At 42.8% G+C, this 144,179-nt stretch overlaps 1 protein-coding gene and 2 long non-coding RNA genes across 5 annotated transcripts; all 3 read right to left on the bottom strand.

Annotated features, from left to right (window-relative positions):
* Window positions 1-37,499: 37,499 nt before the first annotated feature.
* Window positions 37,500-39,840, bottom strand: LOC136017188 (uncharacterized). The gene is made up of 5 exons (XR_010613858.1): window positions 39,772-39,840; window positions 39,630-39,669; window positions 38,926-39,101; window positions 38,735-38,846; window positions 37,500-37,586 (listed from the first exon to the last, which is right to left on the bottom strand). It is a non-coding gene; the product is annotated as an uncharacterized LOC136017188 (long non-coding RNA).
* A 7,371-nt stretch (window positions 39,841-47,211) lies between these two features.
* LOC136017187 (uncharacterized) lies at window positions 47,212-59,133 on the bottom strand. Its single transcript, XR_010613857.1, has 3 exons — window positions 58,999-59,133; window positions 52,233-52,349; window positions 47,212-52,142 (listed from the first exon to the last, which is right to left on the bottom strand). It is a non-coding gene; the product is annotated as an uncharacterized LOC136017187 (long non-coding RNA).
* A 6,127-nt stretch (window positions 59,134-65,260) lies between these two features.
* Window positions 65,261-143,308, bottom strand: SYT16 (synaptotagmin 16). Of its 3 annotated transcripts, XM_065685264.1 has the most exons (8): window positions 143,239-143,308; window positions 142,274-142,344; window positions 111,275-111,317; window positions 110,408-111,028; window positions 91,690-91,937; window positions 87,296-87,739; window positions 86,034-86,223; window positions 65,261-73,884 (listed from the first exon to the last, which is right to left on the bottom strand). In XM_065685264.1, exons 4-8 carry the CDS (start codon window positions 110,958-110,960, stop codon window positions 73,571-73,573), a joined length of 1,749 nt encoding a protein of 582 aa, XP_065541336.1. In that variant the 5' UTR covers window positions 110,961-111,028; window positions 111,275-111,317; window positions 142,274-142,344; window positions 143,239-143,308; the 3' UTR covers window positions 65,261-73,570. The 3 variants fall into 3 exon arrangements, with proteins under 3 accessions (XP_065541336.1, XP_065541335.1, XP_065541337.1); XM_065685263.1 differs by lacking the exons at window positions 142,274-142,344; window positions 143,239-143,308 and adding an exon at window positions 122,441-122,527; XM_065685265.1 differs by lacking the exons at window positions 142,274-142,344; window positions 143,239-143,308 and adding an exon at window positions 122,441-122,527 and having other exon boundaries at window positions 110,498-111,028.
* Window positions 143,309-144,179: the final 871 nt, after the last annotated feature.

Raw genomic sequence — 144,179 nt, 5'->3', positions numbered from 1 at the left:
CCTTTCCATTTTCTTAGGGGTCCTGGAATTTGGGCTTTTTAATTTTTCTGTGAAGACCTTCCAGTTTCTTCTTTCTTCTGTTCACAAAAGATGATCCTTTGATTCTTATTTCAGGGTTAATCAGTTAACCGAATTTTCTCCTTTGAGTAATTCAATACCTGCTCTTTGAATGGTATCTTCAGCAGAACTTGATTTTTTTTCTCCCTGGGAAGTTTCATATTCCACTTTAGAATCAATGTCACTTTTTGAAAGTTTTCTGTTACAGCAAGAAATTCTAAATTTTGGGTTTCAGGTTTTATGTAATTTAGCTGTACATTCTGTAGCACCCACAGATATTTCAGGAGTTGGTATTTTCCCTCATGGCTTCAGACTTTTTTGCTTTGAAGAACCACCTTCCTTTAAAATTTCAGAATCTGTTGCAGAAAGATTCTTACCAACAAGAGTTGTGTCCCCTGTCGATAATGCAGAACGATGTTCAATTTCAGAAGAATCAGTATCAACTTCAAACAAACCCAAACTAGAAATTCTAAATATAGTATTTGTAGAAAGACAGTATTTTTAGAGGCTCTATCTCCTTTGCAGACAGAAACAATTTTAGATCCAGCATCCTTTAAAATGTACCAGGAGTTTTTTTTTTGTTTCTGAATAACAAAGATATTCAGACTGAAAAATTTCCTTTCACCTACTCTTGGCCATCTTGGAAGGAGCCATGACATGATGTTTGGGCAATGTAAACTGTCCAGTATTTTCAGTTTTCTTATCAGAGCCATTACCCGACGTGTAAGCAGTTTTCATATCTTCTGGAGCTTCCACCAAAGATTCCTTTATCAGTTTTCATAGTTCTGCATATGCTGTCCCCAGCCAAAATGTTCTAAACTGGTTTTCTGAACTATTAGCATGTGTGTGTTATCTGCTGCTTTTTTCCACTCTTTTCCACTGTATGAGGTGTTGTATGTAATTCTTCTTCAGCAGTGTCTTTTCTAGACCTTCTGCTTGTATGGATCTTTGTGTTGTGTAATCCGTTGCATCTATGTGAATTCCACCTTCTCCTTCTCTTTTATCTGTTGTTCATTTGACTTTCTATTTTCAGGATTTTGATGAGACCTGTGATGCTTGTTTAGCTGGGCTATTTCTGATCAGATGTTTCTAAATTGTGCTTAGATACCTGTGTTGTTATAGCTGGCACTCCTGGTACAATAAACTTTGATGCTGATTCCTCATCTTTGTTTTTTAATGCTCATTTCAGTTTCAGGGTGGTGTTTTGCATGGGTTGGAATGCTGGTTTTAGTTTCTTTCAAGTCTTTTGTTCAGGTTTCAAAACACTGCTTGGACTATTAGAGGGTTTACTTTTCAGTGCAGTACTTCAAGGCTAATTACAGCAGTGATCCCTGGTGGCTGGCACTAATTTTGCAACTGAAAAAGAAAGAAGAAAGAATTACCTGCGAGGATTATTCGGTTGTTTTGCTGCTGTTTCTCTCATTTTACTGTGGTATAACTTCAGTGACAGTGTAGTTGTCTATATCTGGAGCAATGCAAGTGTAGGGTGCTTTGTTCTCAGGACTTGAATGGTCCTGTGTAGTTTGTGTGTTTGATTCATCTCACCATCCAGTGGGGCACATCCTTTGAGTCTAGAATACTGCAGCTCTCCTAGATGCTGCAAGACAGATAAAACTTTTTAAACCAGGTGCTTTAATCAAAGGATAGTTCGAATGATAAGGCGACCAACACCTTTGAAATGTTCCTGCCAGTAAGACTAGGCAATTCAAAAAATCCAAGCAACTTAGGCACTCCACCACTTTATACACTGAGACCTGAAGGCTTACTTCCCATCAGGATGGCCTTTTAAAAACGGCAAAGATGCAGGTCAAATATAGGTCATTCTCAGTCAGAGAAAATGTATTGACTGGCAATTATCTAACTTCATTTCAGCAACTGGTTTCTCTTAACAGACAGAAATCTGAACTGTAATAAACCTGTGGGAAAACTTGCATGCTTCTCTCACTAATTATTTTTTGTTAATTATATCAAGGCTATAAATTATGCCTTTGCTTTAGTAGGCTTTTGGTGTTTGCTACTGAACTTTTCTAAGCTATAAGAAACGATCAGTCCTGATTGTCCAGTATTGGTCTAGTCTTCCAGAAATTAATAGCTTTGAGACCACAGCTAGTTTGAGGATTTGTGCTTAGGCATTTGGGCAAGGCTGGCACGTCTCTAGACCAGATCTTCTCTGACAATGCAAAACATACACTAGGCACCTAACGTGATTTGTCTTATTAGTGTGGAACAGTGAGTAACTGTAAGGCAAGCAATAATAATAACTGAATATCATTGTCAATTGATATTAAACAAATATAAGGCAAACAATTAAGTTTATCCAGTTTAAACCCTACCTCAGGAGCTGCTAACTGAAAAATAAGTCCTTTAACACTATTACACCTGGTAAATCTGCCAGGTAAAGTAGATAAACATGTCAAAGTAAAGCTTTATCAGAACATCTACATTGCATAAAGGAGAGATGTGGAGAAAATAAATAGGTCAAGTTTAACAAGAGATTATTTCATACTATTTCAACTATTAAGAATAAAGTACAATAACTCCGAGTGCACAGCCTGTGACAAGCACTGAAGGAATTTTGCAGTCTGTGTGCTCATAATGATGGAGTGACAACTAATGCTCTAGTATATAAAACTAACATGCATTAAAAAGAAACTGCTGGGAGGAATTAATTCTGAGCAGTATTTGTCGAACATAACTCTAGGAATGGAAATGAGAAAACAAAAGTATCAATCACTACTCAGTTCCTGACAGTCATGGTGGCATTTATTTTTCACTCTCGCATTAGATCCATCAGAAAAGGGAATGTGAAAGGAGTCTGCCATTTCTGTCAACTTTTCCTCCAAGCATGCAAACCAGAAAATAGCCCTACTTTTCAGAGAGCTGAGAACTTGGAGTTTCAATGGACTTTAATAGAATTTGTTTCTCACTTCAGTGAGAAACTTGCCTTTTGAAGATAGATATGCAGATAATTTGTTTTTATGCTCAAGCACCTTCTTGAACACAGCCATTTTTTTCTGGCTAACCCAAGCACCAGGAGAAATACCAAAGGCTAAAATGTGGGGTTTTTTTCCAATATCTGATGTTTTGAATGGTGGTGGCTTTGGAGAGAGTCCCAGACGATTCCCAGGTTTGACTGGGAAAGCTGGTTAAAACCAAGTATTGAAAGCTTGACTGAGAACAACACCCAGGGATTTGTTCATGAAGGATCTGGTTTCTCCTCTTATTTTCCTTTAACAAGTTCTGCTCTGAAATTCATTTGCCATTCTTCCTTCGCTTCTGAGGGTATGCAATCTGCTTGAGATGTTTTTACTGATAGCATGCTGCGCCACAAAGAATCAAGTACATTAAGGGTTTTTTTTCTATAAATGCAGAAACTCATCTCAAATGCTGGCTTTTACTTATCCTAACATGTAAATCCTGCACTCTATTCCCTTATTTACAGTGAGCAAATTCATGCATCTCTGCCACTGGCTTTAAGGATTCAGACTTCTATGGAAGTTCACGATTGCAGTTAATAGTGATTTGTCTAAACTTGAGGTCTCAAATTAAGAAAAAAGTGCACCATTGGCCCTAATGAGATTTGCAGTCAGACGGCAAATCAGCAAAGCCAAGGAATGTGTACTAAGCAAGTAAAGCAGATTGAACAGAGTACTAGAAAATGCTCAGCTACTTTGCCATTGCAGGGGACTTCCAATTGGTCAGAAGATTATCTCATTTATTTATCTGGTATGGGACTAGTTATCAAACAGAATTTTATTAATCTGCAAAAAAGGCAACTACCTATCCAGGAACAATTAAAAACCTTTTTGAGCAAGACTGGAAACCCAAATATTCAATAAACCAGAAAGATGAGCATAGACAGAAGGACTAAATGGAATGATAGACTCTGAATTGAACTAAAATATACATTTAAAATAAAAATTAAAGGTATATTTGAATCTTGTTCCCAGTGCAAAACAAGGAACATTCTTCAGTATGTCTTTGTCAGAGAAATCACTTCCTCACACTGTCCACACTGTTTGATGATGTGACAACTTCTCATAGTCGAGTCTGCCTGCAAAACCTTCAGTGTGAAATTTCCTTTGTGTGATCACCCCTCCCATAGTTAATGAAATGTATACAGTGGTACAAGACAATCTGTCTGGTATTAAACTGAACATGGAAGATGCAATCAGATCCTAATACGTTAGAAAAGCAGAGCTCCACTCCCAGCACGGTCATGCCATGTCTGTGCCTGCCCACAGCCCTGTTGATCTTGCACTCACAAATCCTCATGGGCTATGCCCTGTCCATGTCCCATCAATCCCATCCCCACCACAACAACCAGTGCCCAGGCTGCCACTGCCTGTCCCGGCTGGGGTGGCTGGATGGATCCTGGCTGGGATACCCTGTCCCGCCATCCTAAGTTGCTCCCAGCCCTTGTGGTGCCCTGATAGCAACATTAAGCTGTAAGTCAGTTTAAACAACCTGAAGTGTTTTAGTCACAGTCAAATCAAAGCTGAACCATAGAATCACAGAACAGTTAGGGTTGGAAAGGACCTTAAGATCATCGAGTTCCAACCCCCCTGCCATGGGCAGGGACACCTCACACTAAACCATGCCACCCAAACTAAGCATTTTGTTTATATTCCTCACCAAAACAAAAATAAACCTGTAGTCTCATAAGCACCTTTCTGCTATTTGATGGCAACTTAATTTTCCTTTGAAGAAAAAAACCCCTCAGAGACAATCTGCTGACCAGCTTTCTTATAATCCAGCTGAGTTCTCAGAAAAGGGGGCTAAACTGAACGTCTTCACATAATCTTTTATGCCAGTTTGGATGTTTTTTAGTCCGTGTTTATAAGAGTTACACTATACAGTCTTGCCTCAGGCTCCCTCTGCCCACCAAGATTTTTAAATTATTTGTTAATTATTGAAGCTCAATCAGTCACAATTATGTTAACTTCAGACCTTTTTTACTATGACAACAAAAGTAAAGCGACCTTTGAGAAGCTGGGGATTTGTCACACTGTATCTTGTTCTTCTATGTCTTATTTTCTATGGAGATTTGTTACAGAGGAGCCATCCTGCAATCTCCCAGGTTACGTTTCTGCAAAAGTCAGCAGAACAAATTATAGCAAAAACTTGGCAACTCTTCCATTTATAAATTGCATCTTTGCCAAGTGCTTCCCTGCTGTGTAAAGCAGATTGTCACTTCTCACTTCAGCTCCTTGCGCTTTGTCCCACAGCTTGATAAGCATTTTTACAAGTGTTACAAGACAGGATATTACGTCGTCGAACAGCCAGACACCTCTTTCCTGTGCAGAGCAGGACCTGAAATGGAGGACTCTTCACAGAGCGGACTCCCAGACCAAAAGGAGATGTTGAGTGAAATCTGGGGTTTGAGATACCAAGAGAAATCACAAATGCTCTTAGACCCTTGCTCAGTACATAAAAACATGGATCAGAAAGAGAAGACACTGAGTTATCCAACTTCATGTTTCTTGCTGCTGCCAATATTATGGCATCCAAAAATCTTCCATGTGCTAAGAACTAGACAGCCTGTGGATGAAGAAAAACTCAAGAGCTTATGGGTAAGAATTAAGGGGCAGGCTAACATGGGTGACACTTGTAGATGTTTACTACAGGCCACCTGATCAGGAAGTCAATGATGCCTTCTACAGAGAGCTGAAAGTAGCCTCACAGTCACAGGCCCTGCTTCTCATGGGAACTTAACCACCCTGTTATCTGATGGAAAGACAACACAGCTAGGTACACACAGTCCAGGAGACTCCTACAGAACATTAATGATGTTTGACACAAGCAGTGGAGGACCCAATGAGGAAAGATGGACTACTGGACCTTGTACTAACAAACAAAAAAGGACTGGTTGGGCATTTGAAGGCTGGGGACAGCCTCGACTCTAGTGACCATAGAATGTTCAGGACCCTGTGTGGAGGAGACAGGGCAATAAGGAGGATTACAAACCCTGGACTTCAGGGAAGCTAACTTTGGCCTCTTCAAGGACCTACTTGTAGGAATCCCATGGGCTAGGGTTCTAAAAAGTAGGGGTGCCCAAGAGAATATTCAAGTATCACTTCCTCCAAGCTTAAGATTGGTGCATCGCTATCAGAAAGACGTCAAGCAAAGGGGGCAAGAAACCTGCATGGCTGAGCAGAGAGATTCTGGCCAAACTCACAGCAGAAGGAAGTTTACAATATGTGGATAAAGGGACAGACCCCTTGGGAGAAACACAAGAACATTGTCAGATTATCCAGGGATGCGATGAGGAAGGCTAAAGTTCATTTAGAGTTACGTAGAGTTACATAGAGGACAAAAAGAATGGCTTCTTCAAGTGCATCAGTAGCAAAGGGGAGAGTAAAGAAAATGTAGGTCCACTGATGAACGGGGTGGGTGCTCTCATGACAAAGGATACAGAGAAAGCGGAGTTACTGAATGCTTTATTTAGTTCAGTCTCTACTGCTGAGGCCAGCCCTCAGGAATCCCAGACTCTGGAGGCAAGACAGAAAGGAAGACTTTCCTGGCTTTGAAGAGAATCTGGTTAGAGATCACTGAGGCAAACCTAACACCCACAAATCTATGGGCCCCAATGGGATGCATTCATGAGTGCTGAAAGAGCTAGCAGATGTTATTGCTAAGCCGCTCTCCATCATCTTTGAAAGGTCATGGAGAACAGGAGAAGTGCCTGAGGACTTGAAAGCTGATGTCACCCCAGGTTTCAAGGGCAAGAAGGAGGACCCAGGAAACTACAGGCCAGCCAGCCTCATCTACATATCTTGAAAGGCTACGGAACAGCTCATCCTGGCTGTCGTAAGGGGCAATAGGCACAAACTGAAACATAGGAAGTTCTATCTGAATATGAGAAAAAATTCTTTACTTTGAGGGTGACAGAGCACTGGGACTTACAGAAGTTGTGGAGTCTCCTTCTCGAGATATTCAGAGCATGCCATGAGGCTGTGGTCCTGTGCAACCTGGTCTGGGTGAACCTTCTTTAGCCGGGGGGTTGAACTAGATCTCAAGAGGTCCCTTCCAACCCCACTCTATGATTCTGTGAAACTGCTGTAAGATTTGTATTTGGGTCCCTTGTCTATTCTTATTTTATCCCTGTCAAAACTCTCAGTGCCTAAAAAAGGTGTTTGGTAACAATGTCATTTAAACAGAATGGCTTTAAATCAAGGTTTTGCATCTTCTCTTGTGGTTATTATGTCACTGCCTCATCTGCTGTCTTCTTGAAGCTGGTTCCACAGGCAAAGCCAGGAATGCTTCAGTTCATCACTCCTGTTTGAATCCTGTCTCAGAAAGCACCATTGTTTTTGCAGAGTCCCACTGAAATAGCATCATTCCCAAAGAGGTCTCACTTCGAATGTGCCTGCCCTCCATGATCAATCCTGCTTTTTTGTTATTGTCAGTTCCAGGTGAGTTTTTTACCCTGCAGCAGTAGAGTTTTCTTTTTAGGTTTTTGCTTTAAACAAGTAAAGACGGAAGTGCCACCTTCTAAAGTGCCTGTAGAAAAGTCCTGGGGTTTGCTTGGTGATGGGGAAGAGATCAGAACAAAAGAGCTGCAAGTTTTTAAATTCTGAAAGGACAAAAGTTGTGCATAAGCTTACAGAAATGTCACTGAAATTAATGGATTTGCACAGCAACAGATAAACTCAGAACAGAAACACAGAAACAAAAGCTCTTGACTGTAGGGGTTCAGCTCCTTTTGCACTTTTTGCATTCTCCCCATCTCATCATTACTCAAGCTTCAGCGCCAGGGAAAACAGATGTTAACGCCACACACAGACTGACACTATAAAGTCAGGATAGGACCAACACTTCTCCACTCTAAAAAGTTGCTTCCATTGCCAGTTTCCAAGACACGGAAAATTTTGAATCAAGCCTAATGAGCTTGTTTTTTAAAAGGTACCTTAAACTTCCGAAAGTATACTTCTTCTGAAAGTATCTGAAAGTCCCTGACCCTGTGTGTCCCTGGGACTGGCTTTGGTACTTTTTAAGGGAACGGAAGCTCTATAGGATGATATTATTTATCAATATTTTTTTTAGCAAAGGAATCTACTGACTATCACATAAAAGGAAGGGAATGTGATCCAATACTTCACTAGTGAAAATTACCATGGGCATCTTCAACACAGGTTAGCAGGACTGTCTGTACTGGCTTATGTATAAACTACACCAGGTAGCAGCCCTGTAGCTCCAGTCCCAGATTCAGCTGCCTGCCTGTGCTCATGTACAGCTGTACAAAATTGGTTCCTCTTTCCTGGAAAGCTGCCGGTGAGCTCCAATAGTCCGTATGCTAATACCATGCGAGGAAAGGAGAGGAGGGAGACACAGAAATTAAGTTGCTGAGGTGGTAGCTATAACTCAAGCACTAAAAAAAAACAACAACCCAACATAAGAAGGCATAAAACCCTGAAGAGCACACCAGAAGATGAAAACTGAGCAAGATGAGGGATTTGCTGCTGATTCCCCATCCGGACACCATCCTTACCTGACTGTTAGACAGCCTGGCCAGTAAAGACTCATGGGGTGCCTGCATATCTCTCTAGCATGCTGTGAATACCCTGCCTGCAGAGCAAACAGTGCCATTTAACAGCACAGACATGGACAGTGGTATTTCTATACTTCCCAAGAACAACACTGATGAGGAGCGGGAGTCAGGAAGGGCTACAGGATGCTGATGGACAGACTGAAAAAACTTTTCAAGGGGATTGAAAACAAACATTTTAGGACAACAACAAGGGAAAGACTGCCTTGTTTTCCAAGCCTGAAGAACTGTTTTCTCCCCTGCAACAACCCCAAACCTCTTTTGCAGAACTGCAGACCTGCCACCACACAAATCTCCCTTCAGTTGTGTCATGTCCCATTCAGGGGACACTGCTTCCCAAAATGAAGCCACACAGCTACTAATGACTCAAAACCACTGCACTGCAAGACCAGCAGTCTGTACAGAGTGGCAGTGAAATGCCTGAAAAGGTCTCACAAGCAAACACCAGCCTTGGGGACACAGCCTTGGGCTCATGTAAGCATGTCCATCTATGTTAGTTCTCTTCTCATTTTCTTAAACACATTGTTACTGGATTTCATCTAGGAAACATCTGGGAGCTTTTTTGTATTTGTGTAACATCGCTGATCCCAGATTTTGACAAAGGAAGTTTACTGCCCATTGCAGCTGCACAGAAGTTTCAAGCATGACTGTGTCTCCACATATTAGGGGAAAGTAAGAGAAGAAACAGTGCTTGCCGCTAAGAAAGTACAATCACACAGGCTCCCATCTGCCTTCCTCTCTGAAGGATAAAGATTATGGTCCTCACCTTCATATACTAATGCGTGTTAGAGAGTTACCCAAGGTTACACAGGAATACTGTAGCAGAATCAGGAACAAGATTCAGTTTTCCTTCAGCATAAAGTTTTTTGGGTTTTTTTCACTTCTTATATGGGAAGATTTAGACACTGGTTGCCAGAAAAATCAAAGGAAAACTCACAAATTTACAGTTTCATCCTATAAATAATCTCTTTGCTCCACTGAAGGCTGTCATTTCACAGCAAAACCTCACCTAAATAGAAAGGATTTGAGGAAGTACAAGGTAGTAAACCTGAATCCCACTCTTAGAGAGGAAAGGAAAACCGACCCCTAGTGAAAAATAGGGTTAGGAAAAAAAAATAAAAAATGAAATCTAACTCTGCCAAAGCCATCTTTGACTGATTTTGTTTGAAGAATCTAAGGACAGGTTGAAAAACAGAGGCACCACCTCCTATTCCAGTTTTTTGCTATTCTTAGAGCCAAAATTCTTATGCTAATTTAAACCTCCCTTGTTTTAATTTAAATTCATTATTACTGATTCTACCCGCCACATCCTTGAACAGATTATTCTCCTGCTCTTTGAAGCCACTTACACACTTAACACAATTGAGGACTGTTTTCCTTCTCCAGCTTTCTCTGTTTTCAGGAGACCCCATTCTTTCCATCTTCACATGTAAAAAGTACTCTTTCTAGGTCCATCATCAGCACCACGCTTTGCACCTAGACTGTGTCTCACTGATCACAACCCTATTGAGTTGCAGTGCTCCTGGGTTTGTAGGGTTTCCTTGTTTCCTACCTGCCTTCCCTCCTTTGCATTCATGTAGCCTGCGGGATCTGATCTTTTAACTTGAGCCTGTCCTTCCTGCTGCGCCTGCTCTGCTAATGTACCCCACAGGGCATGGGCACCTTGTTTGTAACACCTGCATTTCCCACCATGCCAACACACTTCACTAGTCCCGACAGATCCGTTATGTTCCTTAATGACCCACACCCAGGCACCTCCAGCGCTGCTGTGACTCTACAAGTTAACTGAGTGACAAGCAAAGTTACATGACCCTTTCTGTCCCTGTGCCAACTCAGACAGGTGCCATCCCCAGGGAAGGAGATGCGAATGTTTCAGACTCTGGATTTCTGCTTTAGGTAAAACTGGTTTTAATTTCAAAATGTTGGCACACTGAGGGGATACTGCTAATGCTCTTCAACTGTCAGCACTTAGGCAGAGGCACCACTTGGCTTTCGGTCCCAATCTGTCTTTAGATATCGGAGCCTGTAAACCTGCAGATGGAGTTTTCCACAAGCAGAAGCTGACATGTCAGAAGCTTGATTGCAGGATCCACTGGCCATGATCCAGCAGCCATGTTCCGCCTCTCAGTGGGGTATGGGTTGAGAGAACAGGCAGCTAAAGCTACTTTCTTTGAGGATGTAGGCACACCCAGGCAATCCCTTGTTCAATTTTCTCTAAGAGAGGAAACATAACAGGCTATTTGCAGGAAAGCTAAGAACATTGGGGTGTTTATTGGCACCCATTTATTGGTACCATAGACAAGCAGATACCAAGATCACACCCTAGTCTCGAGACTCATCCCAGGCTGTTGCTTCACTATGCTAGCTAATAAAACCAAATTCAGTTGGTTTGTGTTTATGTTGGTGGGGTTTTTTGTAATTTACCTTTATGCAAGTTTGGCCTTAATGCCTTCTATACCAAGTGCTTCACTATGCTTACATCAAGAGTGACTACATCAGGTGCTGCACACAGATTGTGCTTTACTTGGGACAATCAGATAACAGTGTAAGGGTCTCTTCAATGCTAAAACCACAAACACACAAAAACAACATGTGTAATATATGGAAACTGCTCCATAACCCAGACCTAATATTCAGCACTGCAGAGACTAGACATTAAACCTGATACAGAAGAGAAGTACATACAAGAGTTTGGAATAAAGGCACCCTAGAAAAAACAAGACATTGATACCAGTCCTGAAAAATGGTTAACAGGACCGTGACAGAGCAGCACATTTACCTCTTCTCTCCCAGACTGAAGCCAAGTTTCGTACAGACCAAGCTGTAAAAGGGATGGCTGAGGGATATATCAATGTTCTTCCAGCCTGCAAGACAATTAGTTTAGAAAATGCTTACAAGTATTCCTTTAAGAGTGTCTTATCCATTTGACTTCTGAAAATAATTCAGGTACTTTTAAACAACTACATTGCAGCCAACAAATAGAAACACCTAACAAATATTCCTACAGTAATAACATTTTGGAACATTCATTTATATCTGTTCTTTCTAGTTACCAAATATACACTCATGTTTAAATATTCAGCAGATAATTTGATGTTTCTGGATGTGACATTATGAATAATATTCCCCTAAAAGTGGTGGGAATACGTTATGACTCATACATGACATCTGCCTTAAGCCTAAAGAGTAATTTAAACTGGAGTATTTTATCAGGAGATTATTAAATTTGGAACCTAAATTAATGAGCATTAACCTGAGTGAATATTTAGAAATATTACACATGTGTGGGAGGAGAGAAAATCTACTTGATGACTCTGCATAAATTTTAAAATAATATTTAAGGGGGTATAATGAGTACAGTAATAATTAAAAAAAAAAAGCTGTTCATGAAAAAATGAGTCAGATTATATCTGAGGTCAAAGTCTACTAAGGATACAGCAGTGCCCCCCATCACCTGGACAGGCCTTGTACCAAGTCACTGCAAGCAGGAAATGAAAGCACCTATTGTCCATCATCCTGAGTTCGTTATGATCTGAATGGGAGATTGCCACTGTCCAAAAATTTAAGGATGCATTAACGCTGAGTTTGAAATCTTGAGTTAATAAAAATTATTTCTCATGCTAGAGAACTTCATGTTTAACTGTAAAAGAAATTTGGCTCAAGTACGTCTCACTGAAGCAACCACTATACTGGGATGTACAAATAGGAACACTGCCTATAGGATCAAAAATATTCCTTCCACTCCATCCACCAGTGATGAGGCCAAGCTGGGATTTTCCCATGTGCAGCAACTACAGTACAGTCAGCATGTCAGCTAGCTGAAAAGAGGTGGAGGAGGCCATGGCCTGCAGATATCTAGAAAATATGACCTCTGAAGAAACACAGAGAAAGTTTAGCCTAGAAAAGAGAAACCTGAGAGGACACAGTCTCATGTTCATGTATATAAAGTTACCTAAAAAGATGGTGTAGATAAATTCTTCCCCACATCTAGGATGGGGAGGACAAGGAGTATTAAGTTTAAATTACAACAGATGAAAATTCAGGATGGCATAACTTTAATCTTTCTAACACTCAGCAAAGCAGCTGATGGGGTGGGGAGAAGATATTGGGGTCTCCTTGAAGAAAGAGTTTAAGTATGATGTTAAGCAATTGGTACATCAGAAATGGCAAAAGTATAATTGATTATGTCTTGGGGGAGAAGGATGCCCTAGATAACTCTTTATTAATCATATGAGATAAGGAATTTGAGCAGCCATTTCCTATGACTAGCAAATGGGCAGAATTAATTTCCTACTTATACCAAAACCATTTTGCGACATGAAGGTACCTGAAAGAGGACCTGGGATTAAAAAACAAACATGCAGCTTGGCAGGTGGTGATAGGCAGCAAGCATTTCCCAGAGTCTTTAGAGAATGTATGAAGCATACCACCAAAGGGTGATTGTCTCCCTCACAAATGGGAGTATATCTAATTAGAAATGTTTAACTTTTCCATCTTACAGTCAGAATAGCTCACCCAGGGCTCAGAGCATACGCATCATCTGACAAGCTTTTAATGGGAACCCAGCAAGCCCTGAGTTGTTTAGAAGCATGATTACTAAACTGAATTTCCAAACCCTATTTCTTGTCCTTTATGAAAAAATAATGAAGTTTTTTCTCTGTGAGTATTTATAGTACTTCATGAATTTGGGATGAGTACTAGCAAATAGCTAAAGTCAGTGAAACAATAGTAAATAAATGCATAGAGACGTGAACCTAAACTTTTGATGAAATGTCTTCTCCTCCTTGTCTCTAATTAGCAAGGGGCAACTCACATGCCAGGCCTTGAAATAGTCTTTTACATGACACAACCATTAACTTTTCAGAGACATAAAGGGAGAACCCACTCAGCTTTTTTCCTGCCTTGATACTCACTGATTTACAAGGCATTAGGGACTAGGTTGGTTATCCCATCTGACCTTCTGCTTAATGCATCTGGCACTAGAAACCCCAAAACACAGAGCTGGTGGGGAGCATTACTGCTCATAGACCATGAGAGCCCTAAGCAAGGGCATGAATTAAGGGATTTCAAGTTTGTTCAGACAAATGAAAACCGTGGTGGGAGCACTCATGAAACCAGCCCACAGTTCTTGGGCTCCTGTTTAAAACAACCCAAACTCCATCAACAACCTACACAAAATTCCCACATCATTGGATTAGGATCATTTGTCTAAAAAAAGCATAGGTTCCATGAAAGAATGACAAGGCCAGCCAGAAGGATGAATGATTAAATAGACCATGTTTAGACCAGATTTAAGCCTGAAAAAGCTTAAGGTGGAAGAGAAAGGAAAATTTATATTGGATCTATGACAATATCAAGACTACCTCCTCTGTGCCAACCAGTGAGTAATTGCTTCCCATATTTTCTAACAGTAAAGCAGGTATCAGGTACCAGGTTTCTTTTGCCCAGAAATAAAAAGCCTCTGGGCAGCCACTTACACAAATTCAAGGAAGGAGTATTCAGTCTCTTGGAGGCACCGTGCGACGTCCTGCATGAAGCCTTTGGTGGAAACCTGTTGTGCCATGCATATGTGTATGCACATGTAGGGTGTAGGTTATGTCTACCTGTGGGATGGAGAGAAGGTACCAGTCTGTGCTGTATTTATCAGAAAGCACGAAATGCATTCATACAGAAAGCAAAGACAGCTCAGGCCTCTGGCAAAGAAAGCCTCATTTTAATTCCTCCAGTACTTACATGCTTCTTTCACCCCTGCCAGAAAGTTATGGGGGAACATGTATCTTCACCTGACCCAAAAGCACCAATCTTAGTATATTACTCTTTGCAATCCAACTCATGACTTTGGCCCAAATATTCAAGAAAAGGAGGTATATTTCTATATAATTCCTGAAGATTTACTTTGGGACTAGGACAATGAAAGAACCAAATATTTGCTTAGGTTCCCCCTTTCCTCCTACCTCACCTCTCCTGGGAAGCAAAATTGCTGTGCTTTGTTCATAAACCCAATGGCTGGAGACGAAAAAGCCTCAGCAAAGCTTGTTTTCATTCTTGTGCTGCAGAGCAGTAAATCAGTAGAAGCCCATAAGGGACATTTTGTGCTCACTAGTGCTGCAGTGTCACCACCCTGGAGCACCGTTTAGCATAAGCTAAAAGAGACCACCCTGGCAGGCAGAAGTGGGGATCATTGCAATTTTTCCCCCATAGACAGTTGCAGCAACAGGGGGGTGACTGAGGAATGAGTTCTCACCCTTGTCCAGTTCTTCCTTAGTAGCATCAGCTTGAATCCCTCCACTGAAGGGGGACAGCAGCCCTGAAATAAATCACATACAGCCCCAGTCCAAACCCTGTCTGGATATCCACAGCATGAAGAGCATCACCCACAGGACACCTTTGCATAAACACTTTGAGGAACACAGTTCAGAGCTCCAGCCACAGTGTGCAAGACACCATTTTGGACTCCAGAATAGCCCATCTCAGGTAGGAATAGACATGACTGGTGTTTGCTGTGCTTTGCCCTCGAGTGCTTTCTCTATTGGCAAAGAAAGATTAACAGATTATTTGATTATCACAAACAAGACTTGTCTGCAGTATCAATGGCAATGCCAAGATTCCACACAGCCTTTTCATTCATGAAACAATATTGGTTTGATTTGGTTTTATGATATTTTCCTGTGAGTCATGTAGTTGCAGCATGAGCAACAGCAAAGGTTTCTCACAGAGGAGGAGGAAAGCAATTGAAGCATGAGGCTGTGGACTGGAGACAATTTTGATATGATGCTTTGTTGAACACAATTATGGAGTGTTACCTCTTCTTTTAAGAAAACAAGGCCTAAGGAAATGTAGTTTTTTAAAAATAATACTGAAGCACTTTCATAACAGATGCAATAAGTGCACTAAGATAAAACATACACAGACATATTTCTCACGCACTCGCAAGTATGTCAGATCTCCCAGGGGTAAACTGTTGCTGATCCAGTGACCTTCCTCCAAAACCACCCAAATTTATTTGCATTATGACAGTGTGATGCTTAAAACTGAGATGAGGACAAGCTGCTCATTATTACCTGTTATGCAAGGCTAAACATTCAAACCCCATTTTGTACATCAGCTGGCATAGCTGGGGGAGGAGAAACAAACTTCTGAGCCCTGAGTCTTTCTCCAGAACAAGTAGAAGGAAGCACTGCCTACATGCCCAGAACGTCACTGTATGCCCTTATTCTCTGAACAGTAAAGACCCCAGATGGAGAATTTTCCCATTCAGAATAATGTGAAGTAACTTTAGCCAGGTTAAGTGACAAACAAATTTGGGCAAGAAGCATCTTGCGTCCAGCCCTGTATTCACATCCCAAGGGATTAAAACACAAGTCTGTTCCACAACTAGGAGAGATTAATAATATCCACAAGATCAACTAGTAAGCACTGCTGGTATTTTGCCACCTTGCTGCCTCCTCTCCAACTTGTGGACATGCTAACAGCTACTTGCTGATTTCAAAGTGCTGGTGGTGGTAGGAAGGACAATTGCCAGAGGCTTCCCTTGGTGAGAAAGGTTGGGTGTTGGTAAAGCTCTAACTCACCTCACATAGGCATTGTTGGGTGCTTTTACTGAAAATTTTCAACCACTCACTAATATTTTATCTAAAAGCCATAAAGCTATCTCCTTTTTTAGCATGCAAACAGGCGTTCGACAGCTTGCAAAATATCAGGTGTGTGTGCAAGATGGGTTAAGCTCCAAGTATTGCAGAGAGCTGGCTGGCAATGCCCTCCTACTTCCCTAGCAAGTGCAAGCAGCCTAAGCAACCTCAGAAGGAGGCTATGAAAAACCTATGGCCAGATTAAGTGCCTTGTTTCAGGTCCTGAGAGTCCTGATGGAAAACATGAAGGATTGACACATGGCTCCAGTTTGGGTTCAATATGCAATATAAGCACACGCACACTTCACTAGCTTGTCTAGTCCTGGCTAATTCCTGAAAACTGAGGACTTCAGGTAATAAGGGGACTGGGGGAAAAATAAGACACTGTTATAGAAGAGCTTTTTCTTCAAATACTATGTGCCACCAGTCTCATACTTCTGCCACAGTCAAGCCCCATTATTTTAAAGGAGTAGTCCAGGCAAAACAAGACAAGCAAAGCCAAGCTAAGCAGAGCAAATGGAGCTGGCAGTGCTGCTGACAGAGGCAGGTGAAACCCAGCACTGTCAGCACAATACTAAGCTGCAGTACTTGCTTCAGAAGCAAGTGCTAAGCTTGCACTATTTTTTATACCCTATTTTCCTTCCCACTCCTTGCCTGGCATGATTTGTCAAGTAGTGTCCTGCCCAAAAGAAAGGGGAATTAGTGAGGTGTCAGTTTTTCAAAAGTCTTTTTTTGAAACAGTCTAAATCACAAAGCTCAGCTGATGCCCTCCTTCCCACCCTCCTCTCCATTTGCCCAGCTGACCCAGCTTAAGAAAGCAGAGAGGCAAGCTTTCAACCATTATGCTGTTAAGAGCGTGAGATTCACACTATAAATATCCAGTATTCAAACACTATCGTTGAGCTCTCAGAGAATAAGCTACCTTGATTGAAGAATGGGCTCATTAAGGTAACAAAGTGACAGCTTTGAGAAAGCTCCCTTTACAGTTTCTAAATGCATCTGCTCTGATGGGATTAAACATGCATTCCGACTGGGAGGAAAGAATGGCCTTAATGTGAGGTCTGTCTCTGGCTACATCATTAAGCAATAAGACGTGACAAGCAGTACACTTTCAGGAGATTTTTGGCTTACTTAGGTATGCAATGAGGTATAATGGTCAAAGTAAAGCAATCTTAGCCCCCAAGAGCACCAGTATGTATTATACATACCTCTCAGCCAGTCAAGCTCTATGTATTTCCAATGCAATAATACTAGAAACCAATCAGAGAGCATAATTTTTTGCATCCCAAACCATTTTGGGTGAAATTCATCCCTGCTGCCTAAAACCCAAGTAACCAGATTTTAAATTAAACACACACTAGTCTCTGTATCTATTAAAAAATGATTTGTGAGCACTCATAGCTTTAGGACTGCTAATAAGGGGCCAAATCCTGGACATGTGGCCTGGAGATTTCCTTGAGCAAGTACAGTGCCAAAATATGCACAGATGGACATAGAGAGCCAGCACTGATCCCACAAGTTTTTGACAGTTCACTGAGTGCAACTGCAGCAAACCAATGTGTATCCCCTTGTCCATGACTCTTTAAAGGGCCTGGAAGAGTGGTACGTACATTGATGGGTGACTTTACATCGTCTACTGCCACCATGATGCAGGTTTGCTCCCAGTTAAGACCTCTTCTGTGTAAGACTCCCACCTATCATCGCTGAAGCAAATAAAACTGTTAGAGCTGTTTACCTTCTACTACTGGATACACAGGGGAAAACCAGTATTTTTGACCATGCAGTAGGTAGAGGTGCCCCTGCCTAGTCACTCCTGAGGGCAGTAAGCAACCCCTGCAACAGGGGGAGATCCATATCTGACTCAGCCATGTTTGCCAGATAGAGTAAATACAGATCTTGATGACTGGGTTAGGGTGGTAAACCTGTCTTAAAAAGAGCAGGGTAGTCTTGCACCTTTGAGATCCCAAATGATGGTGGAGGAATCGATGTAGCAGGTTCTGCCTACTGCTGTTTCCAATATGCCTGTCCATTCATCAGGTCCAGTAGCTCTCCTTGTCTCTAGCCTCAGAGTTGCTGACATCAATACTGACTGAAGTTGCCTGAATTTACCCATATCCTGTTACTTATTCAAATGAATTTGTTAGAGCAAAAATCTTTTAAAAGTTCTCAAGACATACACCTAAAAATGAAGATGCTGAAGATAACCTTCCTTTTGGACTGCTATGAATGCAAAATGCAGGCTACATATTTTATATCTTCACAAATTTAAAAGCAAGTCTGCTCTATATGCAGTGTGGCTGTGTGATTTATACATACTATGCAAGCAATTTAGGTTAGAAAAACTTCATAAAAAACACAGTCAATGTGGAAATTATTCTTTGGCTCACAAAAGGCTAATCATATGATCAAACACAACACACTGAAAGAGCCAAGTGCTCGCAACTGCTAACATAATCTGACCACAGCAAATGTTCTGCATCAAGCAAGCATCCTTACTTGAAATTATAATGGTTTATACCAGCCCAGCAAAGCTAGGAACTATGTGGGCATTTCTCTTATAAATAAACAAATTTGTCTAAGTTGCTTAAATGACTGAATGTGAATGGGCTCCGGGATGGCGAGCCCAGTACAACTAGCAACCGACAGCTTTAGACTCATTTAATAGGGCAAGAGGCCATCTGAATTACCTGGGGGTTTAGGACTCCATTCCCAAGAGTGGCTTAGCAAGAACAAACAAAGGTTATTTCTCTGCTGTGTCTGAGATCTGTAACCAAAGTGTTTCCTATCAATAAGATAACACATAAAAGGGAAAAGAAAAACAAATATGACCAATTAATGAGAAAAGTGGCTCAGAACATTACATCATCTGTCACTGTCCTGCTCAAAATGGACGTTTCACTCCAATGTTTTAGTCAGAAATTTCTGCTTTTACCTTATTAGCAGAATGGACGTTTCCAGCCATGCTGCTGATGAAGTTAAATTGCACCCCAGGAAGCCACCTCCCACATACCCCTCCTGTATGTTTTCATCAATTCATCAAGGTTGATGCTCAAGCTCCCAGCCTAATCCTCTGCTCTAGTGCAGCCACAGCCTCACATTAAAGCATGAAAATTTAAACTCATCATGTTTTGCAATATTTACAAATCGATGAAAGTAGTGCAACCAAATGGCAGTTGCCTAGGGCTGAGAAAAGCTGCTGAGCTGGGATGCTTTCCACCAGTAAATCTGTTTCCATCTTTTATTTACAAGAACTTAAGAGAATTCATCAGTCATAGAACAATTCATATTTTAAGACAGGTGAGAGCTACACAAGAGTATCATACCCAGTATCTCCCCCAGAATAGCACGTCCTCCCACATTTTTGTAGGAAATGCGGACTCTGGAACTTTTCAGTCTAGAGAGCCCCAGTGAAGAAGCCTAGCAACCAGCTCCACTGCAGAGGGTCCCACTCAGGCTGTGCTATACAACCTTCTGCCAAGGGGAAAGTGGTCTGGTGTACAGCCAGGAGCTGGCCCTGCAAAGGAATCTTCCCCTGCACCAGCATCTTATGAAAACTTTGACAGTCTCTTCTCAACTGCATATTTCCTATTGGCCTATTCCCAGGGAGAGCAGAGCCTGTCAAAGCACTGTTCTAAATTCAGATCTGTCCAACTTTTTCAAACCTACACAATACTAGATTATCTCATAGTTTTAACTTAAGGTGGATTTCTTTAAAAGCTGTTTAAATTCTGCGTCACAGAAACCATTTTTACGTATTTGCTGCAAAGTTCCTTCAGACAGAAAGACCACATTGCAAGAATACTCCCATTTCTTTAATTCACAGGTAGCTTTGTGTTACAGGTTCCTTTGGCGAGAAATGCCAGTAACATGCTGGGACAGGTTCTCCACCACCAAATGGAAAGGGGATTTCTCTGGTAGCCATCACAACCCATCCCACCATAATTCTTTCTGTAAATGTGTACCCTTTAGGAACCAGGCAATGGAGAGAATCCAACTCATCCCATAATTAAACTACCTTCCCCACATTGCCTTACTTCTCTGGATGTCAGTTTGCTGCTAGACAGGATGAAGTACTCTTTGGGAAGAGGATGCTGATGTAGAGACTTACCGAAGAAAATAGATATGTGTGTTTTATCTATAGCATGTGAGTATTCTAAGATGAAAATCCTCTTGTCCAAATATCTTCAACCATATCAAACTGAGTAACATTCAGAACTTTCAGAAAATAAAGAGATTCATACTATTTGAAATGGAACATTTTTAACAAGAACTTTTGTAAATGCAGGATATATATATACGACAGATGGTGGGAACTCCAGAAACTCCCTTAACTTCAGCTGACTTTCATTTTCTTTCTAGAGTTACCAAGGCTACTCTTTTTCCTCCTTGCCTTCTACAGCCTTTCTCCCGCCGTCTTCTGCCACCCCTGACCCAATTCTCTGGCCCTAAGGACTCTTTAGCACCACATCAAGAGCCTAACATGTCTGTACAACACACAGCACAGTGAGCCCTGTTTTCGATTCACTCATAGGTGTTACTGGAAGGAAACAAAATAGACCAGCCTTGTTAACAAGCAATTCCTGGAAGGCTCAAAGATTTTCCCATCAAGCTGAGACTGTTTTGGTTTTAAAGGTTTCTGAAATGTTCTCCTGCCAGCTTTTCCCCAGACCAGTCATAACTTGTTAAATGAGACTGCAAATTTACCTTAATCACTGTTCTGTCCCCTCATCTCTTCCTGCTAACAGGGTTTCAGAAGAATCATAAATTTGCTTTATTCCTGTTTAAAGGCTTAATATTTTTCTCTCCTTTCCTGACATCAGGAATTCAGGTAAACAGTTAGCCTTCTGGAAAACATCTGAGATAGACACAAGTCCCTTGGATCATTTAGAGTCTGTAAAGAACCTATAATGTGCAGGCACATTACCTCCATAGAATAAGAAACACACTTGGTGTACAGCCTACATGTCCTTGGTGTGTTAACCTGAACAGACACAAAGCACTGTCCTCTGGCTACAGCTTTACAAAAATATTACCTGGTTTATCAAGGGGATGCCTTGAAGGCCCTGTGATATGGAACACAGCTGGCTGAAACCTTTCACTCCCCTCAAATAAAAATCAGTCCTGCAACATGGTGTACACAGGCCATAGGTTTGTAAAGAATTCCATAATAGGGCAAAGAAAACTCTATCTTACTAGAGGAAACACTTGACTTACTCTAATTATATCTGGCAGTTGTGAATAAGGCAGCAGTTCTGAAAGTCTGGCAAAGTGTTCTCATTGTCGTCTATCTTAGTGTTTCTAAAGACTTTCTGCCAAAATGCAATCTAGCTGTTGCATTTGATGTGAGTGGACACTCAAGCATACAGCTGCTTGTGACTGTCACTACCATTACATCAGGGAGACGTCAGACTCCAAATCAGGCTGGAAATTTCAGAAGATGGGACTATTTTGAGACTGGCAATGTGTCTGGACTGTGCTGGAAGACAACCTTCTTCCATCATTCCTGTGTGTGCTGTGGGAATTCCACATGAAGGTCTCATTTCATCTTTGGATTTCCTGTGCTCAGGAAAATTCAATCTTTCTGCAGCTGGAGCTGGACTGGAGCTCACTTGGCTCCATCTAAGCCTGGTAGTCAGAAACTACATAAAGAAGAGTTTGGGCCAGTGTTTGAAAACATACACATAAAGCCAAATTCTGACACTCACACAAGTTTGCAATATAGAAGACTGGCAAATCTGGACTTGAAAACATTCATGGTTAATTAAAAATGGAGACATATTCTTGAGCCAGATACTGAGGTGAGGAGACATTTCTGTTGGATGTCTTATCCCTTCCTCCATCCAAAATATTTCCACAGTATTGGTTGTAAAAGAAAGGAAAAGAAATCATCTCTTTTCTCTCAGTTTACAATTAATTTTTCAATTTGTTTACAAGGAGGCTGGTGATTGACTCTATGAGGAGTTAAAATACTTGCAGATCACTGTGAGTTCAAAGGATGCATCATGTAAATATATGGGGGATAATCACTATTTCTCATTAGCAGGATAATAGCAGGCAGTCCATCTGAAGGTTAGAACAAAAATATTTGGTTGAAGTTATTGCTTTTACATTTCCTTATAGTCTGACATGAAAGATCTGATACTTCTCCTGCATGTGACTCACATACGAATAAAGCTCACAACAAAACATAATAAAGGAAAATGAAGAATTCCTGGCTGACATAGATGCACCTGTGTTGTGGCTCAATTATATTTTGATTTTGAGCTCATTTGTTTATTCCTCCAGACAGCTACTGACCATGTTCTCAGCTTTGTTGAGGACCCCTTGATATTGCTGACTTTAATCACACATCGGGGAGACTGTGTAAATCAGGCAGTGTTACTGGCTAGTAATGAAAAAACAGAAGATGCAAGTAGCATTTACACATTGTTGTGGATACATACAGGAAGCTATATTACCTATCTAAACTGCAGGTAATCCATCTGCAAAGCTAAGGGCTTTGACTGCTTAAACCGAGTTTGCCAGAAACTCTTAAAACTTTGTATGGGAGTTCCCATGTCAACTGAACCAGCTGTAACATGAGCATATTGTTGTTTTGCCAAACTCATCATAACAAAGGACCACAAACTGAACTCACCTGGGAAGAAAAGCGAGAAAGTGTTTTATTCTAAACATCAAGAGCTCATGCCTTATAGTTCAGATCTAAAAGTCCCTCACTGGAATCCACTGAAAACAATTCTGATACTCATCTGAGCTTGGCATGTTTCCCAGTTCAAGCATGTGTCTTGATCTTCAAGGTAAATATTTCTTCAACTTGAAGATCAGAGTGGTTTCTTCACTCAGACCTGGTCTCTGAGCACCAAAGTCCACTTGAAGTTCAAAGTGTCTAGGAGCCAAAGTGCCAGGCCATAAAGAAAGGCCTAGAAGAGCTCTGTTTCACTGTCCGATCTCATGCTAAAGCTGGAGTAGCAAAGAAGAGAAAATCATCTCAGAGGTGCTGACAAGGAATTTGGAGATCTCAAGAAATGCATGTCCAACCAAGCAGTATTGGAATAGATTTAAACAATCTGACATCTTCCCCAACCTTTTCAGCATATATTGCTCGTAATTGGTGCAGATACTTCTCAACCAAGAAATGCAACTAAAGATACTAACTCCCACCACCCTGTGAGAGCACAGCAGAGCTTTCGACACTAAAAGCTTCCCAAGAACATCTAGCAGATGGCATAAACTAAGTGAACCATGAATGGGAAAGAGAATCTCCAAGAGATGCAGTGACAGCAGAAACACTGCAGAGTAGGTATTATTTCTGTGTCCTTACAACCATTTCCATACAGCTCTAGACTTTTCTCCACATAGTATCTGGGACTTGAGCATCTTTAATGAATCACACTTATCTGCGGCAGGGATGAAGAAGGGAGAAATAGTCCTTCCTAATCTCACAGAGAGATCACTGAGACACCAAAGGCCCTAACATGTGGGATGTGAGATGCTAACTCTAGACCAGCATGTAGATGCACCATTACAATTATATTTGCAGCAGCAAATAAATGCTCTGGATGACTTGTGCTGCCTCCAGGCTTCAGTTGTTTCCTTGCTCAGCCCTGACCTCTGCAACATAGGTGTATCAGCTATCTCTGAATTCCCCTGGGCTCTGCACACTGTGCTGCACCTAGGGCTGAGACACCTCCAGTAATGGTCATAAAGTAAATCTGGTACAAGATCATAAAGCAGGATCACAGCCATAGAAAAAAAAGTTTTCTGGGCCCAGCAAACAACAGCTGGACTACACCAAGCAACCTGGCTACATTTAATAATTGCTTGCTGCCCCTTTTCTCAAAGCCAGCCTCTCATCCTCCACACACTTGGGCACAAAAGGCCCCAGGACATAAGATGTGCAAGTCACCTGCTCAACAGTAGAGTTGTGTTAGCTCCAGTTCCTTCAAGGTCTTCATAGAACTGCCCATCTTGGCAATTTGTACAGTACAAGCACGCATCAGGTTATTACCTAACATGCCTGCTTAGATGTAACAAAGCCTGAGACATGCTAATAAAAAAAAAATGCAGCTCTCAGAATCAAAAGGAGTACTTTCTCATGTTAGAAATGCCCGTGGCTTGGTTACCAGACCAGCTTGGTAAGTCACACCTTTTAGGAGGCTTTCACTGTAATCAAGCACTTAAGCATCCCACAGTACCAATAACCTCACCCAATGTGAAACCTGGATAAATGACAAAGAAAGTGCTGACATTAAAAGTGATACACTGCAGTGAGTCACTCAATTAACAACCTTTGTGCAATGTTTAGTGGACAGAGAACGGCTGTCCTATCTGGTAAGTGACTCACAACATGAAATAACATAATACATCAGCAATCAATAACAAAGGTGAGTAAGCAGCAGCAGTTTTGTTCAGAGGCTGAGTAGCATATGTAGCTACATGTCAGTATGGTCCATGGTCCTGCTTGTTTTCACTTAGTTATATGAATGCTACTGAGGTAATCTGACCATATAATGCAGTGTCTTACCTGAAGGGTAGAATCAAAAGGTATCAGAGAGAGAGGTTTTCAGACACTCCACATAACGACTATTGCCAAACCCCTTCTGCAACAGTTGTCTGATTTCAGATATATCACAGAAAAAGAATTGTACAATTCTACCTGAACAGAGACTTGGATCTACTGGGAAAGCCTACAAAATTCAATTTTAATCTAAGGTACTAATTTCTACCATATTTTCTAGACATAAAGCCTGTCCTTTCTCCTACACCTAGATGATCAATCCTATCCCTATCCTGAAGTTCATCATTACATTAACTGTTTAGAAATGTGGCTGAAATGTTCACTGTGCAGTGACTTTCCCAGTTTAGATATCCAGTTAGAGCCCAGCTTCCTTCCCTCCCCATGCCAGCTGCTAGCAGGGTAACTGTGTGACCAACAGCAGCAACAAGTCAATATTGTCACTATAGAAAATCAATGTACTCTACTGGGAAAGGATTCTGCTTTCATCTGTTTCAAAGTGGATGGGAAAGATGCAGTAAAAATTGAAATTGCAATAAATAAAACCAAGAAATTGTGGTTATAAGCAAGCACAGCAGGTGAAACACAGTCAAGAAGTCAGCACCAGTGGACACCCTGCAAAGGAACCCGTTGCTCGGATCTGCACAAACATGCTCCTGTGTCTGCTCTGCAGACAGCCTTCCACCAGCCCTCCTGGTCTCCACAGGTAAGTAGTGGCAGGCAGAGGCAGGGCACAAGAGCAGAAGGTCTGTTTCACCATCAGTCTCATGTTCCTTTCCAATGCACACGTCCTTCAGTAAGCAGTCTGACCTTCCACATTGGCCAGCTGGTCTCCCAAAGACAAGTCTGGAAGGCAACAGAAACTTCTTTCCGGTAAAGAATAAGCCCTGAAGTTTCAAAACAGTAAAGTTGTTTCTAATACCCAATAGCCTGATGAACTTTCCATGCAGGTGTGCAAGGGACATATGTGGACTCAGCACATCAGCCTGCCTTTCCTAACAGCTGCTCACAGAGTGTGAGTGCGGGTCAAGAGCCTTTCTCTCGCTTTCACTGCAAATTGCAGTTAACAGATTTGCACAGAAAGCAAAGTAAAAAGGTTGCTTTGAGCCGATATTGGGAGAGTGTGTACAGGAACTCTACCAAGGGGGCAAGCATGGGTGAAACAGCATGGGTGAAACATTACAGGGAGAATGTCAAAAGGAGACAGGTTTACAGAGGATGCACAAGGCTTGGGCCTTCTTCTGCCCCTTGGAGAACAGCCGTGAGTCCACCTGTCTCTCCCATCCAGAGGCATTAGAAAGTACAAAGGGGCAGCTGAGAATTTAGGGCTCATCTCCTGCCAGTCTTTGCCCACAGTGAGTGACAACCTGCTCCTGCTACCACTTACTGTAACTCAAGAGCTGAGCAGCAACATGAACTTCAGAACAGCATAATCAGGGTGAGCAGGGAAGGTAGTAGAGATTTCACACTTCAAAAGAGAAAGTTGTCACACACCCTCCCACACTGTAGTTTTCTCAGTGGTCCTGAAAGCTGAGGACAGCTGGCAGCTACTCGGGAAGAGCTGAGTTTGCACAGCATCAGATAGGAATTCACCAGGCAGATGCAAAGTCTGTGCCACCAAGGCACCCTCCAGCTGTGTTAAGCCATGAAATCATCCTCTTTCTCTCTTTGTGAAGAACAGAAAAACTTTAAGGATCACAGAGCATAACTGGAAAGGAGAGAGGTGTCTGGGCAGGTGGGCACTGCCTTGAGTTCCTTTCATGTCACTCATGTACTACAAATATTAAATGGCTCCAAGCAGCATAGGAAGACCCATCCACAGAAGAGGTACGGCGTCAGTGTAACATTACCCAAATCTTTGCTCTCTTTTTAAAGGGACTTTCAGCATTTCATACGACAAGCAACATGCAAACAAACAAAAAAATAAACAAAACACCAAAAAAAAAAACCCAACACCCCCTCCCCCCCAAATGCAGAATCCAGAGTCATGTTCTTTAGCACAGAAAGTTTGACTCTACAACCTCAGTAGTTTTTCCCCCCTCCTTTTAAGACATGCAAATACAGATAAAAATAATCTAATGCTACTTATAAAACCTTTACAATGCTGTGTCTGGGGTGATCACATTATTCATAGGTTAGCAAGCCTTACATGAATAGTGCAGCTCATGCAGCTGATTTCTTATTCAACTTTTATACAGCAGTACATAATGGCACTGCATATCATAAACCCTCTAGAATATTATTTTAATGTCTTCTCCAAATATTTATTGGGATTCTACAGGTATGTAGCAAATAAAAAACAGACTAGGGACAACATAGGCCCCCTGAGGAAACTCTCGGGAGAACTGGCTACACAGGATTTGCAGAAAGCTGAGGTTCTGAACGACTTCTTTGCCTCGGTCTTCACTGGCAAAGGCTCTGACTGCACCACCCAAGTCTTGGAAGGCAGACGCAGGGACTGTGAGAATGAAGACCTTGGGCCCACTGTGGGAGAGGATCTGGTTCTAGACTATCTTAAGAACCTGAACGTGCACAAGTCCATGGGACCTGATGGAATCCATCCGCGGGTCCTGAAGGAGCTGGCGAATGAAGTTGCTAAGCCACTGGCCATCGTATTTGAAAAATCATGGCAGTCAGGTGAAGTTCCCGACAACTGGAAAAAGGGAAATATAACCCCCATTTTCAAGAAGGGGAAAATGGAAGACCCGGGGAATTACAGACCAGTCAGTCTCACCTCTGTGCCTGGCAAAATCTTGGAGCACATTCTCCTGGAAGGCATGCTAAGGCACATGAAAAACAACAAGGTGCTTGGTGACAGCCAGCATGGCTTCACTAAGGGGAAATCCTGCCTGACCAATTTGGTGGCCTTCTATGATGGGGCTACAGAACTGATGGACAGGGGTAGAACAGTTGATGCCATCTACCTGGATTTGTGCAAAGTGTTTGACACTGTCCCACGCCACATCCGTGTCTCTAAATTGGAGAGACAACAATTTGATGGATGAGCCACTCGGTGGATAAAGAACTGTCTGGATGGCACCACACAAAGAGTTGTGGTCAATGGCTCAATGTGCGGCTGGAGACCAGTAACAAGTGGTGTCCATCAGGGATCGGTGTTGGAACGGGTCTTGTTTAACATCATTGTCGGTGACATGGACAGTGGGATTGAGTGTGCCCTCAGCAAGTTTATCGATGACACCAAGCTGTGTGGTTCGGTTGACAGGCTGCAAGGATGCCATACAGAGGGACCTTGATACGCTTGTGAGGTGGGCTGATACCAACCTTATGAAGTTCACCCATGACAAGCACAAGGTCCTACACCTGGGTTGGAGCAATCCCAGGCACAGCTACAGGTTGGGCAGAGAAGAGACTCAGAGCAGCCCTGCGGAGAAGGTCTTGGGGGTGTTGGTCGATGAGAAAATGAACATGAGCCAGCTTCAGTGTGCACTTGCAGCCCAGAAAGCCAACCGTATCCTGGGCTGCATCAAAAGGAGTATGACCAGCAGGTCAAACGGGGTGATCCTGCCCCTCTACTCTGCTCTCGTGAGACCTCACCTGGAGTATTGTGTACAGTTCTGGTGTCCTCAACATAAAAAGGACATGGAACTGCTGGAACAAGTCCAGAGGAGGGCCACGAGGATGATCAGGGGACTGGAGCACCTCCCGTATGAAGACAGGCTGAGGAAGTTGGGGCTGTTCAGCCTGGGGAAGAGAAGGCTGCGTGGAAACCTAATAGCAGCCTTCCAGTACCTGAAGGGGGCCTATAGGGATGCTGGGGAGGGTCTCTTCATCAGGGACTGTAGTGACAGGACAAGGGGTAAAGGGTTAAAACTTAAAAAGGGGAAGTTTAGATTGGGTATAAGGAGGAAATTCTTTCCTGTTAGGGTAGTAAGGCACTGGAATGAGTTGCCCGGGGAAGTTGTGAATGCTCCATCTCTGGCAGTGTTCAAGGCCAGGTTGAACAAAGCCTTGGGTGAGATCGTTTAGTGTGAGGTATCCCTGCCCACGGCAGGGATGTTGGAACTGGATGATCTTAAGGTCCTTTCCAACCCTAACTATTCTATGATTCTATGATTTCTAACTTAGCATTACAACAGTTGCTTACAAATACAAGTTGTTTGGAATGCATGAACTCAAATGGGCAGAACTCAGAAACAGCCTCGAGATAACCTAAGCAGCAAGACAAAACCTTTTTCACACTGAAAGACTTAGCATTCACTCACAATTTCCAGGGATAATGATGTTTTTCCCCCTTCAACAGAGCAGAAGGGCCAGATCCATCTGCAGAGATGTAAACCAAAACAGCTGACTTTGCAGTGGGGTGTTCTGCGGGAGACACTTTGAGGTCTCTTTTCCACTCCCCTGTCCCCATCCTGTATACCCATTCTGGTGTGAAGACACAAGATAAGGGCTTATTAAGCTTTTTTACCAACACCAGAGATGAGAGAGTCTGTAAATCCCATCATTTTGTTATTACTGTGGAAGTATTTTCACATACAGCAGTATATTATCTTGGAAGTTAGCCCAAGCTCTTCCATTCCACATCAATGCCTTCAATATGTTAATTAAACAGGAAAAACCCTAACTACCCTCCTTTACCCAGACAAACTCTCGCTTCCACAAATTTCTGTGCTAACTTTAAAGAGTCACAAAGACAACTGTTTCAAGTGAGGTTTCCTACCTATCTCAAGAGCAGTCCTCAGTACGTGATCCAAGCAGCATCTCAAAGATGAGGGCAAAAGGCTGAACTCCAAAAGAGCTGTCATAACCCAGTTTTACTTAACCTTCAAGAAATCCCAATGTGTGCATTATTTCTATGAATTGAGTTAATCTGTAGAAATCCAACACTTCCTTTCGCTTTTAGAGGCCAAGGCAGTTTTCTATTACAGTATTACCCTTGAGAATACTGCAATATAATCTCCCTGTCAAATGATGAACTAAGTTCAAGAGACATTGGCTTTAGGACAGTCTTTCATTTGGCCAAGTGCAGAAGGATCATGTCTATAAAACTGCAAAATCTCCAGAGCCTGTGCTACTCAAACCCGACTTACATTCAGCCTTTGGAAAAATCAAGTTATTTTCTATCTTTTCTCAATGTAATGGAATCAAGCCCCAGATATTTTCAGCAGACCATGCCTGAAGAACACCTGTGCCAGATTAGGATCTCCAGAGTTAAACTGTTCAAATAATGGTTTGTCAGTTCTTACATAGTAGCAACATGTCATCTCTTCTCCATCACAAAACACAAAAGCACCATTCAGTCAATTATTTCAGAATAATAAAGCAGGTTAACAGAAAGTATGTGTAAGCAGATCATCCACAGATAGGAACAGCTGCACTGTATTTAGTTTTTGTTGGCAAAAGCAACACTTTATAGAGTTATGAAACACTCCCTTCCAATCTTTTAACTAGAAAGAAGATCATCTGGGTGCTGTATGCCATTAGTCCCAATAGCAACAATCCCAGAAGAAGTCAAAGGGAGTATAATACTTGTGAAATTAAAGTCAGACCTGTAACATATGAACTACCCATTCAGTATGAGACTGAAGCATTTGGGTCATAAATGCTCTACTTATGTTAATTCTGCCTTCAAAAGATCACTAAGCTGTAAGAACAAACACAGGATACTTGCCATAATGCTGTCACTGGAATCTTTTCATCTTACTCAACACAGGCAACATAATCACCACAATTCAATGCCACACCAAAAAATAAAAAAAGTTTTTAGAGAAAACCTTTTCCAGAAAATATTAGGGACCCAGCACAAGTATACACCATTTATAGGAAAAGCTTTAATTCAGTGAATTTTTTGCTTAGCCAGTCCCAAAAGATCCCTAGTTTACATCCAAATTCACTTAAACAACCACTTAGGTCCTTATACTTGAGACCTGGCAATAAGCTTTCATGATTGCTTTTCCTTTTTTGAAGAACTGAATAGAGAAAATAAGCATCAAAATCTGAAGACTGGTCTGGAAGTATTTTAGTAATTAAGCACATGCTAAAAGAGGATGAAGTACAGAGAGTACCATGAGTTTGTGCATCTGAAAAATAACCCACCTCTTTACAAGCCATCATTACCTTGGTCACAGAATTCAAAGGGACTTTTGGGGTTTTCACCATATTTTGAATCTTTGCTTTGCCTATGTTCATTGGTTAAAATGAGATCTCTGAGACAGCTAAGAGAGAAAGAAAGAAAATGTGAGTTTCAGCTCTCTGCAAATCTGATTGTTGAACGTTTTCAGCTGATTGCATTACCCCCGGCTTAAGCCAACTAATCGCTTTGACTCAATTGAACAATAATTGGATTGTTCCCTATAGCTGTGGTTCAATGCCACAGCATTGTGCTAACAATAATACAGTAAAAGCCTATTAAATCCATGGCCTTGTTTTGGAGAACAAGACCTTTAAAACAGATATTTGCTTCTATTATGAATATTAATGCTAGTTTTCTTCTTACTTAAATCATTATAAGGACATTAAAAACATTTAGCAAGCTGCAGCAAGGTGAAAGAGCAGAAAGTGGATGATGGTTTCCTTCCAGGCAACAATTTTAGAAGACACTTTTCTAAGGTTTATTTGTCTGAAGAGTTTCAAAAGCATGGTTTCAGATCCTTTGCCTGGAAAACTTACATTTAAGGAATTACATCACAAATTTTTTCAGTTTCTTAAGACTTTAGTCAAAATAACTAAAGATAGAACAGGTCTCCAAAGCTTTAACTCCAGCTCTCTCTTTGTTGCTTACCAAGAAAACAGGGCTTCTCTGAGTACACAGCAGCATGCAGCCACATCTAGAAGCTAAACTAGATTCCAAGTGAACATTATTATTGGAGAGCTTTCTGTAACATAGGAGAAACTGACCATCCCAAACGACATTAACAGCTGGCCTTGCTGTGGCCAGCAGTCGCAGAGCTCACTTATGCTGCTGAGCATTGTCCTTGTCAGGGTGTGATGAGCAGGAGTGCTCCCTTGGTGAGAGTGGAGTACCCATGGAGAAGATGAGATATAGTTCAAGTTGAAGAGCCACAACTCCAGGTGACACTTCACAGCCCGTGTTTAGCAGACAACCCAGAAGAGATATCACTTGTGGCCTTTCCATCCTTAACCCGCAGGCTGCTTCTCCTTAGCAAGATGTGAAATTGCTCAAAAAAGGGGCTGAAGCTCAGGTTCAGCTCACAGCTGTACATTGTCCAAAGAATGCAATATTCATGCTGGCAAAAGAGTACTCAAATTCAAGTAATTTGAATCAGAAAGAGTTATAGAGATCTGTAAGACTGCAGGTGGCCTGCTGTAGCCTTTGTCATAGTTTTGTGTGAGTTAAGCTTGAAAAAGACTAATGTTTTATCATTTTCAGGAATCGTCTCAAGGCAAATGTGTCTAGGTTCATTTCATGGTTGAGAAGAATTTGCCTCTGCAATAAATGAGAACTTCAAACCCTCCTGCACCACCTGAGATGAAAACTACCTCCTCTCTGAATTTCCCTTGGCTCCTGTTAGCTTGCTGTGGCAGCACTGCACTTAAACCTTAGATGTGTTCCAAAAGTAGGGACTGAAGGTCTCTAAAACCCCTGCCTGAGGTGATTAATTAGGTGATTGTTCACACGCAGAGCTTAATCCCAAACCCACAGAGACCTATGGCAGTTTACTGACTAACGACCTACAAGTTGCTATCCAGAGACTCCCTGAAGATTAATTATGTGCCAGATCTTTTCAGATTATAGCCCCGATTTACAACACCATTTGGCATTAAGCTTGCCCAACTCTTTCTATTGTTCAGTTTAACATTAAGTGTTTGCACTGAAGGGTTCGTGCAGCTGTTTCAGGGAGCATTTCTGGAGAGGGTGTTTAGCTTCCTGACTAGCCTTTACTGGACCAATACACCAGTGGCAGGACCAAGGCATTTACTGATTTTTAACAGATATTTGGGCATGGCAGAATGGGCCCATGACCTAGCGGTTTTGTGTTTCAGGCTGTGCTTGGCTTAGGTCCACAGCGTGGTGGATCAAAATACTTGCAGAGGGAGAACAGTCTGAACTCTTACAGCGATCCATTAGGCTGAAACTTGTCAAAAAATCTTGCTATGAGACTATTTGGAACGGTAAGTTTGCATCTCCAGAGCAGAGCCTGTTTTGCTGATAACGTGGATTACAGACTGTGCTGCAGTCATCTACCGCTTAGAAGTTATGAGTCTGCAGTAGGGAACAGTCTGAAAAACCCAGACATATACGTCAGGGATTTCCCCAGTAATAGGGTTACTCATCAAAACAGTACAAAGGAACCAACCTGAATAACTTCTTCTTATCAGGAAAAAAGTGATAAAGAAATAGTGAGCATGCATAGGTGAAAAATTGTGGCTTCATCAAAGCTGCTCTTTCCAGTTTCTGGGGGACCTAGATTTCGTCAGTCCTCTGCCTGTACTCTTTAACCACAGCTTCCACCTCTGAAGAGCTAAGGGAGGTAGACATCCAGTGTCTTACACCTGAACAAGTCATCATTCATCTACAGTGCAAAGGCAGAGATAGAGGTCTTCTTACAGAAGACCATATAGTCTGCAAACAGATTTTCTTCAGCGGTACAGGATGGTCATATTGAGTCTACATCCTGGCACCAGCCCCAGAAGGCACAAGCCAAAGCACTGACATTAATAAATAGAAGATGTTAGAGCTGTGGTTATTCCTGTAGACCACATCAAGTACAGAAGGCAAACATAAAGACCCTAAAGTCCCTGGATCTTCAGCCTAACTTGTTCACAAACTCCTTTGGTCAGGAAGGACTGTTTTCCAGAAGTACGCTGCAGCATCACTTGCTCAAGCATTTTACATTTTCTGATGTTGCTTTTTGAGCTCTGTCAGGGGTAGGTCACAGGACTGGGCAGATTGTCCTCACTCAACAGCAGGATCCTGCACAGGCACCAAGTCAGCAAATTGGCTATTGGACTGGGGGGAAACTGGCTCTACTGGAATGTCTTGCTGAAAATCTCCCTGACTTCAAAGCTCACATCTGTCTCGTGAGGTGGGGGCCGGTTTCTAACTTTAGTTGACCCAAATTACTTCCAGCCTTCCTCTGCAGCATGTAGCAACACTGAATCTTTGTATTGCGCCTTTGATCATTGCATCTCCGAAATAAACTGGCCTGCGTGTCTCTGCAAAGAAAGCTTTAAAGGCAGAGGCATTTAGACGAAGAACATGGGTGATTCAGCTGTCCTTAATGCAATTATTCTCTGATTTGGAGTGGCAGCAGGGTGACCTGAGAACAAAACTGGCTTTATCTGTAAGGTACTGAATTTTTGTGCACTTCTATCACACCTAAGACTAGCTCCTCACCTAAGGGAATGAGTCATGCTCTGGTTTTCCTTCTGGTCTTATAGGTAGCATAAACAAGCTTTCCCAAAATCTTAGTTAAGAAAAAAACTATGCAAAGACCTATAGCCTGCCTCAGCCCCTGATGAACCTTCAGCTTCATCAGGGATGGGAAACTGGGCCGTTCTTCCTTGGTATCCTAAATCTTTCCATTTTCTCCTTGTCTCATTCCCACAACAAAAAGTCACACTCTTCAAATGCCAAATTAACATGAAGTCACATATGAAAAAGATGCTTAGAATTAGAGAATTTGTCAGGATTTTAATGACATGTTTTTCTCCCAGATTGATTTCTAGTGTATACTGCAGTTGTATTCCTGCTGGGTGGGGTGAACGTAGCTCTTCTCCCTCAGTACTGAGATGATTTTTGGTCACTGTCTCTACTCACAACTCCACTGACTTAAGATGCAATGGTAGGAAAATAACTAAAATTCTCAGGAAGATTTGGGGCTTTGCTTCAGTTATTTCAAAATAAAAAGAAGCTCAAGCAAAAAAATACAGCATCCCAGAAAAGGGTAAAGCCAATTTTAACAACCACAAATCAGCAGAATATAACAAAAGTCAGGTTTTTTGCCTATTCATAGTTGTGACCCTTCTAAAAAGTGAGAAAAGGGAACAGAGGGTTTTTTTGTTTAAAAAAAAAAAACAAAAAAACCCAAAAAACTCCTAACCAGCAGGATATTATGTACCTGCTATTAAACTCCATCTGGCACTATCCCTGCAGGCAAGTAACAAGCCAAGACAGCCTTTTTTTTTTTGTAGGGGGGGGAAAGACTGATTTTAGCAACAGCTGTAGAAGCAAAATTTGTTTTAACTGTTTCTGCACATCTTCACATCGTGCACGTGCAATTTTTAAAACTATTTTAAAACAGGGTGATAAATGTGTTAAATAAGTCACTCTCAGTGTCCAGCACAGAGATAAGGGGCTGTTTATAACTCCAACTGCAGAACTTTGGCTTTTGAGATCAACTGGTAACTGCTTACATGGCAGGTCCCCAGTGCTTGCCCAGAAGGCAAATGTTACAGTCAGAGAAAATACATAAATCTGATTGCTCTCATGTTTAGCCTTTCTCCAGCACACCAATTCTTCTATATATGGCAACCCTGGAGCTCTGGTACACAGACACCACAGAGCAGCACATGATGAGTTGGAGAAGCAGTCCAAAAAAGTTAAAAGCATTAGACAAGGAGGCAAACTGGATGGTTTTGCAAGAATAAGCTGAAAGAAAGTAGATGACATTTCTGCCAAAGAGGACTTGGGTCCTGCAGCTGCTCACAGAAGTGACACACAGTGACACTGTTTAACTCAAAAAGGAGGGATCTGCAAGAGAGAGAAACCCAAGAGACTCATGAAAAACAACATCAGCATTGCTCCAGCACTGTCTAGGCCAGGACAAAACTGAAGGCAAGAGCTACATAATGGGTGCATATTGGGGTAGGCACAGCCGCCTTGACATCCACCAGGGAAAATATTCTGGCCTATGAACATGATGGAGGAGTTGGCAGAGTGTGTAAAAGTGTTAAATAGGTCAGTCTCTGTGTCCAGCACAGAGATGAGGCTGTTCATAACTCCAACTGCAGAACTTTAGAGCCCAGAGCTGCATTTCAGCAGCATCTACTCTCCTGCATAAGTACTTTTACATGCATTTGGGACTGCTCCCATCTCTAGGTTGTACTAAAGCCTCAAGACTGTTGCTGAGACCTGTAAAGAGAATTATAAAACAAGGTCTCTGTTTTCTCTTCCCTTGCACCTCCCAGAAGCAGTATTTCAAACCAGAGCCCCATGTCCAGGTCTGGCCATGAAGAATCCATTACTCAAGGCTTTGGAAAGCTCTAAGACTTCATTGTAGCTGATACCAGTTCATAGTAGTCCAGAAGTGCATCAGCCCATCTGCGGACTGCACTGTACCTGCTTGCGATTCAAGATGAAATTCTTCATTAGGGTTTAAATACCTCTCTGACAGCACAGGAATTAGGTAAACCACTACATAGCTCCTCTGTGGGCCAGGTGTACCCAGAGGAAGGAGGGAGTCTGGGAAGCATGTTACACCAAAACTCTGAAAGCAACATGGTGGCTGGTCCAGAAATATCTTGGTTTATGAATAAATGGGAGTTATCAGAGAGTGCTGGTAAAATACTTCACAGAAACTGCAAAGTTCCAGCTGAAATCAGCTTGTGAGACATGTTTCAGAGAAGCAGGAGACCAAAGGATATGGTGACAAAGTAGGAACAAAGAATTAGATCAATAAATCCTCTCATTGCATGCAGCCCTGCTTAGCATAAAAATACTATCAAAAAAATAAAAGTAAGGCCTGTGGGTGGTGAATGCTGTTCTTGGTCTTCACATTACTGCTGTTCCTCTGCCCTTTTGTTCCTGCTTTTGGGCACAGCAAGAGAAGTGTGGAAACAAATCAAAAATCAGTCGAACACAGGAGGAGCATAATCTCAGACAGCAGCTAACAGGAAGCAGAACATATGTTTACTGTCATCTTCCCCCCTGCATTTGAAAAGCCACCTCACTTCCAAGGGGGAGAAAAATCCTTTTGCAAGTCTCTTGGAAGAGAGGAAAGCATCTCATCCTCTGGGTGCTGGCTCAGCTCTCAGCGGTGGTTTGTTTTCCTTCATCTGTGCCACCTTCCCCAGCATGCTGATGGAGCCTGGGATTAACTCAGCTCTTTACTCGAGTTTAATGCTGTGTCCACAATCATCTTGCAGAAGTCTTTTCTCTCCCATGGCAGAAAGCATCACATTTTGCACGTGTGTCTGTGGGTTGTTGTTTCAGATTGATGGCTCATAGTGCTGCCACTTGCAGAAATGTCCCTTTCACAATCCACAGGACAGCTCAGTCCCCTGCCTGAGGGGCCAAGAGTTAATCAGAGGGATGGAGTGCACCAGGCTGGTGTGACGATGAAGGGCAACACAGAGCCCTGAACCCAGACCATGCAAATCAGACCACAGCTTGAAAGTACAAACCAACCTGTACATTGCTGCCAGTGCAGAGAGAGGGAAACAAAAGGAAAAATAATAAGGAAAAGTGATTAATTTAACTTCTGCCATTCTTATTTAAAGATGGCTATATAATCTCTTAATTCTGCAATCAAACCTTGTCAACCACCTTCAATTTAACCCATGGTGGAGGCTTCTCTTATCGAGATGCAGTTTGTGCGTCTAGTTCCTTTGCACAAAAATAGGCAAGTATTAAATCAATTAAATAAAAAAAGATCAGGCTTGTAGTGTTGCATATTAAGATGAGGAACACCCTGTTCACTGTCACACACCAGTCATGTTGGAGAAGAATTAACTCCCATGAATGAGAGGAGCCAACCTGCCCCAAATGTAGCCCATCTTAGTTTTCTCTTGGCTGCTCCCAACAGGATGAAAGTTTCACTTTTCAGATAAGTACCTTTTACTTTGTTCCTGGATATTGTTGGTGCCAGGACAGTCCCACCTAGCAGCTCCACAGCACCGCCACAGTCATGCCTGTCTGAGATCAGAGCAGGAAGTACCGGGAGTATTCAGCATTATCAAGATAAAACAAACATTCACACCTGGAAATTTACCTCCAGTGGTGGTTTCAGCTGGGATCTGAGCAACAAGGTTATCTGGTCATCCTTTTGCTGTTGCAGGAAGATTTCACGGCACAACTTCCTCACAAAGGTTTTGTTCTATAGGCTGAGACTGGACAGGTATTTTCTCAGAGAGAGCAAGAATATAAAATTTGAAAAAAAAAAAAAAAAAAAAAAAAAAGCCTTGAGCTAACAAATTAATGAGAATTTATGAGACAGAGAAAAAACAACTTAATGAGTTGTCAAGGGACATTCTGTTTTGCAAAACATTCCTGGCCACACGCTAACCATGACATGTCACAACCAACACATTTGCTTGTTATGAATGTTTGACCTCAGTTGCTCACCAGGAAGAGGCAAGGTACTCTCATTAGGACCGTCAAAAAAACCACAAGCTTGATAATTAATGTAACTCACCAAAAGAGACGATGAGAGAATAGTGTACACTGATATTTATATATTTCTGAAGTGCCCTCCTTCATTTCATTATTTGTATTATTTCTATTCTCACCAGAAAAAAACCCTATTTTATTGATCCTTTCAGAGAGGTGAAGCATGCCTGACTTCCTACCACTAAATCTGCAGCCGTATGTGCTTCCTTTCCCCTCAAAAAGCCAGTGGACCGACCCACAGCTCTACCCTTGGCTTAATTTGTAGTCTTCATATTTCTGGGTTTTCTTACTCAGCCCTTGACCTCTCCTTAATTTGGACCTTGAAAATTAAGTTGGCAGCCACAGAATGTTTGATGGCTTTTTACTCCTACACAAGCAGTTTGAAAGTTTATCTTCTTTTTTTCAGTGCAAGGCAGGGAAGCTACTAGGAAAAAAGCCTTTTACATTCTTGGTATAGTTACTAAAAATCATGGAGCCTTATTCCTATTACATGTAGGAATAAAGAATGGAATATATGACAGACAAGAGATGAACAGGAGTAAAAAAACAGTAACCAACTGGGATGAAATAGAAACTATTAGTGATAAGTGGGTATATGATATGCTCTGTTGCATTCATAGATACTGTCAAGAGCAGAACTAAACATATACCATATGTGTATGTATGTTACGTACCATCATAATTCTCACTAAACAGGTTAATAATTTGTTTTCTGCTTCTCCCTGCTTTTCTCCTTCATCCTCAGGAACGAATCAGCCAGTAGCAAAGCCGTCTGCACAAACTCACCTGTGTGATAAGTTACCATTAATGTGGTTTTTCCACTTGCTCCTGCATTCCCCACCACCAGTCCCAATCCCCATCCTACCACATGCACTTTAAGTCTGCGCTGCATCAGTGGAAGTTTCCTTCTAAAAAAGGAGCCAACATGCCCCAATGACCCTTTGAAGTCATCTGAGTTTTACACACAGGAAGTTTTCAACATGGGGATTTTCTAATGCAGGCATGTCCTGGACAGCATTCCAGAGGGAGCAGATGCAGCTCCTACAAAAGGGATAAGGATAGATTTTAAGTACTGGTATGAAGGCAGATTGTCTCCTCATCTGTTATAGCACTATAAATATTAATCTTACATTAATTTAACAACCATTTGTCCTGTTCTTGCTCTGCAGTAGCAGCTTCTACCATTGATGACAAAAGCACTAAAGGTTTCTGAAGTTCATATTACGGAGACAGAGCAGGATTTCCCAGGCTTGAGGTTTCCCGATTAACACTGATCCCTTACACCTTGGCTGTCTCAGAGAACCCTGTTCTGGACTTGAGAACCAAAGCATTCAGGACTTGTATGATCCACTGAGCTCCAGCACTCTCTAAGACACAGGCAGGTAGATTACAGACAATAGCTTTAGCAACACTCAAGGGGACAATGAGGGTGATTTCTCCTGCCTGTTTTCTTTCCCAAGATGTCCACCTTTTTTTTTTTTCCCCTTTTTTTTTTTTTTTTTTTTCTTTTTCTTTTAGTAAATTGTATTTTTTATACCCTTGGGGTTGGAGGAAAAACATGTCCCTTACCTGTGGAGAATTTCATGTTGGACTTCAAGATACCATTTTCCTATGACAGGTAAGGCAATGAGAAACTGTTACTGTTACTATCCCCAGTAGGAAACCACTATCACCTTTATCTAATACCTTCTGCATCATCATGGGCACTTACAACATAGACTGAGCATCAGGCTTTCCTGAGTTCAAAGCCGATCTTGCTGTCTCTCTGGCCCCGTCTTCATCTTCTTTCTCCAGTGTGACCTGAAATTAATGAGAATGGTTAATATTCTGGTCCCGATGAAGGTATCCCTCACCCCTAGCCAACACAGCTGTCTCCTAGCATTGTAGGGTGATACATCCAGAATCAATCTTCCATCTTAGTGTCCAAACCACTGAAACAAACATAAAAAGGTAAGAGTCAAGAAACTGGATAAAAAAGACTTCACCCTGTATTGGTCAAGAAATCTTTAATGCTTCGTGTCGTGCTTTAGAAAATCACTTTAGCCTAAGACTCACTTAGTGATTACAATCCCATTTCAGCCCCAGATACCCAAGTGAAGCTCTGATGGAAAGTTTAGAAAGGGCTTTTTAGCCACAGACAGGGAGATCAATCTGTTCAGTCTCCAAAGGGACAGAGTAGGAGGCAACTTGATTACACTGTCTTCACATGGGTAAGATAACGGGCACTTAAAAGGCATTCATAATCTAGGAGAGAGGCTTAACAAAATGCTTGTGGCTAGAAGCTGAGTCCAGACCAGTTCCAATTAGAAATGAGTCACTTAAAAAAAAAAAAAAAAATAGGTTTCTTTCTTTTCCTATTTTTTTTTTTCTTTTTTAAGCCACTTATTTAAATGGTTGTGACCACTGGGACAATCTATTTGGAAAGGATAGCCCCTCCTAGCAATGACACTACAGTGTTATTTTGGTCCACATCTACCTGGGCTTTAATAGTTTGTCCCTTGAACCACTACCAAAACAATGTTTGAAATGAAGAGACCACCCAAAACCATCAATCCATTAGCTGTTTTACCATGCTAGTACCTTATCACAGCTGCTTCTTGTCTGCTGTCATCCTTTTATGTGTACTTTTGATCTGGAACAGAAGCTGCCTTGCATAGAAGAACAATACATTTACAGACATCTGTACAGCCTTTTGTAACACTCTCCTGTGCCCACTATCCAACAGGCAGGAAAAGCAAAAGTGGTTTGATAAGAAGCACGCACAATGGACAGACTATATTTCTCTCAATTTATACACATTCATTCCCACTGTGTGAAATAGCAAACACTGCTGGCCTCCACCATACCAGCGTCCATCATTTCTCAATATATGGAGAGATGCTACCAGCAGTTACAGGTCTATAAATACTCTAGATGATCCAGAAGTGGTTCAATAGGAACCAACAGGGCTGCATGGCTGTTTCTCCTGGCACATTTGTACCAAGCTTCTGCATACTGAAAAGAGAATAATGCTCTGAGCTCCCCCCAGAATGAAGTGTCTCGACACAAGATATATGTGATACAAGTGGTTCCCTTTCTGCTAGGGTTTCAAAGAAAACAGTTTGCTCACTGACTAGCATCAGATCCTATTAGCAATTCTGGACCACAATGTTGTGTGATTTATTTATCAAAGCTGATGTTTTCAAAGGAGTTTAAAGGAAATGTGGTCATCTGAAAGGGGAGGGAGAGAGACACAGAGAGGTGCAGCGCAAAAAGCTCTCATCTAGAACACCTTTTTCAAAAATTTGAATTTCCATTAAGGATTTCTTTAGGAAGTCACCAAAAGTTTTTATTGAAACAGTTACACACTTCTCTGTGTTTGGAGCATCAAACACACAGGCACAGAAGGCTTTGCATGCACATGCAAACCCCTGTGGGCAATGCAGAAGACTTTATCCATGGTTTTAACCTGACAGCCTTTTCTTGCTTGCTCCTCTGTCTTTTCAGGAGAAAGCATATACCTAAGTGAGGAAAAAAATACTTTAAATATCACACTGTAGCCTGGAAAAGACAAAGCACAATTTTCCATCCCAGCTATTTACTAACTGGTACATGAGTTGCAAACACGTTTACACAGGAGCTGGTGGAGAAGAGCAACATTCTACATCAGCCACCAGCAGCAGGCAGGGTGGACCTGCCTGCTCTGCCCATGCTGATTGGCATGTGGTCCTTGCACTGAAGCCCCATTTCTCTTCTCAGCAGCACTGAACTTCAATATAACCGCAGCTGCTAAAATTAGCATGGGATAAAGTCTACTGTACTCTGAGGAATTTGCTGCCATCTGTAGTCCAGGCAAAGCTTTGTTCAATCCATGGCAGGAACATTACTGCTTTTAACTGAATCCCTCCACCAACCCTTAGAAGTGTGGGCCCAAGACAGTACAAGAAAAACATCGAGATGCCATGAGATGAAAGGTCCAGCTGGGCATGCAACAGTCAGCCTGCCAGGTGTGTGTGGTCACTGGGGGAGTCATCCCAAGGGTTTCCTGTTGCTAAGGATCCAGTCCCGGAGGGTCAATCATAAACCTTCACAGGAACCACGCTGTAGTTAAAAAGAGGGGCAAACACGGCTTGGGGCAATACCTTTCTTGCTGCTCATGTTTCTTATGTGTCTGTAAGCTATAGGAATTCAAAGCTGGGACAGAAATCTGCAAAGTCTGTGTGAAGCTGAAAAAAGCCATGACAGTCTGAACAGAGACCTCTGGAGAGGCACAGCTCTTTAGCATACTTTAGCACATCTGCAGATAAGACATTTCCTTTGTCAAGCTGCAGCTGCTTGCCTGCCTTTTCTCTCCAATAAGTTAACTAGGAAAAGGGAGCTCAGCCCACTGAGCCCTGCTCAGTCAAGCTCATGAGGGCGGAGAAGGGCTGGGGTTTGGAGGGCAGAGGGAGTAAGCCACAGGGTACAGCTCAGGCACAACACATAAATAAATGACCGGCAGAATGTTCAGGAGACCAAAGACCTCTTCGCCTCCAATGGCATGTGGCCCCACTACTTAATTTATAAGAGAAGGAACATAGTTCAAAACAAGCTAAGGCTCCTATTTCCACAGCCCCACTATCCTGAAGCAATTTCCTCCCTTCCCTCCCAACCCACCACCTTTATTAAAACTAACCACAAAGCTTCCAACGGGGAAAAAAAGTGCTTTCACTGCAAATCGATGAAGTGTAGAGCCAGGTTTTTCCCCAAAGAAAACAGTTTCTGCTTTTCAGCCTTCCCCAATTACGTTGGTATAACACATTTCTCACTGTGACAGGTGCTCTGGGTTTAATGTAACCTAAATAAAGTCTGCAGGTAGATGTAGCCCTCCAGTGGTGAAAATAAAGACACACAGCTATGCATTTTTAATCTGCGTGCATAGGAGGAAGAATTATCATAAGAGGCAACAACTGCTTCTTCTCTCTGTTAACTGCATTTGGGGGTGCCTATGCACAGAAGACATTAAATCCAGCCCTGGCTCCAAGTGGGCACATGGGCACTGCCCCTCAAAGACCGTGGCTCGAGGAAAGACAGAAGTAAGTACAAAGCTGAGCCACATGAAGCTTTCAGAGCAAGCCTTCACCATTTGCAACCACGTCTGACCTGGCAGAGATTCCTTCTGCCAAGGAGCCCTTCAAACCAGATGTGGGGTGTGCCATACCCTGGCAGTCAGGGCACCCTGCCATCTTAACTCAAGCTCAAATCTGCCTGCTCAGTCTCTTGGTATACAGGTAATTCCCAAACCACCAAGCTCAGGCTGGACACCACCTTTGGGCTACTTCATGCACAGTCCTACCCCTAGGAGACATCACTGCCATTTCACCATAACTGCAGTCAATCCCCCATCACCTTTGCTTTGAACAAAGTCAATACTGGTGCTCAGACAACAGACCTGGGAGATCTTGGTCATCCAGGGGCATTTCCACCACCTTATGGACTAATTCTTACCTGTAGAGTGTAGGGATTAACTGCTGCTACTTCAGGTCCTTCAAGAAAGGAAAGGTAGGAGAGGGGCAGGATATGACCCCAGGAAAGACAACTTCATTCACACCTCGTGGCTCTGTCCACCACTGTTTTACTTGAAGTTGAGCACCTTGGCAGAGCCTGGGTCACACTCCTGTCCACCTCTTGCCAGTAGGACAAGAAGGGTGTCTCTTGTGAGTCAGTTCGAGCAGCTCCTTGCATTTTGTTATGCTCACATCAGACCTTTACAGAGTTCAGCAACCAGCACACACAGTACTGCTTCTGAAGAGAAGCAGAGGAGAAGGTTTACACCAAACTAGCAAGATTTGGACACTCTCTGCGTCCAAATGCTAAGGAAAAAAGTCCAAAAGATGTTACAAAACGGGCACAGAGGGATTTTTGTCTCGGGGCTGCCTGTCCGTGCGAAACGCGGACCTTCAAGCCCCGACCCAGCCAGCACCCGTCACTGCACCCATACCCGACCTCAAGCCGACAGCTCTGCCGGCCTAGTTTTACACACAGCCCTGTAACAGCAACTTTCAACAGTTCTTCAGTGTAGCAGTGCCATCTTCAGGTAGAACGCCGGGCTCGCACTACTCTGCTGGGAGGGACTGCGAAAACGAGGCAGGCGGCGGGGCGGACTCGAGTCCCCAGTTAGCTGCAGCTTGACCTCACTTCTCAGGTGATCCCCAGCCTTAAGAACTGCAAATGCCGTTATTTTAGCCTCGTGACAACTCTCCCTCCCAACACGTACAACACTGATTTTTTTTATCCCAAGTGGAATGAGAGCAGAGACCTTCCAAGCTGGTCCATCAGCCCCTGGTCACCACTTAACTCAGACTCGTGTCCCAGGTCACAAATTACCAGGTAAAGCAATCACATGTGAAGAGTAACTACTTGGTAGCAAGTGCAGGACTCCTGTGAGCTGAAATCTTCCACCTCTTCCAGCCCAGATTTTTGTCCTGACTCAGGTACTCACACAAAAGCCTTTCCATTCTGCATCCCGTGTCTGAGCAACAACCAGAGATGGGCTTTGGCTCTAGCTCTTCTCCAGAGCAGACATGTCTTCACCGCAGCTATCCACATTTGGACCTGTTCCTCCAAAGGGTACCAAGATGACCATCAGCCTTAGACACAAATTTTTGCAGAGAAATAGTTATTTACAATAATAGTGAAAGCAAAGGGCCCGTCTCATTGAGGTCATTAGTAACAGCACTCTGATTCCATGATACAAAAGCTGTATATGTGGGGGGATATCACTCTCTAGACCTGGCCATACAGGGCTTGAATTAGTACATGCTACTGCAATGCAGGATGTTTAAATCCTTGTGGCACCGTCATGATGAGAGCAATCACACAGTCCCACCCTGTGGCTCCATGCACCTACCAAATTCCACGGTTTCCCTGGATGACACATCCTCAAGCAGCACTGCAGAGCTTTGGGAGAAACCATGTCTGCCTAGGGCACAGCGCCTTCGGGAATGCTGTCAGGGTATGTGACTGATGATCACAACTGCATATGGGTTCATGCTGTAAAACTCCCATGCCCTCCCCTAGCATGCCAGTGAGGGCTGCAGGCACTGGGAACTCACACTGGAGGGCATCATAGGGGATGGTCTCAGCACAGCTGAAATGTCTGCATGGTCCTGAACCCCAAAGGATAGTATGGAAAAGCAATATTACCTCCCCACTATGAACAGGAGATTGTGGCACCTTACAGGGAGAAAGACCTTTTGCCTTGCCAGCCGTCCTTCCTCTTCCCTGACAGCAGATGTTACACACAGCCCTCCTTGCTGCAAATTGACAACAATTTCCACTAAGCAGTTTGTTTCAGGAAAAGCTGCCTTCCACTGGTAAGAGCTACAATTTGGCACTATTCAGCCCAGCTGGGGATAATTCACCATCAGCGACACATCAGCCTGAAGGCAGCAAGGCAGTGCAGACTGTCCTGCTGTGCTAGGAAAGCCAGGAGGTTGCAATGCTCTGCAGCACACTTCAGCCAGAAGCTCAAAGCGTTGCCTAGTTTGGCAATCAGCGCTGCTTATCTTAGGGCTTGAATTAATTAAGCCTTGAAATGCAAGGGGTGTGGGTGCAGTGGCAAATTAAAGCTTTCAGTTGGATTCCCTGGGTCCTGTGCCAGTTGTACTATGATTCTGGGCTGGTAGTGCTGAGGCAGGGCAGTCCAGCAGCTGCTTCAATTAAACTGGCTGCAAATGGCCATACAGAACAAAAAAAGAAAATACAGCTGAAAGCAGAGCAGGCCCATGGTGGTCTGGCCATGGTGCTTTCCTCAGCTCCTTTAGCAGCAGAAGAATTGGCATAAAGCACCCCACCTTCAGTCTGCAGCAGAATTTGCCTTGTGACCAGGAGGATTCCCACAGCTTTGAAAACATCCATGGTGGAAAAGTATTTGCATGGGTTGCACAACATCATGCAGGTGTGCTGGGAAGTAGGAAGCTGCTACACTGCTTTTTACTTCCACGCTAAATCAGTTGTCTCCACAACTGGACCAAGCCTAAGGCTCAGCATCTCTTGCCAGTGTGGTGTATCCTCAGAGGCAGCATCTAGGAGGAATTTTGGTCATATGAATACATCTGTCTGTGCCAGGGATATGCCACCCCAGAGGCCTTTGGCTATTCACATATAACATGGGGAGCAAAAAAGCCAAACCTGTGGACATGCAGCCTACCTCTTTTAAGAAGCCTGTTCCTCATGGATGTACCTATGCCAAACTCTAGAGTATTGCTTTTTGGTTAAAGAGAGGTGTGGTTCAGAGATACATAAAGGCCTCTGTCTGATAAATAACATCTCAGGATTTGGGTGGTGGCTGCTTAATCCTAGTAACACCAGATTCAAACAAGGTGTGTAGAGGACTGATGATTGGTGGTTTCAGAGCTGTCCTCAGGTTGACAACATGCAGCTCTTCTCTCGTAATTCAATGCCACTGGAGGAGGTGACTGATTTAATGCTGTGCCTACAGAAGCTGGTTGCAATGCTCAGTCTTTAAAAACACTGGTACCCAGATGGTACTCAAGCCCTGGCTGGAGGTGGTGCTGAAGCAGCTGGCCGTGGAAGATGTTTCCCTGTGGCTGCTTCAAGAAAGTTCATCCTTTTGTGAATATTAATCATTTTCAGTATCACTTAAATGTGTTCAGGGTTTCACTTCATTTTTTTTTCAGGGACACAAATCCTAAAGGAAAGCACTGAGGGTGAAGAAGGTGATCTTTCCATTTTCCTCAGGATTTTTAGTAAAAATTCCCATTTTCCTGAAATCCTATAGCTCCTGTTTTACCTTTGACCCTTCTTCGGCATCTCTGTACAGCATCATTAGAAAAATGGTTCCTTGCAGATTTTAAAATAAAATAGACAAAGAAAAGAGTCTTGCAAGTCCACAGGCAAGCTGGGATGTGAACAATGGCATCAGGGCAGGACAAGTGAATGCCAGGGTCTGCACAGCATCCAGAGGACTTGCCCCAGCTCTGCACATCAGATATGTCAGTTAGGTTCAGCTTCACCCCTGGGATGCAGGTCCCTCAAAGAAGCTCGGGATGGGTGGTGTTAGAAACCTGTCTTTAGTAACATTACATGGTAACTTGTAAACCAATATACCATACATTCAGTGACAGTCTGTCTGGTTCAATACAAATAGATCTTTATTAATACCATGCACATCATACGTATATTTAAAATACATATACATTTTTCTACTATTCACTTTAGAAAACAATTTCATAAAAACCTTCAATCAGGTCCCAAGTAACTTTAAACATTAAAAAGCATTTTTTTATTATAGAACCAGTAGGTATTATTCCAATTCAGTGGTGTATAATCACCATGTATTTAACATAATGCAGGCTCATGCATTTCAGTAGAAATAGGTATTCCCTTTTCTGCTTTGTTAATCCTGTCAAATATACGATGATATACTTGACAACACCTGCCACAGTTGATATATGCAATTGTAATCCCCTGCTGAGAGCGTGCTGTACAGATGGCCTTTAAAAGCTGGAGACAACTTTTTTACAACTTTCTGGGTTTCCATGAGGTTACCTGGAGTTGTGGGTAACCCAGAACCCAGCTACAACAGAAACCAGAAAAACAGAATCTCATGAACAGCAAAGAGGAAAGCAATCTAAAAGAGAAGAGAAGACGGAATTGCCACGTCCCCTCTGTGTTCATGGCAAACTGAGGTCAGGGTCATGTTTCCCAAGGTCCTGCTGAGTACCAAACCGGATCTGTATAGAGTGCACAGAATTATCAGCTACAGACAGTTTGCAGATTTACAGAACATATACAAAGGCTCATATGAGGATGGGACTTTAAGGCACGATAGTCCATACACTCAACACATTCATTGAAAACAAAAGTTCAATTTACAGTGCAATATAAACGTAGTCAAGAACTCAAGTGGCAGCTCAATGATCACTTTCACCGATAATTAGGATAATTAGGCAATTGAGGAGTGAGTACTTCTGCAGTGCACAGCAGCCTTGGCCCTGTACACACTCGTACATGCTGAGCGTCAAGCACATGAGCAGCCTCTCTGGCTTTAGGGAGAGGATCTGTGCAAAGAAACTTAGATGATAACTGAAGTGTTTACAGGATCAGGGCCCTAATAGGTTGGGGTGACCGCACCGGGCTGTACAGGCAGAGATGCCTCCTTGCTGAGCCTGGCTGCCTCCCAGCATGTGCCCTCCTCTGGCCTTCAGCCACAGCTTCTGCGGCCCCAGAAGGTGACCCCATGCATGCACCCAGACCATGCCTCCAACAGAGCCACCACAGACCCTTATGCTTTCAGGATCAGGCTCAGCATTTACAGCCAGTTAGGGATAAAGCAGCACAAAGAAAACTTAATTCATTAAAACACTAATTACAGTCAAGTGTGCCGCTATTCCAAGACAAAAATGAATTGTCCTAAGCCAGTCATTTTCAAAATGATCAGCTGTCATTGCCAAGTCTGTCCTTGTCACCCATCTCATGTATAGTCTCTCTGATGAATATACTATCTATCTCCAAGGCAACTGAGTCAAAGGGAAGGAAGGACTTTCTTTACATCCAGTGCAAACATAGCCCATATGTGGGAGTTCCTAATGCAGTCATAATAGAATATATATATATCACTGAAAGTTGACCACCTACAGAGAGATTCACACATCAGAAGCCAGAAGAGCTGAATTGTAGCTACAAACCCGAAAAAGAAAAATCACTGTATGTAGCTGTATTTAAATGCTGATAATCAGTATCTTGGTAACTAAATGTTAAAATCAGTATATAATTCAAAAAAGTGTCAAATTAAATATTTTGGGAGTTACTTGCAATGTTATTGCACTTTTGTACTTCTCTATCACCCATAAACTGTGGGTTTTAAGCACTAAAGTAGATTATTTCAGAACCACTTTTCAACAGCACAAATCACTGTGGAAAGCAGAAGGAAGTAAAAACTTGAGCAACCTTAAAATATTTAAAATTGTGGCCTTTGATTCAACTTCATATCAAAAAGTCAACCATAAAACCCGATACGTTTTCTAGAAAGAAACAGCTCCTAGAGTAAGTAAGAGTAAAAAAAGAATAATTTAAAAAATCAGACAATTTTTTTCTCAAGAAAACAACACATGAGAAAAATATGAGTCAAGTCAAATACTGTCTTCTTTCACAGGTAGCCCAGAGAGTGTTGTTATCTGATCCTGTCTGTTACATCTGTTCAGATGTCATAACGCCTTACCTAGAAGCTTTCTATGGACAAGAAAGTATCTGCCTCTCCCAGCAGGCAAAGAAGTTGCTCTTCAATGATCAGTCTGACAGGGGCAATGGGTTTTTTCAGGTGAGGTCAAAGGCTTTAATCCTACTGAGCTTTTTCATTCCATTGAAACATGATTAATTTTATGTAAAAAGTTTTGTTTATTCAGGCCAGAACCATCCTATGAATATAATAAAGTAGGTCAGGGAGAGAGAAAAAAAAATCAGCATTCTAGCATTTCATGTAGCTGCTAGATCATTATGAACTCAAGCAAAAATGGACACAAAGAAAAAAAATGTGCATAAATCAGATCATTTCAGAGTGGAAAATTACATAGTTTAAAAAATCAGAAGACAGGAGTAATTTTCCTTTACTACCTTGTGGTCTTCTAAGGTCCCTACCCCTGCCCCTAAGTCTGCAGGAGGCATGCAAGCGGGCACCTGAGGCCAGAGAGCTCCCTGGGGGATAATGGCACCTCTCACAACAGCCCTCATACCAGCTTAAACACTCACATGATTTCAGGCTTGTGCAAGCCCGGAGACAGCAGAAATATAACCACACATAGCCAAGCAGCTCTGACACCGAATTACACTGACCAAGGGTTTGAAGACACCCTTTTGTAAGAGACAAGTAAATATGACTTGTCTCAAAATAAAAACAAAACCCTGAACATTCATCATGACTAATAGCACCTCCCAAACAGCACTGCCCTGTTTTTCCAGCCTTCCCACAATATCTGTGCTGTTTACGTTCTCCAGTTTGCAGGTTGTCCTTGTTTTGAATTAGACTGTTGCCCTTTTTGTTTTGTTTTGTTTAAACAAATATCTGAATTTCACTGTTTCCTTCTCTCTCCTAAACCTGTACTGGCTTCTGACTACTGATGTCGGAATTAACTTTGCTCTTTGCACCTCTTGCTTTTGCCTCTCTTCTCCTGCACTAATGCGTGCCTGAGATATGCAATGATAGGTGCAGCATACACGACTAGGGTTGCAGGAGGAATCCTACATGAAACACATCCCTGGCAAGCAATGGTATTTGTTCATACTGTATAATGCTTCAGAAATAGCATGAGCCACATCTGCATGAGCAAAGCCTTTCAAAATAAAATATAAGGTTCTTAGATACATATCTGCCTCCAGCTGCGTGTGCACTATTATTTACTTTGCTTTAAAGCGGTGATAGCCAGCGAGGCAAAGCCAACAGACCTGTAGGACTTTGACAGGCTTTGGATCAGCTGATATATTTGTTCAGCAATTCTGGGATGCAAGTCACTCTCAGGTGAGCTGCAGGTGTACTGGTAACAGCTAGTTTACAGGCTCATTAATCACATTTCACCAGGTTATAGTGCAATCTTTGCTTTTGACCCCATTGCTGGAGCATCATCTTTTCCCTTATATTACTCTTTGGTATTTTCATGACATAGCTTTGGCAGCTATAAAACTTTCCACTTGTAATCATCAATTTGCTGAACATCTCCCATGTCATAGCTTGTGAAATTATATATTAACATGTTCTAAGGTTAATTCCCAGATTGAAATTAGACATTTCACTTAACCTGAAACACTATTACTAGTGTTGAGCAGTTTCATCAGGAGAACCTCTGAGGTTTTACTAGCATCTGTCGGATACATTCATTCTCTATCTATGAGAGTTATCATTGTGTTTCTGCCTCTTATGTTCCACATAAAAAGAAATAACTGTCTATTCCCTAGCACCAATATGAACCTCTGGCCAAACAGCAAATTAGCATGCAAAGAAGTATCAGGGAAACAGCTAGGGAAAGAATCAAATGAAGTTGAGGAAACACTGATGATGGGCTGAAGAAACAATCTTTCCTATGAGTCATTCTGGTTTGTATTAAAATAGCAAAGTAGATACCAGAGTAGATACCAGCTAAGAGATAATATAAGTAAAAGGTGAATGCAATTATTAAAAAAAAAGAAATAAACCCATAACCTTGCAAATCTCAGTACAGAGTGTCGTGTAAGTAGTGAGTTAAGTCTCCGAAAATCTTAAGCAAAAGGCTGTTTCCTTTGGCACTGACTCCTTCATGGTCAAAGCATTTATCAAAGAAACCTTCTATCTATACCTTTGTAGTAAATAACTTACATTTTGCTCCTCACTGTTAGACTACTCCACTGCTTTGGGGGCTCCCCTTCCACTGGGGATGGCATAATTTAACTGCAAAGTTAATTTGAACATCTACACACAGATAACTTAAACGCAGCTTTGTTTCTATGAAACACATTGCACGCAGTCTCTGTGGATAAGGACCTCCGTATTGCACCAGCTCTGTGTGTGTGTCAAGGTACTTCATAACCAGGGGCTTAACAGTGGGGACTGCAGAGCATTATTCAAAGTACCTTCCACTCAGCTCTGAACACATCTGCCTCTGATTACATGTGTATCTGCAATTAGTGCCTCATCTTAACATCTCAATAAGCAGTTCAAGCATTCAGAAACAAACATCAGTGGGTCTAACAGCTGCTTTAATTCATTTTATAAATAAGCAATTGAGAATTTTGCTCCAAGTGGCTGTTCGTGTAGCCCATTCCGTAAACGGCGTTCTCTGCAGAGTAAGGCACGATGCGATATGAATGCAGCTTTTCATAATAGAGCGACTGGGAACAGCACTCCTGTACCATAAACTTCAGCCGTTTTCGTGCGTCAGAGTAAGCTGTCCTACAACACGAAGCCTCCTTAAAGTATTCATAGCTCTCCCTCTCTGTCTCTAGGTGAATCTTCCTCAACAGATTGTTAATTAATACAGACCTACGGAGGTAGGCTTCAGGGTCATCCAGGAATCGGAGTTTCTGGAGAGAAAGTTTTAAAATGCAAGTCCGGTCCTCGGGCAGTATCACGTGCTGGGGAGTAAAGAGCAAGCAAATGGATCTTTAGGATTGAGAAATGAAAAAGGGGGAGGATGGGGTCTGGAATGAGAGAGAGATACTCACTTCTGGACAATACTCATGGTAATCTTGATGTAAATGTTCTTCTTCTGCATATTTTCTCTTAAAGTAGGCTACTTTCGACGTCGTTAATGTCTTTGGTAGGCCCCGATCAGATCAGCTCTGCACAAAACAAGAAGAAAAAGAGCTTGGTAATGTTTGCTGCCATGGTGGCTGTAACATCATGGTCTAGGGTGTATGGGGAAAGGAGAGGTCCAGAGGTGGGCTGCAGACAGGATGACACTCAGTTTTGACATGCAGCCCTCAACCCACTGGAAAAATAGAGAGGCTGGCAAATGCAAAGGCACTTCTGAGCCACCACCCTGAGGCTTGCCAGCACAGCAAGCCCTGCTTTGCAGTGACAACCACAGTGCTGGCACACACTGCCACTGCTGGGCAGGGTCTCCAGGTTCTACAACCGAGTGGGCTACCCCCGGCCAGCCTCAGCCTCGCAGAGAAATGCCCAAGCCAGGAAGACCTCCATGCGCTGCAGGAGGGGCCTGGATGGGGCCACACGTCTGCAGAGCATGCTGAGGTTTGTGTGGGGCAAGGGGTGGGTTTTAATTTCTACGCACCACACACAGAGCTCAACGTCTTCCCTAGAAAACCAATACAGAGAGTATTCACTAGATGGTAGTGTCGTCCCAGAGAAGCAGGAGAGCCTTAGTCTCGGTGGGAGGGTGATGGAGCTGATTTGTTCTCTTGGTTGCATCAGTTTTTCAGGGCACAGAGGACAGAAGCCCAGCCTTTGAGCTAAGAGAAGGAACTACTGGGCTTTTTTCCTGTGATGAGAGCCCAGTGGAGATCTGCTCTGAGCTTGCTCACCTCTGTGGAATGGTGACCAATGCAGGTGCATCATCACCTCCCAAACCCTCTTTTGTAAGAAAATTCTGTTGTTTGCTTTTAAATGTACTACGGCTTTGTTTGATTGTTTTGTTGTTGGTTTTGTTTTGTTGTGGGTTTTTTTTTTTCGTTTACTATGCTGATGTTTAAAGTCACTCCTTAGAATAACTCAAAGGCCCTATGGGATATGCTTTCTTCCCCAAATTGAGATCTCCTTAGGGGCCATTTGAAACTTAGGTTTTCTGAGGAAATAAAAGACTTGTTTCTGGACTGTTTCTCTGCCATAATAGAAAAGCAAAAAGGTATTGCATAGCCGAAACACAGACCTCATGTCCCTGGAAGGATCCTGCCATGGAGCATGGGGCTCCATGAGTCTTACCAGCAGGTGGAAGTGAAAAGTTACCCACACAGCTATTTCAGGGACTGGTGGCATCTCTCCTTCACTGGTAGGAAGGAGTAATGTGCTGTCCCTTCTTTTCTGTACATCAAAAGCTCTTAAGAAGGGACTGAGGAAGAAATTTCTTCGTAGGAGAATCTTCTATTTTCTCCCTGAATTTCAAGTCTGTGAGGATGGAGGTTTCCCGTAAAGGATGTTACAAATCTGGGCAGAAAACTCTTGACTGGTGGTTTAACGCCTTATTTGGAGCCAAGACACCCAGCCCTGCTCTGGAACCCAGCCCAACATGGATTGCCTGAAACAGCAGCTTTTCTCCAGGAGGGGGACCATTGCTCTTGTAGTGGGATAATGCTACATTTCAGCCGACCTGGATCATAGCACACACCAGAGGTGCTCTCTACACAGATCTCAGCTCTCAAGGATACAGGTACAGCTGAACATTTTCTCCACTCTGTTAGCACTGAATTGCTGCAAACACTGGGTTAAATTCATAGGCAGCAACCTTCACTGCTTGCAAGTTTTATTCTAGTACTTGAATTTCACCAGAGCCTGGACATCCTGGACATTTAATTACTCTGATATTAGGTTCTCCTATGTGAAAATCTGACTGCTGTGTTATCTGAGAGCAATCACAAATGCATTTATCCTCCCAGCACCATGGCACAGGAGAACATTACAGTTTTCTTCACACTACTCTGCAGAAGACAAAGGTACAGAAGATGAAGTGACATTCCTGCAGCCACCCAGGCTGTCAAGGTTACGAAAGGAGCCAAACCCAGTGTACAGGTTGATGAGCCAACCATGAGCCCATCCTTCCCCTGCAAACCAAGCCTCTAAATGCTAAAGTTTGCTCCCTAGTGGTTTTCAGTAAAAAGGCTGGAAGTACAGACCCAGCACTGCGTGCGTGCAAGCAGAAAATCAGCCCGAGTGCAGGGGCAAGACAGACAACCACAGCGTGCAGAGCATCACAGCTCTGTGATGCTGTCCCTCAGCTCTGCCGGCTCTATGCAAACCTTTCCTTTGCTGCTCTTGGACACTGGAATTCCTCCCAGAAATGGAGGGTGATAGTGGGACTTTCAGCATCCCCTGAGCACGGGTGGTCCTGAAGACACCAACAAAGAGCAGGGAGCCAGGACAACACAAAGAGTCACTAGAGCGCTGACACCCTAATTCTCGGAGGAGGGGCTGTGTTGGAGCACATGCCACAGGCTGGGAACTGATGCTGGCTGGCAGAAGCAGATGGTAAGAACAGTATTTTGCAGAGGGGCACACATGAACACTCTGGCAGTGGGTTCATCGAACATCCAACTGGCACCCCTTTTTCCCATCAGCACCAGCCTGGGACATACCCCTCAGGAGCAAAGTGGTTGGCTCTATTTAAATTCCTAAAGACTTACACCAGACAAAGTGGCAAAGTTAAAACAAGCCCACATAACCCAGTTTAGTAGCAAGGAAGGGAAACAACCAGCAAATGAGGACCAAGAGAATCTCTGGACTAGAAAGCTGGTTTTAAACATGTGCCTGCTTGTAAGTAAAAGGCTACACTCTAAGAGCAAACTAGCCACAAACTGCTCGCCACCAAGATTGCTGTCAGCAAATTCCAGCAATTCCAAATCTGCAGGGCTTGGGGCACCCACTTCCCCAGCCCAGCAGCTCCTACAGGTCGTCACAGGCGGTTCCACCTCCTCTCTCTGGTAGGGAAGGGGTGCTGCCTGCATGTCTATAACAGGATGAGAAAGTGACCCGAAGGCAAACAAGTCCCATCACAGGGCTGCTACACAGAAGCTCAAGGTCTGTTCTTGTGCTCGATGTAGCTGCCATCCTACCACCTCATTCTCACTGTCATCCTTTGTGGCTGCTGGTGATGTCTACACATCTGTCTGCATGTGCAGGGGAATGATAGCTTGAGCTGTGTGCCCTTGCACTGTGCCCTCGACACCATCACTGATGTTAAAGTATACAAGGGGCATCACTCCCTGCAGGAGGCTTGCAAGGAACAAGTATTTTTCTAACAGTTATCTTCAAAGTCAGAGCAGACTGGCTCTGTGCATGCCTAATTGCTGCTCGGCTGGGGTTACAGACATACAAGGCTGTAGTAATGCTGCAGTGAATCAGACCCTTAGTGTTTTGTTTAAATATAAACATATTGAATCAGTGCTTTTTGTGTAGAAGGCTATTCTCACAAGCCAAGTGTTTTGACAGTTACAGCAAGGTGGTATGAGTCACCGCCTCTGCCTCAGTCAAGCTCAGAGACAGATACATCTTAATCACATTACATTCTTTCAGCACTACACCATAAGTCAAGGCACAGGGCCAAATATCCCCATAGGGACTAACCAGTGTAGCACTGAGTCCAGAGTGTGCAGTTTGTCCTTCCAGCCTGGATGTACCTCTCAAAAGCACATTCAGCATCCCGTCAGCGTTCTGCTGTGAGCCCTCTGCCAGTCACCAAGGACTCAGTAAAACTAGCGAAGGCAGGTAGCACTGCCAGGGCTCAGGAGCCACAGGGCAGGCGCTGCCTGCTCATGCTGGCCAGTGTTTACACCCGCCAGTGTGAGCCTGCTCTGAATTCACAGCACATCGAAGGACAGCGGCTGTAGCTGCCATTAACACTAATTGAAGTTAGAAACATAAATCCCATGCACGGCAGTGAGGGAATAGATATCTCTGTTTCAAGCCTGCATCTCTCAAATGCAGCTTCATGAGGTTTTAATTGTACTTTCAGTAGAGTAAAATATCCCTGCTCCTATTTATTTCTACAGGAATAATTACAGTACTGTATGCATGGTACCCACAGAGTTATCAGGCATGTTTGGACAGAGGGTTATCTTATCTAAATTGGACTGTAAATAGATTTATAACATGGCAACTTCACAGTTGAACTGCAAATTGCAAGAAGTACTCTTCATCTGGCCCCTGTGCTCCTGCATCACCCCAGTGACAGGAGCCCCTCTTTGGCACAAATTAGTGCCAGGTGATTTCCACAGGGCTGTAAGATAGCTCAGACAGGAGGCAAGACAGAATTTAACAAATGATTGAACAGCCAAGGAAAAAAACAAACACAAAGCTCGTGCTATTCCATCTCAAGCAACAGAGATGGATCTGGAAGCCCCAGGTCTGCACAGCAGCTCTGCCCCAGAGCTCATGCATGAGACCCTGGGAATGTTCCCATACTTGCCTCTCGTCAGGAAGAAAATCATCCCTGCCTGCTCGGTGCTGCAGTGAAAGGGGTTGTACGAGCTGGTACTATTGGCTTGTTGATGCAGACGTCTGCAGGGGGTAAGCACAGACCTGCCAACACTGCGCGCGGAAGGTGGTGAGTCAAATGTGCTGGTGCCCTGCAGGGTTTCGTATCGCAGTGTAAAGGAGAATAATCAATATGCAAGCTAAAGCTGGCTCAGATAGAAACCATTTCTGAACACCTCTTGCATGCACAAATAGAGAACCTTAGGCTTCTAAGCACACAGAAATTGTCATTTGTTATCAGCAGGAGACGTGACTTTGGCATGGCAGGACTTATCATCATGTCCTTGCTACTGCTGTCAAACTGCAGTGATAAATTCCCCTATCTCTAACCTTAGCAGCACTTGCAATTAGGAGGTGCTCAGCCGAAACCTTCCTCTAATTTCATATGCTATGCTGCTGCATTTCCCTTCTTCTGGAGCAGGAAAAGCAGCTGGTCCCACTGTGGGATTCCCAGTTGATAATGCAAAGCTACCAGACCACAGGCAGGTGAACATGTGGATCGAAAACACATGCCAGCCCCAGGAATTCACACAGACTGCCAATCGATTTCAGTCCTTCCAGAGTATCGAGTCTTATTCCTCGCTCAGGCAGAGAAAGCCCCCTTTAATTGACTCACAGCTGCGCTGTTGTCTGCTGGCTGGAGCTGCTGGCTTTGCACTTTAGAAGCGCCTTTCTTTTAGTCTACTAATTGCTTTGCAGATATCTCTAACTGCAGATTCTCCCTGGGCACACATGTGTGTAAGGCACAAGCATCTGAATAGCTCTCATGAGTGCACAAAGACATGAGACTTAACGAATGACTGTTCCTGTCTTGCTCCCTGTAGTCCTGCTGCTTTTATCGATAGAATAAAACCGTATTTCCAGCTTTGCCCCCTTTCCACACTGATCCAAGTAATACCCCTCACTGATGGCAAGCCTGACCAGCTGAAGTCTGCAAACTTGTTAGCTATCTGAGGATGAGAAGTCTATCTGCAAAGGGATAATCTCAGCAGTTCTGGTGAGATTTCCTCCTCACACAGGCTCAGCAAGCATTTTTGGCAACACAGCTCTGCTGAGTGGTTACCTGTCATGGTGGATCAAGGAGAAACACACATGGTTCAGGTGGCAAAGTCAGAACATACTCAGCAAGTAGCTGGACCACAAGAGATGAAAGTGCTATTTCAGCAGTCCCGCAGGGGGAAAATAGGAGTTCTAATGTCACATCCAATTCTCTAACTTTGACCTTGCTTCCTGGACTCTATTTCAAACATCAGAAAAGTGAAATAAACCATTAAGAAAAATCATTTCAGTCTCTCAGAGCTATAAGCGTAATCCTCTCAGAGTAAATGCTGCAAAAATACAGCTTGCTCCTCTAAATATCCGGAAGTTTCCTGAGCTACAGCATGATTACTGCCCTCAACACTACCTCTTAAAGTGGCACATTATGTCTCCATAACTCTTTTCAGCCTCGGAGGAAGGCTAAAGGGCTTCTATTAAAACCACACCATTATTTTGAGTAGTAGCATTAATTTTCTATCATACACACCGCACTGCCTGTAGAGTAATACAGGTCTGGGGAAAGTCAGATTGCTGTTTTCATTGAACAGAATTATTGCAGCATGCATGTTTCAGTGTTTGCCTTATGTATGGCACTGTTTCTAGGCTGCAAGCAGATGCATCAGCGTCTGGCTGATGCATTCCCTTCTTGGGGGAGCGGGCACGCTGTAGTAAGAATATTTCCCACTCCGGGGGAAAAACAATCACAGATATTCACATGCATGCCCAAACTCTGCACTTCTACATGTGTGCGCAGAGGCACTCACACTTTTTGTGGACATGAATGTAAATAAGCAGGTCTAAAACCTGCAAGACGGAAAGAAAAAGAGAGCACATACGTTGCATCTCACAGCTATAAGACAACTATATTTAGATAGTTGCCTCATCCTAGAGGTTGATACTTCATTAACAGGCAAAGAAAGAGTAGCTGTGGTTACTTTTCAGAGTTCAGCTTTGACTGTAGAAAGATGACTGATTAAAATGACCTTCTGTAGAGCATGCCAGAGTCCGGCAGAGCAGTAGGCACCTCTGCCCACAGCCAGCAGCGCTGCAGGACAGGCAGCGAGCCTCCCCCTCAGCTCTTTGCCCTCTTCCACAATGCAGCAAAGGCGAGAGCTCACAAATACAAAACTTACTCTGCACCAACAGCCACCTGCTAAAGCCGTTTGGGCAGATCCCACCTGCAAAGCCCCGCGGACAACCCCACGGCTGCTGTCCCTGGCGCAGCAACGGCAGCTCAACGGCACTCACCCAGCGAGCCCCGGCTCCAGAGAGGGGCTGCTCCCCGTCCGGCTCTCGCTGCCGGGAGCGCTGCTGCTCCTGGAGGAGGTGGTGGCGGTGGAGGAGGTGGTGGCGGCGGTGGTGGCGGTGGCAGCTCCTGCGGGTCCCTGCAGCTCGCGGAGGTGGGTGCCCAGATGTGCCCCGCGCGGATTGGTCCAGCGGGAGCAGATGTTGCGCGGTTGCTAGGAGAGTTGCTGGGAGCGTTGCTAGGAGACCGTGACGCTCTCTCCATCACTGGCGCGACTCGAGGCGGCGGGGAGGGAGGAAAGAAGGGAGGGGGAGGTCCCTCCAGCTGGCCGCGCCGCGCCGGGCGACCCGGAGGATAGAGCAGATGCCGCGGCTTAGGAGCTAGAAAGGCGGTGAGGGGCTGCCTGGGGCGTTGCGGTAGGGGATGGGGTGTGAAAAGCCAGAGCTGCTGGGGGTACAGCCCGGCAGTACAACCTCGCCTCCCCTCGGGGCAGACGGAAGGACGCAGGGAGTGTATAGCAGCCGCAGGGGGGCCAGGTGTCCGCTGCAGCACGGGAAGAGGGGGAGAGATCAGCAGCTTCAGGGGAGATTGGGAGAACCGTAATCCTGTGCCTGAAACTGCTGGTAGCAAGAGCAGAGAGCCCAGCTTGTCTGCTCTTTCTGGGTCACACTCCTGTTCCCTTTTGACTTAGTTGCTCCTTCCTTCCTCCATGTCCACCACCACATCTTGACACACAGGTTTTTTCCCTGAGCTTTTGGGATGTTCCACCACAGTGCCATGGGCCTCACCCAGGCACATGCACCTGTGATCCCAAAGAGGCACCACAGCATTCTGAAATCCAATGGGCAGGAATTGGGATTACTGCAGGAATGGAAGCCACACAAGCAAAGCAATCCAAACCTCCTGCTCTCCCAAAAAAACAACAGGTTACTGTGGGGTGGGGCAACTCCTGCATCTCAGCTACCAGGCAGACTCTATTACTGAGCACCCTCCTTATGGAAATACATGAGATATCAGACTCAGCCTACCCTCATAACTAAGGGTCCAGCCAGCAAACCTCAGGAAAAGTTTAAGAGCAGTAAGTAAAATAGTACCTGTGTAAGGCAGCATGCCCAGAGGGAAATCCCTTTTCCAAAGATCCTAACTCTGTAGGCAGATACTGGCAGATAGAAGAGTATTTGGAAATAATATTTTTTTAAATTATTATTAAAATGTGTCTCCAGGCAGCAGTAGGGTTCTTCCCTGGAAGAAAAGCGCCACTTGTGACTTGGGAAAAGTGGTTGCGTAAGACAAACTTTTCTGGAAAGCCAGATTGGTGCCAGTGGCTGCACTGAAGTTACCACCACAACACTAACCTAGGTCAGCCCCAGACACTCAGCCTGGGCTTTGCCCAGCACCTTTCTCCGAGAGAAAACTTCCTTCCTCCTGAGAGCCTCATGCTCACGCCACCACCATCTGGGCAGTTGCTTACGCCAGCCCATGCCCTGTCCTACTGTTGAAGGTGACTCAAAGGCTCAGCCAGTGCCAAAACCAAAGTGAGGTGCTGTGGGAACACATTTATTTTTGGCAGCATCTGTAGCTCCTGGACAAGCCTGTTTTCCTGTGATCTAGAAGATGGGTGTCCCATGCATAGCATATCTGGGCATGTCACTGCTGGTAGGACACACAGAGCTCCCCTCCCTCTGCTTGCTCCATGGTCTCCATGAAGGTCCTGCAGAGGAGCATGTATCAGACTTAGTCCTTCTCCCTCTTATATGGTGGGAATGGAGGCACACTTCATTTGGCATTCTCTTGATCAGTAACTCATCCAAATTTTAGCAGAGTCTTGGCAGGCAGAGTCCCAGCTGACATATGCCAACACAACAACCTCAAACAAGTCATTCCATTGACTTTGAGTATCTGGTTGTGTTTGGTACTTGATATGCACTGACATGCATGTGCATGCACTCAGCTCCTCGTGTCTTTGCAGTTTGAGAAATGATCAGTCATGGCCACATACTTGTTTCAAATTATCTCTGAAACTCTGCTTCTTCTATTGAGAAGTCGAACTCAAACTAATTTCAAATTTGAATTTTCTAGGACAATAGGAAGGTACTGGAATTTAATTGATTTTGATTACCTGACTTATTATTATGCTGTCAGTAGCGATAGTTCAGGTTGGTGTAATTTTAAATTTACTGTGAGATGAATCTGACATTTCCCTACCTCTGAATATAGGACTTGAGCAATTCTTCAGCTCTTCACAAAGATGTCATAATTAATTCAGTAATATCACTTCTGTAAGCAGAGATAGAAAAGGAAGACACAGAAGCACCTACTCTGTGACTAAGAGCTGAATGAACGACAGGCTTACTTACTCCGGTGTTCCTGAAATTGATTGTATGTTTTTTTAACATTCAACACAATTTCTTCTGCGAAGACCCATCTTCCCCTCTCCTGTCAGCACACAATCAGGACTTACTAGCTGGTGATAATTTACAGCCAAAAGGTCAGCTAATCTTTTACCAGCTGGCTCCAAGAAGCATTTCCAACCCCTGATTAGCCCAGAGCAAATTCTTCTTCAATCCAAGTTTAGCTGCTCTTCCCTGTCCCTTTTCTGAGGGGGCAGAGTGTGCGGGGAAACAGATCCCTTGCCAGTATGAACCAGCATTGCTTTGCTGACTGAAGGGGACCTCCATCAAGATGAACAGCAGATGCTCCATCGCACCTCAACCCATACCATCCCCTTCCTCTTGCCATAGGAGCACAAGAGGTCACCTCCCATTCTCATCTGAAGAGGAGCTTTCCCCTCTGCCAGGGACACCTGTTTAGAAATCGCCACCCAGCTGAAGTGCACAATGTTTTAATGCAGTGGAAATTAAACAGAACCATGAACTGGGACCAAAGTCTCTATTGACAGTGATATTATTTGAAGAGATAAGACTTTAAATGTGTACTGCACAAGATAAAGCCTAGACAGGCAGACAATAAAAGAGCAGCTTTTTTTCCTTTTTTTTTTTTTTTTAAGTCTTTTTAATGCAAGATTGCTTAGCATAGTCAGTGCTATAATAAATATGACTTTAAATGGTTTAGAGCAATTAGAAATACAAAACCCCAGGACATTACCATTTACTTTAACTGCCTCAAAGAAATAGATAAAAATTAGTTCCTTCATTTCAAAGCAGCTATGTCTCCTTAAGCCAACTGTTAAAGAAAAATGAATTAATGTACTGTCTTGAATTTAAAGCACCGAATGCTCAAAAGATGTGTGTATAAAAGCACCAGTCTTCCCAGGCAGCATATACCTACACACTTGCTGAATTTCTAAATACAGCATGCAGGAGGTATTTTCAAAAGATAAAACTTACCTGAAATGTTAATAATTTGTACCTGGAACACTGAGCAGTTTCAGATCCAAGGAGTTACATCCTGGACCAATTTTGATCCCTGGCTTGGCCTGCTCAGCTAACTCTGACAGACAAAGACCCTCAAAGGCTTTTCCAGCTGTTGACTTGTCACAGAAAATGCAGAGGAGTGCATCCAGTTTCTGGACCCCGTTGATGCTTCTCAACAGTTGGCCAACCTCAGAGGGACCAGATGAATTGGGATGTTACTCCTGTCTGCACCTGAAATGCAGCCTTTGCATTTCATGCTAAAAGACCAATTTTGTCTGTTTTTCCTGTACTAGAACTTTATTTTCTGCTCCATTTTCCAATTCATTGTACAAGAAAATTTGTTGACATTTTGAAATTTTTTGTTTGGTTGTTTTTTCTTACCTTTTAACGTTTTAAAAAATTTCAAGAAACTTCAAGAACAAGCTGGGGAATCGCAGAACCAATAAAGCCCATTTTCCTATGCATTTATGCTCTCTGTCCCCTACATCCTCCCCACCAACCAAATTCCACCATGTCCCCTTGGACACCTCCAGCTCTAGCAGAGACTGCAGAAGAGGCAGCACAAGCTGTATCTGTTCCTGAGCCACATGCTGTTCTGATGGACTGACCCTTGCCTAGTTTTTTCTGCTTCTCTGTAAATGATCCTCTGTCAGGTGATAACATTTGTAGAAGCATAATTGTCTTTGAAACAGTTACTCTTATTTCAAATGTGATTGAAATTGGCCAACCTGTTAAAAAATTACGATGGTGGAAGAGAGACTGGCAAGGAGACAGATGGCAGACAGCTCAGCTTCTCTAGCCTCAACTGAGCTGATTGAGAAGTGGGAATGTTTTCACCCTCTCACGAAAAATTATATCACTCTTTCATTAAAATTCAAAACTTAGTTTCCCGACATTAAAAATGTGACTTTTCCAACTGGTCAAAATTAGCATGAAAGCAGGGATATCTCAGCAAAACAATGCTTGTTACTTCACCAAGGAATGAAGCCGTTCTAAGCAAGGGATTACAATACAGTGGGAGGAAGAACATGATAATTAGAACAATAAAACAAAACACAGCCAGAAGCCTGGCGAGACCCACATGTGCTCATGCTGAACAGTGGACACCCCAGCAAGAGCAGCAACAAGCAGATTGCTAAGCCCAACCTCATATGTGCACAGCAATGCTGTACACCAAGCACATAGAGAGCCTGACATACTTTACCAGCAGTTTTATGTGTGGCCTCATTCAGGCCAAGCTGCCCAAGTCTTGGCACCATGATATATGGCCCATTCCCCACTCTCCCTGAGTTCAATGCCAGCAGCTTCACTGTAGGGTATGCTGAGCTTGCACAGGGACACAGGCAAGTCTGCCCAAAGGAATAAAACAAAACCCACTCTGGTTAGCCCTGTGCTAGTGATCGGACTCAGAAAACCCACCCAATGTGACAATACCTTCACCTCCCTTGTCACCCCACAGCGTCTGCTGACATTCCCACAAGGATGTTGTGAGACTGCAGGAGCAGCAAAGCAAGTGTAGCGTTCCCAGCAGTGCCAAAGTCTTTTAGAATAATTGCTGGTACTCCTTTGCATTGGGTTTACATGGGAGAAATAGCGCAGAGCTGGTAAGGAAATTGGGGCCAGTTGATGGGCAGGGTGAATTTAAGTGGATTTCAGAAAAATGCATGGGGTGAAACAGCATTTGAATAATCAGGCCAGGAAAGTACTGCCCTGCTACCAACTCAGGCCATGCCACTGCCTTGGCAGCAGTGCCCACCTGAGCTCCCAGACCCAGAGTAAAACGCATACTTCACCATCAATGTGCACCAAGGAAGGTGAGTTTTTCCAAACTCCATGTCTCCCTGGGCAGCTGAGGCAGAAAAAAGTTAGTGTAGTACCCCGTTTCCTCACCATCTTTCAGATGAAGGACTCTGGGCTGGGTTTTCTGTGCACCCAGACATGGCTCATATTGGCTGCCGTTGCCGAGGCTTCCAGGGACTGAAGCTACCAACTGTTGCCAGGAAAAGAAACTATTTCTGGGCTGGTCCTAGAAAGCCAGCTCTGCGGATGCCAGCAGGGATTCAGAAATCATGGTTTCTTATGTCTCCCTCAAAGATAGCACTGCTATTCTGAGAGGAACAAACTACTCCCAGCCCAAAATCACCAATTTAGACATTTTTTTAGTTTATATCTTTTTCTGTCTTAATGTAGGCATGGATTACAACTGCGACCTGGTAGAAGTATACCACATACACAAATGCATTGTGATCAAAGGTACATGCAAGCAAATGTAGCCATAAGATAAAGACATACCCCTCACCACTGCAGTGATGTGCACAACCTCATGACAGCCCAATTTCAGTTCTCCAGCCCAATGCTTGAGCTCTGACCTGTTTCCAAAGCAAGACACATATGCCCCATGGCCACTCCAACTGCTACAGGGGCACCCCTTGGCATCCTATACACCTGGTCTGGATGTCAGCAAAGCTGGTATCTACACACAGGAAACATGTTGGTGACATTGACCCCCACATGCCCTGGTGCAGGTACCAACACATTCATTGGTGTATAGGAGGACCAGTGGCTGGGGGTCCACCACTGAAGGTGTGTGAGGGCCTGCTCCCCAACTCCTGCCAGGGGCTGGATAAGGGATGAGGAAACAGCAGACATCACATGCGTAGGCAGCAGTTTTCCTTCCCCACAAAGAGCTGGCTGGACGGTGGTATATAGGGGGAGGCAGACATGTGCAGCATGGGAACCTCTTCAGTTCCTTAAAGCCCCCAGCAGACCCCACCTCCTGCCACAGGGCCCCTCTGTCCTTGCAGACAGACAGGGGGACCAAGGGGATATTTTGTGTTCCTCCCAGTTATACATTATACACCAGACACCTGCATCTTTGTTCTGAACAAAACACATCCACCTCTCCTAGATGCATATTCACTCTGTCCTGCCACAATATAAAAAAAAAAGGAAGATACGCCGGTTTTGCATGTCTACATGAGCCATCTGCTTCTATTTTATTCATAAAAACCTGTAACAACAGCGTTCGCCATAACAAAATAAGACTGTTTCTAAGATGTGGATGGTTGTATGTGTGCGTGGATAATTTCATCCCAGAATTCTGCAGAAGCTGGGTTTAATGCTTTTTTTCCCCAGCCAGATATCACCTAGATATCAGTATTCCAAACATAGCATATAATTAGCAAGAGACAATATATTGTATGATCATGCACGTTAGCACTTAAATAGAATAAAAATGTTTCATTGTCAAGTCCATAAAAACTAAGAATAAACCCGTACCACTTTCTGTTGAATAGCCAAACATCTTTTCATCATTTTTTTTCAACTTTTTATCACAGTTTTGCACTTCAGCTCTTTCTATCACACACACAGCAAGCGAAATGATGCTCGTGCCATTCCAGTGGCCTCACCAGTCAGTATCAGACATTTATTAACTACATTGAAGATAAAATTTTCAGTGCAAATCTTTGAACTTTACAAAGTGAAAAGGGTATATGAATTTGTTTCTTACAACCTTCTCAGTATGAACAATTCTCCTTTCATAGATGCATTTACCATAAAAATAATTCAGCAATAAATTCAAGCTCTGGAAGTCTTACTTTTGAACTGACAGAAGGTAGCAACCTGTTCTTTTATTGACTTCTCTGTACTGTTATTATTTAAGTGATCGATTTTATAAATTTTGTGCTTGTACGTTTCAGGCTGGGAAAGGAGTGCTGAGATCTCTCTTACTCTTGATGCACCCTCAGCCACAGAGCTGAATTACTCTGAATATCAATCAGCTTGTTACCTGCCCATGGTCTGTGCTGAGAATATGACAGCAATGAAAAGAAAAACCTTACAGGCAATTATTCTACTAAACACCAGGAAGGAGATGCAGTAAGTGAGTTTACAACGCTGTTCTGTGGCAAAGCTGGTGGAGGGGAAAAACTACCACATCACAGGGCCTGTGGAAGAAAGAGCTGATGCACACACCCCTCAGCACTGCATCACCAGTGTCCAGCTGTGACTGCAACATGAGACAACAGAAACCTGTACCTGCCAGAAACGGTATATGGTTCCAATATAGAAATAAACCAATAAACACTAAAAATAACTTATTACATACAGTATATTTAAATCAACAGTCAAATATACATTGAGATGTGCTTCATGCAAATGCCTTGGTGGCACTCTACCATAAAAAACATTTTTATATATACAACGTATAAATACCACACAGTATTTAAATGTTGAGTCTACCAAATGATTACTTCATTTACTCTTCTTGACAAACAAAACTCTTCTGGGAAAAAGTCAGTGAAGTTACAGTTGAGAATAGAGCCCAGCAAGACGAAAACCACAGCAATGCCAGCAGAGGACTATAGGAGAGATGTGATACAGCTTAAATGGAAAACTTGTGCTTGAGGTGCCATGTAGTGATAGCAAAAGATTATCGGATAGGTTTTATCCTGAGCACCATGAAGATAAAATATTGCTACCAGGCAGATCTCTATAGATATTAATGAGAGGATGGGAGATGCAATGATGGAGACAGTGTGAAGGAAAAGCACCTGGAAAGTGTTAATAAGACACAACAGCGACGAGGAAAGCTAGCAAAATCGTATGATTTTCCCAGCTGCTAATGAAAGAAATTTGCAGTGTTATCCTAATTCTGAGAAATTAAAGGAGAGGGAAGTATTAGGCACAATGAAGTGCCTTCCTTGGAGGTCAAGGCTAATTAATGGTTGTGGGACTCAGGAGAGAATTTAGCTTTTGCCTGAATCTTGAGTTCTCATTCTTCACTCATGGCCAAGATCAGATTTTTGTCTTATTACTCAAAGAGATCAGCTCATGCTGGGTATGATATTACAGGGGATAGACACCTCCAGAGTACCTGCTATTTATTTGATGGTCACCTATTACAGCCAGGAGGAAACACAAGTGCCAGGAGCTAACGTCCTCACTTCCTCACACCTGCAGCTGCTCAAGGAGCTGTGGTTTCTGTTAAACCACTTCTGTTAAGTAAAACCCAACTATTTGCTTTCTAATTTTCTAGATAGAAGAGCAACTAACAGGTCCAAATGGAGCTTCATAACACCCATCAGACTCCTGGGTCTCCTTTTCAACTTTTTTTAACCTCAGCTGCCTAATGCTCACTGGACATAACATGGTGATCATATAGTTTATTGCTGCGCAGGATCATATGGACTAGCACAGCTTACCCGCATCACTGCCAAGCAGCAGACTTCCTTCTGCTTCATCTGTGGTACCTTGCAGGATTCTGGGTTTTATGTCCCTGTGATGGGCAAGACTCAAATACCACACAGGTTCCCAAATTAGGATGAAAAAAATCTCACCGTTGGACTTCTACCTGCCTTCTACAAGCACTGGGTTTTCTCTGCTCTGTGTACAAAGACCTGTCTAGTGACAGTGCTTAGCTCAGGCTGTTCAGCTCTGCAGAGAGATGTCAAAATTCATCCTCCCATGGCAAACTCGGGAGCAGAGTGGGGGGTCTCACCTCAGCCTTCTATTCTGGGGGAGCAGCACAAGGAGAGCCCAGCCAGCAGCTCTGCTCTTACACCCTGATTTGTACAGATGGCTTGTGTGGAGCCGAGAGGGATTGTAACACTAGAAGAGATGAATGGTATCTACCAAGTTCTTTATCCAGGCTACAGTATTGACCTATATCTGCTTCATAAAGGTGAAAAAACATGGATTGCTGTGTGGGTTGAGCAGGAACATCTTCCTGCTGCCAGCTGGCAAACAGCTTGGGGATTACAGCATGAGGATTAATAGCCTTTGTCATTTGTAAGTGCAGATGCTAACCTTACTCATATGACAGACTGATCTTCTTTGGATTCTATGCCTGTTTGCTGTTCCAGAAAGATGACCTTGGGCTGCTGTGAGAGACAAAATATTTACACATTCATTTCTTAGGGCCTACAGCGTAGGCTGCAGGAAGACACGAGCTCACTCAGCACTGAGAAAAAAGGAGGCAAAAAAAAAATGCTGTATGCCTTCAGCTTGGAATCATGCAGAGAAACTGGGTTTTAGCTCAGGCTTCATGCCAGTGCAGCCCGGCTGTGCTGCTTTCTGGAGTACAGAGCGAGCAAACCCCCAGCTCTACAGCAGCACAAGCACACTGAGAGCCTTCCCTCCCCACCACCTTTCTGGCCACTGCTTGGGGTTTTCATTTCGTGCCTGACAGCTTGTTAAATCTGCACCAGATTCTGAATAAACACCCAAACCAGCTATGCTGAGTTACCCTGTATGTCTTTCCAAGCTTTAGGATCTGTCAGCTTCTGGTTGCTTTTCTCACAGAAGCACATCAGCTGGGACCCAGCATCACTGCCTGGGGTATGAGAATGTACTTGCTGGGGTAGCGCACACTGAAGGGAAAAAAATGCCTCATTCAAAGTGTGAGTTCTTCCTCAAACCCTGGCCGCTTTTTTCCCCTCAAACCATAGTTGCAAACATCACACTTAGTACATTTTAAATGGAAAGTGGATGTTCCTGCATACTAATTCCTTCAGGCTCTCTTGTCCTTTTACAGAGCATGATGCTATGAAAAAAAGAAAGAAGAAAGTGAGTAGAGAACAGGTTGTTTCCTCTGTCATTAACTCAGTCCACACTGCAGTGAACGGGTGTCACTACTTGGTAACTACTAAAGTATCACAGCCCAGCCAACAAGCTTCAGACTCCACAAGTGGACTAGAAAGCAGAACAGCAAGGTCTTCATCATGAGCATCATAACTTTAAGACGACACCTCCAGGAGTCAGCTCCCCTGGATCCTCAGGGATAATGCCATAGAGAAGGCCATATTCTTTGCTCAGCCCTTCTGTCCACCTTTCGTGCTGAAGGGCAGAAGGCAGCTGAGAAGCCGAGAGATGAAGTGCTGTGATCACACAGATTAAAGATGATGATAAATACGGGAGCAGAAAGAAAGCTCTGCAGGCATGCTAGCTCCAAGGTCACCACCAGCTTCAACTGAAGGAGAAAATGAGGAAATGCCTGCTCCTCTGCCAAGCTGCCACCTTCAGCTTTGTGCTGGAGAAATGATCAATAGCCACTGGCAGCCTTTGGTTCTGGGCATCCAAGAACATCTAAAGACATTCATGACCGAAGATCAGTTGATTATGTAAAGCACCAAATAACTTATCGGGATCTGCAGCCGCTAAATATATACCCAAGTATTGTTCGTGTGCCCCAGGAGCTGCACAACCCACTTTATCCCTCAAGGGAAACACGGACAAGCCAGAGCGACAGGAGAGAGCAGGCCACAGCAGGGTCCAGGTAATTAAAGACATTGGTAAAAAGGAAACCCGAACAGATCAAATGATGTAGCAGACCATCCAGATAAAGCCTTTACAAATGGGCACTTCAGCAAGTTGTAGCTGTAGCTCAGTGGGCTAAATGAGGTACTCATTCTTGTGGGCATCAGTTGAAAGTCACCATTATTACAGGGAATATAAACATTGTGAGATCATTCTGTTCTGTTGCCAATACACATTAAAAACAAAAAAATAAAACAAGAGCAGAGTGCCTGGCAGGACATGGGCATGCTGGCTGGAGAGAGACCAAGGAAGGAACAGACTGCAACTAGCTAAAGGATGCTGCTCAAGATAGAGAGATGTGTCCAGAGCACTTGCCCACAATATTCTGGGCTTATGCCAGTGCATTTAGTTCCTTCCCACACAATGGTTTTGTGGGTTTTCAGGCTGTGATTTTTATTTTATTTTTCTCTCTCAAGAGAAGAAAATTCAAATAAGCTATAAGGGGATTCCAGACAGTGGTGTTAGAAGTGGATGAATTACCTTAGAAAACATGAGTGCATTAGGAAACCTCCATTATCTGGACTTGCAAGTCCCAAGCATTCCCAGAACCAGGTCAGCCATTTCTTTCCTGCTTGCTAAGCTCCCCGTGGCCCTCCCACATCACTTCTCCCCACCTGGAGCCCCACAGAAGGCACCAGCATCAGCATCCATGTGGACGGAAGCCAGTAGAGCACAGTGCCTCAAGTCTACTGACCATTGCCAACTGCAACCCCAAGTGCAAGTCAAGATTCCCAAGGAATGGCAATCTTTCTGGGAACTCAATCTTGTCAACTATTTCCAAAAGAAACAAGGGGTTGAAGCAGTGATTGAAAGGGCAGTTGTATTTACATAAGACAATGAACACAAGCCCAGCCTGTATCAATATTAGCAATGGCTAATTCAATCTGTCAATGGGAAGAATATGGAATATGGAGGAGCTGCTGCAAAGCCTTATTTCACAGACAGTTAATCCTAAAAAGAAAAATAAGCCACAAAAGCAAGAAAAATCAAGGTAGCAAGCATGAGCAACCCCAGCATCCAGCACTGTATTCATCCCAAGATTCCTAAATTCTTCCGTTGCTTCAGTAGGAACATAATGAACCCCATTTGTATGCACTAACATTTTAAGCTGCAGCTCTAAACCCCCAATGTTCCCCTTCCGTCATCCCTTTTCCCTTCCCTCTAAACTTTTCTAGTAAAAAATCAGGCCAAAGTGTTGTTGCAAAGATGCAGCAACCTGCTTCCATTGGAGAGCAAGGTTTTAACATGTGCTGAGATATTAACTTACTCTAAATAAGTTAGTTGCACTTGCTTTGCTCTGACTCCTGATACTCTACACTGAAATTATATATTAAAATTCAATTCCCTTAATGCTGTATCTTCAGAAAAGATCTTGATGTGAAAATGGCATGGAAGTCCAAAACCAGTTTACTTCATTACTTTTTAAGAGTACCTTTTCCACTATTTTTAAATCACACTGTTATAAACCTCCAGTATCTCCAGTTCACTGCTGAAACATATTATCAGCTTATACTTTTCCCTTACCTAATCATGAAACATAAGCAATACTTTGCAAGCTCAAGAGGTTATGAAGAGAACCTTACTAAGTTTATTATACATACACATCCCAGATAATAAAATTAATTATAAACACTTATATACACATTTCATGCAGTTCATGAAAAAAGATGCAGAGACTGGAAAACAACTGAAATCAGCAAATGCACCTTTTCAATTGGGCTGTTTCTTTACTTTTTTTCCAGGATAAAAGTACATGATGAAAAAACATTTATATTTTGCTGGTTACCACTCACATGCTCATTTTCTCTTGTACTGGTAATGCAGCAACAATAACAGTGCTGTCAAAAAATGTATTTACTTGCTGAGCTGTATTTGGGTTATTTGTGATACAAAGCCCCAGTAGTGCAAAGCAGATATTACACCAGCTTATCTAGGCAGCAAGGGCAACCCTCTTACATAGGATACCCACCATCAGAAAAACGATGCTCAGACAGGTAAGTGATAAGAATATATAAAACCATGTCCTGTCGAATAATTTTTATCACCTATACCAGATGTCCTTCTGCATGCAGATTATTCTGTCTGCCTCATGAGGACAGACAAAGACTGTGTGTATGACAAGTGATAACCTGTATGTATTACACCACTGCCCGCAGGGTCTGGCTAGCCTGGATGTGTATGATGTAAACCTGCACCAAGTATCAATTTTGGTCAAACAGCCAGTGCCAAAATTTGCATTAGTTAGATTTGCACAGCACCGTTGAAGGGAAGGAGACACTGTGGTGCAGTAGGAGGCAGAATTCGGTGCCAGGTCTCAGTAAATGACAAAAACAAAGCATGAAGTGATTCAGCACAGACAAACCTTTTCAGCAAAGTAATTCCTGTGTCTTGCTATCATTAGCAGGAAAGGGGAGTCGATAGTATTTGAAGATCTCAGCACCTTACTGCCTACATACCACCACCACAGCGGAGGGATGAACATCCTCTGCTGTGTCACACACAACATTGCAACAGCTAACAACTGCTAACTTTCAATAGTTGAGTAGCAGACTAAGACATGTCCCCTATCCATCATCTCCATAACTTCAAGTCACAGAGACAGGAAATAAGATTAAAATAGAAAATGACAATATAGTCTGTACCGTAACTACATAAAAGTGTCATCACCTCCCGCAAGCCTGCTCCTTGCATTGTTTTTAGTTAAAGGCAGGAAGCATAATACTTTTCTCTGGTGTTAGTTCAACAGAGCCAGCAGCTCCTCAAGGGGGGTCCCCGGGATCCCATTCCTTGCCTGCAGAAGAGCTCACCCCAGAGATGAGGTGACATGGTCTGGCATCCTCTGCTGCTCTGTGTGTCAAAACCAGCCCCCTTTCAGATGTTGAGAAGATAGTACAGGACAGCACATTCAAAGAGCCCTCAGCACTGAGTTGTGCTTAACAGAGTCACAGAGTAACCACGATCTAAAGCCTTTTTGTATAATGCTTACAGAAATGCTTTTCTGAATGAACCTTGCTTAAAGAGCAAAGTAACATATGAGTAAAACAGTGATGCAGAAGAGAGTGATTTAGGCACAAAGGTGGATGTGCAGCTTGTTCTAGTCTTTTTTGGTATTTGTGATGACAGAAGCCAGGAACTTCAAGTAAACATCTAAACATGCATTGTATAACTGCAATATAAAACTAATGTTAGGTATCTCTCATGCAAACCCATGGCAATGCAGGCTAACAAGTGCACAGGATGCTTAATTAAAAATACTGATAGTGCTTAGTGCTAGTATCAGTTTTTAGTACAGAAAAACAGTAGTAATGTCTAGGCACTTGAAAGTTGACAAAGAATTCAAGAGGGTTTTCCCATGCTGCCTGAAAAATATAACATTCAGTTTACAGTGGTATCAAATGCTTATTTCTAGGACTTAGAAACACAATAATACAAAGGGAGAGAATGTGCATGCAGGTTAGCCTTTCTGTGAGCTATCTGCATGTCAAGAATATCTGCAAACTTCACTAATATAAATAAGGGAGGGAGGGAAGAGAGAGTTTACCTCAGAAGAAAACAGCATCAAAATTGTGCTATGATGGTCAAACCTATGACAAAATGAGTGAGACAATGACCAAGGAAAGGATTTTGTAGGTATTCCCACTGCTTCTCCCTAGGATTAATTATTTGGATGTACAATAAGCAGGACAACCTGGAAAGACAAGAACTAAACTTGCTTCCCAGGCCTTGCCATCTTTAATACCTGTAACTGCTGATACTGAAAAGTCAGGTTAAAGCGCATGTGACCCGTCAGAGCAGTGTGCTTGCCATGGCACAGCTTTTTGCTGCTGGCTGAGAACAAAAGACAGCTCATCACATCAGGACCCACAGGCTGTCCTGGTAACCACTAGGACTCCAGCAGCATGTGCCACCTGCAGACCTGTGTCCCCTTCGATTCCTTCATTTCCTGCCAATGACTTTGCTCTTCCTCTCCGCTGCTGTTCTGACCCATAGAAATCCATCCAATCATCTCTTTGCGCTTCATGCTGCGTCTGTTGTATATGGAGATCATTAGTGTGACATCAGAGAGCTGGAAGAGAGCAACCTGGAAGATGAAAGTTTCTTTGTAGACAGGGTTGGGCTGTCCTCGACGGATGGAGGTTTTGCAGTGAGACATCTCCTGACCCACAGAGTTGCGCAGGCAGAGCTTTCCATAAGTATCTAGGACAAAAAAGAGGAAATAGTATGTTAGGCACAGATGGTAGAATAAATGAAAGCCCCAAGCAGTCAAAAAAACACCCCCAAAACCTCCGAGTAGCTTTGTCTACAGTAAATAATAGATGAGGGCTGGACTGCTGTCATTAGAAAATCCTTGAGATGAGAAACAGCAGGATTGGATTTCCTCGTATTCAGCTGAGGAGAAAAAGGATGAAACTGATGCATGTTTCAGCCATACTTTCTTGAAAAGAGGAGGAAATGTGGCTCCCAAGCCTAGCAAATCTGTCTAAGACTAACAGAAACTATCAGCAATCTCTATGGATTCTCCCCATCAAATGATGAGTCTCTACCTTCCCCCTTCTCCCTCACAGTCAAGCTTCACTAGGGCTGTTTTACCAGGGCTTGCCTTGGCTTCACTTGCCTATCCACCACTCTCCTTTGGAAGAATGTCTCTATGATGTTTATTTAATACAGCAAACAAAAAGGGTCCTGAAAGAGATGGAAAGGAAACCTGCATGCATTGTGAAAATATTTGATCTCACATGACAGTTTCTAGGCTTTTTCCAAATTCTCATTTGTCCTGATTTTGAAGGAAAGTACAATGATGTTATCATTTAAACTTTTTTGGTGGACTCAAGGTCAGCCTTATTCACTATTTGAAGTCAATAAAAGGAATAAAAAGGCTTAGTAGATACAGGGAAGGGATGGTTCAGGTCAGTATTCCTATAAATCTCGCTTAAAACTCTTGCTGCTCCGGTATTAATTAATTTACCTCTGTTACATGATCACTAATACCTTGGTCTCAGACAGAGCTCTGTTGTCCCAATGCTCCATAGACCCAGCTCAGTGTAAGTTTTCACGTCGCTCTGCACGTGATAGTAACAGATTACTTGTCAAGAAAAGTCCCCTCCTAACCCCTTTGTGATCTGTGCCTGGGATTCTGCAAGTGAGGCTTACTTCAGAGTGTGCTGAAGATAGGAAATAAATAACAAGCCTCCGTCTTTGTCTATGGCATTTCTATCCTCTTCTGTTCCCTTCTGATGTGATATTTTATGCACTTATCTACTGAGCAACACAAGGTGTGAAATTACACTTCAGGTGTGAAAACACTTCTGTGTCTCCAAAGCAGGGCTTTCCACTCCTCTCAAACTGTTCCACTGAAAAAGCTGTCAGGAGACTGACAACCAAGGAGCAAATTGTGAGCCTGCACAGCTGTACAGCTATCCAGTTACTGCGGGGGAAAGTTCAGTCCAGTCATTAGCTGGGGGTGCCAACCTGTCTCCCAGCATAACCCTGGAGATGAAGTAGATCTTGCCAACAAAGACCTACGCGTTAGACAGAAAAGCAGAGCTCTGACCTGAAATGTTTTCCTTATTGTTTCTGGGAAGGAAAGAGCTGCTATACCTAGAGGTGGACTAATTCCCACAGTAATATTCAGTGCTGGCGGTGCTGAGGGGCTGAAATCTGTAACGATTTCACCACACATCAGAAACACAAAGCCCAAGAGAGGAGTCTCTGTTCTAGCTTGACTCAATGTGAAACAATGCAAGCAAACTACCAGACACAGTCTCTTGCAGAGCTTGTAGAGATGTCACTTTGCTTTGCACTGACAAACTGTAACATGCACTGCTCCTCCTGTGGAAGTCCTGGCTGCTGGTCTGAGGCTGTGAGGAACTTGCTGAAAATAAAGTGGGGAGTAGGGGTTTTGTGGGTCTTTTAAATGTCTTAATATTTTTATTTGTTTATTTATTTATTGGTAAGGAGGGGATTTCAAAATAATGAAAAATCTCTGCCAGGTTGATTCTTACATACAAACAAGCAGCTAATTAGTACAATTCCCTGTTTGAATTTCAGTTTTTCTTTCTTTCAAATTGAAAGCTTACGTTTTCTATGTAATTTCAGTGCATTTTCCAAACCAATCCCATTTATAGGCAGAAAGCTGAAGGGGCTTGTTTCTGCTGACACACAAAAGAGGTGGGTGCTGAGAGCTAGGAATTTATAGAGATGAGACCATCTCTGTTTGCTTCCAGACCAATAACTTTATTATTTTCTGGATGTGTCCTTGGTGTTATACTGATTTCCCCACTACCCTCTGAGAACTGCTTTGCTGAGGGTGAGGGCACTTGAGTGGATTCACATTAGGACTGCATCAACAAGGACAGAGTGGGGGCATGGAGCAGCACTGGAAAGGTCCTGCTCTTTGATCTCTTGGCAGCTCCTGGGAGGGTTTCCCCAGCCGAGGACTGCTACAAACACTGTCACTGCTATCCTATCTGGCCATGGCGATGTGCAACATAACTACAGCAGATGAAGTACATTTTAGCTTATCTTCCCATGCTACTTGAGGGAAAGGTCACCCACACATGCTTGTATCTCTTCACCCACACATGCTTGTATCTCTTTTTCTGAGAAGACAGGGAGAGGACTGAAGTCTAGATTTTCCTCTCAGTTCCTTCTGACTGCTGCCAGTATTGGCAGCAGCTCAGGTGAGATTCATCACACCTAACTGCAGACACATTCATTTGAGTGCTCCCGAGAGGAGTCAACCAATTTAAAATCAATACCACCAGAAGAAGCATTAGGCACAATTCAGCAGCGATCTAGTAGACAATGTTATCATTACAGATGATATAAGTTTTAACACTAAATCAAGTACCACAGCTAAAATACTTCACGGGATGCTGTTTCAGGATGTCCCAGTTAATTTTCCAGACAATGAATGGATGAGTTTCTTGCAATTGTAAACTCCAGGATGCCAAACCTTTGACTGATGCCTCCACTTTTGCGAGTGAGGAGTAATATAGCTGGCTTTAAAGAAAAACAAGCATCACATGACCAGTGACTTATATCCAACAGAGATCAAGGTCAGAAAATTGGGCTTTTTCTTTAATACACATCAGATCCACTACATAATTCTACACCAAGGCCCTTTTTATACAGTATCAAGGTAGATGAGGATTGTGCATGTATCATCTGGACCAGGCAAGACTATGCAGGCAGGGGGGAGACTATGCTCAGGGCAAAGCCAGTACCATGAGCCCATTTCATGCCCATGTAAACACAGGCACAAAACCAGTGTAAGTGACAACTAAATCAAACTAAATAAACTCTTCTCAAATTTATTCCATTGGATTTATTTTACCAGCCAAAAGAATCAAGCTTGCTTGAACAGAAAAGAGTAGGTGTGGATAATTTATTTAGCATTTAAAATTTGCTTTGCAGAGCTGGTACATATGAGGCTGAGCTGATATTCTGCTCCACTAACTACATTTTAAGACTGTGGTTTGCCCTTATTCTATTGTGCTCTTTGCAGCATCTTTTTAGGTGTCTCATTAGGAAACACTTCATAGTTCTCCTTATGGTTCAGTCTGGTTCTCTGAGATAAAAAGCTCTCCCCTCCGTTTGGCTTTGTCAAAGAAAAATCATCCCCAGATACACAGTGAAATTTGTGGAACTACAGCAAGGATGAACTTGAAAATTTACTGAGGAATGTATGTGCAAGAGCATCCATTCATTGTGAAGGCAAACATTTTCCACCTAATTACATGCTCAGATTCAATAATGGCCTCATTACTATGGTATCTCAGCACTCTTTGCTCTTCAGTGTACTTATTCTCAGGCCACCTCTGTCAAGCACAAAATGAGAAGAGAGATTAAGGCTTGACATTCTTTTAAATGCCTAAGTGCTCACCTTCTATTTAGGCACCTATCCTACTGACATGAAGGAGAGTGAGACCTCTTAATATCTGGGAGTGTCTGAGACTGCAACTTGCCCACAGTTACACAGAAGCCTGTGAAGAAGCAAGAACAACATCTAATTTTGCCAAGACCAATTTTAGCACTGCATCCATCAGGCTCTCCTTTCCATATAGGCTTTGGAACAGAAGTTCTGGCTACAGCTCATCTTTACTCTAATTTTTCATCTCTGGTATGAGTTGATTGAACAGTGTTACCGTATACATAAAATATCAACACCTCTGCATTTAATACCAGAGTGAAAAGCACTAAATCAAGGAAGGCTGCAAGAAGCCAGACACATTTTGGGCTGGCGCTGCATAATCTTACTCCAGAGGTTTGGCCAAACCTCTCCTTGTGCAGACTGCTCTGTCTCCATCAATACTGCCCTGACCATAAAACACCTCTTGAGAGCTCATCTGCAAAGGCAATCACTTTATCTGCGATTCTTCTAATGACCCATTTCTGTCATCATCCTTCTAAGGGAACTAACTGAAAATGACAACTCAGGGGAATAATCAACTATAATTTATATGTTCATGTTTTTCAAGCAGGGACCATAATGCGCATTCTGTTTTCACTTACCCTAAGTTCCACCATTATTAATAAAGCTGACCCATGAACAAGAACACTGTAAGTACAAAAGCATCTAACAACCTGCTTGAATTTATATTTAGAAAGGAAATAAACAGCCTAAGACTCCTGACCCTTTAGGTCTGTGGATTGCAGAGTACAAAACAGTGCCATACAGACTTTCCCACCCGCACACCAGGCAAGCTAGCTCACTTCCTAAAGCAGTATAACCATGTCAGCATGCTGCAATCCAGACTAATAACAGCCGCAGTAAAATAAAGCCTTGGGCCTAGAGCTTAATTTCACCCAGCTGGCATGCCCACGCTCCTAGCCTACATGATAAATGGCAGTATTGCATGGCAAAGCAGCCTCAGATCTTGCCTCTGTGCTATCTGTACAGAACAGCTCAACACGTCTCTGAGATCCAGAAGACTGTTTCTCCACCAGGCATGGCTTTACCTCTCCATTAAACCAGCAATGGGCAGAAATACTGTGAACCTGGCTCATTATAACTGGATTGGGAAAAGAGCAGGGAGGAGAATTAGACCCAAGCTTTTGCTCCCAGCCCCACATGGTGAATATCTGGATTAGGCCAGAGGCAGGTTGTGGCCTATTCTATAAATTGTACAAGAGCTCAGAGCTGCTTGTTAAGTTGCTGAGGAAACAACTTGTATTCCCCTATTCCACCAAGTCTCTGTTGCTCAGGTCCCCTCTCTTTTGGCTGGCCGCTTTCACACAAGGAAAAGGCTGGGATCAGGCAACCTTCATAACGTGAGTCATTACAGAACAGACCAGTAGTGCCTTTAGTTTAGAATGCACCAGAAATGGGTGCTCTGCTCTCTGGAAGCACTGTTAGGCCTTGTTGTGGTTTAAGCCCAGCTGGTAACTCAGAACCATGCAGCCCTTTGCTCTCTTCCCACCCTCTTCTCCTCCAGCCCCAGAGGGATGGGGAGGACAATTAAAAGAATGTAACCCCCATAGGTTGAAATAAGAACAGTCCAGTAACTAAGGTATAACACAAATCACTACTGCTACCACCAATGATAATAATGATAAGGGAAATAACAAGGGAAGAGAATATGAAACTAAAAGGGGAGAAGGAAAACAATAAACACATGCGATGCACAATATAACTGCTCACCACCCTCTGACCGATACTTAGCACGACCCAACCAGCAATCTGGGCCATCTGGGTAACTTCCCCTACTTTATATACTGGGCATGATGTGCTGTGGTATGGAATACCCCTTTGGCTAGCTCAGGTCAGGTGTCCTATCTCTGCTTCCTCCTGGCTTCTTGTGCGCCTCCTCACTGGCAGAGCATGAGACTGAAAAGTCCTTGATCGGAGTAAACATTTCTTAGCAACAACTACAACAATGTTGTGTTACCAGAGTTGTTCTCAGACTAAATCCAAAAACACAGCACTGCACCAGCTACTCGGAAGAGAAAAATGGCTGCTATAGCTGAACCCAGGACAGGCCTAGGGGAGGGAACTGATGGCATTGACTTGTTTCATGCAAAGAAACAGGCTGAAGAGGAGCAGACCAGGGTTCTCTGGAAGCAATGCCCAGGTGTCTCAGGAAAAAAAAGCTGCTTCCAGAGAGCCTCCAAGCTCAGTTCCTTGGTGAACTCCATATCCACTCCATTTTACAGTGCCAGCCCTCACCTGGCACACGAGTTGGGCTGGAAAGCCAACTTACCCTGCACTCTCCAACCCTGAGGAGGTGCAGCTTATTTTGGGAAGGGAAAGAAAAAAGAAATAATTTTTTTTCCTTGTCAGCAGTTGTGGGACTGGGAGAGGCACTACCATACATTCTACTTCAAATGCACTCCTTTGATTCAGAAGTATCTTCATTTTTATACCCAGCAAGTGTAACACAGATGATACTTTTCATAGACCTTTTAGAAATATAAAACTATTGAAAACATTACTGGATAACCACATGCTATCACTGGACATCTAATTATCATGGAACATCCCCCACAAAAATCTCACAATTGCTTCTTGAAAGCCCATTATTCTGTGACTTGTTTTCCTGAGCCTGAGCAGTCCCAGTTCTCATGTGTGATGGGAAGAGCTGTACCAAGCCAGTCCATGCACCCAACAGTACCCAATACCAAATGCCTTATTAAGTCCATTGAAATATGGCAAATACGGCATATGCTGATTCTCTCCCAAATACCCTCCCAGTCTCCAGCCATTTGTGACTCAAGTCAAAAGTAGTGTTTTCATATATATTGGTCATCAGTGGATTTTTCTCTGTGACCTTGTCCTGCGTTGTACCGGACTTAAGCACCCACAATGTTCTGTAGTGAGGAATTCAACAGCACTAAAGAGCTGTCCCTTCTTAAGGACCTGCCACCTTCTTGCTTCATTTCATGACCCTTTGGTTTTGTAACAGGAAATACAACAAGTAACTGTTGCCAATTCACTTTCTCAATGACACTTATGATTGCATGGACCTTTGTGAAATATTCCTTTTTCTCCTTTTGTCAAAGCATGATGGGAGGCACAGTCTGTTCAGCTGCAGCTGCTCCCATACCTGTGATTGTCTCTAATACAGGTCTTTCCAATTCTCCTGTATTCTATTTAAATAGAGGGAGCCAAAACTGTATACGGTATTCATTACACTGGTGCCTGCATATTTACAGTCAAATACCAATCTTACATTTTGTCCTATGTGTATTTCTAACCTTTAATTTGTTTGGGGTATTTTTTCATTACTACTGCCCATCCTTGATTTTCCTGGACATATTTATTATAAGCCGAATAAATATATGACTCCCAAGTAGCTCCAAGTCCATCCAGATTAAGTTTGTATTTCACACCTTCCCCCATGCAATACCTCACGTTCATCCATACTTCATCTTCTGCCTCACATCCCAGCTGCTCATTACAGAGACATCTTTCTGGGGCTCCTTGAATCTGGCTTTATCTTTAATAACCTGAGCAAAATTTTCTCAGCTGATCTTATTGTAAATTTATTCAAGCTATATTCAAGAATGTGCAACAAAAAAATGCAGGACAATTGGTGTTGTACAAACTTACTGTAAGGAACTGGCAAGTACTTGGCAGCAAGTCGCTGTCCAACACCTCTATTGCTCTGTTAACCAAGATCTCTGGAGGACTGAATACATCCCAGCCTGCTTTGGTTACAGATCCCCCTTCTATTATTGACAAGATGGAAGCATGAATTACAAACCATTAGGAGCCCATGCAAGTTCCCTGTTTAGCGCTAGATATGAAGGTTAAAAGTTAGGGGTTTGGTTTGTTTGGGTTTGTTTGGTTGTTGTTGGGGTTTTTTTTGTTTGGTTGGTTTGGGGTTTTTTTTCCCAGCTTCCTGGTCTGATTTGGAATAATTAAAAAAATTATCTAGGAACGAAACAGATACAGTAACTTCTCTTACAAACAAGTTCATAAAATAAAATCCACTAACGGCTTTCAAGCATTCTGATATCAAAGCAACCAGGATCCTAATTTTTCTATGGGAGCATCTTCTGTACTCCTCAGCATTGTTATCTGTGGCTCAGATGTTTGTTTTCAGACAAGGCTCTATGCCAAGAATTTATCCTGTTCTAAATAAAAATCCTGATAGCTTGTTCTCTCCCTCCTGTCCTCTCCAGCATTAATGCTATTGTATTTGTTTAATGGGGTTAATATGCTGCTGGTATAATAATGATCACGTATGGATGTAATTATTATGTGTGATTAATTCTGCAGCTGCTGAAAAACTTGGAGGACTTTCCTTAGGCAAGGGAGTATCTTCGCAATAGTCCTTCTCAAATTGCATTACACACAGACGTAAACGCAAAAGAAATGCAGAAGGGGAAAGAATGAAGGATGGATTAGAGGAGAGAGAACGGCACCCAGCAAAGCAGCTGATGAAGGTTAAACATCATATGAACAGAGACCATCACTCTGTTGCATGTTTATACACTGACTAGCACAAATGATTCCTGGTCTATCACTTCAGTCCCAAGGTACCATGCATATAGCATGTAACTGGTTATACATTTTTTTAAGATATGTCTGCCAGTGGTGTAGGCTTCTCTTGTTACTTTTATAATAATGAACATCCTTTAAACTAACACACTGGGTTTTGTTCTAAGAAGATACAATAACACAGACCAAAATACGAACTCCTGCACAATGCTAGCATAGGTTAATGATTTTTACAAGAACCAAAGAGAATGAGGTGCACAGTACACAAGCCATTAGCACTAAAATACAGTGTCCACGCCTGACAAAACCGTAGATGTTTTTCTGCATAAGGCTTTTTGGCTCACACTAATAATTTACAGTCCAATGCTGCAGCCATACTCTTGAGTGCTCTTAAGTGCTCTGAGTGATAATGGATCTATTTGTGTGATCAGAGATTGTAGACCCATGCCTATAACTCAGCATGTTCCCAAAACAATACCTGGACACTTATCCTTGACCAAACTATCCTTAAATTCCACATATGTGACCTGAAGAGAAGACACTGACTACAAGATTTAAGTCTCCAAGTTGTCCACCTGTTTTCTAACCCAGTTATTACTCATATAATCACCCATGACTTTGATGTTTACCTTACTCAGTTTAAAGGTTTAAGTGAAGGAGAAGATACACCCAGGAAAAACTGAGATGTGCACAATCTTCCTTTTCTTCTCTAGAAAACCATCTGGTTTAGCCTCTGCTGTCTTTAACACCTAGAATCAGCAATGCTCCAGTCCAGATCCTTCTGTACACAGTGAAATCCCTGCGCAAGGATGCCAAGCAGTGAGCACACACACTGTAGGAGATTCTGAGCTCACCTATGCAGAACTGCAGGTATCAGATAAGGTCAAGGTGGGCAAAAAGCACAGCTGGAAAATTTGCTCTTGTGCATGACTCTCATGACATTCCCCATAGCTGCAGCTGTCAGCAGCAGACAATACTAAAGACACTGGGCTGTGACAGGACCACATATGGGTACTGTACAGGCTCTGTACATGCAGGGCTAGGAATGGAGATGGATTCTGCCTGTTGACTTCTCTCAGTTCTACCATAAATGGCTGTCCTGAACAGCAGTCTGTGCTTGGTATTTCAGTGTCCTGAAGCACTGTTATATTTGAAATCCCCATGATGCTTTCAAGAAATAAATCACTCCCTCTGAGCGTCAAACAACAGAACTGCAGATAGGATATATTTGAGAAAACACAGAGGCTATTTGCTCACCCTCCAGAAAGGGAGATAGCAGTTTTAGTTTTCACCCAGAGAAGCACTTATTGAGCATCTCATTCAGCCACCAGCATGTTTCAGACAGTAACGATCGGACCTCACAGCACTCCTCTGCAGTGCCTGCAGGAGTTATCAATGAAATGCTACTCAAGCATCTGAGACAAGGGCTGGTTTTCTTCTTTCTAACTTCTTTCAGTTTCTGCTTCACTGGGTTTTCCTTTTCTCACCACACTACTGGGAACTTTATAGGAACAGAAGAATAATGCTGAATGCAGAAGCAACAATGTGACTTGGAATAAAAGAAGCAGGTTGTGCTAGATTCAGACTTCACCTGTAATCATTTATGAATTTCTGTGTTTTACCTATAAACTGATTTAATGCTAAGAGATACTGGTCTGACTGCTGAAGTTGACCCAGATACAGAAAGGATGCAAAGAAACAACTCAAGATAGCCTTAACAGTGAAGACTGAAGAACTGTTATGAAGCAATGCCAGGACTATTAGTTTGGATGGCTGACAGAAGTTATTGTCCAGCTTATCAAAGCAACTAGACTAGGCTTACCTGAATTCCTGCAAACATAAAAATGGAAAATTCAGGCAGAATCTAAATCAAAAAGTCCCTCAAGGAATGTATCATTTTCCCATATACTGCTCCTGTTCTCATCTCATCAACACAGAATGCTTCTCAGGTTTAAACCTGCTGCCAACCAAACTACTGCACTTCTGTACACCCCCCAGTTAAGAAGCTGAACTGGATATCTAATGAAGGCAGCTAAACTTTCCCATGCTGAAAGCTAACATGTACACACATGGGTAACCTGCCAAACGCTATCCAACCAGAGGCCCAGGACAGACACAACTCACCAGCACTCACAGACGATGAGTTATAGGGCTGCTCAGCTTACTGTAACACATGGAGCTACACAACATGCACCCAGAAAGACATTTGTTAGAAGAATACCAAAACCTGTGAATAATTTTGACATGATATTGCAGGTAGGAAGCTAGAAGGCAATTATCTGAGTTCTACACAACGAAGACATTCAATTTATGGGAAAAGAGTGGAGACTACATATGCCTGACCCAGCCAGACACAAGACAACTTGTGCAGGGCCTGATTTAAGAACAGAAGTGCTGCATAATGCACATCTTAGGCAGCTAAGAGACAAAACTCCAATACCACAGGTAGATACATGAAAACATGCCAGAAAAAAAACTGTAGTAAATTAACCTGGAGCTGTATTTGGACTACTTGAATTTCATTTCTGAGAATAAAACTTTAGGATGTATCTCCACTGCAGCATATATAAACGCAGGCGAGCTTGCTTGCTACAGCATGTGCTAAGACATTTGTCATAGTCTGCCTTTGCTTTTAATTACTAAAAAGGTGTCAACTTGAAACCTTTTAGTAAAACATGTTCTTGCAAACAAGATCATGTCTTTAACTCACATGAACACCTATGTTGCCACAGCTAATGCAAGACTTGCAAAGGCTACACAGACTGGGGTCATGTTTTTTTACTGCTGCATAGACTTGCCCTTAATTCTCAAGGGACTGACGGATGATAGATTATTTCTGTAATATACTTAAGTATATTTTAGTGGAAACTTCAGTTTTCACATCCATATATTGAAATATTACATAAATATTTTGTTAGCTCTGGGCCAAAATGCACAGCATCTTGCAAAAGCAACCTCAGCATTTTGCAAGTTGGAGATATGTCAAATCCAATGAAGGCAAGGGACTGTCAAAGGTTACTACCTGTGACAGGCAGGCAAGCACATCACAGAAAGCGAATACGTGAACAAACAAGAAAATGCTATTTCACATAGCCATTAGCTGCTGATTTCAGACAGGTGGCAAATAAACAATACAAGATGAATACAGCACTGCCATTCAACCCCTGAATGAGAGACCCCAGCAACAAAGCAGGTAACACCATGCACTAGGGCTGCACAACTTCATCTATATCATGGACATTAGCACCACTATCTTTGTCAGGGAGTAACTACAGCTCAGGCACTAACTAAACCTCCTGTAATGCAGTTTCCATTTTTTCCTTTAGGTATTGCAGGAAGAGAACTCAACTGCTGCAACCCAGAAGAACAACTTTCAAAACTTCTTTCTGCAGAAAATTTCCTTTTGTGGCAGCAGAGAATTCCCAGCAGCAGGATCCCAAAGGGCCCCAAGCACCAGATCACCTAGCCCTCAGCAGCACAGCAAGGGGACTAAACAAAGTACAGCCCTGGGAAACACTTAATGGCACCAGGCAGGGCCTCTGTAGGTCACATGGCAACATATAATCACTTGAAAAGTGCTTCTTTCTTTTTATGGATCTGCTGAGAATTGCTCTGTTCTTTGGGTATAATAGCACTTCTGCCATAATCAGATCTTGTCAAGGTATATGCAATTAAAGAGACATTCAAGTATTACTGTCCCATCAGCTGTGTCTTCATGACTGCCTCCAATTACACAGTAAAATTTACCAGCACACGTATTTGAAATAACGCTTTTAATTTTCAATCAGATGTTCTGCAAGGAAACCTACCTCAGCAATGATATAATTTAGTATCTTGAGGAAGAAAATAAAAAGCAAATTTTGACTCAACGGTGTTATTTAATAGCAGTGGAAGTACTTACCAGGTGGCCTATTAATGGCGAGGTTTCGGAAATGACTGCCTTTGATCACCTCCACTGACAGCCGCCCTGTAGTGGCATTGTATGACAATCCCACGAGCAGCTCTGGCACCCCTCCATGCGACAGGGACTGTGTTGAAGAAGCGCTATCACTGTGAGAGATTGCTGACAGACTAAGCTGAGAGTCTGCACTCTGCAGGGAAAGAGCACTGAAAGACTCATCAGGACATTCACCACCACCCTCCCTTAATTTATATCTTTTACCCTTGTTTAGTAAGATCTTTCTTAAGAAATAACAATGACTAAGAATGAATTACGATGGGGCTCCAGCAGAATCAGAGCATCACTTTTACAAAAACACACCTCTGAACTTGCTCTTTAAAGATGAGGAACTCTGAGTAATGTGTTATCACTAGTGTAAATCAAAGCCTCTGAGATAAGTATACATCCTGCTATATCAAACGCACAGTGAATCTCCTCGACAATGGATGGAATGCATTTTGCAGTTTGGGGGTTTCTGGTCATGTACAGTGTATTTCCTTTCTTTCTTTGCTACTATGATGCTCTCTCTATCCCACCCTACCCCCTCTGCCACCTTCAGCTGGAAAATACAGTTTATTGATTTCATGTGCAACACCTCCCACTGAGCTTTTTTTAGACAATGAATCATGACAGAGCTCATCTATACAAATTGATTGGCAGAGCCAGAGCAAGATACAACTGTGATGTGCATGGAAGACTATAAAGCAGCACAACCAGCTCTTCCTCACATGACCCACCTTTTCACTTCCACCTCTCATGAAAAGGAACATTACTAGGCATTTCTGATAACATGGAAACTGCACAACATAGAAATCCACAAGCTAGTTGTTAGTGCCAAATGAGGTAGTTCTTGCAGTGGTAGTAGTACAGATCCACCCATATAACAGTGCACAAAAAACTACTGTCCTTGTTGAAATTAAGACATAGTTAGCCTTGGTGGTTCCAGGACCAGCCTATTATTTCTGAATGACACAGCATTCAGTGATGTGTTTATATGTAGTACCGCTACATGATTTTGTTTAAGCTTGCTAGCTGAGCCATTGTTAATAAGACACAGCTTTGTGTGGGGAAGATATGCCCTTACTGATAAATTTTCAAGTGACAGTAGGCCAGATCCACCAGTTGAACCCTAACAGCTCTGAATGAAAGATGTCAGGCACAGCTGGTCCCCATTCACCAAGTGAACAATTTTACAGAGTCCATGTTCCTTCCGTCAAACTTACACTCAAGTTACTCCTTGGCTCCAAGACCAATGTCACTTTTGCTTCCCCTTCCTGGCTGATGTTGCTCAGGTAGAACAACTGCTCTCCCATCATCTTCTCTCCAATCAACTTGTGCACCGCATAGAGCCGGAAACGAATGCCATGGCTGCTTAACTCCTCTGGCTCCAGCTTACTGAAGGTAATTTTATCCTTGAACACAGGGATCGGTCCCCTCTGAACACTTGTTTTACCCCTCTGTTTCTTGCTAGGCATCAGCACTGTGTGCACTTGCCAGGTGTTCACTCCACTGCGGTCTTTGTCCGGGATATCCCTTGCTTCTAAGACAGTAACTACTAACTTTTGACTTGAGGCTTTATAGTTGAAGAGGATGTCTAGATCACCACATTTACAGATGGGCTCATGAGCACTATGATGAGCTGGTATGCTATTCACTTCAGTATGCTCCTGCAAAGAGAAGGAAGAAGTAAAAGCCCCATTGAAGTTCAACTGCTTCTGTGATCCCAACTCTATTTAAAAGAAATTGTTCTCCTCACTTGTGTTTGCAAGTGTAGGCAGTTCTGCAAAATAAGGATCCCACTGTTTCTAGAAAGGACAGGGATAGTTAATTGCCTCATTTTGTGTACAATTCTTCATAAAATCTAGTAAGCAACAGCACTTGTTGAAGCATTTCCAAAGAAAAGTTTCATCAATATTTAGATGTTTCGCAGGAGTCTTAATTTGGCAAAAATTCTAGAAAAAAAACTAAAAAAAACCCCAAAACAAAACAAAGAAACCCCCTCAGTTTTGAGATATTAATATTTAATCCTGAGACATTTAGGTTTAGGTTGATTAAACACCCCCCAGCTTCATCTATTACTTCAAATATACACTGGAATTCTTTCAAAACTGAATTTTTTCCATTACCAAAATCAAACAATTCAGTCAAATCTGCTAACTTTTTAGATATTTTGTTCTGCTGGAAATTAAAACAAAAATTAAGCACGGCATTTGAGTTGAAGGCAGGGGAAATCAAGATGTCAGAATTTCTTGCAGAACAGAAATTCCATTTCTAGATGCTGCCCTATAATTCAATCGCTTTTCTACAGCTAAAGCAATGATAATCAAGAAAAAGTCTGATTAAATACATATTTACTCTTTATTCTCTTTTTAAATCTCCCAAAAAAAAGCATCTGTTCCTTCAGTTCGGATACTAATACATTTGGAATAAAAATTCAAAATAAACAATCAGAACATGCTGAAACCAATTCACACACAATCTTTTATCTACTTTTAAAACAAAAGCCATCTTGATAAAACAAAATAAAAAACATGGATGCTCACCTTACCTTTTGATGAGTAGGCGTGTGCATTTCTGTTCAAAAGTACTTTTTTATCTTAGAGCTAGAATGTGCTTCATATGATAAAGTGGTTGCTATAGTGATCAATGACTTGTATTTAAACATGAGTATACACTGTACTAGAGAAAGATTTTCAGTTAATAGCCAGAAGGTGAATTAAGGGCTGTCACTAGCAGTCTGAGTCACCCTCCTCCTCAAACATTTATCTTCTTTCACATTTCAAGTAACACTCCTTCCCAACATCTTATTGTTTAGAGTACAGATCAGGAATCTTATTGTTAAGAGTACAGATGATGGGCCACAGGACTTCTGACGTAATTCCCTTCACAAGTGTCTAGGGTGGTATGTCTCTCAAACAAGACCTTGGACAAACCTCAAAAATTTTATCTACTTGCTGTCAATCTACTTTTTGAGTGCTCAGATTCATCTGCCATGATGTGCAATGCTCCAGCTTTTCATATGTGCTTAAGATTCATACATATGCGTGCATATTAGTGATGGAGACCTGCTGCCATATGACTTGAGGAAATGATGTCCAATGAAGAAAAACCACTGCTTGGATAGCACACAAAATTACTTGGTTGCCCATAAAAATGCCTTTCTGCATGAACAGCAGGCTGCAAAGACAAAAACGCAAGGCAGGCCAGCTTGCCTGGAGAGAATGTGATGTTATGTAAATGCTAAGTGCTGCTGTGTAGCTGTCAAGTTATTTCTGTCTGGCTGATGAAATAATATCTAAGAAGGAAACGTAACGGGACTGCACTTGACTCATGCTCCACATGTTCATCCCTCCCCACTTTCATCTGTACATTTGCTATTGAGGAGATGGAATCAAGGCACATTTAAGAACTGCTGCTAAAGTGAGGAGATAACTGTGCCTGCAGCATAACTTTGCTTTCATCAACATGCCTGAGCTGGAGAATGCAAATTCATCATAAAACCACAGGTACAAAGATTGAAGAGCACTTTCCTGCCCCAACAGGGCTGAATATCTCATCTCCTGGCAGCATGTAGAGTAGACTGAAGATCAGCTATCATCTGGTTTTTGACAGAAAAACTAGAAAGAATCTCGATTTCAAGAAATCTCGGGATGTGCTACTATAGCTCTGGCCACATCCACTGCAGAGAAAACTGCATGAACTGGAGGCAGAGAGGGAAAAAGAAATGCCAGATTCTGTGTCACTGACCTTTCTGTGGGCAACCAAGCTTTAGAGACATCATGGGCTGGTCTTATCAGACTATATGGGACTCACCCCTGTACAGGTTTCAGCACATGAAGCTTACAGATGCTCTATCATCTTTCTATCGAAGTCATTAACAGAATCCCCCTTAGCTTTCAGAGCTGGGCTAGGGCTGTCCTTTCATGAACATATTGGTTATACAGACACTTAAACTGGAATACAAGGGAAGTGTGTGTTTTAGGTATGTCATCCAAATTTCTTCCTCTTTTCTCAGCACAGTTGTTAAGAGGTCAAGCCAAGTATACAGATTGATACGGTATGTCTAACCCAGTTGTCCAGTACAGCCAATATCCACTTCACTAGGTAAAATAAATATCTGCCAGAGAAACCTGAAAGAGTTTATGGACAAGGTTTAAAATAGTACTTGTGGTTGCACTGCAGGGGCTTAAAATTACCATTTTTGTTTCTAAAGAGAGGTCCTTTGAATGGAGCAAAACAGTGCTTGGACATTTCTGGCATGTCAGAATATTTAGTTCCTGCAATAAAGTCTTTCATTAATTCACACAATACCTTTGGATGAGAAGCTGCTTGTAGTACATAAACTGGGACTTAGTCATACCTGCCCCCTGATTCTATAATCATTCTTTGCATTTTTAAAATGTAGGTACCAGGAGCAAAACAAGAAATGTATTCCAAAGAAATGCAAGAGGACACTGGAGACATTGCAGCACATGTAAACCATGGCAATGTACATCAAATGTCGAAAAGGAGAAATGAGCCCCAGAAGGGCAGACAAACAGTGCGTGTCAGAGGCACACAGCAAAGAGAGGACAGGGCTGCCAGCGCATGATGTTCCCATGTGTAGCATAGTATTTTGGGGAACTGGATTGTAGAGCAAATCAAAATCTGTTCAAAACTCCTCTTAGGGCTGCAGCATATGCACCAGGAACTGCTTTCCATCTCTTTAACTTGCTGCAGGCAGCATGCTCTGAGGAAAAGAACCTTTCTCTCAAAGCCTTGTTGCTCAGAGTTTGATGGCGGTATTCATTCCACAGCTGAAGAACAGTCCCCTATAACTCAGGCTGAAGGTGTGACTTTTGTGCTGTTCTTTTACCGTATCTGATGCAGGCTGATTTTTATTTTTTTTTTTTCAAGAAATTTAATTGTGTTAAAGTAATAATGAAAACCCACACATGACACTGAAAAAATAGGAGAGAAAAGGGAGATGCTAAGTCATCACGTGTTTACAATGCCTTAAAATCTGTATGTTTTCTTAAGTCTTCAAATTAAAGGTGCAGAGCTAAAGAAACACAGAGGACCTCCAACCTCAGGCTCTCTCCTTCCCTGGAAGGATGCCTAATATCAATGGGGACCAGAGTTTTGATCACTCGGCTAAGTCATGGGCCACCCTCACCAGCTGCCTTCAGCTTTCCAGATGCCTCCACTGCCTAAGCCATAGAAACTACCTGGAAAAAGAGGCACAGGTCTGACCCAGCGACGACACACCAGGGCCCTAGACACTCACCCTGCCCATACAGTCAATAACAAAGCCCTGGGCCGCTACAGAGTGCTCTTTGCTAAATGACAGTAAATGCTGTCAGGCAGCTAATAGCTCAAATTTCAATTCAGAGACTGCAGTCAGAAATCAAGCAATAAAACAGCTTCTCTGAATGAGTGTTAGTAGCAAGAGGTAAAATACCAGAAAAAAGGAAAACATGTAGAGAGGAGCATATGTTCATGCACACATGCACAGGGAAGTACCATTATCTTATTCTGTGCTGACCAATTTTTCACTTCATTTCTCTTCTCATATTTTTTGGCCCTCAGTACTCTTTGAAAGCTTACACTGTATGTAATACATGACAATTTGCCATACCTTGGGGCTCCAACGCGATGAGCTGTCAGTAGCATCATTTACTTCAAATCCCTGGTTGGTATCCACTTCCAAACGTCCTTCTGTGGCTTGCCGCCTAATGGAATCAGCAATACTGGACTCCATCCTAGGCTCTTTACGCTGCCCCATGCCCCTGCTCTCAGTTGTTGCTCTTGAATCAACAGATAAATGGTCATCTTCACCACAGGATAGGTTGTCTTGGTAACTCAGTTGGCTTAGTCCATCCAGACCTAATAATTTTCAAAATAAAATAATTTCAGAGGGATTAGAAGAAATTCCTCTCTCTCCACCTCCCAAAATGTGCTTTTCTCTCTTTTCTTTTCTTTTGCACTCATCTCCAGTGCATGCAAGACAGTTTCTACCTCTGAGTACTGCAGCACTGAACTTATAAAACACCATAGCCTGTATAAATCACTCAGTGGAGTGGACATGGCTGCTTCTCACCCTATCCTGAACTGAGAAACCGTCTGCCTTTACTTGAAGAAGCTGACCAACAAATGTAATTATCAGTTGAGTTTTTGGGATATTGAAGTGCCTTGGGGCTGCCTTGCAGCCCCAGAGCAACTGTTTCCACGAAAACACAGGTCAGACAGAAAACAGAAAGGCATAGCACAGGCCTGATGAACAGGTATCAGCAGTTTGTTTCTATGCAGGAGGATAAGGAGGAGGAAACGACAGGAGTTAGCACTGCCCCAAGTGGGTGGTGCTGGTGAGGAAAGGAGTTTCGTAACAGCGTGCCACCACAACCCTACTACCCATCCCTGAGAACATAGGAGCACATGACCAGTCCCACAAGCCAACTAGGAATCTCCAAATCGCATACTGGGGCTAAATTGTCTAAAGAGAGACTGAGGGGAGATGTGTTCCCTCATTTCCTGCCTGCTTTCATTAGTTTAAAGTCATCTGATCCTACACACTTCCTCCATGGGCTAAAGTAAGGTTTATCAATGAGAACAAAATAGTTTTCTCTGCCCCCCTTGACTGCTCTTTTAATTTAACAGCTCAGAGATTAGGAGAATAACTTTATCCCATTTTTTCACCTATGGATGTTCTCACATCCTCCCTCCCACTAAAATGCATCAAGCATGGGCACTTCAACAGAGAAGTCTGAGAGCACCTCACAGCTTTGTAATTATGTGTACATATTACACATGCAATTATGGTCCTCTTCTGAGACATGGGAGATGATCCTTCAGGAGGAAAAAGGAATCCAAATTCAGATCTCCCTATGCTCTTCTCACTCCCTTCTGAAATGCAAAGCCCACCTCTTCTCCTCCTCATGCTCCCCTGGCACACCTAGTACTGAAACGGAGAGCCCTCATTGTCTCAACACTGCCGTGAGCTGAAACTCTTGAGTAAGGACAGAAAGCAATTTGATTTTTTTTTTATTACTCCCATTCTTCTCTACAAAATCAGAAAATAGAAAGAAGTAAACACAAGATCGTAAGCAAGAAATAAAATAACAGAAATTTCACAAATTTACTGAGACTGAATGGGTACAGGCACTCCTTAAGGCATTTAATTAGCAAGCCAATGTCTAATACACATTTTAAACAGCGGGTCATCCATCAAAGCACACACCACACAGCAGGCTTTCAGAATAAAATGCTACTGTAGTAAGAAATTATCCTCACACAATTGTCTTGTGGTTTTGACTCCTGCTGGGATAAGATCTAGATCAATAATAGAGGAATTTACAAAAACTACATTAAAGCCATAAAAGGCTATTCATAACAGGAGAACTCCAGAAACATATTAATACGGCAAGCATTTCCCTAAGACTTGGGCACAAAATGCGTTAGGAAAGCAAATGTAGCATTCAGGAAAAGGAACAGAAAAGGTGATTCACCAAAACCATTCAGTGAAACAGTCTTTTTCTTTCAAGTAGTTTGGTAAGAGATGATCACTTACAAATATCAGTATTATAGGATCATTACAGGTAATAACCCAACTATACAGACTAGAACAACTACGCCTCTCCAATTACATCTGTTCTAACATTACATTCACCAAAAAAATGGTGAAAACAAAAGTTCTTCATGTAAAGGAAAAGGTCAGAGCAGTAAAATGCCTGTAATTTACCTGAGAGATCTTTAAAGAATAAAATGTCAAATGTCTTATGTATACCTGACATGAATAAACAGTACAGTGTCAGGAATATACATGGAGACAGCATTATCTAACTAGTCGAATTTAATTAGCCAAAAGTCCCCACAGAGCAATAGCAGTCAATTCTAAAATTAAGTGTAGATAGTACTTTATACTAAAAGAACGTGATTTGATTACTTTTTTTTTCAGTCCTGCCTCCCAGCCTTTCCCTGTTGTGTCACACATGTCCACAGGCCAGGAAGGAGACAAGGGGAATACTGAGGAACAGAAATCACCAATAAATCAGGAAAGTCTGCATTCAGGGTTGGAAAACTGGCTATGAAGAAACTGAAGAAAATGATGAGCATCACCTCCAAACTGAACACAAAGGCACTGGCACATGGAAGCCTCTCTCCAAAGACACAGGAAAGCTCAGCACATCAAACACTGAAAATCAGGCTGAAAAATGTCCCCTCACATCTGCAGGTAAGTGGCCTGCTTAAACTACAGTATCTTTCTTCTTTTTCAGTGATACACAATCTCTCAGTTCTATGAAGAGTTATAATGGGCCAAAGTCCCGAGAGGCCTCATCACTTCCTAAAACACTGCCAGAGTTAAAAGATGGAGTGCAATAGATCTTGTTAAATTAACAACACAGAGTTCATTGACCAGCAAGAAACACTGAGATGAAGAGTTCCATGTATGCCTATTACCTGTGCTGACCAAGGTGATGTTTGCTTTGTGGATTGCAGTGAATCACTATGCTTTTAAAAGAAACCGTAAGTCTTTTGTTTGTGATTTTCCAAAATGAAAGAAATTTGATCCTTTCTTCTAGACTGTGTGAAAACTGTACATAAACACATGCTGAAAGTTAAAAGCCTGTTTAAATATGGATCAGAGGAGGGAAGGATTTCAGTATGGATCTAGGTAGTTCTGGACTTGAAATCATCCTACCTACTAACAGTGATTTTCAAATCTCTTTTCCTGAAAGATAGTAACAGCAGCAGAGAGATGAGTCTGTGGGACTGAGGCATATTTGTCCTCATGCAGCACTAATCCTCTGGCCTGGTTTTCAGTACAGTGCCAGCTCCAAATCACTGTATGGTATGCCATCACTATATGCTCCCTTATACTTAACCAAATCAGATGCAGGGAGACAAAGCAGTGCTTCTGCCCCTGGATATTTTGAGATTAGCCATCAAAAAGCGATATAAAACTTCCTAGAAGAGCCTCAAAGGAGCAGAATTATTATCTAATTACAATAAATCTAAACAAAAATGCCTTGTAAATTTTAGGGGTTAAAGAGAAAAAGGATCTTAAATTTCAAGTGACATTTTGCAATCAGGCCAAGATTGTTTAATTTACCACATGCTGGGTAATGCCTGAGAAGACTCCATGTTTCCAGAACCAAAATAGGCTCTTTATTAACAGGGTGATTTGCAGAGAGGCTGCGGGCAGAGCTGGCATTCAAACCATTCAGCTCCCCAAGAGCATCCTCCAAACACTTCCTTCCTGCAGTGAGCACTCCTCTTTCCAAGCTCTATTCAGCTTACTACAGAGATTTTTAAGAGGCGAAGGTTAAAGCTAAATGAGTCCGAAGAGCAGACTGCCATGACACTGATAACAGAAACAGAGGGTCAAGGAAAATCTCATGTAAGAAAATCTCATGATGTGAGAAAACTTTGCCGTATGTCAAGGCTGTGTGGGAGAGAAGCTATTCAGGGCTCTTCGAGATGCTCAACTTCACTGCATGCCTAAATTTGTTACAAAGTTCTGATTCTGTGAGAAAACTACCAGCTACATGAGGAAAAGGTCTGGTAAGAGAACGCAAGGAGAAGAGAAGTCTTGGGCAGAGTCCAAAGAAGGTCTGAAAGTGCCAGGAGCCTTGGCATTTTCGAAAGATCCTTCATCCCTCTCACCCAGAAAGGACCAGAGGGCATGCTGAGCTGAAACAGTGTTTGATATACCCTCAGGGCACAATGATGGCTTTATACCCACCTACCTGTCTGTGTTTTGTGATCATGCTAGGGGCCAAAATGGACTCTCACACAAATGGAGTTCTCAGACCAGCAACTGGAGCAGCAGGCTGTGGGGTTATCTAGGATTTACCCCAACCATTCAGCTTTCTCCCAAACATATCTTACCGGCAGCTGTGGGTGTGTGCAATTATTGCTGTACATCCAGTAATGGCAGCTCTACATGCCTCAAGCCTCTCTGGGTTTGAAGGAGACCTGACATACCCAAGGATTAGTTAGTTCATAGGCACTTGTTCATAACGAAGGATCTAATCTTGAGCTTATTTAAGAACAAGGCAGAGTACCGAATGTCTCAGTGGAAGTAAGCTTCAACATCTGGTTTCATCTAGTTTCTGAACAGCTATTTCAACAATATCAATATTACCTCTGAAAAGAAAATCAAGAGTAACTCTGCACCATATTATGTCAGAAGAAGAGTTCAATGGAGAGCCATCTTTTAAAAAGATCGCTCTAATCAGATGGTGCAATAAAATCAAGCAATTATATTTCAAAATGAAAACATCCTACAGAATTAGAAACAAAGGGCACTTCGATGACTCTTCCCTTTAATAAACTTCTCCAGATTTTAGAATGTGTTCAGGCCAATTTTCTAAGGAGCTATGTTTTTAAATGCATTTCATCTCTGTTTGTATAAAAGAGTCATTACATTAGTCCATATAAGATCATAAAAGTCTTCCCTTCTGCGCCATAAATTTTAGTTTCTGTCATTGCCTGACATTTGGCGCATGTGCTGGCAAAGATACAGCATAATTCGCTGTTCACCTTGTGTTTGCAAAGCTGTTACAAAAGGAGACATTCAACTTCTGCTAAAAGGCTTGCTAAAGAAATTACTTATGTGGCACAGAACAAAAATAATTAGAACAAAGTTCTGCAGTCTTTACTCAGGCAAAATTTGTGATAAAATCCATGAAAATTCTGGTAGATTAGGAGACAGAATCCAAAAGCCATATACAGTTAACGGAAAGATCTTCATGAACTTCAGCAGGACATGGATCCAGACTTTTCCCTCTAACCATTTTAGAAACGAGCTGCAGGTAACCAATAAGGAAACCAAGTAAGAGAGAAAGCAAGATTCAGGACTTGCTCTCCACAACAAAAGAACCTCTCCATGTTGAGGCTGTGGAGTCTTAGACTCCAACTTCTTAAACCTTATTGCATGCAAACAGTACCTTTGCATTCAGATACCTGTGTACCATACTCCTCATGTCTGGAGAGCAAATGGCTGAATTTGGGTCTATGGCTCACCCCTGCTGGTGTTGCTTTTTCAGATATTTCTGATCAAAAACTTTGTTAGCATGACACAGAGAAATCAAACTGCTTAATCACCTCATCATTGCTGCCTGGAGATGCTGTCTGTTCTTCATCTCCCTGTAACTGTTTACTGGCAAAAAAATCACAACTCGGGCTTTAGATTGTCCGCTGCCCTTAGCCAAGAAGCCAGAAGACACAGGACATTCCTAGCTCTCAGAAGGACCTACCACAAAGAAAAAGGGGATCAAGGGTTCAGGGAGGATTTGGGAATGAACTTGAGAATCACCTGCTTCTTCAAACCTCTGTAAATTTCATATTGTATCAGCAACATTTATATATTACTAGACCTCGCCCAACTCTGCATGTGACTCTATTGTTTTTTTATTAAGGTGTTTGACAGAGTAGAACACTAAGACACAACACAGAGAACCACTTATAAAATCATTAGCATGTGCAAAGACTAAGTAGTAAGCAAAGTACTTGAAAACTTTTTCATGTCTCCAGGCCTCTGCAGTTCCTGCTAAGGTGGAGAGGGAGCTTCTTTTGTGCAGACAAAGTAACTCAGACATAACCTGCTCCGGGTTAATACCAGGAACACATAATTACGGCACTTGGCTAACAGGCACTGCTGACTCCATCTGCCAGCAGCAGAGGAACTCAGGAGACCAATGTAAATTATAACCTTTAAAAGTGAAGATACGCATTTGAGCATGTCCCTGCGAGTGCCCTTCCCCTCCTGCTACCAACACGTGCTTTGAATATGAGATGACTACACCCTCATTAGTGCATGAATATCTGCCAGATGGGTGAAGGAGGGTTCAATACATACTATATATACTTGGCCTTGCTTTATCAGGATGAAAACGCAGAGGCATTTTGCTGATCTCCCTGCCATCAGCATCAGGGAAGCGCAACAGCAGGACATTTTGACCCACTGACAGCACAGAGAAAGGAGCAGTGGGGACAAAGGGCAGTTGGTGTGTACATGCACGTTTGTGTGTGAACAAGCCAGCTGCCGAGTGTGGTTGGTGCACTGCCTGATCTTGAGCATGGAGTGTACAATATGGTTGCCAAGACTCACTTTGATAATCACCATGGCAAACCCAAGCAGCTGAAATAAAGGACATTGCAGACAAATGGGTGGAGGGCAGCTTTCTCAGTGACACTGCCTGGTTTGGGAAGGAAAGCATGCTTTTTCATCTCAAATCTCACACCAGCCATACTGCTAGAGGTGGTGAAACTGGATCCTGATTTTACACACTGTGTTAGGTCTATTAAAAATCTGTAGTATAAACTTAATGACAACTGCTGTCACTGCTCCATAAATTTATCTGCTGCTGCACAGAAGACAGCACTCAGCTCCGCAGGCAGAGAGGACAAAGCAAGGAAGCTGGCAGTACCAGGGCAAAATGCTCCCACCACCAGCCCAGCAGGAGCTGGCTTCTTCCATGCTGCCACACTGGTAGACTTGACCCCCTGGTCTGATTTGCCACAGTTTGACAATAAGTTTGCTGTTCCTTCTAGAAAATTGTTCTCAACTGGAGGAAAAAGCTAACAGTTCCTAACTTTTAGACATTAGTTTGTAAATGATCAGTGACTAGCTATCATAAAAATCTATTTTTATATAAGCTCTTAAAAATAAGTTTCTTTGAAATTTTTTGAGAATTATTTCAAGCTGTATAAACCCTATAGCCTAAATGTGGTATGATCTATTCAAATAAACCAATACACACAAAACTCTTCAACCGTGTTGTCAGTTCAACATGAGCATCTACCTAAAGCTCATGCAACCTCTACAGAATTATTTTAAATGCTCAGCAAATGCTGTTAAGTTCTATTTATATGCGTAGAACTTTTGGCTACTTAGGATAAATAAAAATTATTCTATTAAAATGAAGTCCACTTTTCACTCAAACAGCTTACCAAACAATCCCGAGTAAAATATCATCCTTAGTAATTAAGCCACATCTTCTACCATTTTATAAAACAACCATAACACTATAAACCTGCTTATGTGGTCATGAGGCTGTATACCTGATGTGCTTTAACGTAGTGTGCAGTTCTGGTTATTACAAGAAATTTTGCAAAGGCCGTGTGGATGAGCACTCCTGGACTGCTCCTGTGAGGACAACCCCTGGATGACCTGCATGCAACTCCCTGCAAAAGACAGCAGAGCCCATTTTCTAAGACAGAATAGGAAAGGTGAAGGATGGACAAGAAGAGTTTGGCCTGGTTTGATATATTATTGGACACTTGACTTTGATTTTAACTTTACTAACACCAAAGCATGACTCCATCACTTGCTATAACACTGGATGCTATTTCTTACTGGCATCCAGGCAAATTAAACGTCAACACTGGACAATCTGTATCAAATGCTTGACACGTCTGCTGTTGAATCTCCGCCTGAGCAGCAGACAGCTCCATGTCAACTTAATATCTCTGTATTAATAAAACTAACTTTACCCAGGGGAGAGAAAAATGTTCACTATTCAAATACACAAGTGTCCTGATTAGGAAAGGACAAGGGGGAAACATTTTCTGTATCACCATGGAAACTGAAATAAAGGACCCATAATTACAATCTAAATTCTGGAAAGATAATGAATACATCTTGAGATCTGCAGATGTTGCATAGCATATACATATTTCCAGCAACTTCAACTCAATTACCCCTGTGCAGCATCTGGTTTACAAATCAACTTCCCACCACTCATAAGGAGGCATGTGGGATTTTTTTCCTCTAGAGGAGATAGTGGGGGAGGAAGGAGGGTGACCTCTTTTTCTTGAAAGATATTTCAAACTACCACTGTTTATTCAGAAATCTCAAACACTCAATCAGTCACAAAGTAAGCTCCCAGGCATCCAAACACACAAAGCTAAAATGCATAAAATAAATAATTCAAGAATTCTCCACAGTGTTACCAGCTATAAAGAATAGCTTATCATTTGTTCAAAGCTTATCCAAGAAAAAAAAGAAAAAAAAAGAACAAAATACATAGTGTAGGTGTAAAATATAGATGTACTGCATGTGTCCTGTCTGCCTGCATGTCAAAAACCCAGCAATAACAAACAGCAGTCATTTTGGCTGAACAATGAAAAGTTTGCAAATGCCAAGTCTCTGCTTTTCCTACACATTTAATGCTGCCCTTGTGTGCCCGCTTTCTTCTTAAAGATTTTGATTCTGTTTCACAGAAGTCAGTGGCAGCATCACCAAGCCCTGAAGGAAGCAGAAGTACTAAACAAAAAAAATCTATTTGACCGTGTAACCAAAGACAATATCAGTACCTCTATGCATAATGCATATACTTGGAGTATCCCAGGAGCACTCTGTGGTGTGTTCTTTGCTATTATAGAAGCAGTCGCATAGGCCTGGCCTTAAAAGTTTCATGATCAGGATGACAGAGAGAAACAGTGATCTGTAACAGCTCCCAAATCAGCAATACCCAGAATACCCAATGCACATAGAAAGAAAGGGGATTTTCTTCTTAACAACTGGAAAGGTCTGCTGCAAACAAGGGATTTGTTAGAGCTTCTCAGGAAAAAAGAAGAAACATTTTGTAAAGGAAACATGAGGCAACATATGTGGAGTTGCTACTACCAATTCCTATGCAACTACAGCTCTGATTTGCACTGTCTTCAATCTGGAATATTCTTGCTTTTGCTGTCAACTGTCTGAACTGAAGTTCAGACTGAAGTTCAAAGTAACACAACTACCCAAGTTACAGTCTTGACTAAGGAAAACACCCTGTAGCTTCACACAAAATCCAAAACATCCATCTAGACAACAAATGTATTTAAAATTGATGAAGAAAGTGCTGTGATACAGTAAACCCATGCTTCTACACATACCATTATGAACAAAGAGACTGTGCACAGTGACCATGCATCATTGACTAACATGGACTGGTCATTTCCTAACAAACAAAAGCTACCTTCAGCTGGGTTTCTCTTTGCACCCTGACCTATGTGGTTTTGTCACTTTCTGGTAGGTAGATCAACCAGGGAACCATTTGGTACCCAGTCTTAAAGGTAAGGTCCATTTGATGAGTGTCAAGTGACAGTGTCCTACTTCTGCAACATGTCAATCCCTACCTGTTAATCTGATCTCACCCCATAACCAAACCAACTGGGAAGCTCTCAGAGGTGAACACATTTGGGTGTCTTGGTGTCTGCATGCAATGCAGGCAGGCAGAATCACAACTTGGCAGCTTTCATACCAGTGGAGTTTTCCAACAAAAATTAAAAAGTCAGAGAGTATTTGGAAGCAAGACATTATTTGTCTCTGGCCATCAAGCATCTCTATAACCAAACAATACAGCACTCAGAGCAATACAATCCAATTCTGCACACTGCTGTGCAAAGAAATAGAGAACTGCCCACTGAAAACAGCATGAAAATCAACATATTTTCCTGTTGCTTTTTTCCTACTCCCAGATTTGGATTTCAAAAACAGGAACATGGGATTCAGCTTCAAACTGACTCTCACTTTGCCACCTAAGGCTCTTCCTTAGCTAAAGGAAATGGCAGCCAAGAAGCAGAAGCACAATCATCCCTGATTTTACCAGTCACCTACTTTACATTTTATGTGTGGAGTAAGACTGAGTCAGGCTTCATTTATGCAATGGGGATTTATCAGCACAGGTCCAGGATATGTGGAAAAGTGGAAGAAAAAAGAGATTATACACTGTAGGAGACACTGCTCAGCCAGGAAACCCCCTGGTGTAGATGCAGTTACATACCTTTGCCAGCACAGGTTAGGCTGCTTGAAGAAAACATGCAGCTGCAGAGGCAGAAAACCACCTCCTGTCAGGAGATGCTGTGTCTAAGCTGGAGGCACTGCAGGGTGCAGTGTATGCTCTGGGGTGTGGGGCTGTAAATGTTCATGGCTTTGGAAAATGAACAAACTGCTGGATCCCAATGGCTGATGAGTTAGAAAACGCTGTATTTTTCTTCCAACAGAAAATAATCCTCACTTTTTAAGCATTATGACAGCTTTCCTGGTAGCTTTTGTACTACAATGGGGTCCCAATCAATCGCCTCTTCTACTTCTTTGCTTGGCTTGGATACACACTTCTCCTTCTAATGAAAAGGAGCCACTTTGAAGCCCTCTCCACTACATTTAAGGAAGTTTCTCTGAACCCACACTAGCTTCTTAGACAGGGGAAGTTCAGGTTAGATATAATGAAGTTCCTTATTGTGAGGGTGGTGAGGCACTGGAATGGGTTGCCCAGAGAAGTGGTAAATGCTCCATCCCTGGCAGTGTCCAAGGCCAGGTTGGACAGAGCCTTGGGTGACATGGTCTAGTGTGAGGTATCCCTGCCCATGGCAGGGAGGTTGGAACTTGATGATTTTAAAGTCCTTTCAAACCTAAACCATTCTATGATTCTTCCAGAAAATGGCCTTCCACCTAGCAGAAATCAGACTGGCCAAAGAAATGCTCAGGAAACCCAGGACACTGACTCTTGCTCCTCTTCAAAGCAGTTTCACTACCCCGCACTCACAACCTGCCAGACCCAGCATATGCACGCTGATAACACACCATTCATAGCACCCAACATTGTAACCGTAAGTCTCTGTTTGCTGATTAACAAGGTGAAAACCAGCTCCCTTGAAAGGATATTTGCTTGGGGTTGCTACGGATAACAACTGCATTGCAACAGGGCAGATATTTATTTTCCCACTGATTTTTCTAATTAAACTTTCTGTTTGCTACCAGAGGGTTGATTCACCACAGCCCACTTTCACCACTGTTGTAACACCACCGTTTCCATAGCACTCCTGGGAAAATCACAGATTCCAGCAGGAGCAGTGGGTGAGTGTGTAGCGCAACAAGACTCACATGTGTTCAGGATCAAAGCTGTTACACAAAAGGGACAATCCTGTCCTCCTTCCTTTCCCCTTGTTTCAGTTTTAGCAATCATGTGGCCAACTCGCCTGATTCAGTAGTACTAGGGAAGGGGCAGGTAACTCTCAGCTGAAGCAAAGAGCTGGTCCAGTTCACCACACAGTGGCATCCTTGTGAGGACACACATGGAAAGTAGCACAACTGTGTGATCGGGGAAGGGCAATATATCTCAGCTGCAGTTTTACATCAGCTACTGACAATTGCAAAACTGGACCATCAGGCCCAATGGTTTTATAGCTACATTATTTACGGCAATAAGACTAGACCCCAAAACTGACCCTGCGAAGCAGAACTTCAGCAAACCTCAGTGCTCTCATTAATCCAAATTCAGAGCTTTCTCTCCAGCACCACCATTCTCATACTATTTGCTAGAAAATACTCCCACACAGATTATGCTGCTACATATAGACCATATGGGCTCCTCAGCCTGAGGAGAAAAAATGCCTCCAAGCTCCCAGCTTGTGTGGGCAAGCACTCATGACCAGTGCAATGAGTTTCCCTCGGGGATGCTTCATTTCACATGGATACTGAGCTCTCCAGACAGCAAAGCACCCACTTGAACATCAGGTAGGGTGCTGAAGCCATGAGATCATGAGCTATTATCAGGGTCACTGGAAGGGATTTCTATAGGTTTTGCTATGGACTGATTTAAAATTTAACCTAAGTTATTCACATTGGTCTACAAATAGGTACTAATGAAGCCTCCCTAACTCCATCTGAGGAAACTGCAAGAGAATCATGCAAACAGCATTTGCAGAGGTACAGCCCAACCACACCTTCCTCACCTACTTTACATTTTACATGCGGATTAAGGACCTGTCAGTCCATGGAAGACTGACACAGCCCAACAGTACCATCACCTGTCTACAAAACTGCACACTTTTTCCTCCATGACTAATCTTCCTCTCTTCTTTCACTGCAGCCTTTCCCCTCAGCTACTAAAACTTTCAGGAGCCTATGATGCCACTCAAAATGATGACTGCTGCCAACAGGTCATTCCAACAGCCAAAAATCAACTGGGCACAAGGAAGTCATATCTTATCTGGCAAGAGGTGAGGACCAACATCAGCTCATCTTTTGGCAGTGATCTCATCTCACGTAAGCTTACATTAGTAATTCTTGTGCTGTTAAGCAATGCAAAGATGCTAGGAAGAAACGAAGATGAATTATCCATGTTTCCAAAGGTCCTAATGGTCATTCTCTTCTGCAAGCATTTGCCTGCCATCATGGGTTTGCATAAGTAGCCTTCTACAAAGCAGGCCAAGCTAGCAACACCAACAAAAAATAAAATAAAATACAGCAAATACTACTGTTTGTATCAGCACACTGAAATACTATGCTCCAGCTCTGCAGAGTGCTCCTAGTATGCCTTCACGTAACCTCCACCACAACACAATGAGATCATTCACACCTGCCTCGTCTGTAGTAGGAGATGGAAGGTGAGGAGGCAGGGTTTCTAGGAGAGAGGCAGCACTTCCCAGATGCTGCCAAGATGCTGTTTATCAGTAAATGAAGCCTCTTGAGTCCCAAACAACCTTCCCAGAGGAAGACAGTGTTGCAATTGCCATATGGGGAGTGGGAAGAGGATGCCACTTAGCAAAAGTAGATCAGAAAATACATGCGCAAACACACACGCTCACACACACAATTTGTTCTGTAACTGCATTCAATGGTAAAATCCATTTCTTCCTCTCAAATACACCCTTCTCCATACAGCTTATGCAACCTTGTAGATGGCAAGAGCAGATGACAAGTGCTCTTGAACACAGCATTCTTCCTCATGCCCCCTAAAGACCTAGACACAAAGAAGCTCTGCCCACCAGACGAGGAACTTAGTGAAAACCCAAACTACTGATCGCCTCTGAGCTTGCAAAGATACTGGGTCTAAAAATCACTGAGTGAAGGTATACAGCAATGTTGACATGCCCAAGACAGAGCCCACAAAGGCAGGACCTTTGAAAGCTGTGTTTTCAACCACTCCTTGGTTTCATCCCCTCAGCTGTGAAGCTGACATGCCACAATCCACCCTCCTTTCGGGGCTATTGTGTACTCTCATCAGCACACACTTTGGCACCAGTGATGAAGATCTTTCATAATTTGAAACTTTGAAAAGACAGAATTGCAAAGGAGTACTCTAAATATAAAAAGAAACATGGCACCACCTTCACAAGGACAAAAGTCTGTGCACAGACTCTTTCTGAGTGGTTCTGAATCTCCCAGAGAGAAAGCATTCAGTGCAAACTCACATCTGCACTTCATTTCAAAAAGCAGAGGACTCGTACCACTTTCTTCAGAGAGCAGATGCATATCCCCAGTCACGTTAGTGCTTTCTCCCACTTGAGCAGCCTGGAGTATTTCCTGTGAAGTGCTTTTGTCCACTCCCTGTCTTTGCTTTCCTTCACTTAGTCCTAGTGGTGCTATTGATTCAGTGCAGCCTCTAAATGTCCTCCTTTGAGTACAGGCAGTGATTTTTAGAGTCCTACATTCTGGCTAGAATGCTGGCTGGCTCCATAGCCAGACAGGTGATAAAATTTACAAACACCTGGGATCTTAACATGGAAACTGTCCGTCTATCTATATTAGTCTTAGGTTCAGGCAGATGTTTTACTTATCACACATGCAGCATCTTTTTATTATGGGTGTATTTTGCTATATGGGCTTATAGGACCTCACAAAAATTTCCTTCTTGCCTAGGTATTCCTGGCTGTAGGAAGGGTCATGTACTGAGGTCAGGAGTGCTCATATACAGCAGAAAGAATAATTTCCTCTACTACTGCAATTACTGGCAAAAAAAACAGTGACCTCTGTTAAGCTGGAGGCCAAGGTAAGTAAATGCAATAGTGCTTTCTAGTTTTAAAAACTCCCAGAGCATCAGAGGAGGCCTCCCCTCACACATGTATTGAGGATAGCTATCTAGCCATCTAGACAAGATTCCTGTTAGAATGTTAAACTTCTGAGTGTTCTCAGTCAGAAATAATTATTTTAGTGCAACTGAAATGCAATCTTTAGCTAGCACTGAGATTGTCTAATTGATGGGGAAAAGTCCCCAAGGACTTCATGCAGTTTAAGTGTAGTGATTACCTATATATTACCCTAGGGTTACGAAAACAATGTCAGATATCTCAGGAGACTCCTCAATCACAGAACTCTCTGTGCAAAAATATTTCAACTCTGATTCCGAAGACTCAGCTCTGCTGATGTACCTGTCCCCATGCCTTTTTAGAGCAGTGGCTGCTGAAACTGCTAACTTAATGGTAACTTTGACTTTTTGTTTCCAAAGGACACAGTCCCCGAGTAAGAAGTGGACTAAAGCCATTGCACTCATGGCACAATTACTGCTGCTTTTCACCTTTTTCATTATTACCTTTTTTTTTTTCTCTATAGATGCAGGCTGGGAAGTGGATGGACTGGCCAGCTCTACCCCTCTGCTTGTGGTGCACTACTTTTAGAAGTGTCTTATTGCTCCACTGCTTTTTTTAACCCCAGTTTTTTAGCCAAATGTGTAATGATGGATTTGGCAGCCACAGTCTTGCCAGCCACCCCAGTCAGCTGAGCAGCAGTATCTTAGCTGCACGGGGATGCAAAGGCTGCTCTCTCCCCATTCTGCAATGGGAGACAGTTTCTCTATCAGAAACACTGAAGTTGGACTATGAAGGAAGGTCTCAGGGAAGCTGCAGTAGAAAGTTCATCTGTGTTTGCAAAATTTACAACTATATGATTTGCAAATGGTGGCAGGGATCTGCATGCATGGAAGGGTCTGCCTTCCCATCACTAACCTCTCAAATCAAGCACCTGGCATTGCAGTATTTCCTGCTGAACTGCTTTCTAGTTTTTAAACTGTGAAACAAAAGCATCCAAAGTGAAAAATAAATCCTGCATTTTCTTGAGTCCTTGTCACAACATTATTAGCATCATTTAAGTACAGACCAGGACCTGGCAGCAGCCAAACCTGCACCCTGCTGATTATCATGCCTCACTGTGTTTAACAGATGCTTGACTTAAGAACCCAAGAATTTCATTGCTCAAACATTTAATTAGATCCCTAAGCCTAAAAATGGTTTTCAATAATGTGTGTGCTGCTTTGGGGCCTCAGAAAAGCCACTTTGGGAGCTAGGAAACATTTCCTGGGAGGCAAAATGACATCAAAAACGTATTTGATAAAAAGGAGAAGGCGTAATGATGGTTTTTACTCTAATGTTATTTTACTTCATTTCAGAAGCATGCTGTAAGCTTCAGAGAGGGGAACAAACATTGGATTTTGCTTTTCTTATTTTTTTAAAACAAAATGATTCTCATCTGAAGTTTGGTTGTTGGCTTTTCCCCCCTAAACCCAATAAACTCTATATTGGAATGACCTTGTAGCGGGATTCTGTGGCTCTTTGATCACCAGTGGCTGCTAAATGAAGCATATCTATTTTCTGTTACATTACTATTGGCAACCAGGTCTTCAGTAAGTGCCCAGAAATATTTCCATGGCAACAAAAAGCATTCAGCATTGCTACTGTTTTGTGCCAATCTAGCTTTAAAATATTCTATTGTGGAGAGAAATATGGTACATTAAGTGAAATAAAGTCAAGATGCAATGTTCTGAAAAGAATATAAGGATAAACAGGAAACATGTATTTTTTAGAAATGGGTTGAAAAAATGCCAAATGGAAGGAAAAATATTCAAAGCTAATATAATGCTACTGAACGTCTTTACTGAATGTCAGCAAGCCCATATGCTCACTTACATTGACAGGTTTAGGTAACAAAGCTAACAGAAATAAGGATACCTCAAACATCTTCTCTTGATCTTTTTAATCCATGACTGAAATTTTAAGTTGCCAGGATATTACAGTCTCTCTGCATGTCTAGGTTACCATCAGAAGAGTTCACACTCTTGATGTTAGAGAATGAATCTAAAGGAAAAAGAGGAAATAAAGAGTTGAAAAATAAAATACAAAGAGCATGTGTGTGTTTTGGAAGTGAAGGGTCACGTAGAAGAGCAAAACGAGTTCTTCCACATCAAAGAGTTTGTGGAAGACATTTTCAAAACACAGTTCAGCACTTTCTCTCCCATTATACAACTGAGTTTTGAGAAAAAAGGCATCAGCTCCGGGCCCTCCAACTCTCAAACTTTGAGACCACGGGATGGCCCTTTGTCCAGTGCATTACAGAGATAAAAACATAAATGACTATTTGACAACATTTAAGTGACATTCTCTCTGGTGTAAAAAGTTATGCAATGCCCCAGAGGGCTTCACGTTGAAGTAGAGAGCTCTAGGAAGAAGCAATGTGTGCCCTGGGGAGCTCTCTGTGGCCAGCCTTCGGGTCCACAATGGCTCCATACAGCTTACTATTAAGGAAAGCCAGTAATATCAACAGAGTTGAACAACTACTTGATCAGTACCTGCTTTCAACTGTGAGAGAGGTTCAGTGACCCTCCCCTTTAGCTGCAGTGACTCTGGTATCTGTCTGTCACCCTATGCGTCTCTCATCAAGAAAGTGAATCTGGTTCATCACATGCTCCTAAGGATGCTCTTTCTCAGATGTCCCTGCCAACAAGACTGCAGGTAAGAAACTGCACTGACATGACAGCAGCCCATTCTTGGCCCCCATTTCCCTGAAAGCTCGCTACCTTCTCTCCGATCCAGTGAGCCACAGTGTAGTTCAGAGACAGGACAAAGATCTGGAGGCCACCATGAGAATAACACACTCAGCACACAGCTGTTCCCCAGCCTTCTCTGAGTGATTTGCCACGAATCACTTAACAGCCCATCTTGAGGGTAGAGGCTCTGCAGAAGACAAGGTTGATCCCTGGATAGCACTTTTCCAGGAGGATCCACGGCCCTGCCACCACTTGGAAGGACACTACCATGCCCTGCTCCATGGCATCTGTGCACACACTGGACATGTAATCCAAACACACATAGATATATAATAGCAAATCCAGACCTGCAGCAATGACTTGGTGCCTATGAACAAACCCTGTGCGCAAGATATCACACAGGTATGTATAGGGGTACCAGAAGGTAGGGGGATATGTTCAGGTTAGAGGTTGGGCTCCAGGAGATAGAGCTTTGGGGTGCTTAACCTGAGAACTGGCCATCATTCATTTGGAATATGAAACAAGAAGTCCCAGTCTGGGAGACAGAACAGCTAGACCAAAAGCTCTTTTTAATTATTTACTCCCTGGCTATAACAGAGTGAGGAATAGTAATAAAGAAAATAGCTAATTTTAACATTCTTAAAGAGCACCATCAAGGTTTATACCCTCTCAGTCTGATATTCCTATTAAATACAAAAGCAAACAGGCTGATCTTCTGCAGTCTGCACAGAAAAGGCTAAATATAAATATGTAAGACTTCCCTAGAAGCCAAGAGTGATGAAAAGCTCTTGGTCATCATAAACCAAACATTTTCAAGAGCACCTACTGCCTGCTTCAGAAGAAGGAATTTACATATTTGAAGCCAAATTCTGAAGACCATCAGTGAGTCTCAAGTTCTTCAGCAACTTCAAATCGTAGATTCACTCCTCCCGCCCCATTCCCTCCCTTGTCCCCCTTTCTAGGATGTTGCTAAGGAGCAGTTTTAACACAGTAAGACCAAAGGATGGTGTCAGCAGGACTGCACCTTCCTGTTTGTGGTTGGGACATACATCTCCATCACTCCTCTGTGACCAAGGTAAATTGTAGCCACATTTACAGCGATATTTAATGAGTACGAGCCACATGGCTGAAATCCAGTCCTGAACACAATCATCTGAAAAGCTGTTCACATCACTTAGTGATCAGGAGTTATAGTTAGGCTTATTTAAAACTGAAAATATCAAATTCAGTTCTCCTTCCCCTAATCTCCTGCCTGCTGTCCTCTTCAGCCTTATTTGAAAAGCCTGTGGGGGTGGTGGGAGGGAAGGAAAGTGATTTGGGAGCCTCTCATCCATAAAATCATGAGATATGGCTGGCTTTTTAGTACAGCATTCACAGCACATGGCACAGTAACATCTTGAGATTCCTGGCACAAAGAAACAAGGTTTGAGATTTTATATATATCTTTAATAGCAGTGACGCAAAGGCAGATGGTTCTCAAAGCAAAGGCGTAAGGCTAAACACTCCCTTTGAAGGGTCCTGCTACCAGAAACAAAATAGGGAGGTGGAAAAATACTCCTTGCTGCAGCAACAGGACCCAATTGCCTTCTAATACATGACATTTCCCCATGGAGATTTCCATTTATCTCAAGATCAGTCTCATGAACAAGAGAAGAATTGGAAACAAGAGGAAAGGTTAGATTTTTCTTTGGGATTTGGGGAGTTTTCCTTCAGCTGTGGGAAACAAAGATAACACAGAACATAATGAGCAGATTAGCAACTAGATCAAATCGATACCAGAAAAGTGAGGTCTGGATAATACTGTCAGGGTGCGTGCTAGTTGCTTACCTGCAAAACTTGCCTTGCCAATATTACTTTTTAAGGGGCTACCCAAGCTGAGGTTGTGCTCATGACCTCCCATCTTCATGGAGGGCTCACCTTCTTCCTCAACAATGGGAGGAAGCCGATCAAGTGTCTGGAGATCTTCATTTGTCCAGTAGGATCCATTGGCTATCAAAGACCCGGTGTTTTCAACACACTGCTCTGGTAAGCTGCTGGTATTTTTAACCTGCTTTTGCTTCTGTTGACTCATGCCAGAGCCACAAGGGAGGTCTTGTGAAGCAAGATCAGGACCTCCAATGTGACCATCTTCTTTAGGATATAAGTATTCCTCATCCCAGAGGTCCAAGTGTCGTTCATCACCCAATTCTTCAGAATAATCCTCATAAACTTTGTTATTCTCCAAGTCCCGGTTCCTCTCATCTTCTGATTTATGACCCACTCCACTCAAATTCAGCAGTGAAGCAGATATAGAGTCTCCTGCTTGTTGGATAGCTTCATATATTTGAGACATCCAAGATGACAGTGGCTGAAGGAAATTCTGAGCAGCCTCAGAAGCCATGTTTAACACTATGTAAGTATCTGGTGATCAGTTCAGCTTTGCCAGCATGTCACTTGTAATTCAGGTTGCTACAGAATAAGCATCGTAAGAGATTATTGTAAATTACTTGTCCATCAACACCTGTCGACACACTATGTAAGATGTGTAGAACTGAGAGGAGAAATGAAAAAAGCACTTCTACGCGTTGAGAACAGCGTTAGAAATCCAGAAATGATGAAGAAATTACATGTATTCCTGCAGAGATCTAGAAAGCTTTCATTCAATTGCTAAACCTTACATAAAAATAAAAACATAGAACATTGGAACAGAAGTACCTTTTCTGAAGCACACACATGCTGGTTACAGCTGTCAACAGACCTGGAAAAGAAGTACAAAACAGCCTGCAGTCAAATATCTCAAACAATCTCCTGGCCCTGACTTCCATCATTAGCATTAGCATGTCCAGATGGGAAAACTGAAGGGTGGAGAATTTGGTAAGAAGTATGTTTTGATTGACTTAAGCGATAGGCCTAAGGTATGCAGAACCAGCCCACAGCAGACAAGTATGTCAAGTGGTTTGCTCCAGAAAGGCTCTGAAGAAGACCTCTCTGTCCGCAGAGTAACACAACCCAGACTTGTTTTGTCCTTCATGGAAATCAAAAACAAAGCAAACAAACAAAACCCAACTAAACAAACAAGAAAACACACTCCAAAATGAACAAACAAAATCCCACCACCAAACAAAACACAGGAGGTAGAATATTATGTGTATGAAATGACAGGGAACAGAAGCAAGTTAACAAGAGCACCAGAATCGTGTCAATGCATATTTTCTCAAAATTTATGTAAAGCCTAAATAAAAACATGACTTGCAGAAAGTTAAGGTGACTTTTTGCCCAATATACATCTTCCCACATTATCACAAGACAGATATTCTTCTAGGAACCCTGAGAATGAGAAACCTACAAATAGGACGATAGGGTTAGGAAGAAAGAATTAAACAGTTGCAGATTTTAGGCTAAAAGAGAACTGAAAAGAAATAAAAAAGCGTCAAAAATGAATACCAGTTTCTTGCTGAACTTGGAGATCTAGGTGCAGTCAAAACTATAAAAGGGTAAACACAGTATAAGCAGCAAGAAAATAAACTCAGCAGCAATGTGTATTACCTTCTGAAATGGTCTCCAGAGAAATGTAGTGGGAATCCCAGTTATTCGTTGTTTTTTAAGGGAGCAGGGACTACAAAGATCCCACCTTGCTCAGTGAGCAGCTTTTTTACAGATGAGACTTAGGATGTCTTTACCTTTTGAAACACTTGTGCCAAATAATTTTGTTCAGTGATGTTGACTTACACTGCAGATACTCCCAACAAGTTTATTATCAGCTTCAGTACGTACTAAGAATTACAGTCCTAACAAGGGCAGTAAAGGAATGTAGGTTGCTAAAGCCATTTTAAGAGCCGATGTCTGTTACAAACTCTCCAGGCATGGGGCACATACTGTTCCAGTATCTACCTGTCAACCAGAAGCCTCTGGTCCAGCCACTAGGACCCAGGTAATGCTCCCTGCCATGCACTAAATCTTTGGCAAAGAACGGACAATGTCATGGCTTAACCTTGCATGAGGTGAGCTGTTCCCTTCGTTGACTCTCCTCTTTCCAATCCTGCCCTTGGCAAAACCTCTCTGCTTTGTGAAATTTTTTGCACAAAGAGAAAAATCTATTTTCTCATACACCTAAAATGATCACACACTTCAAATGACACATTTTTAGCATAATGCAGATTTGTTACTGGTAAGTCACATCACCAGAGAAATCACTAGCAGGAGATGATATTTGGGAAGGGAAGGAGATAAATTTGAGTGGGTAAGTACTGGTTACCGGATACATTTTTAACCTGTCATTTATTTACAGGCAACAGCGAATCAATCTCTGATTTCAGATGAAATGAGAACTTCATAACACTCTGCCTCCGTCTCAGCAGCAAGACACATGACAGCAGTAGCCCTTGGAGGGGGGCAGGCATCCAGGAGTGATAGCTAACCAATGCAGATAAAACATATGGGTGCTAAAATGAAGTGCTGATCTGTTCTAAAAATCAGCAGAACATAGACTTGTGATATTTGCACAGGGAATAATTAGCTCCTCTTGTTATTAGATTTCAGAGCTAACACCCAATTGGTCCAACAGAGCCATCCCACTTCTCCCGGATGCTGTGGCTGACTGTACCACAGCTCAGGCAAACATCGTGGTCCTGCACAAGAGACTCCTCGTTAGGTATTGCAACCATAAAGATGGAGGAATTTTTCAAGGTGAGATTTTACTTTAGTCAGGGAATTAAAGCCATGATCTCCAGTCACCTGCATAGCTTGGATGTGGTCATTCAACTATCCAAAGAGGCAGGTAAGACTTGAACACACAGCTTTCATATACCTTGTAGCTGACCCAATCATCTTGCTATAAGTAGGCTAGGGGAAAACGTGACACATACATACAGATATATATATATCCACAATTTTACACAAGACCTGGAAATTAGCCTGAAGTAAAGCTGGAGAATGCCAAGAAATGGTTTTATTTCAGTTTATAGACAATGGATAGACACTAAAGTATATTTCACCCAAAAAGTCTGAACCACTTTGCAGTAACACCTGCAACACATCTGTCCAACTTGCAATCCAGCACCTGCATAATCCCTACAGGTAAAAGCAGTGCAATTTTCACAGTACCTGACTGTTTAACCTTTGCTTGGCTGTTCCTCCTGTCCTCTACCTCTTTACAAAGACTGCACAGTCAGTGATACACTGAACAAATGGAGTTCAACTGAAATATAAATTGCTTATTTTGGTCCTGCAGCAGATGGATAAAATGTGTAACAAGCTGCAGACAAGTTTAAGCGGGCAGCGTTTTTACAAACTCAACAGAGGATCAAAGGGGGCTGAGCTCTGTTACAGACTTGCTGTTTCCAGGAGCTCTCTCCCTTAATTAGCAGGCACTGCTCTAACAGGGTGTTTATAATATATTTCACAACATGGCCTTTTCAGCATAACAGATTTTTACTTTTGAATTCTCTAATAATTTTGACTTATATTAGAAAAAAAAAAAAACAGAACTGAGAATTTAAAATGTGTGGGAAAGAAAAATCCATTCCTTTTTAAAAGCATTCATGAAGAGAGAGGAAAAAAAAACCAGTTTAGCAAATTCACTTCAAGTTCCATCTTCTAAACCTAACAACAAGAATTTTCACACTGAATCACTTGCTTAACTCAAAGCTTTTTTTTTTTTTTTTTTTCCTCTTGGAAAATCAGCTAAAAGGATCAATGTTAAGCCTCTCACAAAAACCATCATAACCTTTACTACGATCTATATTCCCTTGTCTTGATCAGATCATTATTACTGAGTAGCACTCCCATTGAGAGGTGCAATTACTGTATGGCTAAAAAAAGAAAACTATTAGCAGAATTTCAAACACTACCACAATGCAGAGGTTTGTAATATTAACAAAGTGTCTTTCCATTTTCTTGATATGCAGGCTCCTAAAAAATTCCCATCAGATGAGGATTTCTTAGAACATTTCCCTGATACAAGCTGTCATAGAATGTAAGCACAAACTGCCTTTTCTTCAGTCACTTTTGTGTGGCCTTGCAGAAGCTGCCTACCAAACTCTTCCATTGTAGGGAGGTTCATAGACCACAGGCTGAAAACAGCACCCCAGCATATAACAACTGAACAATTTTCAAGTAAGTGCTTATTTCTAAAACATTAGATGAGGAAGAAATCTACAGGCTCCCCCGTCTGCCTGGGAATGCACTGTCCCATGTAGAGACACAAGAAATCAGCTCCCAGCTTTCAAAGGCCCTAAGATATTTTCGTCACATCAGTGTTTTAGGAAGATGCACTTCTTTTGCCACTGCCAAGAAAACTGTACCAAAAAACTTTTTTGGCAGTTTGGGCAAGTTGTTGAATCCATCTGTCCACAACTGAAACTCTGAGTGGTGAGCTGGGTCACCGGTTTGGACAGCCACACTTCATGTACGCAGATGAATGCTTCCTCTGCCTTCCCCACTTCCCACAAATTTTATTTTAGACATTGATAATGATTTCTCTTCTGAGCTCATTGGCTTCTCATGTCCACCTGACATGACATGGATCATGTCCATGGACAGGAGCTTTATTTGTGTGAATATCTAGGAAAAGCAGTGCTACAGACCCACCATGAAGTCCTGCTCCAAGCTTAGGAGGAATGATCTAAACCAAAATGTGAATCTCAGCTTTTGCCTAGAACATCGAGGTTCTGTGCAAAACACAAGGTCATTTTGCTGTTCATGAAAGAAGGGAGTAAGGAAGGCTTGGAGGGGTAAGATGATTTAATAACTTTTTTTAAACTATTCAAAACTATAATGACCCTGATCCTGCTTTTGGATTGGAGCCCCAGTTAGCACACATGTAAAATAGCAGAGGAAAGATTAGAAATGTACTCCACTGAAGGCAGGCAGCAGCAGTACTGGGCCAAGAAATCCTCTGTCCCAGTTCATTCTGGGAACAATCTGGCCTCCTCACTCCTCCTGTAGTTGCCAGAATCATATTTAAGGAGATGCTAGCAGAGCCCTTCCAACCTCACAGTGAAGGATAACCAAGCAATTGGTTTGAAGTTGTTGATGCCCCATTCCTGGAAGTGTTCAAGGCCAGACTGGACGGGGCTTTGAGCAACCTGGTCTAGTGGAACGTGTCCCTGCCTGTGGCAGGGGGGTTGGAAAAAGATGATCTCTACTGTCCCTTCCAACCCAAGCCATTCTGTGATTCCATGATTCTGTGAAACTGTATTTCCAATGAAAAATTCACAGAGTCAAAACCAGCCTCTGCACTTCAAGCTGCTCAGCTGATTGGAGCCCCTTGCAGAAGCATTATGAGGGAAGTTCACAGACAGTGCCCAAGGTTCACATCAACTGTGGTTGTCACTGCTGACCAAGTTTCCCTAAGGTAAAACAAAACAGAGAACATCTTGGTACCTTTTTGGCCTACATGGTATAAAAATGCTATTTATGTAGCTGGCTTTAATGCATAAAGTGAAAAGACAGAGGCACTTTCCAAGTGATTATGTGCTCTGTCATAATAGTTTTCAGCTGGTGATTCAGAAACTCCAGGACATTCAAGGAAGATCTAATGGTTTATACCAATAAATTACACACATCTCATTGGAAGCATTCATGGGTTACAAATCAACAAGGCAATAAACCCACTGCTGCAAGGCATTAGTCCTGCAAGCCTCAAAAGGGTGAACTGAAAACAAACATGAGATCAAACAGACAGCAATGCACCCTGCTGCACAGAATTTAGCCTGCGCAGAGGAAGCCTGCAGACTTATTCCTCACTCCCAAATCATCTCATGTCTTTGCAGGCAGCTTGCTACTAGTGATGCCGTGCCAAATTAGTTGTAAAAATTGATACTCAAATGACGTAAGTGGTTTTGATCAGGATATTTAGCCCTACGGTGTCTTCTTCTTTCTTCCCATTCCTCTGTTGCATGCTCCCCCTTTGTCAAAAATAATAGCAACAATTACCAATTCTCAATTTCAGTGGGAGGGATGGGGAGAAGAGGAAAGTGACAAAAAAAAATAATTATGCAAATGTGATATTAATTGTTCAAAACTGTGGAGCCTTTTGCAAAAAAAAAAAAAATCAAACAAAACACCAGTAACAGGGCCGAGGAGCTGAGGGCAATTCCCTATACTGACCACTTCCCGGCTTTGTTTTTGCTTAGACTGTAAAACCTCCTGAACTCAGAAGCGTGCTCATTTCACTCCACTCACAAAACAGGCAATCTGTGACTGCACAGATAGGTACTACTGCCACCAAAATACTTTCATAAAACTTACAGAATCACAGAACAGTTAGGGCTGGAAAAGACCTTAAGATCATCAAGTTCCAACCCCCCTGCCATGGGCAGGGACACCACACACTAAACCATCCCACACAAGGCTCTGTCCAACCTGGCCTGGAACACCACCAAAAAACTTGAGGGATAATTGACCATAATATTTGGCCTGGATGTACCAGAGAGACAGATTCTGCTTCAGCACTGGTGTTAAGTCCAGACTCACTCCACTGAAGCCAGTCACATCCTCCAAATCAAAACAAGGTCCTTTGTGTTTAAAGAGCCACTTGTTACCATAGGCACAAAAACCTAACAGTTCTGTACCAAGTGGTAGTACAAAAAGCAACAATGAATAACTTTAATTATGTGTACATCTCAAACAGGGGGTTTCAAAAAGGGCATCAAGAAAGTCACAGATCATTGGAGTATTAGAAAACTGACGTTAGTAGTGGCAACTGTGCTCTTTCAAAGTAAAGGAGTAAGAAACATCTGTAATCACTGTATTAAGAGAATGAAAGAAAAAACCTGGAGTCAAAAATCACAGCACATTCTGTAACTGAGTTGCTGTCATTCATCCAATTGAAGACAGATGAACCAAAAGGAAATCACAAGTTCAAAAGGCTGGAAAACACCAAGTTACACCACCACTCAAACCCACCCACCTGTGCTGTCAAGCTGTCGCAAAGAGCAGACCCAGTAGACGGACTCTCCACCCTGCCTGCAACCATGCTACCCAGTCTGCAGCAACTCAACAAGCTAGGATCAATCGGAGCAACTACTTGCATGGAAATCAGCAGTGGCAGAGCATGTCTAGCTGTTTAACACAATGAATATGTTTTAGAAACATTCTGAGAAGTCACCCAGTTACTGTTACTCCTTCTTCCCCCACACACTCCATCCTTACAGAGTCTATGGAAATTGCTCTGTATGGACCACCATTGAGCAGTGCAGACAGTGCTTTTTGGGAACCACAGCCCTAAGTAGCAAATGCAGTGGATAATTATTAATTCCTGGTTATCCATGGGTACACACATGGCTAAATGCATAGCTCCCATCTCCTTTCACTTCTGCGAAGTCAAACCATCAGTCCAACCTGACATGCTGGGAGGCTAAGGGGTCACTGGGAAAGCCAGACCTGGTTTCAAATGATTTAAAAGAATTCAGAGCCATAAATCTGAGTGCACAGTTGTCCCTATCAACTTAAGAACTGCTCCCTCACCTTTTACCCTTCATTTAATTTAGCCTTGTTGCAAACCAGGTTCTCTAGTATCTAGGGTAGACATCAGTGGCAACAGTCACATTGTTCCATGTCCAGCCACTATTCCTACAAGCCTGTATAGAAGCAATTAAGGAAAAAAAGCAATTTAGAAGAGCAGCTTCATTTGGGCACTGAGAAACTTCCTTTTCAAGGGCTTCTCTCCCTCCTGCCACTGGCTGATCAAGGAACCTAACACCATGGCTGAGATATATACCTCAAGTAGGTGGTATGAATACCCCCATACTCATTTCCAACCTGCACCTTGCCAAGGACAATGGAGCTACTGGATACGCAGCAACAGGGTTACAAAGAACAACCACAATTGCATTTCTATGGAAAAGGACATTCCTTACCACGCTGTTGGAGGAAGACAGTCTACTGCGCACTCCGGACTGGCACTGTCACACCCACATTACTGGTTTCTAAACATGAAGCTAAGCCTCTGCTGGCATTTGATGATCCCGCACACTGCACGTGATGGTCCTTGGTGCCTGACTGTGCCCAGGGCTGCACGCACAAAGCAAGGTCAACATCCATGTGGTGCTGCTAACATTCCTGCCTTCGCTGAGGGTTATAGGTGTTGATGCTTTCCTTAAAATATCAGCTACAGGAGATGAGTGGTTTATAAAAGAGCTGCATCTCCATTTATTTGAGTGTGCTGCTAGCCCTAGAGGATAGAGCAGGGGCTGTGTAGAACAGCTTGAGAACATGAACTGAAAGTATCCTCAAGGCTGTAAGACAGAAGTAAGAAATGGAAAAAAAAATGTTTCTTCAAACCTCGTGATGTTTAAGCTGAGTCCACCTATCAGGAGTACATCCTTAACATTACAACAAGTGTTCAAGGCACAGCACAACTGGAATATTTCTGTATAAAGCACAGTCAGCAAACTACAATTTCTTTTCCAGTCTCAGGTCACATCATTATGAAAAGATTACGGTATAGAAAAAAAAGCCCCTTTTCTTTTTCAAGTCACTGCACTGAAACACACGGTTAGATACAGCTCTTTACACAAGGGTTTTCCCAGCACTGTCACATGTTTCTGTGAAGTTCATTTCACCCATGAACTTTTGAAGCAGAGGGCTCAGCAACACCGCATGTAAGAACACCATCACTGCCTCTTAGTCCTGAAATTCATGCTATGGTATCACAAGGTCTCACACGAGACCCCACTGACATTTGTCAGACCTCTGTTCAAGGGAAGGTCCTCCTTCCTTGCTTGGGAGGATGATCCAAGGGGAAATTTCACCCACACACACTCTCCCACCACCAGAAAGGTTACAAATGCTGTGAGGATCCACTCCAGCTGACTATATTAAGGCCAAAGGTCTGATGATTAATCTTTCCCTCACTAAGGAATTCTGCACATGACCTACATAAAGGCTCTACATCACTCCAGTCGTGTCAGGACTGCTTCATGCCACCACCACTTTCTTCTGCACATGCTTGGGCATAGCCAAACAAGCAAGCTTGATACGCATGAAGTTAACTTTGTGATATTGGTCTCATGTTTAGCAGGTTCTCTATCAGGTTCCACAGCTTGTTCTAGGCATTCCCTTACAGTGCCAAGACCATCCTAAATACAGGCTGGCTGTGTCCAGATGAGCTCCAGCCCCTCCACAGTGAATGCACTCCTGCAGCTGAGTGAGAGGCAATCAGGGCAGCATGTCCTTGCACAACTGATGGGCTCATTACTAAGATCAATGAAGCAGTCAAGAATAGGATCTACAAAAGCTTCAAGTACCAAAAATGTTATCCATTGGGCCCCAGTAATTAAGAGGCTTTGTCCTGGAGTCTCCTGAAAGGTTTTCAATTAATTCTTCACTTTCACAAAGATTTTTTCCTTATCTTGTTGCTTGCATAAGGACACAAACTGTGCAATTAAAATTAAATTAGGAACAAACCATCCAGTTGTATCGTAGAGCCATGACAAGGGAAACACCTATTTCATTCTATCACTTGCCTCGTTCTGAGGTCAGGCTCTACACAGAAACAAACACAAAAACAACAACAACGAACTTTGACATTTTACAGTACATTTTCTAAATGTCAGCCTGTGCACCTGTAAAGTGCAAAGTAGACAGATTTGCTTATGTTTCTATATTAACATTCATTTTTATTGGTAGATGACTCAAAACTCAACTAGATCCAAGGACAAAAGAAATATCTCATGCACTGAACCCATACACACCTTCTCAGGCTACAGCCTTCATGCACCTATGCTGTTGCAAATTCAGGTTTATCCTATTGCAGATGTTATAGTCATGCCAGAGGAATCAAAATGCAAAATGGCTTTTCTCTCCTACTTAGACAGACACGTTCTAACCACTCTTCATTCATCTCCAGATGTGGAGAAGCAAAAAAGATTTCCCTGTGAGAGCTGGTGGGTTACATGTTAAAGAACAACAGAGTCTTTAGAATCAGGATCTCCTTGTAACAAATGCAGCTCACCAGAATAAGTTGAGAAGACAAGAAGTGAACACTCACATTTAAGTTACACATTACAAACATTCCCATCCTCCTTCTTTCTACCAAGCAAAGTCAGATTCTGAATTTGAAACAAAGTCTGAGAAGTCAACACTCCTTTTGGGAAGTCTCCTTCACCAAGCAACTTCAATGCTAGAAACATCCTTTCCTGGCTTCCCAGCCCAAGCTCAGGCTCCAGGTTTCTACATTTGCCATATGACACACTACATTAGCCCAGGGTTTAATATATTCTCTCATGCTGCTGTCCTTTAAAAGAATTAGCATTTCCTACATGCATATCCCATATTGGCCTTACAAGTATCTAAACGCTATGGTGAAATTTAAACTAAATATAGAGGCGATATTTTTAAATAGCTCTTAGCTCCAACTCACCAAGCTGATTTTGTTTGAAAGGAAAAAACAGGCTCCAACTTTAAGCTTCCATTGTAATTAATGATTACAACACATTCCTCTGCCGTATCAGATTTAGCACCTCATTAATGTGTGTGGTATTTTGCTTGTATGGCACAGCTGTAGTTAAAGTTGAATTAGTGTTTCCATTATAAACCCATGTTTTCAAAGGTTTATTACTCAGACATAAGATTTAGTCTGAAATGAAAATTGCCACCGACTGTGTCAGCTGCGAAGTAATTTTTTGTCCTTCAAAATTTGGAAGGAACAAAACACAAAAAAGCCAGCCACCCTATTTATTAATAATTCACATTTTAAAAAGCATTGCAAATACATGTTTACATGATAGCCTGTGACAGCTCCCTAGAATGTCAACACCCACACACTCCTGGGAGATGTGTCATCTTAAAAACTGAAATAAAAGCCACATTTTTACACCACTTGATGAGAGGCGAAGAGAAGAAAGACTTAAAAATAATATCGACGAAGGAAACTTATTAAAAAAACTCCATAGTCTGTTTAGAAACATTAAAGTTGGGACTTTCAATGGAGAAGGAATCAATTCCACGTACTTTTAACTTTCTGGTGCCTGTCCCTGGCTTACTAATGCATTTAGCCAGAAGCAGCCAGTCTCACTGAATTCCTACTACATATGGCATCCAAGCCTTTGACTTCCCATAAATCCTGGACTCTTTAGGTATGACCAGCTCATGCCCTTTCCAAAAGCATGCTGAGCTCTGTGTACAAGGCAAAATGTACAACAAGAAAATCCCCAGGGGCTCCATGCTTTGCGATTGTGTTTTTCTACAATTAGCTTTAAGATGGAATCTCTGAGAACAGACCTTTTAACTGGGAGGCTTCTGAGGCCTCCTCTTGGCTGACTATTACCATGATTATACGCTTTTGACATGCAAATTTACAAACAAATGTACGATGAAATCACCAAATTCTCAGTTACCACCATTATCAGAATGGATGCATTTTTGATGGCTGAGAAACATTAAAATGTTACTTTTGTAACACAGTAAAACTCCCAGTTATTTTGACTCCAGGACTTACAGGTTTACCCAAGACATAATGTTTCCAGATAAAAACAAACACATGAAAGAACATGTAATAGCTACTACAAGAAAACTGGGACAGGCATATCTCTCATGAGCAGAAAGGTAGTGTTGTTACTCAGAATTGCTCACATTTTGCTTTTCACTAGATCAACAAAACACTCCCCAACAGAGAGAGAGTGGGGAGTGTGCTTTTTACCCAGTGTTGCCCTCCATTTTTTGAGATATTACTCCAGACAACAAAGATAATGGGAGCATGGTAGTAATTGTATATCCATTTGATCAAGTTTTGGAGGTTAGTATAGTCTATCCAAAACCCTGCTCTTTTCCACACAAATAACCCAAGACACAGCAAATGGATTTATCTCTGTTCTCCCAGTAGTCAAAGCTTCAAGAAGAGTCTGTACATCAAAGGCAGTATAACACTGTGATACCTACCAAAGCCCTCTTGAACTCTGGACTTTTCTTTGTAGTGTTTTCTCCCTTGTTGCCCCATGCATGGAAGCTCATCTCTCTTTTCAAAGCAGAGCTTCTTGTTGATGAAATGGAAGAGGACTGCAGGGAGGATAATGAAGACTCCAATGGCAGATAAAACCCCAGCTGTCTCAGGACTATCTAATAACAGAAAGTTAGAAAGAAAACATCAGCACAAGTGGGAAAATTGTCCTGAGAAAGTTGTGGTTTAACCACATCTGTATCCACAGCTCTGCTTCCCCAGAAGAAATGGCACTGAAATTCAGCAGAACCTGGACTTGAATTAAATGCATTAAACTTTCTGATGCCACCATCTGCATTGGGTTAATCTACTGGAGACACTGTGGTACATGTAATGTACCACAGTGTACATTACACACCAAACTTGGTTCTGGTGAAGGTCTTCACTTCTGTCACATGATGAACTCCAACACAGAAAGGCTCTGATTTTAATAAACTTTCATAACAATGCAGAATTCCACCAGCCTCAAGGGAGACACTCTGTAGTGCAACAAGAATCGGCCAAGAAACAGCAGCTGGTCATAAACCATTTCTGCACAGCTTGTGGTAAATTCTCACAGGCTGCTGTGAGGGGGAAGCAACTTAGGGGCCAAAAGACACCAACACCTCCTTTGCAATTTTTGCATTTTCTTTTAAACCACCAGATTACACTATAAAGGCACTCATGAACTCCATTACGTTTACTAAGAACCAGGTTAATGTATAGCCTATGATCCTCTTTCAACTGTTGCTTTACCCTTAAGTAAAAAGTATATTACTGTACTACACAATTACAATTTTTGCTGCAAAATACAAGCCTCCAGCTCAGGTAATTCAGTTTAGCTCCTTTGGTGTCAGGTTTGGCCACTTAATGAGCACAGTGGTTTTGCACTAGCTGACAACCTAGTACTACATATCTAAATGATCCCTATGTCAAACTGCAGAGAAACAGCCTTATTCCAATTTATCATGTTCTGCCTGTACCACTGGGTCTGCAACAAACCACAGGCGCCAGGAAAAAGCTTTTAAAGCCATTTCACCTCTCTCACACATATCAAAATGCCAAAACAAAGGACAAACACTACATACATCATCTGATGTGGATGACAAGGGCACACACATCAAAAACTGTAAGTGCCATCTAAAACGAAAAAGGCTTGTTTTTCTGGTAATTACTTCACCAGGAAGGGGTGAAGTTCAGTTGTTCAATTCAAGTCAAAGACCCTATAAAAATGAAACATCAGCAGCATCAGTGGCACACCAGGGATGCCTGTTATTGCAAAGCTGCAGCTTACAGACAAGATGAGCTCATGAGATGAGATGTAAACAGAGTCAGCCTTGCCTGTGAAACATCCCACTGGGAGTTTACAAGACTTGACTCAGCAAAAGATTTAGGTAAGAAGAGCTACACTGGCTTTAGTTACAACCTTGATATTGCACAGTAGGACTGTCATCTAGGGGATTAAAAACCCCTAAATTAATACAAGCCAACATGCCTCAACTGGAAACAAAAATCACCAGTGCATAGCTGCAATCCACATACAAGTCAGACAAGTGTTTAGGACTGAACCCAGAGGAACATGGCTTACACAAACTCTGGAGGTGGCTCTGACCTTGGTCACTCCAGCCTAAGGAGGGAACAGAAGTATGCACTGAATTACAGCAGCTTAAATGACAACAAGATCAAGTCTACATTTGCTTTGCTCTCTTCTGCATGGGCACAGACACTTCTCTGGCAATGTCCCCTTTATGTCACACCAGCACTAAGCAGGGTCCACAAAGACAGTAGGTCTCCCTGCCAGCACTGAAAATCAGTGCCACTGTTTCCCCGGATAATTTGGCAGGCACATACCAGACCTATCTTCACACCTCAACCCTGGGAGCAGAGCTGGGAACATGAGAGTGGCTGAGTGATACATCTACTCCGGCTATTTTCAGCTGCTGAAGTCACCATTAACTGGCTGCTGGAGCCAAATAAAAATCAAAGGAGCTGAGCATAAATCAAAGTAGCCATAAGGCCAGAATATACATGAAAGCCTAGTAGGGTCCCATCACTGACCCCTCCTTTTCTTGAGCATAGCATATGTAGGAAAAAGGATTATGCTCTACCTTGCATATAAAAACCACTCGGGATCACCAGATCTCAACTTGCAAGTGTGTGTGCATGAAGTTGGAGCAGGTAAGTAGCAAACTGACAATCACAGTTTGAAGGCTCTATGTGAGTAATTTCATTACCAAGAGTGTGATGTAGAGGGGTCGCAAGGGCACTGCTGTTACTATTTGTTAAGCCCTTTTACAAAATCTCAGCTCTGAGCCCAAGGAGATGTCAGGGTTTCCACTTCTCAGACAGGGCACAAACAAGCCACCAATATTTTCAAACACAAACTGTCCAGTACATGCTCCAATATGCTACATGAGCCCCAGCTGCAGAAATCCTCAAAGTGCCTCTTTCTTTAACAGACCTGCACAGTACCTTGAAAAATTCCAGAAGAAAATGCAGACCCTTGACTAGACCAGGCAGCCTGAAAATAAAGTTTGGCGACAAATTGTAAGCTGCTATTCACTTGCTCTAAAGGATCTCAGACCAGCACAACAGCATCCACCTATTCTTGTTTCCTGGTCAGCTACAGAGGAACAAGAAAGTTGTAGTACAGTGGCATAGGACCTGGGATGACCCTTCAGGCTTCCTCTCCTCTGGGACAGAGCTGTAAAAGGCACCTCCTGTCACTGCTCACAGAAGGTGCAGCAGCAGCTTCTGGGGGGAAGCTGTCAAAGCCAAATACTAACAACTGTGTCCACACAGAGCAAGAGGCTTTGGGAGCACAGAGAAGAAGGGGCTGCACAGACCATTCCCCCCTCTCACTCCCCCAGATATCCTGAACAGCACAGACAATCAGCGAGCTACTAACAAGGGCTGAGATCCCTGCACCACTCCTCCCCTTCCCTATAGGCACCAAGCAAAGAGGAAAGGTGCCCCAGAAGGACCACCACAGTTCTGGCAGGAACTGACACCTCCTGCTCCCATAGCAAACCACAGAGTCCCTTTCCTAATGACAGGCTGCCTAACTGCAAGGAGGTAGCTGGAGTTCTGCAGCACAAGGTGCATCCTGTCCCACAGCTTTAAGAAGTTTCCTCTTCCCTCCCCCGTGTTATCTGTGCCAGGTATTAGAGGTTTGTGCCACAGTGACTCTGAGGGAGGGCTGTGATTTTGCACCTGAGCACTGTCTCATATATGTGGGTAGAAACGTTACAGTCTGTGCACTTGACTCCAGCTGGAAGCTCATTTTCCTCTGTGATAGGAGACTTGCGGGCTCTCCATTCCTCCACCATCAAGAGGAAAACATGCTGCACCTGCATACAGTCCGGACCACTTAGATAGCTCTGTCAGCCCTCAGCTGGAGGGCTTTCTCTGCAGACCTGAAACTCTAGGCTAAGACTACACCTGGGAAATTATTGTAAAACTGATCTGGAGTAGAGCTCCGTTTGGTGTGTGATGGAATGTCTGGGCCTGGGAGGGAGAGGATGAGCAGCAGAAATGTACACACATCACTTGTGCTACAGCACTGCTGGAGTGTTCAGCCTTACAGCAATAGATGGCAGACTCAGGGCAAGAAGAGAAAATTTACTGAGGCATTCAACTGCTGGTTCAAACCCTGGGGAGCCAAGCCCAGGGAAGGAGCTGTCCACCCCATGCTTTGGGGTATGAACAGTCCATTCAGCCAGGACTCTCCAAATCGCCCGGTTTTAAACTAAGGAATTGATGCCACAAACACCTTTGTGGAATACCACAGTGGGTTCACACATTCTTTTGCCCAGGTGACAGTGCAAGCCAAGAAACAGCGTTTGTGCTCCTGGCAGGTTGAGTGCATGCAAAACTGCACACACTCCTTTGCATACACTGCTTAAGAACAATAGGTGCAATGTGAAGGGCCCCAATCTAGGAAAGAGGAGATCAGAGATGGAAGGGAGTTCAACAGAAGACATCTAACAGAAGGAGCACAAGATATCACAGTGCTGTTCCTGCTCCATCCTCTCCCTCAAAACTACCTCTACACTACAGGATGACTTCAGGGAAGAATCCATCTGGAAGAGCAGGAGGGAAGTGTTGGCCACACCTTTACATGCATTGACAATGGCTGGGTAATTGGCCTGCAGGAGGTTTCACAGCAATTCTGCTGGCAGACTTGGCCCATTCAGACAGACCAGGACAAGGAGAACAAATACAAGAAGTGCCACAGTAGATTCACTTGGAGAGTCTGCAGTTAACAAAACCTTAATCCATTCAGCTTTGCATGGGTTAAATTTTGCATAAAATCCCATTCCAGACAATAGCTCTTTAATTCCATTTGATACAAAGCTTCCTGCAAAAGGGATATTTACTGGTACTTTTTAATTACAAAAAAACCCATAAATTGTCTGTTTTACTGTCTGTGCTAATTACATTTCATTATATATTTGGAGTAAGCTATGATTTTCCTGCTGGTTCCCATGACATTTTTCATTATCAACCACTAATTGTCTAGCATGCACACTGCATTGTGAACCAAGTAGGCTGATGTGTGGGCAGAAGTTCTAGAGAAAGCTGCAAGGCAGTAGAAGTGCACATTATTATTATTACTATTACGATGTATTAGAAAGGTTCCACCTACTTGCATACCTACATATCCTCATCCCTATCAGCAGCATCACAGTGCAGCAAAGCTCAGGAGTCCATCTGTAGCAAGCCCTGTGCTTTAACAAGGCTCAGCAACTACTGGAGGAAAGTTATGTGGGGTGAAACGATGACAGCAGCCCCACTGTAAGGACAAGTTCCCTGCTATGTGCAATGGAAATACCAAGAAGGTTTCTCAGTCACTTCCTCTACTCAGTGCCCAAAACATGTGGGTATCACTTTGCCCACTCACAGTCTGAGGCCAAGGTTATAAAGGAAAACAGTGCCATATGTGGATTACTAAAGGAATAGGATAACTAATGGGATCTTTGTGAGAGAGATCAGAAAAAGACAGAAAAAAGGTAAAGGGTTTTCATGAGCTACAGCTAACACTGTTTCCATTACAGCAAAACCTCCAAAGAATCCACATCTATGCAAACTCAGAAAGTGCTACAAAGGATGAAGCAACTCAGTGCACACAGCATTTCATAAATTCAGACCAAAGGAAGCTGTAGGTACCAATTCTTCATACAGCAAGCTGCTAGAATAAGGAGTGCATGACCACTACTTAACGTTATCAGCCTTGGACAGGTGGCAATTCTATCCATGTGCACCACACACACAATATACAAACTCTTCAGAAATAAATGTGTGTTTTCACAGGATTGCAGCTCCCTCCTGATATTTATTTCAAACGAGACAAAGCCTGACCCTTCCTAACAGCACTGTGAGGGAACAGTTGTATAACTCCTCCTCTTCTCCTCAAGGTGATCCACAAATACATTATCAGAAACACAATCAGACCACATTCAGTGCTGTGGCAGAAGAGTAAAATTCCCATCCAAGGCAGGAGGACTTGCCCTGCATTGAAGCTTTATTTTTATGCGCTGATTTACAGATACCAAGAATGAGGAAGTTCTCTAGTCCTTTTAAAGAAGGAATGTGAAGGACCAAAAGGCACTTTTGACTTGACTATATTTTTATTAACTTTTAAAAATTTAAGCTGTCCTTGTGACCTATGACATCAGCATGCAATTTCAAAGGTCTCAAAGACAGTACAGCAACTTCATTTTTCTTTCTTCTATGACCCACATAACCACAGTACTCAAACATCTTACATGTTTTAATGTGTTTATCCCACCAGCAACTCTGTGAAGCAGGAAAATGATAACACAAGTGCTCTACAGAAGGGGAGCCATGGCACAGACGCAACCCAAAACAGTGGAAGCAAGACCCGAAAGAACAATCAAGAAAAGTCCCATCCATGTACACAGGCACTTCAGCATCTAGAAATACCTCACTTTTCGCAGCAGGGCTGAGGGTCCCAAGTAGACCATCTACAGTACCTTCCTAGAGATAATATCACAGCAACAGCTGCAGGCCTTTGGGCATCTCCTCAGTCACTTTCGGTCACCTGAAAGCCACAGAACTGGCCTTTCTGCCCATCAAGTCTGATTCCTCTTGGGGACGCGATCCAGTAGAGGTGCTGAACACGTCCCGGCAGCACTGAGTTCATGGGAAGGTACATCGGGCACAAGGGACAAGTAGGCAGTGGCATTAAGCCAGGGCACTCACCTAAGAAATGGGACAGACCCGAGTTCTCAGGATGCAGTCTGGGTTTTGCTGACTACCTGCTATAGATCAAGCCAGAAACACTCGGCAAACTTTGGAGCATCCAGCAGCTCGCCTGTGAGAGCCGTAAGTCAGCAATGAGGAAGCCCAAGTTAAAGGTTTTCTTTGAGGCCAGATTTTCCCCTTCACAAAGGCTGCTATGTATCTTGCTGTATACAGTGCAGCAGCACTGTTTTCCCAGCAGGAGAAATCCCACCCTGGCCTTAAGCAATGCTCCTGACAACATCTGCAACCAAGCACATATGGTTCTGTGAAATATTCTGCTTTCAACGAAAGCCATTTTCCAATTAGAAAAGATTAATTATTTGTTTTGCTGGATGTGTTTCAGACAACTGTGGAGCACTAGTTCAAGTAAACAGCAAGTACACAGTGTATGCTAATGATGATGCCTGATGTTCATCCAGAAGAGTTCTGTCTTTCACCCCATTCTTCTATGTGTAAGCACACACACCACAAGTACAGATGAAAGAAGAGAACAGAGTTGTGTCTTAATGGAGAGGAGATCATTCATGCTGTCTAACAGAGGTGATGCAACTAACAATCTAGGCCTCTAAAGGGTGATTCAGAAATTAATTGTCAATCTTAGTAATAATCTTAGAAAAGGCTCCAATTCTGCATGGTATTTAAAATTCACTGAAGTTAACACGGCCAGGGAGACTGAGAATTTTAGTGGCACAGCACTTGAATTGCCATTCACAAACTGAAAACTGGTCCTCTCCACGTCAAGGCTGAAGAGGTTGAGTGGGTACAGCACAAAGAACATCATGGTACCCACCCATGCCTTGGTCCTTCTGTACCATCACTGGTCCCCAACAGGATTGTTCTCAGAGTTGGTCCAACAGCTGAGATAATCAAACCAAAATCCACAGCCTTCACAACCGTTTGCTTCAGTCCTTCTCCAGAGCAGGGAAGAAAAATTAGAACTGGGCAGAAAATTACTTTCCTAGTCCATAATCTAGGAGTCACCCTCACGCTCAAGTCTTTGCTCTGTCATTTCTTCTCTGTCTCAATATTCACCCTAATCTCTGCACTATGCTCAGTTTTGCATGCTGGAACTATTTTCCATTGTAAAAACAGCCATCACACAAAGCAGTAGGAGGACTAACTTGGCTTTCACTTAAAACATAGGAAAGTAAGAAAAAGGCTGTGGTGATAATTATCTACACCACCTAGATTAGATTAAATGAGAGAAAGAAACTAGTCCCTGAAAGCCAATCTCCTGTTGCTTAGGGCTTTCATGTCAGAAATGCGACCTGTGCTCAAATGCAAGTCTGAATTAAGCAGGATAGAGACTTCTCCCTTTCACATGTCCTTTGACCGACTGACCTCCAAAAAACCTGCCACAGTGGCAAGGGGCAGCTGGTTTCTCTCACCATCATCATGCTCTGCTCAGAGAGGAATTCTACCCTGAATAAGGACACAACTTGGGTCTAGGACAGGTTATTCAATATTATTTATTTCCTAGAAAAAGTCGCAATTTAAACAGAATTTAATTGCCTAAGAAGAGCACATTTTCTCAGGAAAATTTCAGCCTGCTATTACTGTAGTAGGTTTGTCTTTGATCGTGTCCCAGGCTTGATTGCAGTCACAGTACGACACAGAGTTCATAATCGGATACACTTTGTCATAGCTGACACCACCACTGCCTTACTGGTAGAACAGGAAGACTAGGGCTGTCAGTCTGCCACCTTTCGCGAACACTGAAATCACGCTTCTTTTTTTCTCCCTTAAAGACAACTTCTTTGTTGCCATGGTATCACTAATGCAGTATTTTGAGATGGGAAAAGAAGATAACAGTGCATCATCACACTGACACATCTATCAACTGCCAACCTCTCAAAAAGGGTAAATAAGTAAGGATGCCAATGTAGACTTTTAAAGGCTCCTCCATCCTTTTTAATTTTTCCCCTCTCACATACAAGTTGCTGTCTATAAAGCTCATGCCTTGATTTTGTGACAGAGAAGGTCTCAATCTGTGTCTCAGCAAGCAGTGTCTAGGTTTATTTACTAATTCCATCTCTTCTCCCCACACTGCAGGACACCAGCTGAAGTACACACTCACAAGAGAACAGAAGCACCTGCATATTCAAAAAATGCCAGCCTGTCTCCCCGTGTTAAGCCATGCAGTGACTGCTTCATCATTCTTGCTTGTACAGTGATTTCTTCCTGAACTAACAAGGCATCTGCTGCTGAGCACAACCCACATTTATGTCAAAAGTGAGAGAAAGGAAAACAAGGCCTGTGATGGTGTCTCCCATATACCACCTTGAAGTCACAAGGTGTGGTCTGGTTGGCTTTGTAGCATATCTTTCCTACCACTGCCAGAAGTACTTTAAAGAAACCTTTACTAACTTAGCAAATCAAGTTCTTGCACTCAAAACAATGGCATGTCCCTCCTCGACCATGCATAGAGGAACACTGCACAGAGTCCCTTCCAGAATTTCAGAGAAAGCTCTGCATATGATTGGCTCAACCATGTTATCTCAGTAAAACCAGGGAACAGTCACAGTGACAGATTCCCATGTCCCAGCCATGTGCCCAGCTTTGAGTCCAGACCAATGAACAGACAATGACAGACACAATGGCTTTCAGCACACCACCACTGTTGCAGTGGTGTTCACAGTGGTGACACGATGAGCTCTTCATCTTGCAGGTGGTGTAAAAGGAGTAATAATGTAATGAAATGAAAACTTATATAAGCTGAATTTATCAAGCCTTCTGCAACAGAGGAAGGGGCAGAGAGCAGCAAGTGAAGCAGTGACAGAAGATCAGACTGGAACGATCCCCGCTATGGGTCAAGAATTCAACAATAAGCACAGAGTCCTGTAGCAAACAAAAACAAGTATTTTACATTCGGGAGAGAGAGGAAAGAGGTGGAGAGGAAGGAGAAAGGAGGGTCTTAGTTGCTGCTTCTTTCTTGTTTGTGGGGATAGGAAGAATAACTTGCCTGTACTCAGAACTGAAGTGCTCTCACCTCTTCAAAGAGGAATATAATTGGGATCTTTATGCCCTCATGTATTTATTTTTCTCATCCACAAAGCCTTGTTCTTAGTTCCACCAATCTGACCCAAGGCAGAATGACTCACCACAGCAAAAGGCTGGACAGCAGCTTCTTTTTCTAAAGACCTAAATAAACCCTACTCCATCAATTGACCAAGGACGATGCAGCAGTAAACCTCTCACTGAAGGCTGTGCGTTGCCTTGGCAACCTGTCTGATCTCCATTGCTCTAGGGACTGGAAATGTGCTGCCAACAGGAGATTTCAGCTAATCAAACCACATCTCCTAATACTTAGACAATTTCCCATCTGTGGGGAGCAGGCCACGTGCCCACACAAAGCAGGGCACCCTCCAAGCACAGCCATGGCTCCTCCTTGACCGGTTACTTGTTGGATTCTCGTAGGCCACGGACATCTCCCGACAGCTACTGAAGGAGATGAAGAGGCAGCAAGAGGCCACAACCCACGTTCCTCCATGTGCTCACTTATGTGCTTGGCAGCTCCACACCAGTGCTCAGCACATGCCTGGCAGGCTGCAGAGAGAACAGGCAGAGAGGAGACCGGCTGCCTGCTGAGAGCTGCCTGCAGGCACCAGGACCCTCAAAGGTCCATGCCTCAACCCTGACCTTTGAAAGAAAAGTAGAGTTTCCAATATTGGTAACAAACACTCCCTACAGGCCTACGTGTTTTGAGCCTTCTCGGTGCACTCTGTCCCCTTTTCAGCTCCCATTAGACACATCCAGGTAACTAAGAGGCAAACTGCTGACCAAAAAAGAAGTGGGACAACCACGTATCTCTGGACCTTCTTAGACCAGGGACTGCTGTCAAAGTGCAGCGTAGAACACCTGCTTTATTCTAAACCTTCTAACTGGCAGTGCTAAAAGGGCAGCTTTGGTGGCTAATTTTGCCTTGAAAGCACAACCAGTAATAGACTTATTTATTTTTTTCAAGAAGAAACAAAACCAACCTTTCTACAGCTCCACTAGAGGTTTCCAGCTCCTGCACTTAAGCCCAGCCACAAAGACAGATGATCAGTCTGGCATTCAGCACAACCAAGGGGCCACAAAAAGAGGCATGAACAGCAGACAAGAGAAGAATTTTCTACAGATGTGCTGTTCTGAGACAAGAAATCCTGTTTGCTGGGGATGAGATTGATATCCATGAAAAAGTACCAATTCCCACCTAACAACCCCAGTGCTGCATCACTTGAAATCATAGGTTAGATTTTGAAAAATGATTTGATAGATTTTGATAAATGGTTAGAGTTTGAAAGGACCTTAAGATCACCTAGTTCCAACCCCCAAATGGCCCTTTCCATGCAATTTCCAAAAGGAATCAGGGCATCTGAAAGCAGACTTAACCCTGGCATTCAGGCTCTCCTTCACCTCCTGGGTCATTCTTTACCACATCCCAGAGGACACTAACCCACCAGTCTCTGAAACCCAAAGGCACAGACACTACACCAAGTTTCATTCCATGCATGTCATCTGCTGCCAGATTAACCCATAGTACTGCACCAACTGGTGCGGAGGACCCTTAGATGTTTTTTTCCTGGTATTCAGGCCATCTTCACAGGAGATGCTGCCCCACCAAACAGCTCCCTGGGACCTGGGCTAGCTACCAAGCCCAGGCTCCAGCTCTTGAGGAAGAGGATGCAGGAATTGTTGGCATTTAAAGGGGAGGCGGAAGAAGGCTGCTCATAAAGCAGGGTGTGGTTTCAAAGAAAGAGTGCATTGTGGAAGATTTCTAGGCCTCTGGTATCAACCAAGAGACCTACGCCCATGGAAAATATGTTGTAACAATATCAACAGACATTAAAACAAATGCCTGGGGAAAAGAATGCCAGCAATTTCTGGAGTCATGTATTTAATGGAGTTAAGAGCTTAGCAAGCACTGCCACCTTCTACCATGCCACTATGAACATTTCTCTATCCATGTCAGTATAACAAACCAGTTCACTTGTTACTAGGGCTGCAACAGAGAAGGGTGTGAACTGAAGTCATTGCTCAGCAAACCAAGGACTCCGTGATATGGGAAAGGCAAGGAAGTCCCAAAGGCATAAGCAAGAGAGAAGCAGAACTGGTTTTAGTGGCCAGGAGAACAGCTGGCTTGCTACATGTGCTTTCCCATCTTATTCTTTCCTCTGTCACACCTTCTTTCTATTCCAGGCATTCCTCAGCCTTGCTTCAGCTCAGTTCAGCCAAACTGAATAAAAAATGGACCCTGGGACTTATACCCAAAATATCCGTCTCTACAGGGCACTGAAAATCAAAAGCATGGAAATCAAAAGCAGAGCTGTCACCAAGCTAATGGGGAGCAGGAATGACCTCAGAGAAAACAGATGTTGATGATGCAAGACACCCTCCATAAATCCTTTGTAAAAGGAAATGTGCAGGGCAGGATCCCAGCACTACAAAACCTGTGAGAAGGGCCCCCTCCAGATGAAAGCAGCCACAACACTGCCTCAAAGGACTCATTTGCGTTAACAAGTTTCAAAGCATCCGCCCAGAGTTTCTTTCAAGCAAGAGCTGTGACATCAGACTGGTCTTGGGAATAAATAGGGAGCCATGCCACTTCAGAGCCAGACGAAGAGTCAGAAGCGGGGCTGCAGGTAGAGGCAGCTGTTAACCAGAGCAGATGCAATGGTGACTAAAATAGATTCCACGTATTTCAAGGACTTCTGCAGCTCTGATGCTCCAGTCCAGCCCACATGAGCACACACACACACATTCTGAAAAACAATTGACATAAAGGACCATGAGAATAAAGTGCATCATGTTCCTTGGATGTTTTCAGACACACTGAGCCAAGCTACAGAGTCTACTTACTACTTTCTTTGGACCTCTCTATCCGTTTTCTCCCACAGATATCATGCTAGGTTCAGCTCCTTTTTTAACCTACCCCAGTCACAAATACATGCAAGTATGGTTTCCCTTGCACAGTGATCAGCTGTGCCCTCTGCTCAACAGGAATGAAAATACTCTGCACTTGTGTTACTCATTATGGATCCAGAATTATGGCCTTACTACTGCTTCACAGTGAAATCTGATTTGAGATCAGGACACAGCACATTGTCAAAGCAGAAAACAAAAGAAAAGGCTAACTCCTGTTTCATTATTGCAATTTACAAGACCTCTGTATTTCAAGAAAACCAAAGAAGCATACAAATCCAAAGTAACAAGTGTTGGCAACACAGAATTTCCTTTTCAGACTGTAATTGTCACCAAAGTAACAAACTAGGAAAGCTATTTTCTCGTCAAGAAATAGCCACAAACCATTCAAAACCGGAGACTTACCTAATCACACTTAAAGTGGAAAAACAAGTCAAACCAGCAGTGGAATTCCCCAAGAACACTTTTCTCAGAAGCAACACATTTCAAACCTTTGTTCCTGGGACAGGTTGCTAAATCCTCTGGATCCACAGTGTTCACGCAAGCTGGCTGAAGCTGAAGAGAAGCACAGTCCTGAGTTTCAAACACAGGAGCAGCGCCCATGCTCTTTTCTCTGCATGTGCTTGTTGATTTAAAGTTCCAAGGAAGAAGGAAGGCTGCTCTTTGGTAAACACGTGACAGCCACTAAAGGAATGCTAGCCAGAGAAACAAGATAAAAGCTGCCTATGCTGCTGTCATTGGGGTTTGTTTAGAAAGTACTGCCTTACCTGTACCTTTCCTACTGCTCTTACCTTGTGAATGCCAGGTCTTTATTCAAAGAATTATCCTGTCAGTGAATTTGCCTAAAAAAATAATTTACCATTCACTTATCACGAAACTGTGATTTTTTTCTCTCCTGTAGAGAAATGTAACTTATTACTCAAATTCACACTCTGGTCATAAATATTTTGGATCCTCTTTAGAAATGTACTTTTTCCATCCTGGATTCCTATAGATTTACAGAGAAAAAGAGTGAAAAAAGGAAAGTAAGAATCACAGCAGGCATCCAGGCTAAAATAAAGTGTTTCCTCTCTAGGGAGCAGCCTATCCCTAGCATTTGCCAGGCCTCAGTCAGCCGTTACCTTTCTTGAACAGTTCTGCTCACCCTCCAGCTGGGGCCCTGCTCCATTGCAATGCGCTCCCATGCTGGAAGAGCAAAGCTGCCCCAGCAGCTCCATGCTTGCTGATGGCATTTGTATACACAGACATAAAACCTGTTCTTACAATCAAAGGAGCAAGCACAGGACTGATCCTAATGCATACCAGGTTATATACCTACTTCAAAGCCATGAACAATTAGAGATTTTGTCTTGGAGACTGCCGCTTACAGAGATACAATTCATTGCAAGAATAAAAAGAAAACATAAGAAATAGTAGAGAATGGACTTCAACTCCTGGGGTTTGGGGTGGGGGGTGTTGTTTGTTTTCATAAAAAAGAACAAACCCAAACCTTAAAGTATATTTTAAGGAAGGCTCTGTTACACTTACAGTGAGATCATGTCCTGTTTTCACTATTCACACAACTGGTGCTTTGAATGTGCATTTTGGACACAGATTTGATTCCCAGTAGAAGGGCATTTTTCCCCAGCATTCAGGGCAAATCCATCCCCACTGTCTCTGCCTACAAAAGGTCTCTCTGGCAGAGAAACTGGAGCTCTTCCCAGCAACTTACTAATCTGTGCAAAATTTTGTTTCCAGCTTCTAAAATACCTGGTGGTCCTCAAAAACAGCATGGGAAGGCTGCAGAGTAAAATCACACATCTGAGCCCAGCTGCTCACAACGTTCAAAACATCAGCGCGCACTGCGAAAGCCGGCAGAAAATAGAGGGAAGGAAGGGAGCACACTCCCCACTCAGCAGGGGCTTGCAGACCTGGCTGCTCACAACCAAAAGGGCTTGTGGCCCCACAGCCTGCAGCCGTTTGTAAATTGGCTCTAATCAGCTATCAGCAGTATCTTGCCTCTCTAAGGTAAACTGCTCCCTGAGGCAATTTTCTGCAGGTGTTCCTAATGCAATTCTTCCCCCCTCTCCCCAAAAAAAGGGCATTCTGATGATCTTGTTTATAAAAGCTGCTGTCTGGCAGATCCCTGAAGAGTAGTCCAGGCTGGCATCTTCAAAATAAAAGCTACTTAGAAAGAGCTCAAGAGGGGAGAAAAGTACTCATTGAACAAACATTATGCCACTTGACTTACATGAGTCTTACCACCCCAGATTCCCCATAGATCTGGCAGCTGAAGAGGGTGTCTTGTTCCCCGGGCTGTATGATGGCTGCAGGCAAAAGGCATAGGATGGGCAGAGCCCCAGTGAAAGGCCACGGTTGGGGACGCATGCTTTCAGCAGGGCTCTTTTCAGACTCTCTCCTGTCCCTGTGATGCCAGCATGCACGGCTGAGCCATCCTGCTGATCAGCCATACGAGGTCCCAGAGCAGGCAGGCGGCAGCCATGGCACTGAACTAAAAATATGCAAGGGCACAGCAGAGCAACAAGGGAAAAGCAAAGTCTGGTTCTATCAGGCCAGTCACTGAAGCCAACTGACTGAGCAGCTTTCACACACTGCCCAGGAGGCTTGCCTTGTCTGCTAAGCCAGAGGGAAATCTCCCTTTCTAATTCAGAAGCAAGCACCAGTCCCTGACAGGCTACCAGGAAAGGGCCGGGGCAGTTCAGCCTGCATGTCTGTGGGTGCCCTGTTCCCTGTACTTACACTCAGTCCTAGTGCTGCATGATTGAAAACAAATGTCCCAGTAGCAGCTCCATAAGGGAAGCAGTGAAATCAGTTGCCAAAGAAAAAGGAATGTCTCAGTCTCAACACAGGTTATTAAGCACCCAGAAAAACCATCCTCCATCCATGCCACTGTCACTGAATTAGCTTGTACCAGAGAAGTCACTTCTAAGTTCTTCCCATTGGTTATTCTGTTATTCCCTTACTTTTGAACTCTTCCCTTCATAATTCTCACTGTAGCCCCTGACATCTTTTGTGTGGTAATATGATGTTAATTCACTTCAATTCAGATTTCTCCAGAGTTCACCAGGACTGTCATATACATGATGGAAAACTGGAAACCATTTAAGTCATCCACTCTGACTCCCATGCACTGATTGCTTTCCTTATTCTCCCACATCAAGTTTTCATTCTAAACTTTACTCTTGAATCCATCATTTATAGAGTTGCAACAGAAAAAGTAACCCAGAAATAATGCTACAACAATGTTAGGAGAATAAACTCCTGTCAGCTTGAAACAGCCCGTTTTCTGTTGTTTTTTGGTTGGTTGGTTTGTTAGTTTTCAGAACCATTGTGCTAAAAGAGCTAGAGCAAAGTTGGCAGAAATTCAAATACATTTTCAGATGTAGCCAGGTTTTATTATTTGTCGACAACCAAACTGTCTAAACTGTAGACATACTCCCTCTATGTCCCACTAAACATCAAGCCAATATTTGTAAAACCCTGACAAGGTATTTCACACTAACCGTTACACCATTATTTTAAAGATCAAATACCCTTTCATCTGGGAGCCATGGCCCAGCCAGCTCACCCAGCAATGTACATGCTTCCAGCTTGGCCAAGCAATAAGATCCCTTTCAGGTGTGTGTTGCTGAACCGGCACCCAGCCAGCCGTGCTCTTCTTCAAAGGTCCACCAAAAGCCCTTAGCCAAGGTGCCCCTGAGAGAATCATTCAGAAATTGATTTCTAATTCTTTTTCAAGGTGTACCATCAGAGTCTCTCAGAGGTGTCTCTCAGAGAGGGCAGGAGAGGGTACTTCATCCCAAGCTCTTTCACTGATCAGAATTTGCCTTTTTAATTTAAAGCCACACAAAGTCCTTGCTGCCTTTGCTTGTCACACTGTTCCTCCCCAACCAGACAGTGGGTCATCGTGCTGAGCTAAGCCGAGACAAGCATCATTTAGACCTCCCCTGCCCTGGTGTGGGTAATAATGTACACTGCCGTGTAACAAACCTGGAGTGAAAAATTAGTACAGTACTTACCCGGCATTCATCTCCCAGACAGGGAATGTCATTAATTCATTCAGCTCACTATGTGCAAAGCCACCCCATGAGGCAACACCAGACCTGTTATCAAGTGGTGAGTGACAGGGAGAGAGGAGGCTTTGCAAATCCAGGGAGGAAGAGGGATCAAGGGGGTACCCCACAACTCCAGAGAGCTCCCAGGAGCCCCAGTCCTTCTGCTGTCTGCCCTTCACAGCCCCTTATCCAACTTCAGGTCCTGCATCTAGAGCAAAAGACTCATGGGGACCCTGACAGCATGAGTGCCCCAGGCCCAGGTGAGAGACCAAACCTGGCATGGCCCAGTTATGCCAAGAAAAAGAAGCTTCATACTGGCGTGACTGATTTCATCCCTTCATAGAGCAGCAGCCAAGGGATACCTGCCATGACACTCTACCAGCATTTAACATACACCTCTGTCATTTCAGTTCCTTTGCAAAACAATTATCACTGCACACAGCATTTGTTAGAGGTAAACTTGGCTGAACAAAGCCATTAATGTGCAGGAAAACCAGGATAGCAATAAAAATGCACACAGGCAGCAATGACTCACACTTCCACTTTGTTCACTATACTAAGCCTTCCTCAACATTCTGTAGACTTGCAAACCCAAATATATCTCTCACTTTTTGGGCTCAAAGTAAAATTACTCTTCCCCCTTGGCCTCAAGCCTTAGTCAAAAGAAATAGAAGACAAATGAGAGAACTCCATACAACGGAGTCAGACCTCTGAGTCAGGAGCCTCACAATTGGGAAAACTTTATGTAACAGACTTCAGGTCAGTGCACTTCTCACTCCTCTTACCAAGGTATGAAACTATGAGTGAAACATCCCTGGCACACCCCCCTGAACTCACCCATCATCTGCCCGGTCCTCCACTCCTCTGGGCTAACAGAGTACAGCAGCAGACTATACTGGAAGAAAGATGATTGTGCTAGATAAGCGTGAAGGCAGAAATATTTACACGACACATTTCTGCTCAAGTCATATCCACCTGCTGTTTGTTAATATGTACAGATGACAAGGGCCCAGACTCAAGAGGAAGAAACTGTCTTAGCAGAAGCAGTGTTTTAATTAAATACTTGTCTGGACTCCACAGCATTTCCTCACAAAGTGTTCTGTGAAGTGGCACAGACCAAGTGCACAGCCTTGTTTACCTGAAACCACACTTGAAAACTAAGTCTGTAGGCCATTACCCACAAACAAAATCTTAGCTTCACCTGTAGTCCAAAATATCAACAAAATCCACGTGCCCACTAAGCCTGTAGTAGAGAAACATGACTTAGTTTGATGAAGTATGCAGAGAAACTGTGTCTGTTTAGATTATTAAGTAAGCAGTAATTTGATCAGTTTCCCTGTGGCTATTCCAGTATGTGCTGCTCCACAGCAGTGATCACTACAATCCTGTGTACCTGCATGCTTCCAGATGGCTTTTCAGATCCAATCCTGACTTTCACGCTTGGACTCCAGGTCTCACTTATTCCAATGAAAAAGTTTCCTACTAATTTGATAGCATCTGAAGTGGATCTGAGCTGTCCAATTCATAAAATATGAAGAAGTTTCGGGGGAACACCAGGTCTCTAATCTCTGTTGCAACCCACATTTCTTCTACTGTGATAGTGAAGGTGGGAGGAAGGAAAGCCTGGAGCAGCACTCGGTCTAATGGGATGCTCAGCAAAGACAAGCTGGCAGGCAAATCATCTCCTAGAGACAAAGCAAGCAGACAGGCCAACTCAAGCATCACAGGAGGTGGATTCCCAAAGAAAAAAGTGTATGTACACAAGTGTGGTTCAGGTCTAATTAGAGACTTGGAAAACAATGGCAATGATTTTCTTTTTCTGGTTAAATTTTGGTGGTGTTTGGGGTTTTGTTGCTGTTCTTTGGTTTAGTTTTTTAATAATGTTCCAGCAGTGAAGGAGAGTGTTTCCAGAAATACCACCAAAGTCTTACAGTTGCAGATGAGGTGGATGGAGGCTGGATTTCCCCTGAAAAACAGCAGATTTTGATCAGAAACCAAGAAACAGATGATCAGTGTTCCTCACCTCACAACTGAGTCCACATAATACTTTGGAAACACCAAACCAGAGAGCCTGTGGGTTACATGAGTCCCGCTTGCAAGCAAGAGTATAGAGAAGAGCAGATCTAAATCTCAAAAAATGCAAGCAAAGAGCCACAGGCAATGGCTCTGCCAATGAAAATAACCAAAACAAGAATGCAAACACCAAGTCAGCACATAGGCTAAAGCAGTGTAGCTGGACGGATGAGAGAAACAGACCTGGAATACAGGCAATAGTATCCACTCTACGATGGGAAGTGATGAGAGGCAGAGAGGAAAATACCCACCTAACAGCTATCTTGACAGAGATGAAGGAGACAGAACCAAATATCTCAGGAAGGAAAAAAAAAAAAACAGCAAACAGTAACACATGCACTGATTGAGAACACTGACAAGTAAGAGGAAGATGGTTTTAGCTAATTCAAACACTTGCCATGTACAAACACTACAAACTAATCCCAGTGACACTGATTAGCCACAGTATCAGACTGAAGGTCCAGCTGCTCACGATACACAGTAAAACCATTTGGAAATGCCTGCACAAATACCATAAGGAGCTCAAAACACCAGGAATGTTATCACAAAACCTTCACAGTACTTGACATGCACAAGCACTGTCATCTGTCCATGCTCAGCACTTGTGAATGACAGCCTGGAATCTGCCTGGAGGGCACCACCACAAACAGGGGAAAGGAGATTGCCAGGGCTGTGTTGCCAACCCAGACCAGATCCAGCCATGCTCTGAAACAAAGATTTCTCTGGATGTAAATATGAGGGGAAGGGGGAATAAATACTTTTACAATGGACAGCAAAACAATGCTCCTCAAAACCTTTCAGTTACTCTAAAGAGAATCTCAGTTGCATTGGGGAATGCCAATGCCCCAGAAAACACAGGGAATCACACTTTTAGAGTCTGTACAACTCCATTGAATGCAATATGGCTATCTACCAGCAATGAAAAGAAAATCAAACACTTAAAAGAGAGCTATGAGACTAACAGTGCAAGCAAAAAGTACAGGGGGGATTTGCCATCAGTAAAGACATGGTTGCAAGGGTAGTCCTGCTCAAGATTTGACTGGAGGGCAAAAAAAGGTTGTGCTTTCAGTGACAAAAACATGCTTTAGATCATAGAAATGACGAAAAAGGACACAAAAGTCATTAAGAGAAACAAGAACAAGAGAAGCTGCCAAGCGAAGAAGGCAGCTTCTACAATACAGGCTCCAAGGACCATAAACAACACAGCAGAGAGGGTTGTCTGGGACTTGTCAATCAATTGTGAGAAGCAATGGAAAATGTCAGTGGGGGACCTCCAGGGTTCAGGGTGGTTAGAAGATGAACCAAAAGAAAGTTGTAGCACATTAAGAGATAGGCTACATAACTTTCGGTGGCAATTTAGTTTATTTAATTAAGTGCAGTAATGCTGGTAAAACAGAGATTTTAATATTTGTTACCAGAAAGGGAATAAATGTGATTTTCTGGAGCATCATAACAAAACTGAACATCAACAAGACAAGCAAAGTACAGCCCACTTACCCGCTTCCTGCAGAAAAATGACATCAGAAGTGGGCTCAGAGTATCACCTGGGAGCTCATACATAGGCCTGGCTGGAAGAAAGAAAAAAACCCAAGTCACCCCTCATGTCATTTTGACAAGGATACCAGCAGCACTTGCTTCCTCAGGACAGTGCCACAGCCTCTGACCAGAACCCTTTGCTGACCTTTGCTTCAGCCCCAGCACAGACCACACTAACACAAATGAGTTTGTCTGTGTGACAAGAGTAAGGGTTTGTACACATTTATTCTGCTTTGTTTAATTTTATCTTATTTCACAGTGCATCTTCAATCTGAAAATCCTAATAGATGGCAGTTGACATCACTGAATGATTATTAACTGCTGCAGCTTGGTAAGTGCGAACCTTAGCTTAAATGTCAAGTTCCAGTTTTCAGCAGTGTCAAATGTTAACTTCAGAAGTTATCTAAATAAAAATTAAGACCTTTGAATAAAACTACTTTTTAAACCCTAAAGAATAAGTTTTGACTCTACTGCTCAGCCAGTCATTTTCAAGGTATTTAGTTTCAGGGAGAGATGACAGATTTCAGCTAAATTTTAATAGTGTGGTAAAACTTCCGAGTGTGATTAGTTGAAGCATCTACAGAACCTAGTTTTTAAATTCCCACTTGAGCTAGCTAAATAAAGTAACTTGTATTATGTTTTAGAGCTTATAATAATTAAAGTTTACAGTAAATCCACAGAATTCAATAGAATTAACTGGCTATAAATCTCAGAGCATAAAACTGGTTTGCAGAGGTAGCATGTCAGTGATATCCAGCCTTTCTGCAAGGTGCCAGCCATTGAGCAAGCTGATTAGTCAGTCTTTGATTAATTGGCTGCTGTGTAAGAGTCAGGGTCAATCTACTCAATTAGGTGAAGGTCTGGTGGAGATCAGAGATGTAAATCAAAACCTACAGCAAAAGCTTCAACACAAGATGAGAACATACCAGCAGCCTCTCTTCCCTGCAAGGACCCCTCTCCCCCAGGCAGCCTGCTCTCCAGCCATAGCCATAAGTGGATGCTGAGGAAAAAGCAAAAGCAGAACACCACAGGTGCATTGAGTAGCCTTCACACCTCCAACCATATTCATTTCCAAGGATTTTTGAGCCCGAAATGGTTCATTGTTTTCTTCAAGGTACTTAACCAGCCTCCCACCGAACCCAGGTACGCTTTTTGCGCCCAACAGAGATCTCTTCAGCAGAGACCTCTGGAGACCTACCACCCATTGCATGAAGGTCCAGCTCTTTCTGTTCTTCCTCAAGCTGGCTTCCTCTGGTAGCCCTCAGGCCTTGTGAGGCAGTGAAAAGCACTTCCTGCCCACCTCCCCATTACTACTCACATAAGTCTGTATATCTGATGATCCCCCAAAGTTTATCTCTTTTCACAGTCTTTGTCAATCAGTCATGCCCAGCACTAGAAACATCCACAGTGTCCATACTGTTGACCCCACTGCCTCTTCCAGTTCTGCTATATCCTTTTGGGAGTGAGGGGACCAACACTGTGCACAGTACTCAAGGTAAACGCTAGATTTACCTGTGCTGTTACTCAACAGCGCAGTGGTGCTTCCTACAACAAAGGACAGCTTGCTGATAAGATGAGGCAATTCCCCATCTTCAGAGCATTGTGCCAAGGAGTGCATAGACTCAGACTGCACCCGCCTCCCACCTACCAGCAGCAAGCCCTCTGCTGTTGCAGAGGAGGAGGGACTCACATAAGGGGGACACAGCAAGATAAGGCTCAAGGGAAGACAAAACTCAGTGGGAAACTGTAACCCCTCAAATTCAATAAGCAGGAGAACATGAGAGCAAGTGAGGCCAGTGGGGAAATGGTGTGACTTGTTAAAAAAAGCACAAATTAAGATCAGTTTAAAACCAACCAGATTGTAACA

Source organism: Lathamus discolor, chromosome 6 (genome assembly GCF_037157495.1).
Source record: "Lathamus discolor isolate bLatDis1 chromosome 6, bLatDis1.hap1, whole genome shotgun sequence".
NCBI lineage: Eukaryota > Metazoa > Chordata > Aves > Psittaciformes > Psittacidae > Lathamus > Lathamus discolor.
This window is presented reverse-complemented; position numbering and strand designations above follow the sequence as displayed.

What these genes read in the sequence shown, in the direction of transcription:
- SYT16 (XM_065685264.1), bottom strand. Translation starts at nt 110,960, where the DNA reads ATGGCTTCTGAGGCTGCTCAGAATTTCCTTCAGCCACTGTCATCTTGG. An exon ending in CATCGCGTTGGAGCCCCAAG is followed by an intron (nt 87,740 to 91,689) that starts GTATGGCAAATT and finishes TTCTCTTTGCAG; the next exon opens with GAGCATACTGAAGTGAATAG. An exon ending in CGCCATTAATAGGCCACCTG is followed by an intron (nt 73,885 to 86,033) that starts GTAAGTACTTCC and finishes TTTTTGTCCTAG; the next exon opens with ATACTTATGGAAAGCTCTGC.